Source organism: Ascidiella aspersa, chromosome 5, assembly GCF_963924565.1.
Source record: "Ascidiella aspersa chromosome 5, kaAscAspe10.2, whole genome shotgun sequence".
NCBI lineage: Eukaryota > Metazoa > Chordata > Ascidiacea > Phlebobranchia > Ascidiidae > Ascidiella > Ascidiella aspersa.
The window spans coordinates 18,598,317-18,709,225 of record NC_139451.1 but is presented as its reverse complement, the minus strand read 5'-3'; the positions used below and the strand labels follow the sequence as shown (position 1 = coordinate 18,709,225).

At 35.7% G+C, this 110,909-nt stretch overlaps 8 protein-coding genes and 1 long non-coding RNA gene across 15 annotated transcripts; 4 read left to right on the top strand and 5 right to left on the bottom strand.

Moving 5' to 3' along the window:
• The first annotated feature begins 12,739 nt into the window (after positions 1-12,739).
• Positions 12,740-25,159, top strand: LOC146145207 (deoxyribonuclease-1-like). Its single transcript, XM_083390503.1, is given in 8 exon segments — positions 12,740-12,901; positions 13,367-13,539; positions 20,874-20,977; positions 21,425-21,537; positions 22,240-22,394; positions 22,899-22,989; positions 23,241-23,284; positions 25,123-25,159. Coding segments are annotated over 8 exon segments (879 nt in total).
• On the bottom strand, positions 15,332-19,457 carry LOC146145209 (uncharacterized). Its single transcript, XM_083389648.1, has 2 exons — positions 17,987-19,457; positions 15,332-17,320 (listed from the first exon to the last, which is right to left on the bottom strand). The coding sequence occupies exons 1-2, from the start codon at positions 19,251-19,253 to the stop codon at positions 15,606-15,608; spliced, it is 2,982 nt and encodes a 993-aa protein (XP_083245774.1). The 5' UTR covers positions 19,254-19,457; the 3' UTR covers positions 15,332-15,605.
• Positions 19,372-20,273, bottom strand: LOC146145208 (uncharacterized). The gene is made up of 2 exons (XM_083390062.1): positions 19,454-20,273; positions 19,372-19,385 (listed from the first exon to the last, which is right to left on the bottom strand). The coding sequence occupies exons 1-2, from the start codon at positions 20,010-20,012 to the stop codon at positions 19,372-19,374; spliced, it is 573 nt and encodes a 190-aa protein (XP_083246188.1). The 5' UTR covers positions 20,013-20,273.
• A 3,538-nt stretch (positions 25,160-28,697) lies between the features above and the next one.
• On the top strand, positions 28,698-32,392 carry LOC146145206 (STARD3 N-terminal-like protein). Of its 2 annotated transcripts, XM_083389716.1 has the most exons (8): positions 28,698-29,233; positions 29,588-29,717; positions 30,008-30,097; positions 30,178-30,324; positions 30,781-30,901; positions 31,159-31,287; positions 32,033-32,093; positions 32,172-32,392. In XM_083389716.1, exons 1-8 carry the CDS (start codon positions 29,079-29,081, stop codon positions 32,257-32,259), a joined length of 921 nt encoding a protein of 306 aa, XP_083245842.1. In that variant the 5' UTR covers positions 28,698-29,078; the 3' UTR covers positions 32,260-32,392. The 2 variants fall into 2 exon arrangements, with proteins under 2 accessions (XP_083245842.1, XP_083245841.1); XM_083389715.1 differs by having other exon boundaries at positions 28,702-29,233; positions 32,033-32,392.
• A 2,630-nt stretch (positions 32,393-35,022) lies between these two features.
• LOC146145205 (uncharacterized) lies at positions 35,023-37,230 on the bottom strand. Its single transcript, XR_014498742.1, has 3 exons — positions 37,031-37,230; positions 36,781-36,877; positions 35,023-35,178 (listed from the first exon to the last, which is right to left on the bottom strand). It is a non-coding gene; the product is annotated as an uncharacterized LOC146145205 (long non-coding RNA).
• Positions 37,231-37,645: 415 nt separating this feature from the next.
• LOC146145204 (stAR-related lipid transfer protein 3-like) lies at positions 37,646-49,867 on the top strand. The gene is made up of 12 exons (XM_083389529.1): positions 37,646-38,148; positions 38,503-38,632; positions 38,923-39,012; positions 39,094-39,240; positions 39,697-39,817; positions 40,076-40,204; positions 40,953-41,128; positions 41,882-41,980; positions 44,326-44,385; positions 46,013-46,200; positions 46,812-46,905; positions 48,306-49,867. Exons 1-12 carry the CDS (start codon positions 37,994-37,996, stop codon positions 48,399-48,401), a joined length of 1,485 nt encoding a protein of 494 aa, XP_083245655.1. The 5' UTR covers positions 37,646-37,993; the 3' UTR covers positions 48,402-49,867.
• Positions 49,868-61,363: 11,496 nt separating this feature from the next.
• LOC146145203 (zinc transporter ZIP10-like) lies at positions 61,364-75,624 on the bottom strand. 2 transcript variants are annotated; one of them, XM_083389546.1, is made up of 17 exons: positions 75,568-75,624; positions 71,777-71,834; positions 71,351-71,430; positions 70,980-71,056; positions 70,472-70,699; positions 70,125-70,257; positions 69,255-69,308; positions 68,824-68,996; positions 68,514-68,666; positions 68,219-68,318; positions 67,451-67,545; positions 67,247-67,292; positions 66,999-67,040; positions 66,657-66,806; positions 65,394-65,573; positions 64,331-64,422; positions 61,364-63,649 (listed from the first exon to the last, which is right to left on the bottom strand). In XM_083389546.1, the coding sequence occupies exons 1-17, from the start codon at positions 75,572-75,574 to the stop codon at positions 63,491-63,493; spliced, it is 1,827 nt and encodes a 608-aa protein (XP_083245672.1). In that variant the 5' UTR covers positions 75,575-75,624; the 3' UTR covers positions 61,364-63,490. The 2 variants fall into 2 exon arrangements, with proteins under 2 accessions (XP_083245672.1, XP_083245673.1); XM_083389547.1 differs by lacking the exon at positions 75,568-75,624 and adding an exon at positions 75,422-75,534.
• A 4,318-nt stretch (positions 75,625-79,942) lies between these two features.
• Positions 79,943-93,207, top strand: LOC146145202 (zinc transporter ZIP10-like). Of its 4 annotated transcripts, none has more exons than XM_083389492.1 (17): positions 79,943-79,996; positions 83,996-84,053; positions 84,682-84,761; positions 85,053-85,129; positions 85,446-85,673; positions 85,907-86,039; positions 86,176-86,229; positions 86,464-86,636; positions 86,922-87,074; positions 87,286-87,385; positions 87,951-88,048; positions 88,242-88,287; positions 88,417-88,458; positions 88,655-88,804; positions 89,888-90,067; positions 90,886-90,977; positions 91,654-93,207. In XM_083389492.1, the coding sequence occupies exons 1-17, from the start codon at positions 79,990-79,992 to the stop codon at positions 91,810-91,812; spliced, it is 1,830 nt and encodes a 609-aa protein (XP_083245618.1). In that variant the 5' UTR covers positions 79,943-79,989; the 3' UTR covers positions 91,813-93,207. The 4 variants fall into 4 exon arrangements, with proteins under 4 accessions (XP_083245618.1, XP_083245620.1, XP_083245619.1 ...); XM_083389494.1 differs by lacking the exon at positions 79,943-79,996 and adding an exon at positions 80,062-80,142; XM_083389493.1 differs by lacking the exon at positions 79,943-79,996 and adding an exon at positions 80,154-80,435.
• Positions 93,208-95,874: 2,667 nt separating this feature from the next.
• On the bottom strand, positions 95,875-109,397 carry LOC146145201 (zinc transporter ZIP10-like). Of its 2 annotated transcripts, none has more exons than XM_083389445.1 (17): positions 109,344-109,397; positions 105,008-105,065; positions 104,304-104,383; positions 103,930-104,006; positions 103,383-103,610; positions 103,035-103,167; positions 102,847-102,900; positions 102,411-102,583; positions 101,965-102,117; positions 101,654-101,753; positions 100,999-101,096; positions 100,759-100,804; positions 100,578-100,619; positions 100,232-100,381; positions 98,974-99,153; positions 98,065-98,156; positions 95,875-97,400 (listed from the first exon to the last, which is right to left on the bottom strand). In XM_083389445.1, the coding sequence occupies exons 1-17, from the start codon at positions 109,348-109,350 to the stop codon at positions 97,242-97,244; spliced, it is 1,830 nt and encodes a 609-aa protein (XP_083245571.1). In that variant the 5' UTR covers positions 109,351-109,397; the 3' UTR covers positions 95,875-97,241. The 2 variants fall into 2 exon arrangements, with proteins under 2 accessions (XP_083245571.1, XP_083245572.1); XM_083389446.1 differs by lacking the exon at positions 109,344-109,397 and adding an exon at positions 109,198-109,314.
• Positions 109,398-110,909: the final 1,512 nt, after the last annotated feature.

Genomic DNA, 110,909 nt, shown 5'->3' with positions numbered 1-110,909 from the left:
TGTGTTTTGCAAATAAATTCTAGCTCATTTATTTCTATTCTGTCGTATTTTGCATTTCATGTGTTTTTTAAAATCTACATTAAAAACACGCTTCACGCTGATTACTGTTCGATCTAGCTAAAACGTTTGTCAAATTATAATGTATACGACATTTTTGGTTATTATTGTCTTCAATTTCCTCAAGTCATAGTTAAGTTCCCACGACTAGATGTTTTTCTTAACATATAAACAATAATCTATAAGCAACGTGTTTAATTTAATCATTGTCGCAATAAAAAAAATTATCATTGGTCGAGCTGGCATTACCTAAACACAATAGGTGTGAAATCTCGATGCGCTTATAATAACAAATGAAAACGGAACATTAAATAAACAGGAAAATGCAGTTTTAATAACGTTATATAATACTTGAGCTAGGCGAGTTATTTATTGTAACTATATGCAAATTTGTACAGACTCATACACGAAGCCAAAGTACCGCGATTTGTAACATTTCAAACGCAATTTATTGGGTATTTAGTTTGACGTGGTTTAAACCTGTATTATCTATAGGCAGTGGTTCCTAGCCGTTATGTTTTTGCGACAGTTTTCCAAAACTTACATAATCCCGTCGCCTCCATAAAAAATCCCCTTGCGACCCTCTTGGGGGCCACGACATCCAGGTAAGGAACCACTAGTTTACTGGCATTCAAAAAGTAGGAAAATTTCTTGGCAACATTAAACTTAGGACCAAAATTTATTTCCCACATAGTAACTACTTGTTAGTTGTGACTAACACACAGTATTTCATTGCAATCACTGACCTCTGCGTGACAGAATGCTTACTATACACACCCCGTACACTGTATACTGTGTTAAATTAATAATTTGCAGGTTTTACATTTAAAATCCTTTGCCCTACCTGTGTGATATGTTTCTATTTATCTCAAAACACTTTATGTATATAGGCTATAATAATGCCGACCATTGTGCCTGTGAACATATCATTCGCATAGATGGGCGTGAGTTTCAACAAATTGTGTCAAGGGGGCGCTGCTGAAAAAGTTTAAGGACTCCTGAGATGGAAGTTTTAGCCAGTGGTGGGATTCAGCCGGTTCGCATCGGTTCTATAGAACCGTCTCACAAAATTTTATGAGATCAGCGAACCGGTTAGCATTACTGGTCAATGGACTCTTGCATTTGGACTGACACAGATTTTTGAGATCCAAGTAGCTCACGTGTTTTTTTTTTTCAAAATGTACAATGGTCAAGTTCGCACGTACATGTTACACGTTTTGAATATAGTAAATTTCCTTTTGGAATAGTTTGTTGGAAAATTGAATTGTTGCGTTAAAGTACAATCAAGTTATGAGACAAAACCGCTGTTTTTAGTGTGGCTGTTAGCTATGATGGGATTCAGTCGGTTAGATTTATTTTCGTAAGACGGGTCTGCAGTATAGGATGAAAATAATCGAGTTTATTTGCCGAAAATATGACTTTTTGTAACAGAACCGGCTGATAAAATACGACTTTTGTGATAAAACCGGCTGACAAAAAATTTAAACCCCACTACAGTTATAGCTTTAAAATGTTGAAAATTAATACAGATTTATTTCAAACATTCTCAAAATGATGCACACTTCTTAAGTGGGCTTAAAAATTTGTTATACGTCTAAGACAGGGGTCGGAAACCTTTTTCTAGTAGCGGGCCAAAACCAACCTCAGAAAGGTCTCTGCGGGCCGCACAAAATGTTAACTAAGAATCGTGTTATTGAAATGTTGAAACAACTGTAAATCAGGCGCCTTGAATTTTTTTTTCACTTTTAAAACGTGTGTAATTACATTTACAGAGGCAGTAAAGTGTTTATGCAAAGCGCGAAAAAAAAAGGATTTGTTTGTTTTAAAATTCGAGTTAACACGTCGTCATCCATAGTAATAATGAAAAGTGTAAAATAAGTACTTTAAAGGAACGCGATAAACTTAATAGATAGTGTAATTCAGTGTTAGTTAATCGATTTAATTCAAGGCTCACATGGCGAACGAAGCGAGCGCGAATTTTTTTTGTTATTCCGGTATTTCTTTTAAATTTCTTGCAAGTTTTATTACATTCCCGAAAATAAAAATAAAAAATATATGTCCAACATTTTTAAATACGTTTTCCGTTTTTCCGCGACGCACTTGGCAGCCTTCCACGGCGCAACGGTAAAGAATTAGTTCAAAAAGCCGCATCAAAACGTAAACAAACCAGACGCAGAATGATGATTCGCGCGAAGCGCGAAATTTTTCGCAATTACATAGTTAAAATAGTCAAAAAGTATGTGAAATGGACTCGTGTCTATTTTTTCAAAGAGGCGGCGGGCCGGATAAATTACATCGGCGGATTCGGCCCGCGGGCTGTAGGTTGCCGACTCCTGGTCTAAGATTACCTCTATTTGTAAATTTGACACTGTTTAAGCGCAAATTTATAAAAACAGAAAACTTCACCTTAGATTCATTAAGTGTTATTAGTAGGGCAACTTTTTACAACTTTTTTCACGGCTTCCGGCAGCTTCTTAAACACTCAGAATTTATGTAGTATGATGTTTTAAGTTGTTTGTTGGATTTTTATATTGTAACTTATTATTTTTTTCATGCAACTTTTTACTGCAACTTTTATCAAGTATTGCGAAAAATGTAAAGGAGTGATTTAAAGAACATGCTATAAAACTGTTTTAGTATGGTTCTATTCCAGTGTTTCTTAAAGTGGTGAATGGTTCACCCCAGGGTGAATAAAATTTTTGCAGGGGTGAACCAACCAAAAGGGGTGAATAAGGGTGAACGAAAGTTCAGGAGCATCCTATAGTCACTAGTAAACAACTTTCTGAAGTAAATCGACTACTGAACTGTTGTTTTTAGGTGTTTTTTTGCTTATTGTAATAATTAAGTTGGTTTGCACTGAGTGTATAAGTTAGGCTTAACATATATGTCCTCTTTTGGGAGGTTTTGTCCCCTTTTCTCAAGAAAACTGAATGGTCCGAGGACGCTCAAAAATGTCCAAATGTCCTCTTTTTTCGCATTTCGAGTTAGTTGCTTATACTTTTAACAAGACTTGAGAGGTTGTATTTATTTCCAAAAAATACTTAAGCCATGAAAGATGCTGAATTGTTGGTTTAAAAGGGTTTCTAGGGGGGCTCCAAGCAATTCGTAGGGGGGAGGCGAGCTTTAAGTTGATCTTTAAATTTTTTGCTGTGATTCTAATGGTATCGTTTTCGTTTGGGTTGTACACCACTCCTACAGCGCTGTACAAACTTTGTTTTGTGCCAACTTTAACATAAAAACTGCCAAGAAAAATTTGCGAAAGTTCTGTTATCTAATTTTGTTTACTTTGTTGAGCACAAAGTCTTTTTGAGTGCCGTTGCATGTTTTTATATCATCGAAGGAATCAACGGCCCTATTTAATTACAATTTTTTCTAACTTATAGATAAACAATAAAAGTCATCCTCCGTTTGAACTATTTTTTATCCATATTTTATATAATTGGATAACAGGCTAGCAACAGGGGGACCAAATGTTTTGCGAAAAGCCTCCTGATTTTACAGTTTAGCGCAAATTCAACCAATTAAATCCAAATATTTTCGCGCTTCGCGCGACCGAAACCAAACTTCACTATTTTTAAGTTGTCTCAGTGATATTTAATTAAAAATTCTTTGTTTTGTGCTTTTGTTGCTTTATATTTCTGAACTCAAGAAATTGTAGATTTGCAATGGTAAAACTTAGATTGAGCTGATCTTAACAAAAATCGAAACAACCTAGGTAATTTTGTGCTGTTATATATAGACGAAATAGTTTTATCATATCATTAGACAAGGGTGAATGAAGTCTGGATATAGATGCTAGGGGTGAACAAAACTAAAAAAGTTTAAGAAGCACTGTTCTATTCTCTTTGATTTACATAACAAAGAGCTTTGTGATGGATTAGCTGCATCTCAATCTTGTCTATGTCGCAACAGTTGAAGATAGAAGTTAGCTTAGTTAGTTAAACTATGTGTTGAAAATATGCATTCGTTATTTTGCAATTAAGAAGTGATAACCTTGATATCTGTTAAGATGAATGCCTTGGATCAAGTTTGCAGACTTAGGGGGTTTGGGGTGTGGTATTTGACTTGTTTTGGGGGAAAGGGAGGAGTGGGTTATCGCTTTGCTGTTTGGCTTTTTGCGAAAAATTATTTCCGCATTGCGTTATTTTCTTGCTACGTACCGGCAAAAATTTAATTTTCGGCTGTCTTGCCAGGCCGTCTGTGAAATGGGAAAGTACCAAATTTGAAAGCACTGCAGAAGCTGACAGCGAAATGCTGTCATGTAGGTTTCAAACCTAAAGAACATAAAAAATGTATGCATGATCGATTGAATAGCGAAGAAAGAAACGGAACAAGCAGACACCCTGCAAATATTAAACTTTTTGGTTATACAACGGAACCTTTCGACTATCTCCTATCCTAACAATTTAAAAGAACTTGTGCATAAATGCAACTTTTTACTGCAACTTTTGTTAGAATTAAGTGCAACTTTCTCACGATTTTAGTGCAACAAAACTTGCCCTAGTTTTAGTCAAACAGCGACGATTACCTGAAGAAACAATTTTACATTTCTGCTGTATTGGGCCTATGCCATTTTTTATAGTTTGTCCTTCATATTTATAATTTCTATATACGCTCCTCATCAGTCAAAGAAAATATGTAATTAAAAGGAATAATTATGATGTAATCAGTTTACAAGAAATCAATTTTACGAGCATCTAAGACTTGAAAATTATAAATTAATCATGATTGCTTTAAGACGTTACGCGTGTAAGCTATTCTTTGCTCTGATAAAATACAAAGTAAGCAGACTGTTCACGCAAAAGTTACACAGAAAATCGTCAATCTTTTACTCAGCAAAACACTTTTGTTAGTTTATCATGAGTTCGGTTTTTGTACGAGAAGTATATTGCGCTTTATAGACACCCTGCAGCTGTTTCATAAAAAATGCAGTTGGTTATCCAGCATTGTATAAAGCTGTTAATCGTTTGGTATGTCAAAATTGACCAAAAACCTCAACAGCTGACTGCTTGTGGCCCCCTGTTAGGGTTGTTCAGATTTTGAAAATTTTTGAAAAGTTTAGCTAATCGAAGTTTTTCCCATGGTTTGGACCTTAAACATAGGATTGACAAAAAAAATTTAAATTTGGGTCATGATTTCGCCCTCCTCAAAGCCCCCAAAGTTTAGCAGTTAAATCATCAAAATATGAGAATTCCCCTTTTGCGAAAACTTGCTAAATTGGCTCTATTGTAACCAAACGATGACAAATAGTGTTGTAAAATGCTATTTGTGCTATATTAATGACGAATATGCATATATAACACAATAAAGCATTGCAAATTAGCTAAATAAAAACATTTTTTTTGCAATGATTGATTTTTTAAAGTCTGAAAACTATCACCCGTGTTCTACGACTTGCAGGAGGCTAGTGTGCTGCTGCGCATCATCAGTGATGTTTGCTGAGTAATCAGTGTTTAACTTGACCATTCTCTCAGTAACATCATTAACAACTTGAAGGTATTTACAAAGCTTTCCGCAACTTGGTAGTCTTTATCTTCCGTCCAATTACAAACTGGATGCCTCAGCAAGTTGCAATTAATGCTCAGAAAAGAAACAAGAAACCAGGAGTCCTAGCCGACTAAATTTTTGAATTCTGTTGCGTCCTGTTTCTTTTGAACGCATCACTGGCAACCCCAGGCGAAATTTACTTGGCTTGGGTGTATCCAGAGTTTTTCTTGCCAATGCCGCTTTCCTATCTTCGTCCATAGTAGGGTGTTAACTGAAGATATAAAACAATACAGTTTCTATATTTATGTACCAATGATGAACTTCAGCAGCTTGTAGCTGTGTTGCACCACGACAGTACACAGGAGGTGCCCAACATGCAAATCGCATGGTAATTTCACGAACAATGTTACGATTTAATGGACTCCAGTATTAAACCTAAATTAAAACAAAACCACAACGTCGGCATTAGGCATAGTTCGGGATAAACCATAAAACCGAACTAAATATCGAGTATTGAAAATACCACCTAAACGGCCAGAATAAAGTCTGAAATAACCTTTGACCTAACCACCAACACCACCCCTTACTTTATCACCCACCCCTGACCCCAAACAGCACCCCCGCAAGTGTTTCATTTAAATACCAAAAAGCCGCAAGTGTTTCATTTAAATACCAAAAAGTTGCAAGTCCCAAATTTGGGAAACCGCTGGAGAAATTTGGGGGACCGTTTTGAAACACCTTAAAAAAAACACTGCTTACATGTATAAATATCCGATGACATGTGCATTCCAAGATTGGTGAACTATTGACCAACTATAAAATAAATAAAAATAAGTAACTTCCTATGTCGCCATGCGCGTCTCAAGTCCACAAAGCTTGTCGTAAGGCTTTGCAAGAAAAAAATTCAAAAATACTGCAGTAGCCTTTCTTTACATCGTAGGCGTAAATCTTAAGGGAAAATAACTTATATAGTTAAACAAATCCCGTCTATCGTGGTATTGCACATTGCACGGGTTTTGGGTCTCGCAAGCAAAGGTCTCGCAAGCGGTTCTATCCGGTAATTTATTTATATCTTGGTCAAATAAAACAAACGGAAGTATGTAGAATGACCCAAACTTTACGATGTTTACGTAGCTGCACTATATTACCAATTGCATAAGTGCATTGTTGATCGCGCGAAAAAAATCGAGTTTATTTGGTTGAATTGGCTAAACCGTAAGTCACGAGGCTTTTCGCATTGGGCACACAACAAATTGCTCGTTGTAGACATATTGATTTTTATCAAGTTGTTTTGACAAACATGTTGTGAGGGCATTGCTCCACAGTTGCAACGTTCCACAGAAACCACGTACCAATGTTGGCCGGAGTGCAAAAATTAACCATTGCGCTAATTGTGTCAAAAGGTGTTACGACACGCAATACAACGGTCACTTTGCAAAAACATTAAAGATTTACACAAAACTTGTTAGCATACATACAATACATATAAAAAATGGTTGGAGTAACTTGTATCGTTTATCTATAAGTTAGGCAAACTGTAAGCTGTATAGGGCCGTTATACCTTCGATAATATGTTTATTACTAACAGACAGAAAACGTGCAATAGTACTCACATATAAACATTGCGCTAAAAAAAATTAAACAAAACAGCAAAAAAAAAGTACGTAGAAGATTTATGAGTAGCGCTAAAATTTTTGGCAATTTCAATGTTAAAGTTTGCAGAAACCGAGTTTGTTCAGGTGTAGGAATGGTGTCCCAGTTGCACAACTTAGATCGCATGTGACAACTTACCCAATTGTTCAACCCATGTACATAACTTACAACTATACCATATTGTTCTCACTAAACATTGCCCGAATAGGTCGTAAAAAGTAGCAATTATAGTCCCAAACCCCAAAAATTATATCAATTTAGTAGTAAAGCTCGCCAATAGCAAAACAAACTATTTTCTGCAGGTAACTAACTACACACGTATAATGTTAATGTAAAGCATAGGACATTCTAAAAACAGATTGAAACCAAACGACGAACCGTTAAAATCACTACAAAAAAGATTAAATTAGAGCTCGCGCCCCCTAAGAATTGCTTGGCCCTCCAGTTAAGAACCATTGTTTTACAGAGAATAACGCCATATACAAAATTAGGGTAAAAAATATGAAAATAGGCCTCACACATTGGTCACCAACACAGCGCCTTTAACCAGGTCTTCCGGAAAGACACTGTGAGGCGCCCGTCGCAGGCCTGGTTTAGAAATAGCACCACCAACCACGAGTTTTTAAAACTTATATCAATTTTAAAATACATTTTTAATACCAAGGGAACCTAAATAATTTGTTGTTTCAGAGAAGTGTTATCAATCTGGGTTCCTTTTGCAACACTTGGGACCCAAAATGTAGCCCTTATAGCAGTGGTTCTTAAACTAGGGGGCGCGAGAAATTGACAAACTCTGTATGATACTGACTAAACATTAAGGCGAAGTGATATTTCCCTGCTACTAATACTCAAATTAAACATTTGATATTCAAAAAACCGTTACATCCTTCGCATTAATGCAACTAACCTGGAAATAAATTGCTGTTATGCTTATGTTTTTTTAATTTTGAAACTAGGTGGGGCGCGAGTTTTGTTAAAACTGTAAAAGGGGGGCGTGTCTCAAAAAGTTTAAGAACCACTGCCTTATAGGTTCAAAAAGTTTGGGGACCCTTAGCCTAACCTTAAGGTGGTCAACAAAAAACACCTAATGTCAATACCTATACAGCTAGGAGTTGCAACTCGCCGCCCTGAGTGAAATACGGCCAGCAGAGCAAAAAATATGAGGCTCGCGACAGGCTTTAGAACGGGGCCTGCGACACGTATTCAGAAGAGTAGCTTTCTAGTCTGTAAAATTGCCATTCGCTTAAGTGGAGTAGCTCCTACAAATTCCTCTGGTTGGTCACAACTGACTGATGAATATTTGGATAATAGACTTTAGGTTTCCACCAGCCTATTTCAGTTAAGTTGTATCTGATTCATGGAATATGCGTTTAATCCGGATACACACATTTGGCCTGCGGTCTACAGTATAAAAGCTTGCAGGCATAAAACAAAGTGTAGAATTATGTTGCAGAAAATATCTAAACTATATTATACACTGCATTATTTTTCGGTTGACCCATTTTTCACTCCTGAAAGGCTTTTATGGGTATTACGGGGAAAAAATTTATATCGGATAGAGCAAAAATATGTTAAATTGAGATATTTAACATGCCTTGAGAGAAGTTATTTAGTAACTGTAAAATGAAATACAGAAACCAATAGAAATTGTCGCATTTTACAAAAAAAATAAAGTGAATATGACAAGCTGGATTCGGGCAACTTATTGTGCTTATTTTCAAGATCAACGGCAGCCATAAACGTAACGAATACAACAAAAATAACATATTGGTGATTAAAGACTGCATGTGTTGATGAGCACACAATGTAGGCCGTGTACCAAATGATTCACTTTTTTGTCACGTCATTTCCTGTTGAACAACTTTTTTAATCGAAATGCTGCTACCTTGTATTTCTGCACACTTGCATAAAACGACAATAGCTATAAGCTGGAGGAGACAAAACAAATTAGAAGCAAAACGCGTGAAATTTAAATATTGGTTTTGAAGATAGGTCAAACATTACCGCAAAACCAACGGTTAGGTTAAACGTAGGTGCGTGCTTTTATAGCTCCATCGTACTTAACGTCTGTTATTTAAGTGAAGACAAACTTAATGTAAAGGACAGTGGTTTATAAACTGTACCCCTCCCCCCCCCCCCCCCCCAGCAGTGGGTTACAAGACTATTTTCAGTGGGCCATAGACAGGGTTACCATACCGTGCTTTTTTTTTTTTTTTTTTTTTTATTGATTTAACGACAATCAGGTGGCAGTCTTACGACTGAAGAAAACCTTTTGTCGCGACACCAATTACAGCGAGTAACAAACAATTTTAAGGAACAACACGTAATAAATTAATACTGGACACTGGGAAGAAATTGCAGCAAAATCTATGAGAAGCTAACAAAAAGTCATGTACAGCGTTAAATAAAATGAGAGATTCAGAGCAAATTAAATCAGGATGTCCAAACAGAATGTAATTCAACAAAGTAGCATTAGACAAGGAAAACAACGCAGTCGGTGACATTACAGAATTATCGACAAACAGAGAACCTTTCGGCGGTTAATAGTGGACACTCAAAAAATCAAATGTATTGGAGTTTCAGAAGCTCCGCAAATACAAGTACGAAACGTATATGTTATATTCAGTGGACTGTGGCCTAATCTCAACATGCAAAGGACAGCAGTAATTTTAGGATTCTTTCCGTAAAGGTGGTGTGTATTGGTCGATTTATAGAAAAAATGACGTTTAATATTTTTTAAAAATATTGAAACTGAAGATACAGCCCGTAATTTCGCCGGGAGACTATTCCAGAGTCGAATTGACTTGCAAACAAACGAGTTATGCCTCATTTGGGTTTTCGAGCGGACTACGGGCATTGTTAATGGGTAGCGAAACTCGTAGCTAACAATATCTTTTATAAATTTAGGTATGTATGATTGTAAGTACGATGGTCCAATGTGATGAATTAACTTAAAGAATAGTGACAAAGCATGAACATTTCGTCTCAAATGAAGAGGAGTCAGACCAAGGTCAAGTAGAATTTTACTGTGCGATGTGGTTCTCATACACCCTAGAATTAGCTTAGCTGAATCGTATTGAACACTTTCAAGTAGGTCACTGTCGGACTTACTACAATTGTCATAAATTATGTCCGCGTATTCCAGTATTGGAAGAATATGAGCTTTGTAGAAAACAAGGATTATGTGGCGCGAAACAGTTGTGGAAATTTTACGTAGAATGTTTAGGCGGGTATACGTGCTTTATGACAAGCATATAAGATATGTTTATGCCAGGATAACGAAGGAGTAAATATAATACCTAGGTATTTGTGACTGTCATCTTCAGGTAATATGGAACCTTTGAAAGTTATTTTCGGATGGCGAGTTTGATTTTTAGATATTGTGAGCACAGATGTTTTAATTGGATTAAAATTTACCGCCATACCGTGCTTATTTCTAAGATTTGTGCTTATTTTTGGGCGCAGTGTCTTAGAAGACGCAAATGTGCTTATTTTTAAGAAACGTGCTTATTTTAGAGTTGTGTGCTTAGTTTGTCTTATTTTAGTTTCCAAAAGCGTTCTTTATTAATTTTTTATGTATATTAACCAAGTTATTTAACCAGATTATAACAGTAATGCATTAAATTACATAATAACAATGGATTGTGATTGTTTATTCTAAATCTAAAAAGTACATTGTAGCAGGTTGCTTTAGCAATCAAGTAAACTTTCGGCTTGACGTGCGGACTGGCTTTTTTGTGTCAGTACAGACAAAATGCTAAATCAGCCCAGAGGCTATGGAAAACACAATGTTACTACAAAAAAATTGCTAGATGCATTACAGTAAATCATTCAATGAATAATTTTATTACAAGCCAAACTCCGCCAAGTGAACCAAACTTAACTACCAGGCAGGGTAAGAATTAAGCGTTTCATGCTGTCATGCACCACGGTTTAAAAGGTGTATATAACTGGTGCGCTCTGACGCGAAAAAATTGACAAAGCTTGCAGTAAATAAAGGTGGTTAACTTTCCAATTTTAACCTAATAAACGCACTTTTTTGCGCTTCGCGCGATTAAGCTACGTTTTGCGCATACAAAAATAGCTGTTTTTTAAGTTTTTATTTTATTTTATAACGTTATTTCTAAAACCTTGGATTTCACCCCCGGAGTCCTGGATCTGTCCCTGATCTTTATTAGCGTGCTTATTTTTTTGTAGTAGCGTGCTTATTTTTTGGTCTGAGCAGATGGTAATCCTGGCCATAGAGCTATTTTGAAAATATTCTTTTACTAAAATACTTGTTGGTATATATAAAACTTTATAGAAGCGATGCCATTTTTCATACTTTTGGCTTTTATTTGTGAACTATACATACGTGAAGACGAAATCTAACGATATATGTCTTTCTAATCGCTACTCAGTTAGCACGGCAGTTTAATTTAAATTCAGTTTGATGTCATAGAGATTTTAAATTTTAATCTAAAAATAAACCGGAATAAAAGGGTTAATTAGAATCAAGCTCGACTTGTAGGAGTAAATTGCAGACAGGCAATTTTATTATATGTAGGCCTTCATCAGCCAGGTTGATATATTTTATTTGGATGATGGACTTACAAAATAGGTTACGGCACATGGTGGCCCACAAACTGTTTTATTAAAAAAAAATAGGCCACGGAATAAAAAAGTTTGGGAACCATTGGTCTAGGACAGGGATGGCGAACCTTTTCATCGCGCGGGTCACAAACACAACTTTAATTCTTACAAAATGCACAAGTGGGTCATACCTTTAATTATTTGCTAATTTTATGCGAACCTCTGCTGCGTCGTTTTAAGTGTTGATTGGTAATTCAAGGTTTTTGGATGATATCCAAATTCGGATTCCCACAAATATAAAAAAGCTAAATGGTTAACAAATGCTGCATCATTTTTTTATGGGATGACACGAGTACAGATTTGCCAGATCTGATTTAAACAGTATAGTGTGTTATCTAATGAAGAACTATTTTTTTTATTTGTTCTTTTATGAAAATGAATGATAACATTTCGGTATTCCTTGAGAGGCAAGTGGGTCACTAAAAACTTGTGGTGGGACAGTGGTTCGCCATCCCTGGTCTAGGACAACAAGCAGATTACTTTTGTACTTTTGATTTTGATGTTAGCTTTAAGTATTTTCTTTTCTGGAAAGATTCATTAAAATATATAACCACGCCGTTTTTAATAATTAGTTCATCATTTATATGCGCACAGTATTAAAAAAATACATCAATATAGCTGAACGCCTGAAGTATTGTTGTCGATCACTTAGATAGGTGAAGGTGACAATAGTAACTATCTGGTAAGGGGGTGACAATATAGTAACTATCTGGTCTGTTTGCTTTAATAAACGATTGACCGACCTTTGTTCGCTGCAGCGCAGAAACTGCTCTCCGAATGTTCACGCTGGTGTAATAGCCTTTACCCTGTTGACTTGCAGTTTATAAATTGCTGAAGTGGACAGACCCTGCTTGTTATGTTGCTTTTGTTTTGCTTTCAGCTGTTCATGGCATAAGCACTCTTTAGAAATATGAATGTCCCACTGTACCTGGTCTGTCTTGTCGGGTTTGCGTTCGGCTCATCTACAGCCTATAATCGCACAAGTGGCGATTTACGTGTAGGCGCCTTTAACGTCAGAGTTTTCGGCCAAAGAAAGAGCTCAAGACAAGATGTTATGAAAGTTTTGGTGAAGGTACGTTTCGATATATTAAAACTGCAGTGATTTGCAAAAACGGCAATTCAACCTAATTTGTTGTTTAGTTCTGTGAATTAAAGCATGCAAGGCACGTCGCTGGGTTTCAGGAACACTTTTATTTTTATAATGTACTTTTATGCGGTTTATGTTTTTCGTATTACAACATATTTACTATGAATTCTGAAATGTCATGTTCTAGCGTTTTTGCCCTTTAATCGCTGAAACAATTACAATACGATAATATACACTGGATTAAAGTTCGCTGAATAAAGAGTGAACAATAAATATATCAAATTATTAGTCGAATCGATAGTTTGTGTTAATAAAACTCACGTTTCAGTTATAACGATTTGATATTTACTCGGAGAAAATGATTCTTACATATTACCTTTTTGGGGGGTTCGCGACAGGCCTCCTTAAACTTGTCGGCGGACCACGATTAATAAACTCTGCATTCTGTAGATATTGGCGCGCTACGACCTACTAGTGGTGCAAGAAATACGAGATTCGGAAGAGACTGCTTTTCCCAAGCTGATTGAACAATTAAACGCTCAGGAGGGAAATAGGTTTAGTTCCTTCACCGGTCGCCGAGTCGGACGCAGCTATTCGAAGGAGCAGTACGGCTTCGTGTACAGGTTAGCATTACAAGTAAAATAATTTGAAAGCGTAACAATTAAAAGGCAGTAAAATAAATGTATTTCGCGGTTATGCTTTTAGCATTCTAGATTAGAGAAACACTTTTTAACCGGGGATCCGCGAGTCACCGATGGGTGCTGTGAATTGTTTTCAGGAGTCCGGTAAAGTTTTCGAACTTGCAGCATGATTGATAAATAAAACATTTAAAAAAACGTATGTAATTTATCTGCGTGATACGTTTCTATGTTTGCTTAATTATTTGTTAAGATGTGATAATACGAAAAACCAATAATACAGCTAATTATTACACTTTAAGGAGCCTACCACGAAAGGCATTATTCACCAATACCAAATGTCAAAACATTTTTGTATAGCCTATGCACGCACTGACGTAAAAGAACTACTTGTTCGATTAGAGAGTCCAGCTATAGTCGTTTGCTTATTAAGGCAAAAAACACACATTTTTTTCACTATAGTCTGAACTAACAAATATATGAATACATAAGCGTGATTAAACTGCAGTAACATTCATGCATTTTGCTGAGTGCGTGGATTGTCGGTTAACAGTGTATCATATTAATAAAAAGTTCACATGGTTTGGTATTTCGTAATTTATTTTATCTATTTTTTTACTAATGGCAGAAAACTAAATGCAACATTGTAGGCTAAATAGTTGAAATAAAGTTCCCCCCTCAAATGCTTAAACATAAAATGTAACATTCTAGAACCTTTTCCTTAAATTCCCAGTCCTATTATGTCAAATCCAAGTGCAGTTCCTACGATGAAGTGTAGACTACATTTCCGATTTAAGGAAACCAAAAGGGGGCCAATGATATTAATATGCACATACGATTTTATATCAGTAGAAATTTAAATACGAATCAATAGTATTCCATTAGTAACCTAATAAAACTGGATTAGTAAATATGAATTAATACAATTATAAACAATAATAATAATAATCGCATTTTAAAATTCCCGAGGGGGGGGGGGGCAAGTGCCCTCCTTCTCCCCTACAAGTTAACTTTCAGTCCAAAGAGCTTCACAACCGCTGGCCTTAATGAGCACTTTGCAACATTTTTTTAGTTGCTTAACTCTCAACCTGGTTTACAATTTTCGGTGCACACTACCAAAATTTTACACAAAACGACCATGGACTCATAGGTAAATATTCATGACAGAGCAAATGAACGGTTGACTGTAAATGTTCTCAAGTTTACGAAATGGCGGATCAGAGAACATTCAGGGCTTCTAACGAATACGGCAGTTAAAGAATAAATGTATGTCATCATTTCTAAATTTCAAAACGAAACGACTAGAATCAAAAACAATATTTTGACAGTGCCATAGAAGAAATTCAGAGCATTGATATGTTGTCTTCTGGTTACCTCATTGTTTTGAATATTGATTTAGTTTACATAAAACAATTTGTATTTGCTAATCGTGTAATCTAATTATAGTCGTTTCACTAAGAAAAATAAATTGCAACAAAAACGGGTTTCGGGAACTGGTCCTGATGTTAAATAAATGTCAATTGTGGAACTGTCAATGGTAAACAGCTTGTTTTTGTGAAAATGCGTTAGGCTAACCTATTTTGTTTTCCAAATGACACATTCACAAAGCGTTACACATTTCGCCTATTTAAATATTTGTAGGCAAGTGTCACGAACACAAATATTGTGCGCGTTATTTAGAGAAATACTTCGACGTTTTTTCCAGTCTGAATACCCAGAAGTGTTACCCTGCAGTTAGATTTCTGAAGCACTCAAAACACATGTTTTCACAGCCACGTTTAATGTAGAATAACCAGTTTTAACCGGTAAACATCACGCCACTTTTGGGGCATTATGACGTAACACAAAGGCAAATTGTAAACAACATCACAAAGTTTAACGCACAAGGAAAAGTTACGTGGTTAGATTCTAATTTGTGACATCACCCCCAATTCAAGAGAAATTATCCAAATTTCTGTCAACAGTTAACAAATTAGAACACAACGAAAAACACTGCGAAACGAAAACAACAAAGCACATCACGCACGATATATAGTACACAGTTACAGTATTCAGCGTAGGCGACTCATAAAGTCTGCGCCAACGTTATCCACACCCTTAATACACTCGTATTTAATACGATAATTTTGCAGGAACATTGCCCATCTCATAACGCGATCATTTGCAAATTTCGCGCTTTCCAAATACACCAATGGTTGGTGGTCTGTCTGAAGGACAAAGCCAGCACCATACAGGTATATTCTGAACTTCCGTATTGCCCAAACAATGGCAAGACACTCCTTCTCGATGGTGGAGTAGTTCTTCTCAGCGTGGTTCAACTTCTTGCTAGCATAGCTAACTGGAAAACACTTCCCATCGTGTTCTTGCATCAGCACAGCACCTAGTCCGTTGTCGGACGCATCAGTGCGCAATACAAATGGTTTAGTGATGTCAGGCAAATGAAGTATAGGGTCGTTTAAAAGACTGCCCTTCAGTGAACGGAATGCGGCCTCCTGCGCACCTCCCCAGTTCACCACATTCGGTTGACCCTTCTTTGTCAGGTCGGTCAATGGAGAAGCAACCGCTGCATACTGTGGTATAAAATCCCGGTAGTATCCGGTAAGCCCGAGAAACGATCTAACTTCTTTCTTAGTTGATGGTCTTTGCGCCATTTTAATCTTTTGGACATTGTCATTCTGGAGTCCGATAACGCCCTGGTTAATGCTGTGCCCCAGAAAATCGACGTTATCTGTACCAACCACGCACTTCGATGGCTTAATTGTAACACCTGCGTCACGAAGTCGCTGAAATAAGGTGTCTAGAACAGTCATGTGCTCCTCCCACGTCGTAGAGTGGACGATAATGTCATCGATATAACTTTCCACGTTATTAAGTCCTTGCAGCAAAATCCTCATAGCCCGAACAAATGTGGCACTGGAGTTCATCATACCGAACGGCATTTTAAGAAACTCAAAACTTCCTTCGGTGGTCACAAACGCGGTCTTTTTTATATCATCCTTTGCAACAGGAACCTGCCAGTAACCCTTCGTCAAATCGATTTTTGTAAAGAAGCGATCACCTCCAAGTTTTTGAAAAACATCCGTTACTGTCGTCATCGGCTCTGGGTCAAATATTGTCACTTTGTTTAACTTCCGATAGTCTATACAAATTCTGTTAGTCCCATCTTTCTTCGCTACAACTACCACTGGAGAGGCATATGCTGAATCGGATCGCCTAATTATGCCCAACCGTAGCATTTCGTCCATGTCCTTCTTTAAACTGTCGCGTAACTTGTATGGGACGGCGTAAGGCTTGGAACGAACTGGTCGTTCATCCGTTAACTTTACTTCGTGCTGAACGAAGTTCATGTTGCCAGGTACGTCGCTAAACACACTGCTGTAATTCTTAGCCAGTGCAGCTGCCTCTGATACCTGAGTGTCCGTCAAGTTTTTGCCGTAACTCACGTCGTTCAGAGTCGCTTTCCCGGAAAATGAACACAGCTCCAGTAAATCGTCATCATTTTCTACTTCATCCGTCAGTGTCGCCGAACACGCATCAACATTTTTCGGCTTATCAGTTGGGTCGTCAATTCGCGCGATATATTGCTTCAACAAATTAATGTGAAACGTCTTCCCTTTTCCCCCAACATCCAGCACGTAGTCGCCAAGTCCGGTCCTCTTTTGCACAACAAATGGACCCTTCCACTGCATAAGCAGTTTGTTGTTATCCGTCGGCAACAAAACGAGAGCCTTGTCGCCTTCTTCCAAACTTCTGAACTTTGATTTTTTGTCAAAATACTTTTTATACCGCTCGTGTGATTTTTCCAGCTCCGTCCGAGCAATTTTCAGTGTGTCCTCCATACGCTGCTTTAAGTCAAAAACATACCTGTAACTGCTTCGCACATTGGGTTCCGTTGACGCGTTCGTCCACAATTCCTTCAGAATAGACATGGGTCCACGGACAGTCCTCCCATACAGCAATTCAAACGGCGCAAAACCTGTAGATTCTTGCGGCACCTCACGGTAAGCAAATAACAGCGCGTTTATGTATCGATGCCACTGCTTAGGTTGGTCGCAGAACAGGCGCCTAAGCATTCTCTTCAATGTTCCATTAAACTTTTCCACCAGCCCGTTACACATCGGGTGATACGGAGTCGTTGTCAAATGACGTATTCTTAACAGTCTTTCCACCTCCTTCATGCAGTCCGATACGAACTGAGTTCCCAAGTCGCTTAAAATCTCATCGGGTATTCCGAGGCGACTGTACATATCAACTAAAGCTTCCGCCACCGCTTCGGTTGTGATCGATTTCAATGGAACCGCTTCTGGATAGCGAGTCGCATAGTCCACTAGAGTAAGTATATAGCGGTGACCGTCCTCACTCGTTGGGTAGATTGGACCAATCAAATCAACTGCCACACGTTTGAAAGGTACATCAATCAGGGGCATCTTTTCCATCGGCACCCTCGGAACGTTACCTTTGCTCACTGTCCGTTGGCATATGTCACACGACCTACAAAACCGCTTGACGTCATCCTTGAGACCGGGCCAATAAAAATCGGAAAGGATTTTATCAGCCGTCTTTTTAATGCCCATGTGTCCTCCCATCATGGCGTCGTGAGCGAGCTCCATTATTTTCCGGCGCAAGCTACTTGGTACAACCAGCTGCCGGATCCACCTCCCACCATTAACTTTTGGGTGCTGATAATTCCTATACAGTAACCCTTCATCCATTCTTAACACAGTAACCTGTTCACCTTTGACCCTTTCTTCATCCATTTCTTTCAAGGCTTGCAAAGTTGTGTCGTCGTTTTGTGCGGCCTCGAACCCGGCCTTATCAATATCAGACCACTCTTCACAACTTGGCACTTTTAATGGTTTGCGTTCCCGCTGTGCTTTCTGTGAACGAGTCTTTGCGGCACAACCTTCGTTCCACATTGGATAGGGATCGTCAGGGTCCCTGGCACCCGGTACGTTTCCTATTATCAAATCGTGCAAGGCGTCTGGCAAGCACAACGCGTCCACATCTCCTTTAAAGTATGGCGAATCGATGTGAATTCGAGCCACGTCTGCCTTAACCGTACTCGAGTCCAACAACGTAACAAAACCACTGTGCCCTGTTAGTTGACCGTCCTTGACAAATTTCCGTTTAACCACAACTCCAGTACAGCCCGTATCACGCAAAGTGTCAACCATATGATCTCCCACAAGTCCTTTACGCACTGGTAGCGGCCCGACTTCCACGGGTTTTTCTTGTGGCGTCACAAACGGCTGTACGTCTCCTTCTGCAGTTGATTTGCCAATATTATCCAGAGAGGTTGAACCAGCTCCTCCGCTCTGCTTAACTGGCCGTGACGGCGCCACACGTGATCTGCAGTCTCTCGCCAAATGCCCAGTCTTGTCACAAATAAAACATTTCCTTAAATTACGGGAATCCCCTTTCAACCGTGGACACTCTCTCGCCATATGCCCATGTTGTTTACAATTAAAGCATACGTCATAACCCTGCTGGTCAGCTTGCGGTAAATTTCTGCTAGCCGAAATTGACAAGTTTTTCCCATGTGCAGTGAGAAATTGATCCGCTACCGTGGCTAGCAACTCCAACGATTTCGGCGCCTGTTCACGCAAGTAAACTGATAGTTCCTTAGAGCACGATTTTATAAACTGTTCTTTTATAAACAAATCGCGAACTTCCTTCCATTCAGTAGAGAAACCAGACATTTCAACCCATTTTTGCAGGTAATTTTGTAAGCGCACGATGAATTGCGTAGAGCTTTCATCCGACTGAGGTTTCGCAGAACGGAATTTTGAGCGATAACCCTCCTCTGTGAGGTCATATCTATTTAACAATGCCTGCTTTAGCACATTATAATCAATTGCTTCAATATCTGACAATCGAGAATACACGTCTAGCGCTCTACCTGATAACAAAGCATTAAGAGATGTGGCCCACTCGCGCTTGTCCCAATTACTACTAGCAGCAAATCTTTCATACCTCAGTAAGTAGCTATCCAATTCATCTTTTCCGTCAACGAACGGTGGTAACTTTGGAGCTTTAGCCTTACTTACTGCTGCTACATCCTTAGCGTTGTTTGCTTCGGCTAGTTGTAACTCCAATCTTTTCATTTCTAGTTGAAATTCACGCTCCGCCTGAGCGTCAGCCATTTTCTTTTCTTCTAGCCTGTTGGCTTCAGCAATTCTCAGTTCCTCTAGCCTGTTGGCTTCAGCAATTCTCAGTTCCTCTATCTTGTTGGCTTCAGCAATTCTCAGTTCCTCTATCTTGTTGGCTTCAGCAATTCTCAGTTCCTCTATCTTGTTGGCTTCAGCCATTTTTAGTTCTTCATTTCGTTTAGCCTCAGCCTCTAAGTCACGTTTCTCTTTCCGTTCCTCGCGCTCAATCGCTTGCTGTTCGTTCACCCACTTAAGTAAATTTTCGCCAGTTAGGCCCATGAGTTTACCAGCTTCTGCTAACTTTTCCATGGCTAACAATCTTCGTCTGTTGGTGCTGAAAAATCTGAAGAGAAGTATATCCCGGACGAGCCCCCAGTTGTCACGAACACAAATATTGTGCGCGTTATTTAGAGAAATACTTCGACGTTTTTTCCAGTCTGAATACCCAGAAGTGTTACCCTGCAGTTAGATTTCTGAAGCACTCAAAACACATGTTTTCACAGCCACGTTTAATGTAGAATAACCAGTTTTAACCGGTAAACATCACGCCACTTTTGGGGCATTATGACGTAACACAAAGGCAAATTGTAAACAACATCACAAAGTTTAACGCACAAGGAAAAGTTACGTGGTTAGATTCTAATTTGTGACAGCAAGCGTTTACAACTTTTAGGACATTTGGGGTCAGACACTGCAACAACGATGGATGCATTCACCATGCGATTATGGTTTTATAGCTCAGTTGGTCAACACGAATATTCGTTTAGTATTACAATAATTTATTGTAGTATACAATTTGCGTCTACTTAGAATAACAATACAGTATTTGCATTTCGGCGATTTGCGTGGAATCAATGATTGGAGAATTTTTGGAGTTACTTTAGATTTATAGTTAAAATTTTATTTTATGACTTGCCGTGGTTATGCTCTTAAATTTTAACTTGAGACTATTTTCTCTTATTGACGGTCCAACATTCATACAAGAGACAAAAGTATGTAGAGAGTTTGCTTGATTTCTTAAATAAAATGTTGTCGGAGTATACCGTATTGATGACGTAAAATTGACCTTATAACTAACATGGATTGTGACGAGCCAAAAAATGTGTCGTATTTTGTCAGATTTAAAAAATGTACATGGACTCAATAAAAAAACGTTAATTTTCCTTGCAGGAACGACAAGCTGAACGTGACGAGCATGTACGAGCGAGAGGATCAGTTCGATGTTTTTGAGCGCGAACCATTGGTTGCTAGATTTAATCGAACCACAGTGGAAGGTATTAAACTTGAACAACTAGATAATTCTAGTTTTCTAATTAAATTAATTAGAGCAAAATGCGGCTTATTCTAAGTCTAATCTAATTTGAGAATTGCTTGTGTGCTCTAGTTTTAAATGTAATTGATTGTAAATGATCAAATGTAATTCTACTTTAAATTTGAGTTCAAATTCGTTTTTTTAAGAATTTGGTAATTCTAATTCTAATCTAATTTGAGAAAACTCAAAATGATCTAATTCTAATTCTTATCTAATTTCGAAAAACTGAAATGCTCTAATTTTTATTCTAATCTAATTTTAAAAAGCTAAAATACATCTAATCTTTCAAGTCTGGAAGGTATTCAATTATTCACACAATACACAAAATAATAGTTAAAAACTGTTTTTGTTTCACTACATATTAAAATTATTTTAACTTCTGTTGTAGACATTTTATTTAATTACGTAGGAGTCCAAAGACAGTTTACGTTTATTCCGATGCATGCCAAGCCGAAGAAGGCAGTCGAGGAAATGAACAGTCTCATAGACGTATATCAGGAATCTGTGCGACATTACGGACCTGTATGTATATTACGACTTACTAAATAGTTTTTCGTATCTTGGGTGTGTGTTTTTTTAAGTGTTTTAATTTACAACTAAGTTTTCCATTTAACATTTATTTTTTAATTACAAAATGGTATGAATGTATAGCTAAGTGCTGTGCTGTCAAGGCCTAAAATTCACATATATTATCAAATGCATTGCATTATCAAAATACCAACAACTTCTCATATTCGTAAAACTGCACAGTTAAATGGAAAACTGTTAGTTGTTTAGTACAAACCAGTGGTTTTTCGGCCGATTCTGTTACCTTTTTCGAGATAGTTGGTTATTTGTTACGTCATAAGCACGCAACGCCGTTCACCACTCGGGGAAAAAAACGTTATATGACCAAACTATACGCCGAAACAGGATTTTATGGAGAACAGTCTTGTCAAATTTGGAAAAACACATAAAAATTGAGGCGGTTTACCACGACAAACAAACCGAATACACTTTTTGTATTATTATATAAACTTGGTAAATTTGTAGTCCACATTTTGAACATGGATCTAATTAACTCTAATTGTGTACTACCGCCTACCAAAAGTGGTCATGGGTTCATGAAAAACACACAATCGAGTTGTAAGAACAAAACGTTAGACAGCCACTGTATTACACAACAGTTTTATTCCGAATTATTTTTAACCTGGTTTTGTCGTATATGTGCGGCATTGTACGCAGGACGCAGTCATCGCTGGAGATTTAAACGCAGACTGCAGATACGTGTGCAAGAGCTGCTGGAAAAAAGTAAAACTGTGGTCGGATAGTCGTTTTCTCTGGATAATCGATCATGAAGCCGACACTACAGTATCGAAAACAGACTGCGCCTACGATAGGTATAAATTTTTACACAGCTTGTGTTAATGGGATCGTGGTAACCGACTTTGCTAAAGTTTCACGAGAATCATGGCAACTGAGCTTTGCCTTTTGATTTGTGTTGGTCGTCGACTGCAGTAGTACATATCGTAGCTAGATTAATTAAAATCGGTTTAGAGCAAAAAAATTCTCAAAAATTTGATGAAATTGCCGAAGCAATACTGAAAACATGAATCCTATTTTTAAAATCGAATTTATTCATGGTATTGTTTTATTCTGGTTGTATTTATCTGAATCTTTCAAAAAGTTAAGTTTTTCAGGTACACATAGGACATAGGTTTAAAAACAAGTTTCAAATGTCCTTATAAACGTTAACTTAAAACCTTTTTAGTGCGATGTACAATTTGGATATAAAGTGCAGGTCAAATTAACAAAAACTTGTTCTCAACAATCTTCTGAAACGTAGCCAAACTAATTGGTTTTGAACTTTTGCTTGCCCTTCTTTGATGCGGTTCTATAAACAGGATTATTCTCGCCGGAGAGGACATGCAACGTAACTCTTGCTGTAGCACAGTGTTCCGCTACGATACCGAGTACGAGTTAAACGAAAAAAAAGTAAGTATGCATCGGAAAATGCAAGGATAATGTATTTAATTAAATGCCCTTATTGGTAAATCGGTATTGATGAATCGTTTCGTCCACTTGTTGTTCGCAGAATTGTCAGTTAGCGCTAATACAAACCGTTAGGTTTACATTTCGAATCATGTCGACTTTCCTCATTTTGTTATATAATTTTTTCACGGGATTTTAGTTTACAGTAGCTCAAATTCAAATGCCATACCTAACCTGATTATATACTTTTTTAGAGTAAGAGAGTCAGCGATCATTACCCGGTGGAGTTCATCGTTCACTAAAAATTTTGTAAAATATCCTGCTGATAAACGTTGTGACTGACTGCATCTTAACTGTGTATAGGCAGATGTAGTGGATTCTTAATATTTGTTTGCACCCGGGTCACCTAAAATGCTTTAATCGCGTGAAATGAAATAAAACCTGAAATGAAATGAAATAAACAGTTTAACGAAGATTTAAAGCAGTGGACCTTGGGCTCACATGTGGTTGTGTACTGTCAATTTTCCGTTGTTACGTCATAAGCTCTTCTTTGGGATAATAAGTGGTTAAAACACAATTAAAACCAAAACCGAAAGTTTGGTTACTTCTAAATGCTTATGTCGTACATTTGGACATTCTTTCCAAATTCTAAAACAGTATGTCAATAAATGCGATCATTTTGTCAAATCTTTTATGAATGCAATCTGGTAATACGCCAAAATTGGGGGGCGCGTACAGGTCTTCTAAAACATAAAATGGGGCCGCGACAACAAAACGACTGAAAATCATTCATTTAAACTAAAGGCTGATAAAAAACATAAAGTTCACGGTCCAATATTAAAAACAAATCCCAAAGAAAACATTTATTTAATATATTTGTCAAGGATCTCTGTTACCAAAAAACACGTGATGCCCTATTGGTTGATGGCCAACGATGATATTGGCTATTGGGTCAATCGAAATTTATTCGGCAATCAAGAATACTATCTTTGCAAACTTTGTATAAAAAAAGCGAAAAGGGTGATTGGCCAGCAATTCAGCATTTTTGGTTAATACGCGAAATTTTGGGACACAAATTGCTTATATTCTTGTTAATTGTGGGAACAACATTTTTAGCTGTACTTCAATAAAAACCGAATACAAATTATTAATTGCTTTATTTTCAACACCAATGTTCTACAGTTGGGTACACTATGCACGGATCTGTAATGTAGCTTAATAATAAATTTCAAAGCCAAAAAGGTCGAGTAGATCGACAGCAGAGTCACACTAACTGAAGATGATACAAGTTCGTATCGAAACGTCTTAATCAAGATGCTGTACTCGACCTTTTTGGCTTTAAAATTTATTATTAATGTTCTACAGAGTAATATAAAGTTTGGGAAGCAATGTTTTTAACGTTATCACTTCAAATCCGGCAGTAATTGCTTGTATATAGAACAGTAGTTTTCAACGTGTAGCAAAGCTAAATGTTGCTAGCGGCAATTTAGTTTTACAAATGGTAATTCTACATTACATTGTTGTTGATGTTTATACAAACTTTTGTTAATTCTGCAATGAATAATGTTTTTGAGGCATTTAATCTGTCTTGCAACACTCTATTAAAGTATTATTGTTTGATTTTGTGATAAGTATTAGTTTTTGCTTATTTCGACATTGCTTCAAATACACAGTTTTGTACAAATAATTTCACACGACTTTTGATGCAGAACAGATACAATCTTTGCTAATTTCATTGTAAATAGTTTCAATTGTTTTACTCCAAATAGAAAAAAAATTAAGACAGGGGAACTCCTGAAAAATTGACTTGCAGCCCACAAACCAATCAGACTTAGAGGTATTGCTAATTTAAAACAAAAAAGTATTTTTCCCATCTCGAGAAATTTTGCTGCTATCTTCTTAAATATATCTCTACTGGATTTCCGTCACAGGCACGCCTAAAAAATCTGCCCTGGAAAAAATCCGGCCTTATTTTTTTAGGGTTAATTTTTTGTAAGGCTTATAGTGATACAGATCAATACCAGTAAAGTTTTTGCTTAAAAACGAATGACTGAGCCGAGTCAATATGCCTTGTGTGTGAGTATATACATCGTTGCATTTATGCTGCAAACGAGGTAAAAACTATCTACGTTGTGTGTCAAGCAGATATACCTAAAGCAGAAAAAGTGTATAAACCCATAGTATTTAGACTGACATAATAAAGCTTGTCCAGAACAGAATAAGACCTTAATCTTTCGAAAAACGTCCTTAATTTCGCGGAATAGGGCCTTAATGTCCAAAATAACACCTGAAACTGTTAGGTATGGGTCTATCAGGGACTGTAGGTATGGAATTGGTCGTTTGGGTGTCGACGTTTGGATGCCCTAGTTTGGCCGGCGCCATTAGGGCTCCGCTGTTTTTGCATTGGATTTTCGGCCCTTTTGGGGTTATTGGTGGGTAATGGGTGGGGTTAGAAAATGGGCAGGGGTCAACATTATTAGGGAAGTTAGTGATGTACTTAGGGGTGGGGTTTGAGGTTAGGTAAATTGTTGTTTAGGCCTAATGCTGGCCGTTTAGGTCTTACTCCGAGGGGTTTTAAATTTTTTCCAATTTTGACAGTACTACGAGTCTACGAATAGGTATTAGTCCCACTTTGGTCTCATTTCGACGTTGATGTTGTTCTTATTTCGGTATTATGGTTGGAGTCCCTTTTAAGCATAGAGAGTGGTGTTGTTAGGAGTTTTAATGTCGATGATATCATTCATAAGGGTTGGTTCACACTAGACGCGTCTGGCGTTAACGTAAAGCGTTTTTTTTTAAACGCTCTCGGTTGCGGAAGTTGAAATATTTCGACCTGGACGCTTTTGGCTAGGAGCGAGGAAATTTGCCGTTAACGCTGGCAACGCTTTAAGTGTGAACTGGACGACTCTAGCGTTTTGCGCCAGACGCTAACCAACCTAACCAACCACGTATGCTAGCTGTAAGACAAGAAAAATGCAATACACTGTCTATGACACGTAATTACATTTATTACCTGTTTTGATGTTATGTTTGTGTTATTTTGCATTAAATAATTTCAATTTTCCATCTATGTATTTTATTACTTTTTGTAGCCTTGTTTGCAAAATTAAGCCCTTCTCTGGTAAACAGCCTTTGTTCAGTATTTTTAATTTGCGAAACTTTGATTAAATATTTTGAGAATAACAGACTTATCTTTATATTAGGGACAGTGTTATGCCGCGAGAGGTTTTCTGAGTGGTTGCCGTGTACTATTTGATAAACGATAATTGACAAGCAAAACAAACAATGCGAACTACAAATTTAGAACAAACAACTGACATAGTCTTAGAATTGAGTTAATGTCATTTGCTTCTGACCGAGTTAATGTCATTTGCGTCTAGTTTTGTTCATGGCGTTACCATTACTGGTCAAAGTATAGCTCCAGTATGGTGGCCCATGACTGTTTTTTTCAATTTTTTTTTTTTTAATTAACAAATAAATAAAAAATAACAAAACAAAAAATTATTAAAAACATTTATATATATATAAAAAAATAGTTGGGTACACTATGCACGGATCTGTAATGTAGCTTAATAATAAATTTCAAAGCCAAAAAGGTGGAGTAGATCGTCTTGCTTGTATAAAAAAATAAATATTTAAAAAAAAAAAAATTAAAAAAAAATATATTAAAAAAAAATATATTAAAAAAAAATATATTAAATAGAAAAAATTAAAAAAAAAAATTAAAAAAAAAAAAAGTTCAAAAAAAAAAAAACTCGACGTGGCCCAGGACTGCCATTCCCATATAATATGCATTATGGTCGGACCATCACTGCCATCATATAATACTTTAATATACTGATATGCAATATTCTATCGTGTTCTGGTTAACTTCAAAGCAAGCGCCATGGAGTCATGGGCCACCGCCCACCATACTCCAGTCTAAATCCAGGGATGAGAGTAAAATAATTTTCTTACCAGAACGCATAACACTTTCAGAGGTGACGTCACAAAATTACGTCATCACGGGACATCTAAATCAAGCAACCTTAGGAAACCTGACGTTATGTTCCGATGTGATGTACTAGTAAGCAACTGAGGTTTTTCTTTAAATACAGTCAAGGATATTGCGGCATAGCTGGATGAAAATAGAACTTTTTTAATTTGAAAAATTTTATTACGCTTACTGCGTATCTGTAAAACCTATTTTAGCGGAACACCGTTTAGGCAGCAATTTTTACCGAAACGCGGTTCTTTACTTTCACCACCTAATATAACTAATAAAGGTCACGGTGTATATTCCACAAAAGAAGGCCTATTTTGCGACCCTCGATGTAACTATTATGTAACAACATTTGTATACACAAAAAAAAATTGTTCAAGTGACTGGACCACGGAACGTCAATTTTCAATTGTTACGTCATACAAGCGCATGATGTATTTTTATTCGTTGGGGCAAAAAATCGTGACTGTAGTTACTTGTGTAAATGTGCATGTTTGGCGTAAATCTGGAAATTAACAAAAACATAAATGGGGACATTTTTGAACAAACCTGCTAGAAATGTAAACGTTTCGCCAGAACGTATATTGTTTGCAAGCTGGTATATATCTAATACACAAAATTTTAGGAAAAGAAAACTAGAAAGAGGCCCCGATAGAAAAAGGTTGGGAAACACTGTTTTACGACTTTAAGCAACCTAAATGCTGCTTTAAACCCACACTTCATAAATCGTTTTTTTAACAGATTCGGCAAACGAAGTTAAATTGAAACCTAAATGTATACAAACGAAATGGAAATGAAAAAGGCAAACGATTGGATTTTTCATTGACCTCATTTTTCTTTATCGCTAACTAGCGTTAGCTATATCTTCTCAATCGCATGTGGTATACGTATTGTATAAGTACTGTGGTACGTAATGTATAAATTTCATTATTAAATGCTCGCTTATTTAGGCTACGCTTTCTTTACACTTCCGAAAGTAGACCTCACTATAGTCTTTCGTTAAATGAAAAAAATAGATCTATGGTACGGTATTTATCTTTATTGCTACTTTGCGGATTCTGTGATGAAATAAACATGTAAAAATACAAAATACTAACAACTTATCTACATTAGGGTGGTTAAAATCCAGGTCTGTGGAGTGTGGAATACTTGACGACAAAACAAACAATTTCGAACAGCGTTTGCATCCATAGTACAGTCGGAAAATCTCTGATATAAAAACAATAAAGTTTAACAAATTAGACAGTAAACAAATATCAGCATTGGATAAAATAACCTTTCGCCCGTCACTGCAATAAAATTCCAAATAATTATGTTTTCTTAGCTGCTGTCTATCTTGGACATCTGCCCTAAGCTTTTTACCTTTAAATTACATAAAGTTGGCCCTTCATAAAATCGCCGCTCCTTGATTTACCGCCCGTTCACGCGAGTCCAACCTTGCTGCGGTTTATTCGGCATAGGACCAATAAAACATGTTATCATTGAGAGGGTCCTGTATATCATAGAAGAGCAAAAGCGTTCTGCAAAACATCAGTCATGTGATGCAGTATTTAAAGTTTTTATGTTAGGTCTTCTAACATAGTAATAAAAACGGCTAAACAGTAGTATTCTATGGTCAGGTGGTTCGATAAACAGCTGATCGAAGTTCAGCACCTGGATTGTCGAGGCGTGACCATTTGCTTTGTTATCATCTTCTGCTAATTCCTTGTCCCTTTGTCCCATCGTGTGCCACATAAACAAAGATTGATAGTTTATCGTACCAAAGTGTATAATTGATAACGTATATTACAAAGCCGTCTTCTGTACATGTGTTGTAAAGTACAAATCCAGTCACGAGAATGGTTGTGCACACATGAATGGCAAACGTGCTATTTATAGGGCTAAGGAGAATAGGGCTTTGAAATAAAAAGTTAATAATTAAATGTTTCGTGCACAAAAAAAGTGTTTACAATTTGAACACACAGAATTCAAAAAGCAAACTATACTGTTTTGATTTGTGTGTTTAAAACCTTTCTGGTTATATAACTTGTCACACAACAGCTGAGTGTTTTGTTAAAATACCCTGTGTATAATGCACTGGCCTGTGTTAGGGTAATCCTAATTAATAAACATGAGCATGCATGATGACGACGCTTATGACGAAAGGACCCCTCTTATGGGGCGACAAAACATTTCTGGAAGTGGTGACCAAATTACACCTCCATCTAACCCGGATCATCTTGTGTCTTTTATATCACCTGGCCAATGGCAAACTCAGACTCATGGGTGAGTTGAAAGATCAATTTTTCTGTTTTTAAATGTAAAGTTAATACTTTTATTTAAATTACCAACCCTTTTCATTTTTTGGCGCTGGTCTAGAATCCTACAACAGCACCGAAACAATTATAAAGTAACAACCAATATTTGGGTGTGTGTGGGTCAAGTTTTATTATTTAGTAATATTGCTTGACTCAACCAAACCCAAATGCTAACTGCAACCCCAGCCCAAACAATGTTTGTTGTGGAAGCATGCTAGATCAGCGCCCAAATTTTTGTTGTTCAACCCTTAACTGTTTTGTAAAATGTATTAAAGGTTTTTTTAGTTTCTTTTAAAACTCTGAAAGCTTTTTGTTTTTACAGAAGCGAGGCTTCTTCATCTCTTGCCACACTTGCTTCAGACAAAAAAATGTCCGACCCAAGAAGAACCTTCTGTTTGTTTGTAGCTTTTGATGTAATTGTCACAACACTGTTGTGGATTATTTTATGTGGGGTAAATAAAACAGTTTGCATGTCTAATATGAACTGAACAGTTATTTGTGGTAATGTTATAAAATAGAATTACTTGCTTTACACTGAACCAAAGGTAAAATTATATGTAAAGATAAATGTATTTGTTTATAAAATGTTTATATTCAAATTAGAAATCCCTAAAAACAATTTTTTTAAGAAATAAGAAATAAAAAGTTTTATATTTCTGTAGTACATATATTTTGATTTATGTTAACCTGTCTTTTAGCATAGATCTGTTAACTGTCCCAATTAATGTTTAATGTTTTTCAGGTCAGTACCAGTAGCAATATGTTATTTTACCGCATTTTATACAAACAAGTTGTTGAATTCGACATTCAAACCACATTGTTTGATGTTGTGGTAAGGCCCTTTCTAATTTTTTAAACCATGTTTTTTATTAAGTAAAAAAAATTAAAACACATGGGTCTACTTTTATTTAGATTCTTGCAGCTCTCCGATTTGCATTTCTTGAGTTAACTTTTGGAGCTTGTCGTCTACGTCACTGGTGGCCTGTTGCTATTAGTACTGTAATTTGTGATGTTTTGCTTATTTTAAAGATTTTTGCGACTTTTGCAACGCCAGATGCTGTAAGTTTACTTGTTGCCTAGGAAATAATTAATTTCATTTATAAATTGGCATTGTATGCGTATAATCAATGTCTTATATTGGTATAAGACCAAACAAGCATGCTATATCAAGCCATATATAGAAAATATCAGCAGTCTGGTTAATATTTTTTCTTAGAAGGTAAACCAGGACGCCGTTTTTCGAATTTGCATATTAAACAACCAATAACATTTTTTAATTGGACAACAAAGTTTTTATCATATTGTGCTTCGTGAAGACTTATTTAAGCAATATCTCTGACTTTTTCTTGTTTATGCTTAGCTGACAACACATCCTGTTTCTGACATCATAATTATGGTGCAGTTGATTTGCATGATGATTAGTCTTATATATAACACTATTGCATTAAATGATGGTGGTGTGATGGTAAGAGAAGGCACATTCATAATTGTAACCACTTGCTGTTGTTTGCTCAGAAACATTATTGCAATGTGCCGATGACCATTGTTCTGTTGCTTACCGACTTCATTTTCACCAGGATTGAAGTCTGGTTCATCGACTCTAAAGTTCTTCCCGAAGAAGCCAAGATTGCCCAAAGTAAGTTTCTGTTATTTTTTCAAATAAATGGATAGTAGCTGGTGTGTTGATCTTTTATAGTTTAGTGCGAGTATCTGCAATTAGGCATATTATATTATAAACATAAACTAGAATTTTAAAGAAGTTGCTATGAAACAATATATTCTAAGTTTGCTCAATGATCTTTGTGTACAGTAAAAATTGTAGCAGTTTTAATTTCATCGTGAATTGGTCAATAAATGTTTTTAACTTAACTTTCTATTTTTATTGATGTGCAGAAACTGTCCAAGCATTTCTTCAGCAGTCATACCAGTCAACCATGCCCGAAGAGCAAAGAAATGGTTTCTTTAATCGTAAATTTCCTTCCAGTGCCATGTCTGAGCACTACACCTTCTTCTCGCAACCAGGTTTGTTTATTAATTAAGCATCCAATATGTGATCCATAATTTTGTTTGTTAAAGTTCATAAAATAGTGATAGTTACTGCAATTACCAGGGAAATTGATTTATTTTGTAAAGTCTAATTTTTGTTTATTAATTAAAAGTAATTCCATATCGAAACGTAATTGCATTTAAATCACTGTCAAAAAATATGATAAATAACTGTGGCCCACTGTCAAAAAATTTTACCCACCCAAGCCCTAGCTTGCTATTTGTAGCGTGGTATAGGCCAGTGACAGCATGATGCCTATAACCTTAGAACATAGATGTTAAATTAGGATTGTTACCTTCACAATTCAATAAACGCCTAATATGTTACCTGTTTTGGGGGGCTGTTTTTTTATATGCAGTTACATTTTGTGCGTTTGTTATGAACAAATAAGTTAATTAAAATGATTCAAACTCCTAAGCTGGTTGTGTCCCAAAGTCAACAAACTTTTGCGCACGTCTTGAGGAAAAAAGTTTGAGAACCGTTGATCTAAATATAGGAAATTTATACTTGTTTAAAGATATAATTCAGGCATTTGTTTTGTTTGAAGAGGTAATAAGCCATCAGTCTTTGTCAAAATGATTTTATTACTAAAGTAGATATGGTTTCATAAAGTTATTTATTTAAGCAGACCTATAAACTGAACAGTACTGGTGCCTAAGGCAGAATAGCCGACATATAACTATAATATATATTTTAAAGTTTTGTGTTGACGTTGTTTAGAATCTGAAGCGGGAAGGACAGTGGCTGAGTCTATGTACTACTCCATGCATGGTTACAACAGGTCGCTTGCCCTTACTCAACATGACAGCAAAATAATTGAGGAGGGAAAGCAACCTAACCTGATTATATACTTTTTTAGAGTAAGAGAGTCAGCGATCATTACCCGGTGGAGTTCATCGTTCACTAAAAATTTTGTAAAATATCCTGCTGATAAACGTTGTGATTGACTGCATCTTAACTGTGTATAGGCAGATGTAGTGGATTCTTAATCTTTGTTTGCACCCGGGTCACCTAAAATGCTTTAATCGCGTGAAATGAAATAAAACCTGAAATGAAATGAAATAAACAGTTTAACGAAGATTTAAAGCAGTGGACCTTGGGCTCACATGTGGTTGTGTACTGTCAATTTTCCGTTGTTACGTCATAAGCTCTTCTTTGGGATAATAAGTGGTTAAAACACAATTAAAACCAAAACCGAAAGTTTGGTTACTTCTAAATGCTTATGTCGTACATTTGGACATTCTTTCAAAATTCTAAAACAGTATGTCAATAAATGCGATCATTTTGTCAAATCTTTTATGAATGCAATCTGGTAATACGCCGAAATTGGGGGGCGCGTACAGGTCTTCTAAAACATAAAATGGGGCCGCGACAACAAAACGACTGAAAATCATTCATTTCATTTAAATTAAAGGCTGATAAAAAACATAAAGTTCACGGTCCAATATTAAAAACAAATCCCAAAGAAAACATTTATTTAATATATTTGTCAAGGATCTCTGTTACCAAAAAACACGTGATGCCCTATTGGTTGATGGCCAACGATGATATTGGCTATTGGGTCAATCGAAATTTATTCGGCAATCAAGAATACTATCTTTGCAAACTTTGTATAAAATAAGCGAAAAGGGTGATTGGCCAGCAATTCAGCATTTTTGGTTAATACGCGAAATTTTGGGACACAAATTGCTTATATTCTTGTTAATTGTGGGAACAACATTTTTAGCTGTACTTCAATAAAAACCGAATACAAATTATTAATTGCTTTATTTTCAACACCAATGTTCTACAGTTGGGTACACTATGCACGGATCTGTAATGTAGCTTAATAATAAATTTCAAAGCCAAAAAGGTCGAGTAGATCGACAGCAGAGTCACACTAACTGAAGATGATACAAGTTCGTATCGAAACGTCTTAATCAAGATGCTGTACTCGACCTTTTTGGCTTTGAAATTTATTATTAATGTTCTACAGAGTAATATAAAGTTTGGGAAGCAATGTTTTTAACGTTATCACTTCAAATCCGGCAGTAATTGCTTGTATATAGAACAGTAGTTTTCAACGTGTAGCAAAGCTAAATGTTGCTAGCGGCAATTTAGTTTTACAAATGGTAATTCTACATTACATTGTTGTTGATGTTTATACAAACTATTGTTAATTCTGCAATGAATAATGTTTTTGAGGCATTTAATCTGTCTTGCAACACTCTATTAAAGTATTATTGTTTGATTTTGTGATAAGTATTAGTTTTTGCTTATTTTGACATTGCTTCAAATACACAGTTTTGTACAAATAATTTCACACGACTTTTGATGCAGAACAGATACAATCTTTGCTAATTTCATTGTAAATAGTTTCAATTGTTTTACTCCAAATAGAAAAAAAATTAAGACAGGGGAACTCCTGAAAAATTGACTTGCAGCCCACAAACCAATCAGACTTAGAGGTATTGCTAATTTAAAACAAAAAAGTATTTTTCCCATCTCGAGAAATTTTGCTGCTATCTTCTTAAATATATCTCTACTGGATTTCCGTCACAGGCACGCCTAAAAAATCTGCCCTGGAAAAAATCCGGCCTTATTTTTTTAGGGTTAATTTTTTGTAAGGCTTATAGTGATACAGATCAATACCAGTACAGTTTTTGCTTAAAAACGAATGACTGAGCCGAGTCAATATGCCTTATGTGTGAGTATATACATCGTTGCATTTATGCTGCAAACGAGTTAAAAACTATCTACGTTGTGTGTCAAGCAGATACACCTAAAGCAGAAAAAGTGCATAAACCCATAGTATTAAGACCGACATAATAAAGCTTGTCCAGAACAGAATAAGATCGAAATCGCCTGAATAAGACCTTAATCTTTCGAAAAACGTCCTTAATTTCGCGGAATAAGGCCTTGATGTCCAAAATAACACCTGAAACTGTTAGGTATGGGTCTATCAAGGACTGTAGGTATGGAATTGGTCGTTTGGGTGTCGACGTTTGGATGCCCTAGTTTGACCGGCGTCATTAGGGCTCCGCTGTTTTTGCATTGGATTTTCGGCCCTTTTGGGGATATTGATGGGTAATGGGTGGGGTTAGAAAATGGGCAGGGGTCAACATTGTTAGGGAAGTTAGTGATGTAGCTAGGGGTGAGGTTTGAGGTTAGGTAAATTGTTGTTTAGGCCTAATGCTGGCCGTTTAGGTCTTACTCCGAGGGGTTTTAAATTTTTTTCCAATTTTGACAGTACTACGAGTCTACGAATAGGTATTAGTCCCACTTTGGTCTCATTTCGACGTTGATGTTGTTCTTATTTCGGTATTATGGCTGGAGTCCCTTTTAAGCATAGAGAGTGGTGTTGTTAGGAGTTTTAATGTCGATGATATCATTCATAAGGGTTGGTTCACACTAGACGCGTCTGGCGTTAACGTAAAGCGTTTTTTTTAAAACGCTCTCGGTTGCGGAAGTTGAAATATTTCGACCTGGACGCTTTTGGCTAGAAGCGAGGAAATTTGCCGTTAACGCTGGCAACGCTTTAAGTGTGAACTGGACGACTCGCGTTTTGCGCCAGACGCTAACCAACCTAGCCAACCACGTATGCTAGCTGTAAGTAAAGAAAAATGCAATACACTGTCTATGACACTTAATTACATTTATTACATGTTTTGATGTTATGTTTGTGTTATTTTGCAGTAAATAATTTCAATTTTTCATCTGTAGGGGTGCGGGTCCGATTAATGAGTCTTCATTTATATAATTGCCAAGATGAATCGACCACACTCCTACAAGATTTGAGATGGCCTGTCTTCGTGAGGCCAGACAGGTCCAATTCTTCCTTTAGTTCAGATACATGAACAGTCAATTGTTGCTGTCTTCAGTCAAAGCTGTAAAAGCATTTTTATATTGATTGAACACGCTAATTATAGACGAGAATCAGTTAAGAAAATTTCTGCGATAAAGAAAGATTTACGTCATTAATTCTTATAATACTTAACAAAATATCACGTGATAACAAGGCGTGGTCTAAACCTTTTTCACACTTATTTCTGACGCGAAACATACAAATTTTACGTCAAAATGCGATTGCGAAACAGCCTCTGACTCCAGTTAAATGTCAACAGTTTGAAAATCACACAAACCGGGGAAACCGACTAATGTTCAGACCGCGGTGTTTTGAAACATATACAAAAAAACGGATGTAAATACCTTGACGCATAAAAATTGGTGTCAGCAATTTGAATTTTTGCAAATTCGCTGCAAATATAGCAAACATCCAATGTGGTTGCAAGAAATCTACGTAACGGAATTTTACCGAAAACTTTCCGCTTATCGTTTGCACATTGGCTGCAAGGAGTAACGCAAACATTACAATGTGGTTGCAAAGAATTTAGGCCATAGATTTTTACTGAAAATTTTCCGTTACGACACATCGATTAAAAACAAAAATTCTCTGTGTAAACACAATATGACAAAGTGGCTTCTACACATCTATGTATTTTATTACTTTTTGTAGCCTTGTTTGCAAAATTAAGCCCTTCTCTGGTAAACAGCCTTAGGCCTACAGTACCCTTAATCCCGCCCTGGTCCAACCTGGATTGAACGAAAGATTGAACTTAAACTGAACCCAAAATAGTAAAAAAGCATTTTACTACAGTGGCGCTTAAAGCCTACAACACAGAGTTTTATAAATCGTATTTTTTGTCCCGCTTTCCCCTATATACACAAAAAAAATTGTTCCAGTGACTGGACCACGGAAAGTCAATTTTCAATTGTTACGTCATATAAGCGCATGATGTATTTTTATTCGTTGGGAAAAAAATCGTTATGACGAAAATAAACGGTGACTGTAGTTACTTGTGTAAATGTGCATGTTTTGGCGTAAATCTGGAAATTAACAAATAAATAAATCGAAACATTTTTTAACAAACCTGTTAGAAATGTAAATGTTTCGCCAAAACGTATATTGTTTGCAAGCTGGTATATATCTAATACACCAAATTTTAGGAGAAGAAAACTAGAAAGAGGCCCCGATAGAAAAAGATTGGGAAACACTGTTTTACGACTTTAAGCAACCTAAATGCTGCTTTAAACCCACACTTCATAAATCGTTTTTTTAACAGATTCGGCAAACGAAGTTAAATTGAAACCTAAATGTATACAAACGAAATGGAAATGAAAAAGGCAAACGATTGGATTTTTCATTGACCTCATTTTTCTTTATCGCTACCTAGCGTTAGCTATATCTTCTCAATCGCATGTGGTATACGTATTGTATAAGTACTGTGGTACGTAATGTATAAATTTCATTATTAAATGCTCGCTTATTTAGGCTACGCTTTCTTTACACTTCCGAAAGTAGACCTCACAATAGTCTTTCGTTAAATGAAAAAATATATCTATGGTACTGTATTTATCTTTATTGCTACTTTGCGCATTCTGTGATAAAATAAACATGTAAAAATACAAAATACTAACAACTTATCTACATTAGGGTGGTTAAAATCCAGGTCTGTGGAGTGTGGAATACTTGACGACAAAACAAACAATTTCGAACAGCGTTTGCGTCCATAAGTGGGAAAATCTCTGATATAAAAACAATAAAGTTTAACAAATTAGACAGTAAACAAATATCAGCATTGGATAAAATAACCTTTCGCCCGTCACTGCAATAAAATTCCAAATAATTATGTTTTCTTAGCTGCTGTCTATCTTGGACATCTGCCCTAAGCTTTTTACCTTTAAATTACTCAAAGTTGGCCCTTCATAAAATCGCCGCTCCTTGATTTACCGCCCGTTCACGCGAGTCCAACCTTGCTGCGGTTTATTCGGCATAGGACCAATAAAACATGTTATCATTGAGAGGGTCCTGTATATCATAGAAGAGCAAAAGCGTTCTGCAAAACATCAGTCATGTGATGCAGTATTTAAAGTTTTTATGTTAGATCTTCTAACATAGTAATAAAAACGGCTAAACAGTAGTATTCTATGGTCAGGTGGTTCGATAAACAGCTGATCGAAGTTCAGCACCTGGATTGTCGAGGCGTGACCATTTGCTTTGTTATCATCTTCTGCTAATTTCTTGTCCCTTTGTCCCATCGTGTGCCACATAAACAAAGATTGATAGTTTATCGTACCAAAGTATATAATTGATAACGTATATTACAAAGCCGTCTTCGGCGCTGGTCTAGAATCCTACCACAACGAAACACCATTTGGGTTAGGGTGCGGGTTAGCGTTTGGGTTAAGGTGGGTCAAGTATTATTATTAAACAAAGAATATAATAATACTTGACCCACCCACACCCGAACGCTAACCCGCACCCTAACTCAAATTTTGTGCGTTGATTTTAGAACTGCGGTAGGATTCTAGACCAGCGCCCCGTCTTCTTCTGTACATGTGTTGTAAAGTACAAATCCAGTCACGAGAATGGTTGTGCACACATGAATGGCAAACGTGCTATTTATAGGGCTAAGGAGAATAGGGCTTTGAAATAAAAAGTTAATAATTAAATGTTTCGTGCACAAAAAAAAGTGTTTACAATTTGAACACACAGAATTAAAAAAGCAAACTATACTGTTTTGATTTGTGTGTTTAAAACCTTTCTGGTTATATAACTTGTCACACAACAGCTGAGTGTTTTGTTAAAATACCCTGTGTATAATGCACTGGCCTGTGTTAGGGTAATCCTAATTAATAAACATGAGCATGCATGATGACGACGCTTATGACGAAAGGACCCCTCTCATGGGGCGACAAAACATTTCTGGAAGTGGTGACCAAATTACACCTCCATCTAACCCGGATCATCTTGTGTCTTTTATATCACCTGGCCAATGGCAAACTCAGACTCATGGGTGAGTTGACAGATCAATTTTTCTGTTTTTAAACGTAAAGTTAATACTTTTATTTAAATTACCAACCCTTTTCATTTTTTGGCGCTGGTCTAGAATCCTACAACAGCACCGAAACAATTATAAAGTAACGACCAATATTTGGGTGTGTGTGGGTCAAGTTTTATTATTTAGTAATATTGCTTGACTCAACCAAACCCAAATGCTAACTGCAACCCCAGCCCAAACATTATTTGTTGTGGTAGCATGCTAGATCAGCGCCCAAATTTTTGTTGTTCAACCCTTAACTGTTTTGTAAAATGTATTAAAGGTTTTTTTAGTTTCTTTTAAAACTCTGAAAGCTTTTTGTTTTTACAGAAGCGAGGCTTCTTCATCTCTTGCCACACTTGCTTCAGACAAAAAAATGTCCGACCCAAGAAGGACCTTCTGTTTGTTTGTAGCTTTTGATGTAATTGTCACAACACTGTTGTGGATTATTTTATGTGGGGTAAATAAAACAGTTTGCATGTCTAACATGAACTGAACAGTTATTTGTGGTAATGTTATAAAATAGAATTACTTGCTTTACACTGAACCAAAGGTAAAATTACTTGTAAAGATAAATGTATTTGTTTATAAAATGTTTATATTCAAATTAGAAATACCTAAAAACAATTTCTTCAAGAAATCAGAAATAAAAAATTTTATATTTCTGTAGTACATATATTTTGATTTATGTTAACCTGTCTTTTAGCATAGATCTGTGAACTGTCCCAATTAATGTTTAATGTTTTTCAGGTCAGTACCAGTAGCAATATGTTATTTTACCGCATTCTATACAAACAAGTTGTTGAATTCGACATTCAAACCACATTGTTTGATGTTGTGGTAAGGCCCTTTCTAATTTTTTAAAGCATGTTTTTTATTAAGTAACAAAAAATTAAAACACATGGGTCTACTTTTATTTAGATTCTTGCAGCTCTCCGATTTGCATTTCTTGAGTTAACTTTTGGAGCTTGTCGTCTACGTCACTGGTGGCCTGTTGCTATTAGTACTGTAATTTGCGATGTTTTGCTTATTTTAAAGATTTTTGCGACTTTTGCAACGCCAGATGCTGTAAGTTTACTTGTTGCCTAGGAAATAATTAATTTCATTTATAAATTGGCATTGTATGGGTATGATCAATGTCTTATATTGGTATAAGACCAAACAAACATGCTATATCAAGCCATATATAGAAAATATCAGCAGTCTGGTTAATATTTTTTCTTAGAAGGTAAACCAGGACGCCGTTTTTCGAATTTGCATATTAAACAACCAATAACATTTTTTAATTGGACAACAAAGTTTTTATCATATTGTGCTTCGTGAAGACTTATTTAAGCAATATCTCTGACTTTTTCTTGTTTATGCTCAGCTGACAACACATCCTGTTTCTGACATCATAATTATGGTGCAGCTGATTTGCATGATGATTAGTCTTATATATAACACTATTGCATTAAATGATGGTGGTGTGATGGTAAGAGAAGGCACATTCATAATTGTAACCACTTGCTGTTGTTTGCTCAGAAACATTATTGCAATGTGCCAATGACCATTGTTCTGTTGCTTACCGACTTCATTTTCACCTGGATTGAAGTCTGGTTCATCGACTCTAAAGTTCTTCCCGAAGAAGCCAAGATTGCCCAAAGTAAGTTTCTGTTATTTTTTTTAAATAAATGGATAGTAGCTGGTGTGTTGATCTTTTATAGTTTAGTGCGAGTATCTGCAATTAGGCATATTATATTATAAACATAAACTAGAATTTTAAAGAAGTTGCTGTGAAACAATATATTCTAAGTTTGCTCACTGATCTTTGTGTACAGTAAAAATTGTAGCAGTTTTAATTTCATCGTGAATTGGTCAATAAATGTTTTTAACTTAACTTTCTATTTTTATTGATGTGCAGAAACTGTCCAAGCATTTCTTCAGCAGTCATACCAGTCAACCATGCCCGAAGAGCAAAGAAATGGTTTCTTTAATCGTAAATTTCCTTCCAGTGCCATGTCTGAGCACTACACCTTCTTCTCGCAACCAGGTTTGTTTATTAATTAAGCATCCAATATGTGATCCATAATTTTGTTTTTTAAAGTTCATAAAATAGTGATAGTTACTGCAATTACCAGGGAAATTGATTTATTTTGGAAAGTCTAATTTTTGTTTATTAATTCAAAGTAATTCCATATCGAAACGTAATTGCATTTAAATCACTGTCAAAAAATATGATAAATAACTGTGGCCCACTGTCAAAAATGTTTACCCACCCAAGCCCTAGCTTGCTATTTGCAGCGTGGTATAGGCAAGTGACAGCATGATGCCTATAACCTTAGAACATAGAGGTTAAATTAGGATTGTTACCTTCACAATTCAATAAACGCCTAATATGTTACCTGTTTTGGGGGGCTGTTTTTTTATATGCAGTTACATTTTGTGCGTTTGTTATGAACAAATAAGTTAATCAAAAAATGATTCAAACTCCTAACGCTGGTTGTGTCCCAAAGTCAACAAACTTTTGCACACGTCCTGAGGAAAAAAGTTTGAGAACCGTTGATCTAAATATAGGAAATTTACACTTGTTTAAAGATATAATTCAGGCATTTGTTTTGTTTGAAGGGGTAATAAGCCATCAGTCTTTGTTAAAATGATTTTATTACCAAAGTAGATATGGTTTCATAAAGTTATTTATTTAAGCAGACCTATAAACTGAATAGTACTGGTGCCTAAGGCAGAATAGCCGACATATAACTATAATATATATTTTAAAGTTTTGTGTTGGCGTTGTTTAGAATCTGAAGCGGGAAGGACAGTGGCTGAGTCTATGTACTACTCCATGCATGGTTACAACAGGTCGCTTGCCCTTACTCAACATGACAGCAAAATAATTGAGGAGGGAAAGCAAGGCATAGATAAACTCTGGATGGCCTATACTAACAGGGATGCATGGAAAGTTGAAAAATCACTGGTGGGTTTTTGAGTACAAATAGTTGTCCTGTGTTTTTATGTATAATATTTCAAAGTGAGATACAGTAAATCAAACTTGCACAAGTGGTGAACATACATATTTATTAGGGTACTGCAGAATTTATAAAGTGTTTTTATGAATTCTTCAGTAGTTTTATTCTAATATCTTGTCGGTTACAAATTCGTCTTATGGTGGTTTTGCATGCAAACACAACATTAACATCAAGTTATTCATACCCATAACATTGTTGCAGACTAGTTTGAGACACGATTCCAAAAGTACATACTAAAGATAAGAATTGACTTTGCGTACTCCAGTAAGACGTTTATTGGACAGTACGCCCATTAGTATAAGGCAAACACACATACGCACCAAGTGCTCGCATTAGGCTACAGATTTATTTAACCACGAGATTGCAAACTGTCCTTAAAATGCGACCAATCCGCTCGATATCCACCCACCGGACGAATCCGACACAATACTACGCAATACAAAACAAAATCGTACACAAAGAGATCACGCAGCGCTGAGAAAACGGAGGCTGCTCACTTTACACAAAGTCCTATTCAACCAGGGAAACCGAGGCGGGGTTTCAAATATGCAAATATTTTAGTCCGCTTTTTGTGTCTTTCAAAGATTATATTCTGGCCTTTCGCTTGTTAGTGTTTTGCAAAACAACTAAATTAAACAATTAAATATTTTTTTGCAATACAACTGAATGTTTTGTAATTAAATTAAACAATCGTTTGACAGCCAAGCGGAGATGTAGTTTTCAGCATGGAAACCCAGGAGCACGGGAAATCTTTCAAAATCGAAGCGGAAATCGAAGTTGCTCCTGCCCTCGTTTTTCAGGTGAGCACGGGATATAAGAAAACAGCATGTTGGTTTTGAAAAAGTATAAGTGGAAAGAGTACAAAAACATACCAAATCCACCGTCAAGTTGTTTGGGGTTATGCGCATGACATATGTAGCGGCGAGTTTGTTGTATTGATAAGCAAACAAATAAAAATTAGATCCTCAAACGTTATGGTTAAGCAACCGTCTTTCTCTCGATTTATCGATTTCAGTAATCCTGTATAAACTTTAAATAGGCTGATTCCAGTTGCAAATAGGTTAGTGCAAGCTGTCCTTTTATGTTAATCCGCAAATACGAACAACTCTCCTCGCGGCGCCAAAGAAACAAATTTTAACTGGAGACGATCGACTGTCCCCCCTCTTGCGTTTATGTAAGCCCCCTCGAAATCGTAAACAATTTGACGAGACGAAGACGTGTAACGAGAGCGACATAATCATCAAATCGCATCCGGGTCGTTGCTCTGTTGCTTCCCCTGCATTTAGGCGAAACCGTTTCCGGACAGTTTCACGGCTCAACTGACGTCATAATCAATATGCCTATACCTGTATCCTCTTCTTAACCTTGTATTTATTCAGTGCTCAAAAAACAGTTTTCTCCGTGTTTGAGATCTATCTTTGGTTTCAGGTGAATTAATATTTCTGGATGGGGTTTTCAGTCCATATAGTGTAAAATTATGTATAAGAGCTTTATTAACCCAATATTGTGTTTAACATATATGTCACTTTTTACCTAACGATATTTTTATCGTTTTTGTTTTGCCCAAGCTTTAAGTTGTTGTACTTGGTTTGTCGAAATAGCTTTTCAGCTTTCGGATTACTATTTATTAATGGTGTGGTTGTCACTCGGTATTTTTTTGATCAGCAACCATTGTCTTTTCAAAACGGTTTAACTTTTCCATATTCTTTGAAACTGTATAAAATACGCCCCTTCGATTTTGGTTGTCTTTTTGTGTTTTTATGGAAGTCTAAGTTGGAACTGAAAGATAGTTGAAAAACGATGAAAAATGCTTTTTACATGGTCGTGCAAACTGGTTCTTTGTGATAAATAAGCTGTGTGCGAGCTTGCGGCTAAACGAAGTCTCGTAATTTTAACTTCTTCCAACTTACGTTGTCTGGTAAATACGCAAGGTTTCTTAAACAATATCATGATTGCGGATAAATCACTGAATATAAATGGTGCCTCGGTTGTTAATCGCTTGTTCATTTGTTCATGATGTTGATTTGCACTTAGGTTAAAAGTTCTGTATGTCAATGAATATGTCGAATAAGATCATCAGGTTGTTTATTCTGGCGTACATGATAGCACAGATCACTTCTTATTTATATTGTCAGTGTCAAACCATTTAATAAACGGTTAGATACGCGTTCAGAGGTGAGTTATTCCAACTCTTTGTCCATGCGGAGTTCGGTTGAAACCTTTTGTATAACTGTCCATGGAAAGTGCGACTTATCTTACCAATATCACCATTAGGTATTTTAAAATTATGCGATGGAAATTAAAATACATCAGAATCGCAAACAGAACCTTCTTCCATCCCTGTAGCCATTTTCAATAGGTGGAAGTTTCGCTGTATAGGCCAGTGAAACTAGGTGAAAAAAAGCTTAAATCTTAAATTAATTGCGGCATAGTTGTTTTGTTGTTTCATCGCGAAAAAATGCAAAGAATTCCCTGAAAGTCACCCAAACGCCATCTATTCGTTATCAGCAACTGTCGAGATTGAATCTAGTCTAGTCAGTGTAACAATAAAGTCCATTGGACCAAAATAATAAAACGAATTGATGACGTCGTTCACTAAAATTGCTATATATGACATATCATTTGCGATTTAGCGTATGTTCTATGTTCTTAGGATGGGTCACATGTTGAAGCCAAAGTACGCCAGCGCAAAACATTAATTTGGTAATTAGTGGATTCAATGCATGACGTCGCTTTTGATTCGTAGAAACCTGGAATGGGTTTCAATTAAATGATAAAATTTTAAAATCAGTTAAATTTTAATGGGATCCGTTTAGCTTCATTTTCCTGATAAACTGTTGCAATATCTCATGTAATGTATAGACCAACTGCATGTAATCAGTGAGGAAATGGAGTGCGGTGGCCATATAACCGCAAGACAATGATTAATGTAAAGACTAATCTGCGTATTTAGGGTACCCAACGATCGATTTTTCTAGACATTTTTGGTGGACTATGGTATAATGTGGAATCTAGATTCACCACGGTAATATAGTACCGATGTACAAGCTGTATCCTGGAACGCGATTTTATAATATGTAGCTATCGACGCGATAAAATTGAGGCAAAATAAATGATTTCTTAACCATACTTTTGGCTTTCGCAGGAAATTGTCTTGAAGACTGAAGAAATGCCTGTCTGGAATAAAACTGTCTCAAGCATAAAGGTAAATCTATAAAGAGGAAACTGCAGAAATCTAAATTCTGTCTAGTTTGACCTCTATTAGGTAAAGTAAATTATGTCTAGCAACCGTCAAGTATATTAGTTCCGGAATTCAAAAATAACAAATCACCTATATGAATTGACAGTATTTTCTACACATGAAAATATGATATATGTATAACATTAAAACTTAAATTTCGTACATACATCATACTTTCTTGAATATTACAGCCATTGGTCATATTATCTTACAACACATAATTTTTGTAACGCCGATATTCGTTACACAACTAAGTCGATTTAATTTTAAAGCATAGCCAACTTTTAGCGAAAACCCTTTACGTTTTTTAATCTTTGGCAATTTCATTAAAAATGTGATTCAACTGCAGTGCACCGATAGACTTTTAATCTAAATTACTTGATGAAAGGTAAGCTCAGGCTTTTTATTTCTTGTTTTTAATTTGGCAATTCTAAATCGAATTCAATTTAGGAAAAATGAAAGCTAGAAAATTATTGTTTTTTAAGTCCAACTGTTGTCCTATTCTAAACTGTGGCATTTGCCGCGTTTGATATTAAATGTCATTTTTAAGTCAAATAATTTATTCCAATTAACAAACACATTAACTTCATTTAGCAATCATTTTGTTGTTGTACCTCAACATTTAAATACAAATTCAATATAAAGTTTAGGTTAACTGGTTAAACACAATATACAAATAACCTTTCTCTTATTTTATAAATTAAGAACAACAGTAACGATGATATAACTTGGTTAATGACTTTATTTATCACTAAGGTATTATTTATTATTAGGTAATAAAACTAGGGGCGTATTTGGAGAAATTTCGCCAAAAATTGGATAAGGAGAATATTAAAAGCAGGAGGCTTGCCCTACATACTCATGTCGTCCATAACACGTGGCAAACAAAGAATGGCCAAAGGTGGCAATTCGCACACAACCCAACGCATTGGGTAATGATTAAAAATGGTATATCTTAGCCGTCAAGTCACCCAGCTTGCCACTATAGTTCCGCACTTGATCGGCTAACAAACAAAATTCGAACATTTGATAGACCGAACCCCTCCTAATGCATGTCGTCTGCCAGTTCACATTTTGCCGCGCATTGCATATCGCGTGCGGCATGTCAAAGTTCTCTTTTTACTTAATTGAAAAGGAATAGCAAGCAGTTTACACATGTATGTTTCATCCCTAAAAAGTAAGCTGTTGTTCGTACTTTTGGAAAATAATCTGCGGTGCAGCGCAACGTGCGAACAACTTATTTACGTGCGGGCAGCGAACACAAATTTTATATTCTCACCCTATCTACCATGGACAGTGCCGGATTAACCATTAGGCTACTAGGGCTATAGCCTTAGGCCCTTGGAAAATTCGACCCTCAATTTTTTTAAGGTTAACTTTTTGTATGGCTGATAGTGGTGCAAATCCAGTACAGTGCAGATTTTGCCTAAAAACTAATGACTTGGCAGAGTCGATATGTGCCTTGTGTGTGAATTGATAAAAAAAAATCGTTTCATTTTTTTCTGACAAATTGGGCCCTTCTCTAGTAAACAGCCTTAGGCCTAAAGTGCCCTTAATCCGGCCCTGACCGTGTACCTTTCGCTGGTTGCAGGTCCTCCGTCGTGTCGGCGAGCAGACCTTCGTGTCTCTCGAGGTTTCCAGCCCGGCCGCAATGGGTCTGATCGCCAGCCGTGAATTCGTCACCGTGCGTCGCGTCGAGGAGCGGAACGGCCTTTATGTGAGCGCCGGCGTCAGCACCGAGATCTGCGATGACTTGGTGCCGAAAACCAACTTTGTCAGGTGTGTGGCTCACCCGCTTTGCCCAAGTTTACTTGGTAAGATGTTTACGCATACCCGTGACCAGTTTACACTACCAAATATCTAGCGCAAGCGCAAGTGCAAGTATTTTTTAATAGGGTAATACGTTAATCGGTGTTCTGCGAGTCTAAGAGATAAAAAGTACAATCCATTCGTGGTTGGTGCCCCTACCCTTTGCATTGGCTCTCAACACTTTGTGCCCCCCTTTTCTCATGTTTTGTAAAAATGCGTCACGAAAAGTCACAAGGGAGGCCTATGAATTCATAATGAAAACCACAACTATGTGTTTGTCTGGATAGTAACTGGTAATATATGCTCATGGACCCCTGAAGATTTCTCCGTGACCCCCTCCCTAGGGCGGAGAACCGATGGTCTAAAATAACACTAACAAATAATTCCAAATTAATACAACAAAAAACATTTTTTCTTATTATGCTGTCCGGCAATAAAGCTCTTGGACCGGCGTGCCAGACAGAAATTCGGATATCACAGAAATGTAAAAAATACATATTTAAGGCCAAGTCTTCTTCTGAATACCAGCCTATTTGTTACTGTCTATTGGTTGTTGAAAGTGTGCAATTTAAATTTCGCAGAGGTGTAAACGGTCCGACCGGTTTCGTGATTGGGCCCAGCGAGAGCGGAGCCCAGTTCAGCAGGTTTACCTGGATCCTCAATACCGATTTGAAGGTAAGTTACTTTGTGCAAAAATATTATGTCAAAATTATCCGAGATACACTAAACCAGTGGTCGGCAAACTGTGGGCCGGGCCATTTTTAGTGGGCCGGGAGTTACTTGTGCACAACTTAGTGTTATCATGTAGTTGTAGGCCCCGTAATAGCCGTACATTCATTGCACTATATCAGTGGTTCTCAAAATATGGGTCGCGCAGGGTAAAAAAAAATGGGTCGCTCTATGCCATGGTGATTCTATCCGGCGACAACAAACTTTTTTCGTTTCATTTTTAAAATAGTTTCAATTCAATCATAACTGAATTATTGCATCATAAATTTTTCACGTGGCTTCAAATCTGTAACCTGGATTATTGCATCATAAGTGGTTTTATGAGCGTTTTTGTGGCAGCCAGGTACAGTAGCTGCTAGAACTGGTGTAAGCTTTTAGTCACCAAACAAGCCACGCTGATATTATAAAGGAAAAAAGTCAGTTTCACCAATCACACTAAAATAAATCAAACATTGTTTCCTAGAACTGTGTACTAGGCTACATCTGGTTGTCTATGTCTTTTTCTATTTCATGCAGATGTTTGAGACTTGGGTCGTGAAATGCTCATAAAGCTCAGATTTGGGTCGCGCTCAAAAAAGTTTGAGAACCACTGCACTATATTGTAAAAGTTTGTTTGACTAAGAATTTGTATATGGTCTCAGCGTGGTTCAGACCCACGTACCAAATGTGGTCCTGAGAGCCTGTCGAACTATATTTTTTCCCAACTTTAACTTTATTTTTTTACTTTAGTTCCCAAATTTTAGTTTTATAGTATGTTTTACATTATGCCATGGCAGTTTTTGGCCATTAAGCCGTTTAATACTTCACCTTAAAAAACAAATATCCTAAATCCGCCACTGTTTTCGTAGTGGGCCTTCAATAGCTCTGAAAAGAGTGCTTTGGGCCACGACAAAAAAAGTTTGCCGACCACTGCACTAAACCAAAACGATTAAATAGCATAATTATTGTTGGTACACAATATTGTTTAAGTGTAGTATAAGATTGGTTTCTTGGAAACAAAGCGTTTCAACAAACACGCGTCTACTGCAAGTTTCAAAAAAGTCCAGTCAGTGCAATGTTTGCGTTCCATTTTTAACCAAGGAAAGTAAGCCTGAAGTGACAGTGTACATTGTACATTGTACATCTCACAACTCGATTAAAAGTAGGCATAATGTAAACTGACATGAACTATTGATCTAATGTCGACTTACAAAATCTAAGCCTGCTTTTTCGACAAGACACAAAAGACGCACTCTTTGGCATTCTCTCGACATAACTTAATTTAAACTTACACTTAATCAAAGATGTTTCGCAGGTGATAATTGAATCTGGTTTATAACTAATCATGAGTTTAATTTTTATTACAGGGCAACCTTTCGCGGCGATTGGTCAACAGCAACCTGACCTCAACCGTAATCGACTTCGTGGCCGCTCTTCGCCGACGCTTGTCCATCTATACCTAATTTGCCCAAGCAGTCGTATAGGTTCTCTTTTTTACTTTTTACCGCTATTGAAAGCGAAATCGGTGACACGCCGCCGAATTCTGCAGTAATTTCCTACTACATCGTTAAAGCAGTCGTTTAGCGGTGTTATTCCCCGATGATCTTAAGTTCTTAACTGAGTTTATCATGGTTATAGGTAACTCGTTCACCTATTATGAAAAATGCGGTTTCTATTGTTTGAGTGACCAAAGCTTCATCAAAATATTGCCAACGAGACAGAATTAGGCTATTTTTTTAATTTACTAAAGCCTTGTTTTCAGTCAATGCCTGTTTTTAAAATAACTCAGTTTTTAATTGTTTCTTTACGTCACCACAATCTGGCCGCCTATTTTAAAAATTGTTTATGAGGAACCCCTTAGTTTTCCTAGTAAATTAATTATATAAGCTCGTCAATAAATTGTTATTTCGTTGGAATCAATTTAATGCCCAAGACAGTCTACAACGTTTGGATAAACTGTACCGTCAGTTGCAATAGGCTGGACGTGGCCGGAAGTAGTTACTTTGGCGACTTATGCGTTTTAATCGAAAATGTTGCCAAGCTTTGGTAACCGAAAGCGCAATGATCATTTTGACGCACGCAAGTTACTTAATGTTCCCTGAGTTCCTCACACGCTTATATTCAGTGTTACTTGCTGGAAAACGGCACTCTCAACATTTTAACTCGTTTAACGTTATAATTTATTATTAACGATAGACGATTTGTCTTGCATTATAAGTTAATGACAGAATAATAAACCGAAAAATCTAACCCTTTTTTATTATTATTTTGTTGTGGATTACCTATTGTGCCGACAATATATTTTAATTTTTAAAATAATACTTCACTAAATCATATATGGTATGTATTGATTTCTATCGCAGTTAAATGAAACTTTTGAATAAATTATAGTTACGTAAAATATATATGCCTATTGTCACGTCACCACAAAACCAGATTGTTATTGGACATGGTTGCCCCATTTTATATGCGCATTCATTTATTTGTGTCAGTAATAATTGACGACGAAAAGAGAAAACCGTTCTATTAATTCTGGTGAAAAAAAATATAGAAAAAGTATTTAATTTTTAATTACAAACCAGCGTTTAAGGACAATTATTTTTGCTCTTACACCATATTAAATTGAAATAGGTTGTTTGAAGATATGATCTTTTTTCTGTGAAAATTTTACAATGGCGCTGGGCGTTTAACACTTGACATCTCTATCAACCACTGATCTCGCGAAAATTTCCTTATTCCTTGCAATACATATATATTTTTTGAATATGCATGGAAAAGGTTAAGTGGGAAAATTTCCCATGCAGCTCTTGTTTTTCGTATGATGTATTTTCACTTTGGCCAATGGTGAACTGCGACCCACGTTCACCCCATCAATTTATGTTGTTCATTTTGTCAAGTCGCTGCATTTCGTAATAAATTGTGCTAAACATTTGCATTGTGTTAGTTAGTTAGTTAGATAGTTAGTTAACCCCGTATCGGTAGGCTTAGTAACAATTTTGAAAGGTACGGTAACAAAATGGGAATGTTAGTAAAATATCTGACTTTGAACAATAAACAGGCTGCGAATGACAAAAACATTTTTTCATTTGTTTTGCTTACATTAAAAAAAAAATCATTGTTTTTATTTATTAATATTTAGGCTTGCTAGCACGAATATATATTTTTCACTACTTTTTAGTTGTGACTAGCACACATTATTTTATTCCAACTGCTCAATATATTTCCCTCAGTGATATTAATCTTGATTTTTCACTTCTTGTATTAAGTTCCATCAGTGTTGTAAAAAAGTCATTTCAGTTCGGAATAACTTAACTCACAGTTAATTTATTTGAAAAATAAAAAATCAAGGTTCAGTCCAAGTCATCGGTTGCAAAAGTCAAGTCCCAATCAAGTCATTATGAAATCAAGTCAACTTCAAGCCAAGTCATTGAAATAGTTAAACTTGTTTTATGATAAATAACAAACACGCAATATACAGTAAGCAAATTTATTTACGTACAAAAATAGAAGATAACTCCACTTTTTTTTATCATTCTATGTAACAACTTGTTTTGTTTTTTCAAGTTATTGGTCAAAAAAAATTTAAGTCAGGTCAAGTCATTTTGGTCAAAAGACCCGATTAAGGTCAAGTTATTTAAGAAAAAGTGACTTAAGTCATTATAACACTGTTGTCACTTACGGAAAACTATAAATATTCACACATCGAAATCCGAGTTATACTGAAAACATATGTAGGCGATATATGACAGTTGTGTGAAAATCACATAAAAAATGTGTGGAGGAAACTAACCGTTTCCTTTCTTAGTTTGACAATCTATAACCAAAAAGCTCAAAGTAATCTGTTTAGGTTTGCTACAGCGCCATTACGGTTTTACGTAAAAAAAAAAGAGTCCGTTCGTTTTTAGTAGCCTATGGCTGATTCGGGTTAAAAATGTATATGGTGCAAGTGGCAACCGAACTTTCTTGAAGTTACTCATTAATTTGCCTTCAGCTTTCGTACTCAGAGGTTGAGGTGGGCTAGAACAGTGGTCCCCAACCTGTGGGTCGCGACCCCAATTGGGGTCGCCATAATAAATTCATCATATTTCCGTTTTAGTACGATTTATGTATTTCGTTTTCTTTACAATGACGTCACACTAATAAACGTGACTGAGCGCACCTTCTACATAAAATTGCTGCTATAGCTCGTAACAGCTGCTAAATCACCTAACGTGACATTTAGCAACAATTAGCTTTGATTTAGCGCAGCGAATATAGCACTTTTCCTCGCAATTTGTTTCACTACGACATTCTTTTAATGAGATATAAAGGGACGTTTTTTCAAAAATGGTTCGTAAAGCTGGATTTCAGCGCAATGAGGTTATTAAAAGCGAACGTGTGCATATAAAGGTCTGGTTGGTCAAAATGTTAACTTTTTGTTATTTAACTTGGGCAACGTGGTTTGCAGATATAAGGAGTTGGCTTTATATTCTTAATTATGACAGCGGATGCAGCAAACCGTTTTTATTTTAACTCGTTTAAAGTCACACAATCAAAGTTTCAGTAAATATTTTCGTAATGACTTCGATGCAATCAACTTACCCGACTTTATTAAATTTTGTTATTGAAACCCCATCCCGTTTTTAAATACATGATTTAGGAATCGGGACAAAGAGCAATGAGCATATTAATCACGAAACATCGTAGGCCAATATTGCTTGGAAGTAGAGCATGAAATGCGGTTATGCTTATATAAAGTGGATGCCAAAACTAGTGGAAATACTATGCAGCCGCAACCATAGCACTGAATGCAATTTATTGTTGAAACAAAGTGATTTTTTTATGTTCGTTCATGTGTTAAATTCAAATTAATTTTGTTGTGTATAATTTTCGCTCGTGCTGCTTTATTCAAGCATTATCTGGATTTTTTTTATTCGTGACTCAAAACTAAATGGGGTCGCGATGTGAATTATTAATTGCATTTTATTTAAATTGGGGTCGCTTATTAAAAAGGTTGGAGACCACTGGGCTAGAACACTGACATTTGTTTAAAATGACTTTTCGGCATGAAGCCTTACTTAATAAGTCAAACAATTTTTTATCAATGTTTGCTATTAAATATTCAAAGGAGACAGTAAATATTCATTTATGATGTGTGTTTGTCAAATAAATATGCCTTTTTTGTGTCTTTTTTGCTGTTACTTTCTTTAGCTTATTATGTATACCCTAACGAGGTATTCTTTAAAATTAAAACTCCATTTGCACAATTTTTAAGGAAATTGTCTTTTTTAGACTATGAAAACACTCTCGGTTGGCCCAGTGTTAGTAACACGATAACTTAAAAAGAATTCTTGTATCGTAAGTTATTTAAAAGAAATAAATATAAGCTATTACGATATTTTCAAAAGGAAGTCTACCCGTTAAAGCTAAATCTAGTTAGGGTTCGGTTATGGTTCACACATTTTTTCAGAATCTGGTTCACATCAGTTTAAGGTTTGGAGAAATTTAAACGTTCCCATTCAGCTCCTGTTGTATCGACCAAAGTTACTTCGAAACCGATTTATAAAGTTGCGGTTCGGGATGAATAAAAGTAAGTTGCGTTAATCTAAAACTGTGAATCTATTAATGAATGGAACGATTATATTTAATTTCTGTTAAAGTGTTGTAACTCATTTTTAATGTAAACTTTCGCAAAGTATTGTTAAAAAAGGCTATTTATTATCTCTGAATCAATTTTCGGGCAACTTTTACAATCATTTTTCCAACTTCTGTTTTTAGTATGTTTTTTATGTTCTAAGGAAATACACTGATCCCATAGGCGTCATGTATACTATATTTAGCCTACATATTTTGATTTGTTCACCATTGGTGAACTTATTAGAGAAAATAAGAAAAACTAGACAGGGTGTGCGGTTTTTGTATATTTTTCTAGGGGGTATAGCGCGGTTCTATTATATTATACCAGAGGGGTATAGCGCAGTTCCACTATATTTTACCAGGGTGTTATTCCTTAGTTATTCTATATTCTTTCAACGGGTCTTATTTGTCAGTGTCCATATACTCCCAATGTTGTGCTTCCAGTTTCGGTGCTTTAGCAGGCAAAAGCGGATGTGGCCCGAAGTTGCGTGTTATAGGTTGGACATGGTGCACTTTTACAAGATTGATTGCCAGTGTTCTTAATATAAATTTTGCTGTGAAGCAAACCTATAACTTGTCTTTATAATTTAAAAATATTTGACAATTTTTTCTTGCACCCTATACGCCTCTAATTGGGGACAAAAGTCAATAGTGTGATGTATTCGATTTAGTTATTTACAGCTATTTACTCCAACCTAGTGACAAAAAACCTTCAAAACAGAATTCGTTCATATCGCTTGCTTTATTCTAGCCGCGAAGCGGCTGGCTCCCTGCTGTGCTTTTTTTGTCCAGCGCGTGCAACATTCATTGTGCTAAGTGTCTCGTCTTGGTGAAACTAAGCGCGTGTGACTTTCCTTTTAGAAAGAGGCTTCTCTTAGGAAATTAACTTATTGCTCCTACAAAACAACATATTTCACCGCCGCAACTTTAAATGAAAAATCTGCCAGACAGTGTACACCACTTTGTTTGTAATTTTTATTCTATAAAAAAATCACTTTAATTTCTATATTTTTGGTTAATTATTTTCCCCCATGGGTTAATTATTTTGAGTTGAGGGTCAAAATTTTGCTGTGAAGCAACTTATAATTTGTCTTTATAATTTGAAAACTATTTAACAACATCTCTAAACACAAAAACGGCCGAATTTAATTTTGCCCCCCTAAAATACTCCCTTTTTATCAAGAGGTAAAATGTTTATTTTAACATCAGCTTTAAATGGTTCTCTAACATTTGTAAAATTTTCAGATTTAAATGTCATTTACTTCTAGTGTAAATATATCATTGAAATTTCCTAAAGTGTTTTGCATTTTGAACCCCCGGATGAACAGTTCAGGGGCAAGGTTTAAAATTTTGCTACTTAGCATTGTATGTGTCATGTATCCATCATCCATAAATATATCAGATTTTTTTTAAATTTTTTATCTCTGAAAATTGCTTAAAACCAAAATTAACAAAAAATGACAGTTTTGCCCCCCTAAAAGCACACCTTAAAACCTGGGCAAAAAAATTTTATATTAGAAACAACTTTGATAGGGTATTTAACAGTTGTGAAATTTTCATGTTCCAACTATGTTGTTTTCCTTGTCAAAAGTGCGCCACAAAAATATTGACTGAAAAAAATAAATAATTCGCACAAAAACAAACATGTGTCCAAAAAAAAATTTTTTTTTTCGGGCCACATAATAAAGAAAGTAGGTAAGGGTTGTGGCTCGATTCTTCCCATTGGCCAAAAAGGAAGCCGGGAATTTCTGAGCAAGTCAGTAACGGTCGGAGCCCAGTACTCGACAACCTGTCTTCACTAGGGAGCAGTTGTCGCCACGGAGGTAGGGCTCGAGTTAAAAACTGCACAAGACAGAAGGTAAAGGTTTTGACCTTTTGTTTGTGGGGTAGCATAGATGTATCAGTAGCCCATAAGGTAAATGTTTAGTTATTTTAAATTTCAGTTATGCTGCCCAAAAAACCCAGGTTTCCCTAGACAAAAAAGGCAGGATCTTACTGAATCAGGTAAGACTCCACAGGGAGCCATAGAAGGCAAACTATTGCAGTTTGGATTGTACAGCATGGTAAATTACATTTCAGTCGAATATTTCCGCACAAGTTCGCTCGTGAACAACCGGCGTTTTAATGATTAATTGTTTTATGGCGTAAATATAAGGTGTAACACAGTTTGGTCATATCCGAGCACTTCCTTATTAGCGATTAGTAGATGTGTGGTGTCAATTGGCTGCTACCGTATAGGCGCTATGACAGGGGTGTCCAACAAGGGGCACGCGTGCTAAATGTGGCATGCGACCTAATAAAAAATGGTACGCAAGCCTTTAAAAAAACACTAAAATTGTTATTTAGCCAATTGTCAAAAAAAATACTATTTGTTATTCAGTCAATTGTCAAAAAATACTAAATTTGCTACACAGCCTATTGCCATTGTTCGTTCACAATATAAAACAATCGCGGCATTTACGTCGAACAATTACATCTGATAATATAACATTGTACTGTTTTGAAGGGTGGGGACATTAGCATAGCTTGGTGTGAAGTTACAATAGTTAGCTCACCGACGGACACTTAGATGCAGTAATGCGCATTTCTACTACACAGTGTTTCAAGTTTAAATAAACGTTTTTGATTTTGGTAAAAAATCGTTTTTATGATTAAAAAATATTGGTTTGGTTACGAAACTTTGGCACGGGAAGAAGTTATAAGATAAAAATTTGCATGCCGGCATGTTTGAGTTGGACACCCCTGGTTTAACCAAATGACCAGAGTCAAGTTATCCAAACGACCAGACGTAGTTGCACCAAGAGCGGCCAAACTATATATTTTTTAAATCTAAGAAAACTTTAAATTAAAAAAATAGACTTTCATCTGCGTTGCAAGAAAGGGCATAAGGTTATAGTTATATGTACACTTTAATGCATTTGAAAATTTAAAATATTGGCGATTATTCACAAAGCCGAATAAAAATATCTTAAACATTGACCAACCTTATTTATAGTATGACATTATAGTGTTTTTACACGGGGTTATTCTGTCAGAATCATTGACATAAAGCTATTTAAAAACATTTTTAGCAACAAAATAGGATTTGGCACTTATGTTTCACAATTTGTAATAAAAGAAACATGTCCTAAAGGTTTCATAATCAGCTATAACGACTATAGTTTCTTTCAATTAAGCGCCCTTATATCACAATTTTTAAATTAATAGCATATATTTTTTTTTTATTTAGCGTATTTATACTTTTATAGTAGATTTTCCTTAATCTTATTTCAATACAAACTTAATTTGTACTACATATCCACGTGTTACTAACTTCCTGTGTTACGTCACAAAAAACACTAAACAATGGGAGTTTGGCAAGTGAACATTTTTTTGAAAAATCTTGATATTGCTTTAATGCTTCTTGCTATACACGTTATAGTTGAAGAGAATTTATAGCAGCGAAAAAATGAGATTTTATTTTACGCTTGGCAACAGTTCGTTCGCCCCGTTTAAGGTTTTCGGTTTACAAGGTCCACCTGAACCCGAAATCGAAAATAAGTTTAATGAGTTAAAAAAGTGTCTCGTTGGCACAGTTCCGTTATCAGTGGAAGAATTCTTGGCCGATTTATCATTCAACGTAACGAAGATGGTATTCGTCGTGATAATGCTAGTCGCCCTTTGCATAACTGGGCGAACATTGGTGAACAGGTAAGCAAACTATTTTATTATTTGGTTTATGCATTTTTTCGAATAAACAAATTTTAAAAGAAATATATAATTTCTGTTTATGCATATTTCTCAAAAATAAAAATTCTTTTTAGTGTGTTATTGCTTCTTCGATGGACATCTAATGTTTTTAGAGTGGGCAGCAAAATGAGCGTTAAGGTAAAACATTTTAACTTTTATTTCTTGTAATACGGTAATAAGGTAATTAAAAGAAACGGCTTGACAACAAATATTTTAAGTAATTTGTTTATAATTGCTTCAATTTGTTTGCAGTTTAATGCGAGCTACTCCAGAAACATTTCTCAGAATAAATGCTTTAAATTTAAAGAAATGAAAGAAAGCAGCAAGTTGGTTCAAGATGTGATTACTGCATACAAAGGTATTATAAATAACGTTATCTAGTTTAAAATCATGTACATATATAATAATCATCTTTTCTGAAACTTATTTGACTTATTTGAAGGTATATTAGATCAAGTCGGCCGAATAGAGGAAATCACATCCAAAGTTGCCAAAAAGCGACCAGCGTTGGAAAAATCGTCAGTTATAATAACGAGCTATCCAGGAGCTGAAGAACTGGGAGGGAAAGCTGGCTCCCGAGCATAAGTATTATTTGGATTTGTGGTCGAAACAGAAGCAACCATTCGTGAAGATTCCCAAAGCTAACTGGAATGAAGTGACAGAACTCATAAACAAATTGCCGAGCGAAGAATTTGCCAGACAATCACCATCAGAGGAAGATTGGCTTCTTTATTACGAAGAGGAAATGGCGGAGCAAGCAAAACTGAAATCTGATCCGACAAACATGAGAAAGAAGATCAACCGCGGTGTGCTTTTCACGTCAGCAATTGTTTCTGGTGCTACTCTGGAAGCTGACAAAATTACGGCGAGAGTTGTTTTAAATTTGCTTGCTATTTGGCTATTTCTTTCTTATTCTTACAATTTTTTATCATTCAGACCGTGGCTGGATACTTATAATGGATGCATTGTGGTTGGTCTGAAAGTTAAACGGAAATATTAATAAATAAAATCTGTCTTACAAGAATTGAAAATATTTTAATTGGTTGTGCAAGAAAAACAACCGATGATCCATTTTAAATGGAATTATTGCGCTAAACCTTTATTTAAAATAGTGGTTCTAAAATCTAAACCCATGGGTGGCGACTTTTTGATTTAAGAACGGCAGTATTTATAGTTGTAATGGAAGACATAATTTTGAAGCTTATTAAACACAATGTTTCAGGTAGAACTTGACATTTTCTATTATGCGCATACACACGTCAAAATCGGGACTCGGGTAGCCTCACCGTCGGCTCAAAGCAAATCAAGGGACGAACTCAACCAGATTATGGGACAGCCAAATTTCGGGTCGCGACCCATCGGTTAAGAAACACTGGCATAGCAAATTTATCTATTTGTTTTACAAAATCAATGTTAAACTATTATCATTCGTTCTGACAAATACTTCCTAAATTAAATGTTAAAAACTAAACTTAAAACAGAGAACAGTTCTGCAAGTATAGAGGAAAATCTGTCGTATTAAAATGTTAAAAACGTAAATGACTAAATCTTTTCCAATCGTTTAATAGGGTATGTATCGGCTACGGTATGTTATGGATTCCACACTAAAAGCTAACATTGTATAACCTTGTAGCCCTATAGTATGATTTAGCTCGTTTTTTAAGGGGATCGCTGCGCAATTCTATAAGATTTACAAAACTTAACATTGCATCTTATCTTTCTTATGCGACCCTTTGTAATGAATTTGCCCATTGTGGTTTAACTCAGGGGCGTATCCAGAATATCAAAAAGGGGGGTCCCGAAATTAGAACTTAGGGAATTCCCCTATTTTCCATCTGACGTTAATGCATAAAAGTAGTGACGGGTATGACGTCATAATCAGTGATTGAAATGACGTCTTAAAAAATAAACAGACACACGCAATTTACGTCAGACCAAAAGCAAACACGTGCGTCAAAACTGCTCAGTGTACGATCGTTAACTTCAGGCGAAAAACTGAACCAAGACGGTGAAGTATGTGTGATTGATTTTGGTAGAATCGTGTTTCGACAATTAGCAGCGTAGTTTCCTAAGTTCAATGTACTGGACTAGCGCTAAATTACAAGCACGTCATTGTTCATTGTTCGTATTTAAAAAAACGAATTTTGTTAATTGCGCCTCATATAGTTTTGAAGGTCTATATTCTGCTACTCATAAAGTTATACTTTAAAACTTAACATATTCGGCTTTCATCTTTAAAATTTTTGTTTATCATGTTAATCGGGTTAATAGGTTCAAAATTATGAGCGGGTCCTATTTTTTCGCTATAAAAAGTGTGACGTTAAGATATTTGAAGCTCTCTACCCCAGCCTAGCGACAGTAATATCCAACAAAACTGTTGCGTCATAAATGCAAGTCATGAGGCGACTGTTGCTTTTTAGAGCAGTGCTTTTCAACCCGGTGTATCGTACACCCCAGGGTGTACCATACTTTTTAAGCTTATACCACTTTGATAGGGTGTACAGGGGTGTACCAGATAACGCATGACAATAGGCCTATGACTAGTTATCTGATAGCAGTTGCGTTACTTTGCCGCTTCTCACTGACCATTGTCAGGTAGCCTCATATTGCTATTATCTCAGATTATCGTGCGATCAGTTTGACCTATAGTAGTAACCCATTGTTTGGACGTGACTTTATGGCTATTCAACATAAACGACGTAAACGATGTAAGCATCAGCATTTGGGCCGCATTTGGAAGAGTAACTTGGGCTACTTAACGAGTGAAGGTATTGAACTACGATCATATTTGGTTCATAAGGCAGAGTTTAAACCTGTTTAAAAACTAAATTTAATTTTCACCCGATCCGTTAAAAATTAGTGCAGTTCTAAGCAAAAAGGTCTACGGCAATTAGGGCATCCAAAGGATTAAAAAGTCTGACTTTTAGACTCGAGGTCTTAAACAATGCAATTAGACTTAACAAATCTGCATAAGAAGATTAAGTTTAATAATACTTGACCAACCCGAACCCCAACGCTAACAAGCACGTACCCTAACCCAAATAATGTGCGTTGATTTAATATGCCCTGGACAAGAAATTATCTTATGCCCACCCGAGTATGGGCCTTTTCCCAGCGTTCAAATAATTATTGAATTAACGCACATATTATTTGAGTTAGGATTCTGGTTAGCGTTTGGGTTCAGGTGAGTCAAGTATTGTTAATTCTATCTCACATTTTTTTAATTTTCAGCGAATTTTTTCAATTTATTTATGCCGGGAATTTACCTAAAGGCAGATTAGTGCATTGCCACGACCTCAAGGTCTAAAAGTCAGACTTTTCTGCCCTTGGATGCCCTATTGGTCGTAGACCGTCTTGCTTAGAACTCTACTAATTTCTAACAGATCGGCTGGAATTTTGGGTATAGCTTCTCAACATTCCTAAATACCGAAATCTCAGTGAAAAAGCGGTTTTCATCCTTGTTCGCATCCCCACGACATATCTTTGCGAGCAAAGATTTTCTGCTCTTGTTGAAATTAAAAACAAAAAAGACACGCTTATGATACGAGCACTCGAAACAAGGCTTATGCCTTGGTTCTCACAACTGACCGAAAAATTTCAACAGCAACGCTCGCATTAAATGGCTAATGAAATTTTGTATTGGTATAAAGATATACTACGGATTTTTTATACTTGCAGCCCTGCTTATCCTTATTCCGATTAGGATTACTACAGATTCGGTGTATTGCGTGGACTGGGGTGTATAAGTTAAACGTGAAAAGGGTGTACCATTCCTAAAAAGGTTAACAGGCACTGTTTTAGAGTAGCTGTTAGCAGTGATGGGATTCAGCCGGTTCGCAGTTCGCAACATTCGCTGGAACCTGGGGTTGTGCCCTGTTCTTGTAACTACTTTGATTATTTTCCGGAAAATACGACTTTTTGTAACAGAACCGGCTAAAATATATGACTTTTGTAATAGAACCGACTAACAAAAAATTGAATTCCACCACTGTACGAATCCCTTGTTTGTTTTTCATGGGTGAACAACACAACAATCGGGTGGTTTTGTGGCAAATTAATAGAAAAATGTTGATTTATAAGAAAACTGTTGGCTGTACGTAATTAGAATTTAGATAAAAAAAGGATATAAGGGAAGAAGGTTGTAGATTTTTGTGGTTTTGGCCCAAGGTTTGGGGGTGCATTTTTTTAAAAGGAGTTTGAAAAAACTAAAATCTTAAAAATATTATTTTGTTAATGGAATATTTACTTCCGGTTTATCGTTTATCTATGGTTTCGGGGGCAGCAAACATATTTTTTTAATTGATTGTAGGTTTTTTATTAATAGAGGGAAATAAAATTGTTTTTTTATTTGGTTTGAGGGCGAAACCCATAAGCGTTTTTCGTGGAAAAATATTTGTATCTACGTCAGAAGTAAAGGCAGACAATTTTCGGCCCATATCTGTCTTGCTTGCAGAAACAAGTCAAGCAAAAGTTGTGGGATGTGTATATGTCTTTCAAAAGTTTATTTGCATCTGCAAAGTCATAGGTGAAGGCAAGAAATTTTTCGGCCCATATCTGTTTTTGCTTGCAGAAACAAGTCAAGAGAAAGTACAACTTGATGTAAACCGTTAAGCGAATAAACCAAAGTGTAAAATATAATATTAGAAAAATTAACCTGCTAAATCACTCAATTTATAATGACCCAATTGTTGTACCACCCATGAAAATAAAGCCCTGAAAAATATCCCCTGACAAAATATACAACAACCGCAACCCCGTCTAGTTATTGCTTTAAGTTTGTTTTTTGTGTATATTCTTGGTGATTGAAAGCTGAATGGAATCAGATCCGGCCCGTTTTAGTTTATTCTCCCTATTTGATTCGAGGCAGAGTAAACTGAACCACGTAATGTGCATTCTTGATTTAATGATTTCATATGAAGCCTTTTCATACGAAATGAAACATAGTTGCTTTGTATTTTACAATTGGTTCCTTGTTGACTCTGAGTATTTTTTTAAGTAGAACCTTACAAAACGTAGCCGAGAGCGTTTGAAAACCTCTATTTATTCAATAACACATTTAGCAGGCTCGACTGGCTCGTGTATAGCACGTTGGAAATGCGATCTTTAAAGTGCGAGTTTCATGGAAACGTAACGCAATGTTAAGCATCAAGATACAGTGGTAACTGATAATACCCTTTTTCAGGTTCCAATTGAATTGAAGTTTGCAGAAAATATAACGACACCTAAATTAGGAAAAACTGTAAACAAACAAAAGTATGCCAAAATCAGCGTTTACGGATGATGACTGTTTTTCTAAAACGATATATTATATTTCTTTCGTTTTATGTAGTAGTAATGCACTCAGAGGCGTAGCTAGGGGGGTGCGGTGGGGCACGTATGTCCCCGCGGGCGCCAAGGTACAGGGGAGCCAAAATGACGCTTTTAAAAGCCAAAATGACGCTGATTCTTCTTTAAATACAATGTTGTATTAAAATGTGAATCGATTTTTCGGACTCCAGCCATAAGACCGAGATAAGAACAACACCGACATCAGAACAAAGCACAATTCGGAATAAGGCCAAAATAGGACTAATACCTTTTGGTATTAGAAAAATAAATCATTGAACTTTCGCATTGTTGAAATTCGAAGACAAAAAATTGGAACTTCTTAATGATAAAACAATACGATTTATCAAAATATGGAAACAGGGAGGGTGTTAAACGAATTGTAAAACCGCGTCAAGTTTTAAACCAGGGCGGAAAAACAACGACACAAGGACATGTCAATTTTTTGAAATCTGGCAATACCAAGTTGACATTTAGACAGCCAAGCATATACAAACATTTCGAAGAACCAACCCTAAAAAACAACTACCAACGCAAGCACTCAAAGCATACACAAGTGAGCTATATACATTAAAATAGTAGCAAAGGTATAAATTGATTAAATTGACGAGTTACGTTTGGCTGACAAGACTTTAAAAGTTTAAGCAAACGAAATCAATTTCGGAAAAATAAATCATTGAACTTTCGCATTGTTGAAATTCGAAGCGATAACAATTGGGTAACATTAACAAAAAATTGGAACTTCTTAATGATAAAACAATACGATTTATCAAACCTTAACTCGCTATTTTTTAGTTTATTAAACAGCAGTTCAAGCAACAGCCTAATTTTTAAAATAAATAAAATTAATAGCAACACAAAACATAACGCGTTAAGTAACTTCGCAATTATACAAGCCTTTTAGGTATAGACGAGCTTTGAGCATCATTTTAGCACGAAAATACATACACCGTATTTACAGAGTACGGCGACGAATCAGCAATAAATAATTTCGACCATGTGTCACAATGGTGTTATTGGTAAAAAAAAACAACACAGTAATGAATTTTTTGTGTTGGCGAACAGAAAACCGTTTTGCAGACGATAAGAAAGCAGCTTGACAAAAACGCAAATAAAAGTCAAACTTTAACGACCAAAAAAAAAACTTGTCTTGGAACAAATGGAATAAGGAACGAATTAAAACAGTACATTGGAACTCCTGGTAAAGACTAGAGGTTTTAATTAGAGAAAAACCCGTATAAGAGAAAAACCCGTAAAGATCAAGATTAAGCATCTCCATTTTGAGTGTTTATGGCAAGTGTCACCAGAGCACCGTAACATTTTTTCAGTTACGTTAGTATAGAACTAAGAAAGAGAGGTTTTCGTTGTCTTTAGCAGCTTAGAAATCTGTTTGTCGCAACAACAATAAAAATTTGGCTTTACGGGATAGATTTCCAAATGGTCGGGCGTGGGAGGGCAAATTAGTATTACGGGCATTAAGGTATTTTGATTTGATATAATTTTATGCATAGTTTTTGCTGCTAATCGGTTTCTAATATAGGAGAGGTATCCAATCGTTATTTAGCAACATTGGTAATAAATATAAATTGACGACAACTTTACAAGAACAAAATTAGCACTTCTACTTCTACGAACTCATTTAACATGAAAGGCAACAACAGTGGTCCAAGTTTGTTTTGTCACAAAACATGCTATTTAGTCATTGATATTTTCTAATCATTAAACAAGGAGTTTTTTTTAATATAATACATGCACCAGAAAAAAAAACTGTCGCGAAAAACTTTCTGCTTGTAATATATAGGATTAAAATACAAATTAGCAAACTATACAACGCTGATGTTTTTTAATTTGTCTTAAAGACGAAAATGGGTGACCGGGGGAGTTAGTGGGCGTGACCGCTCAGGCCAAACATCGTCTGAAAAGAGCCTTCGTAGAGGGCTATAAGCAGCATAATCGAGATTCCCATGACAAAGCCGACGTTTTGGTAGGCAAAGCAGAAAAGGCCGTCTTTCTTCAGACTTGATTCCAGCATCTGTGGGAGCTGGAACGACAGATGCATTAGCTATTATTTAAGCTAGTAACTTGGAAAAGCAGATTTGTCAAACCAAACCAGGATACAGAACAAAACGCTCCACTTTATATCATTCGTTAATATATATAATTTTGCGCATTAGGTAAGCTCGTCATTTCGACAACGGTCAATTTACACACACCCGGCGGGCATTACACCCGGGTTTTGTCGTTTATATCGGGTAATTGGTACCACTAAAATGTATTTTAAAAAGCATCACTTAATGCAGAAAGTCGCTTCTAATTTTTATGCGCGAGTGGCAAGTTCGTATAAGTGCCAATCGTTGTGGTGAAAAATTATACTGCTTAACAGTGGCGCTGTCAATAAAATGTCATGAGGCTAGCACAGGAGTGGCCAACCTGTGAGAGAGCAAGGGTCACAATTCTTCCTTGGGTAACCGCAAAGACACGCCTTAACCAGGGCAGAAATAATTATCACTATGCTTCTTCCTTCTTTACACAAATACCTTGGGCAGCTTGTTATTGCACACTAACCATATTTTAGTTTATTTGGGTCCGTTCATGGCCCCTTAAAAGGAAAATCAAACGAGTTTCGCCCGAAAAGTTGCAAACGCGCTAGTCCGGATAGTTTGGAAACCTACTATTATATAGAACACGTTGGTATTCTACTTTAAACCACAAGGCGACTTACCATGTCGACAAGAGCCACGTACAGAAAGCCACCAGCCGTGACGGCGAGAATCCACAGTTTCACTGACGTCGTGTATTCGCCGATTGCCATTCCTGAAGAGAAAAGTTAAACTGATGCGTTACCAAAAAAGCTCCGGTACATTTTTTTGCTACTTAACACCGAAACCGCCAACCATCGCTCGACCTTTAACGCCCAGGATGATTCACGAGATATTTTTAGGATGATTCACGCTATTCATTTATATATTTTTGTATCTAAAGGGATGTGACTAAACAGGAGCTTCGCGTTCCCAAATATGTTAAATATTACAGAGTCCGTTTTACCATTAGGGAAAATAACACTAACCAAGTTGCTAAGCCACATAATTCCCCCAGAAACTTTTTACAGTTTTCTAAGTAAAAATATATCTAGGACAGATGATTTACAGAGCCATTGTTGGATAACCAATGAATAGGAAAATCATACTTACTATTTTGGCTAAAATGCATCGCCAACATATGATCTTGGAGGTGACATTTTTCTATGGAATTATTTGTTATCGAAATCATGCGCCTAATGTTAAATAACTTTGTGCACCCGAATGTTACTGAAGGCATATAGAATCAACAGGATTTGGTTCAGGATGTGTATAAATTTAAACATGACACGGGTTTTAATTCTAAATACCTTGTTGTACCAGGATTACATGTCATGTTATTGTGCCCTAATTTGTTTATATTCCAAATCATGCGCCTGATGGACAACTAAGTGGGTGATTTGTATGACAAGAGTATTTTGACGTTTCACAGTGGTTTACAGTGGTTTCACAGTGTAAGTGTAACTGTCTCTAATGTTACTTTTCACACTGTAGCAGTCTTCTCGAGTCTATTATTAACTCGAACGACTTCCTATAAAAGTTTCTGTATTATATTTAACCTAGAAAACACATGGGAAAATATTATATTTTATAAGGGCAACTTGTCATCTACAGTACACTGAACTTTTGTCCTCGCCGTGTACCTGGTTTATGGTTAAGATTTCAACTTAACTCAAGTTTCAACAAACAAGTAGCAATCCAACCTACCGATAATCACGCCAAAAAACGCCAGACAAGCGCACATCCCGTTGTAGAGCAACGCCTGCTTGATGGACATGCCCGCGTTGATGAGCACAGCGAAGTCGCCCAACTCATGCGGAAGTTCGTGACAGAAGATAGCCAGGGAGGTGCTGAGACCGGCCGGTATGCTGCTGCTGAAGGCGGCACCTGAACGTAAAAGGAAAAGAACGTTTGAGTTTAGCGTGTTTACTGTCACTGCTTCATAGTGCGAAGCGTCGAGCCTCGTTTTGGCTCCTACAAAGGAAACGCGCCTGCGGGGCTCAGGCGAAGTCAACTGAACGGCCACGTTTTTTCGTATTTTTTTAGGCCCACGCTTTATTTACTTAGTCGCTTCGAAACAGCTCAGCGGAAACTGGCCAGTTGTAGCGCCCAGCCCGAAGAGTTATGTGTTATTTCAAATGGTTTCACAGTGCGTTAAAAATACCTTATCATTTGAATCGTTAGAATAGATTGGAGCGACACCTTGAAAAAGTGATCTACAATTTTTACCAAACAAAACAATAATAATGCATTCAATTTATTAGGAACGGGGAATAACTAGATTAAATGCGTAAAGTGATTGATTGGCAAACCTCTTTTTGAAAGAAAAAAAAATTTAAAGCGAAACCGTTCTAATTGGATATCGGTGCCAAAAGCAATTTTTAAAAAGTGGCAACATTTTCATAAATTATTTAACTGCACATAATAATGCCAGGACTGACAGACGTAAAACGGCTCAACTATGTACATTTTTAGCAGACGGTTACTTCACACTGTAATAAAATTTTTAATAATTCAGAGAAAGGGATTGGGTACAGGATGTGAGGGTTTTGAACATAAATGACAAATCCAAATTTTCGGATATAATATTGTGCGTTACTTGCCTTTACACGATATCAGCACACATAGGAGTCTGTGGTCTAGAATAGCCAGATAAGCTTATGTGAATGTGGTTACCGCTCGATTTTGTCGATGGCTTCGGGCACTAGCCAGTTTGTGAATGCGAACAGTAAATTCCGAGGAATGCCAAACATTTTGTAGAACCACCGCAGTTTGAAGCGCTCCCTTTTAGTTCACAAAATAATTTTTTGTATAGCTTCGGCATTCTAGTCGTACGTTGAAAGAACTTTTTCTTTGTATGTTTGTTTTTTTAGTGCAGTTGGTGGTCATACTTAACATTTCACTTTAATAAAATGCAGGTCAGGAGTGGACACATGTGCCATGATGCGCACATGCATATGAAACACTCACCAATAGCCAAACCGTCGCTAAAGTTGTGCAGACCGTCGCCCATGACAATCATCCAGGCCATGTCCTTAATACCAGAGTCGGCTGCGAGATCAGGGTGGTGATGATGGTGTCCGTGGTGGTGTTGGTCATGTTGATTTGCTTCGTCGATAACTGCAAAGAGTGGCAATTTAATAAAATTAGTTTTTTTTATTTAGAATAGAGAAAAAAGGATCTTGGAAGTTATCAAAACACATTGACAAAAAAATTAGAACTTTTGATTTAAGTTTGACTTTTATACTTTAACATCTTTAACATTTTTATACTTTAACATCTAAATAATTTTTTGTTACTGCACAAACTGACCTATTTTGATTGCTGGAACTACAACGGATTCCTCAAGAACGCCTGTAAAGGAAAAAGGCATGAACCACAGCACAAACAAATATTAACGGGTATATTGTAGTTGCAATTCATGTGTTGTGTCAGTTACTCCTTTTTTAGATAAACCAACCTGTTTATAATGTTGTATCTTGTGTTATTGTTTTGCAAAAACATTACATTGGGAGATCAGCAAGTAACAATTTAAAAAAATATTACTAAATTATTCTTACCACAGTTTGTTTTTCCACTTGCTTCACACACTTTATGATCACAACTCTATAAAAAAGAATTTAACAAATATAAGTGCTAAGAAATTCCAAAAAAATGCAAAGAAATTCCGAAAAGAATAGACAAAAGCTGTGCAACGTTCAGCACTCATTGTGTCAAAATAGCACACATTAAAATTTATCCATGCAGAATCTTACGGGACTTACTCTGGCAGATGGGAAGCCACTGTCACGGGATCCCAAAATCACACCATCGTCATAAGTAGCAACAGGATCTATTTCACTTGGCTGAAGCAGGGTATCTAACAACACAAAAAAGTGATAAAGGCAACCTTGGCACGGTTACTGACAACTGACAAGGGATGTTAGATACTTGACAGTTTATTCTGACCGCTAAATAGTTTTAAGAGACCGTCGGTCCCCAAAAACACCTCAAAGGGATGATTAGCCACTATCCTGCTATCTTTTATTTCATTTCATTTCAGTTGGTTAAATGACACATTGTTGAAGTTTTCAAAGTACTTAAGCAAAAACTGCCTTCGAAATACAAATGACATTCTCCCTTAAGGGTAGCAGTTGGCCTTCTACCTGATGCCAACTTGGCACTAGTCCGATATTAGGCTTTAACTGTAATCGTTAATGATCAGATAACATATTAAAATAGGAATTTCAGTCATGATTTGCTATCAACCACAGCTGTTCTACCCTGAAAAGTAGAAGAATTTGTATTTTTTTTATATAAAAAATAGTAGGTTAACAACAAGAGGTTTCCTAACACTAAAGGATATTTTATCCTAACAAGCAGGAAAAAATGGCCGCTCAATGTTTCGTTTCATCTATTTTGCCTAAATGAGCATTGTACTGACTCCGTTTTGTACCGGTATCGGAATAATATTTCAGGTACCAGGCATCCCTATTGATCATGAACTCTTATTACATTACTTATTAAAAAATAGGTAAACTTGTAAACCACACCTTTGACGTCAGGTTCACTGGACACAAAGTCGCCGGAACTTTTGACTGGAGACACAACTGTAAGGTCGGAGGGTGAACTGACTGGCTTTCTCTTTTTTTGCTGAGCAAACAACATAGAAGATTAGACAGATAAATTTAAAAAGCGAAAACCACAAGTCCACAACGCACTGGTTTTACATGTTCAACACACTAAATATCTCAACATCATCTAAACAAAATGAGACGATCCAAATGCTTTCTTACAACCATAAATAAAATTGCTATTTATTGGGACAAACTAACAAATATTTCATACCTTGCGTTTTCTTATAAGACCCATCACACTTTCAAAAACGAAAAATGTGTAGATTCCAATTACTGCTACAAGACATTTCATGACCTTTTTCTGTTCCTCCTCCACAACCCCTTCAATACTGTGGTCATGACCCTCGTGCCCTCCAGCCATTGCCTTAACAAAACAAATATGGAAAGTTAAGACACATTTTGAATTAATTACCGCACTGAAAGCTATTAATTGGGAAGTTGGATATATTTATAAAGAGTATAGCAGTGGAGACAGGGTGGGCTAGTTTCAAATTACATTATATACACTTTAATTTTCTTACATGGGGCAGAAGATGCAGTAGTCCATCACCAATCAAAGTTCCAACTGCAAGAGCGACCAGAAACGAGAGGAGGCGGTGGAAATAAACCGAATGTTTCATCAAAGGCACAATCATTATGCCAATAACGCTGAGGAGGCTAATGAGGGCCACTGAACCAATTGCTATGCCCCAAACTGAAAGTAAAGCAAATGGTTTTAAATAACTAGACCGAGGTAGCCAAAAAAGTCCAATGTGGAAAATGGTTTCAGTTTATTTTACATTAATCTGCAGCTGGAACTTTAACAAAGGAATTTGCAAAAAAAAATATTATTTTAGGTTCAAACTAAAATTGTTGGCAGATAAGGTAGAAAATAATTGCTTTACCATAGTTTAAAATATATTAAATAAAAATATTTTACTAAACCCTAAAACTATAGAAAATATTATTTTACCTTTCCCACGATCTTCACTAGATGGAGAGCTTGCATGGCTTCCATGATCATGCGCTAAACAAATATATAAATATATATTAAGAGCAAAAAAATTGAAATTTTAACAAATATGACCTTGAAAATTTATTTTTTTTACAAAATTTTGACCTATTAGAAATACATTGATTTAAACATCACATTGTTGTATGCAGTACTAAATTATTGTCTTGGCGCCGTCAACCAAATAATTTTGATGTTTGTCGAACACAAATCAGTTATTTTTTAAGGTTTACGCAATTTTCATAAAAACGCTTAATTGATGTTATTGTCATTTCAAAAAGACAAACAGTGATAAAAATGCCAAAGACGCTGGTTATTTTAGAAAAATGTTGTGTAAAGAAATACAAGGTAAAAATAATTGCAGAAAATTTCCAATTATGACCTAGTATGTTATCCAAATAAGAAATAGGCTAATTGCAAATCACAAGTGAAAAAAAAAATGAAATACTGTTCAAAACCATTGGACAAATCAGGACTACACAACTATATAAAGCATAACCTAATTCGATAAACTATACCTGGGTGGTTAATAATTCTGCCGGCTCGCGTGCACCGTAATATTGCTCTAATGAAGATTTAATACGGTTAACATGTCGTTAGACGTAATTAAAAACTAATTTGTTATAATAAAATGTTAACTGAACGACAATTTCAAAAAGCTGACTACACCTTTTTGAATTTGTAAACGATTTATGTTCATTTTTAGGTGAATTTGATTTGAAAAAATTTTGTGTAAATTTTTTGACTTTTTTTAACATGTCAAAAAATATTCACCTTACTAATCACTCTGGTGTCACATAACTTTAAATACCTGTATAAATAAGCACATACCAGGTTTTGCACAATCTTCTTGAGAAAGATCATACAAAAAGCGTGGAAGTAGCAACCAGAAATCAGTAAGCTTTAATTCAGCCTCTTTTTCTCCAGTGTGTTCTTGGATTGCATCGTTTTCAGATGCTAGGCACTGTAAAAAAATTAGTGTGTTTGAAACAATTCTGAATGGCAGCAGACAGTGAAAGACAAGCTGTGTGTCTTTGTATTTTATGTTATTCTCAACAATATTTATGTTAGTTTTTTTATAACTACCCCACCCTAACTGAAACACTTGACTTATTATAGAACTTTCATGGTTATAGAAATATTATTGTGATCTGGCCGTTTTGACATGAATTTCCTACCAGAGAGTTAAGAACAACATCTGGATCAGTGTAGTTATCTGCATACAGGAAACTTTCATCATAATCGTCATAGAATGAATACAAGTCACTTTCTTCCTCCTGTTTTTTGCCTTCTTCAAGGATTCCAACTTGAGTTAGAAAGTGTTTCAAGTCTGTATTGTTGATTTCAGGGCCGCTCCTGAACTCGTCAAACATGGCTTCAGTATAAGCTAACATGTTGTGCAAGACCTGAAAGAAAACCAGATTAACTTTTAATCTGGTAAATTTTACCATTTTACACTGTAGACTTTTCAAAAACTCCTTAAAAGGTATTAAAAATTCCAAAGCCCATTATGTTAAAATTTAATGGAGTTATTCAAACCGGTCTAAATGTCATCTACTTCTATAAGAGCGTTTAAAAACTTACTACTCCTAATTAAACAATGTTTGGCTACACATCCTTAAAAAAAATAAAAATTATGTTGTGATTTTAAAACATCAAAAAATAATGGGACAAAATAAAATATACCCTTTTTGATGCATTGAATTGAAGTGTACAAATACCACCATCACATTGACTCTTGAAACCTGGCACTTGTGCAAGTTCTAATTGAAAAAATGTGAAAAGAAAAAGCTTTTAGGGAAACCTTCAGCATAAAAATTTATAGAACTATATAATTGAACAAATTTTATCTTGTAAAAGCCTTTTTGATCTTACAGAAAAAATTTTTCATTGAATGTTAGGCCTACTTAGAATAAAAACAGTATGCCAATCAATGCAACAGCTAGCATTTATGCAGGTGTGGTATTAAACAGATAAACTTTACAGATATAAATATATATTTTTTATGGTGACAACTTGCCACCTTAATGTGACCATTTTACTTTTAAATAGCTTACCTTGACTGCCAGTGATCGAACCAAGCGCAGAAAGGCTAAGCAAAATGCATATCAGGTGGCTTTGCCCCAAAAAGAAAAACCTACAAATTAAAATATATTAAATTTTGAAAAAAGATTACGTAACTTAGAACCATGTTTTTTGGCAACTATAACTCTATATTGTAATACAAGTTATGCTAACCTAAACTATATCCAGGCATTTGAGCTGATGTTTTATGTCTATTAAATGTTAGGAAAATATGTAGAATATAACAGCCCTATTAAAATTACCCTTTCTTTAAAACTAGATCAACAGCAGGATTTAGATTTTTTTTTACATTTAGGAATTATCATTTCTAAATAAAAAGCACAATATTAAAAGTAAATTTATTTTAAACTGGCCTGTGCAAATATAAAGACAGTACAACAATGGTAAAAAATACTTACAATGGATTGTTCTTTACATGCATTGGCCATGCTTTTTCGTAAACTGCAGAGACTTGTGCTAAAGTTAAAAAAGATTAAGATACATTTGTAATGAATTTAAATATTAATGCAATATTAAAGAATTTGGGTCTCCGAGCAGTTGCCACCTCAGCTATGAGTGTAGCTGCGGATTTCAAGGAGAATCAGCTTTATTTCATTTTGTGTCATTTACCAGAGTTAGTTTTAAAAATTATTATTCTCACTTTGTAGTAGATATATATATAAATAAGGTAAATCTTCTACATTTTCCTTAACTTTTTTTCAGCAAGCAAAAACAGATATTGGCCGAAGATTTTCCATGTTAACTAATGTGAAAGGGGCTATACCAGGGGTGGCCAACCAATCAGTTACCAACCAAGAGCCGCATTTGTTACTTGGAACGGCAAAGAGCCACACCGAACGAAATGAATTTGCCTATCACTTCATTTTGTACTCACTCCCACAAAGTGATCGCGTGAAAAATGTGCTTTATTTTGTTAAATAGCCAAAATTTTAATTCAGATTTTAGGAGGCGCACGTATTGATTGAAAAAATCCACTTTTTTTGATATAATGTTGTATATCAATATTATTTGGGCAAATTATTTGCGTTTATCTTATTTCAAAAGTGTTACAAAAATACAATGGCCTTAGGCAAACAGTCCAAGTCAAAACCGACAATAATCCAAATTACTTAACCAAAGGTAATCAAAATATTTTAAAAAATCAAGTGCAACATGAACGTGAGAGCCGCATATAACTGGGTGAAGAGTCGCACTACTATTATATAATCAAAGGTATAGGTATTGACAACTGTACCAGAACCGAAATTGCAAACACATTTTGGTGCTACTTCCGCTACTTATACTTTTAGGTAAACCAAAACCAGTGGCTGGCTGTGGCCCGATGTCAAAATATGGGCCTTTTAGTTGGCCGTGAGCTACTTTTTAAATAGCTTATCCAGGTTTCTGTCGTAGTTGTGGGTTGCATGCCAGAATTTTATTGTGCTTTAGAATAAGTCTGTGTGCCTGTTTATGGCTAAGTGTTTTTCAATCCAGATTCATTGTTTTATCAAAGGGCCTTCAAGGCATGGTCCTCCTATACTATACTTTTATCCAAGTTGACCTATGGAAATATATTTTGTTTCTCACTTTATTATATGGCATCTTGTGGGATGATTAGGGGCCATAGGTCAGACATATTCTGTTAAGGTATAAACTTTCACAACCTAGTTTAAATGGCGCCACAACTGGGCACCCAACTGTTTACTCGTGTTTCAGGTTTGGCGTGTGTAATGGACAAGTTAAAAAAATAGGCTTTATATTATTAGGAAAGTTAGTGATGAAGTAAGTGTATGGTTTGTGGTTAGTGATTATTGTTTCAGTTATTTGTCCTTACTCTGGCTAAGATCTTATTCGCACAGTTTTAGGTTATTGAAATTTAGACCTTACAGAGTTGGGCTTAAGCACTCGCCCGCTCGCCAATGCGAGTACAAATTGCTCCTGGCGAGTGCTGATTGACACCCACTCGCTTGACTGGCGAGTGCCATCGGCGAGAAATTAATTAGTGTAGGACAATGTGTTGCAGAACTACTAAGCGAAATATAACTTAGCGCCAGTTATTTCCCTAAACACCAAGACGCAAATACATTCAACACTACACAAATAATAAGGTTAATCGAAGTCACATTTGAAGCTCGTAATAAAGACTCTTTGTCCAGTTTAAAAAAAAGTCGTTTACCGGCAAACAATCAAAGATGTCATTGCTGCAGTGGCAAATAGTTATGGTTTATCGTTTAACATAAACATTGTTAATTTTTATATGTTTAACCCAGTCATTGACACCTTTAGAAAAGTTCATTGGAATTGCGATGTACCCAGGATAAGAATTATACTTTTTTGTATTTATTTAATTGTTTATATTAGCAAAAAACGAGCAATTGCTGCAGATTTTGGTAGTCCAGTGAACACAACGATATTTGAAAATATCACCTCACTTGTGTAACTACAGCTGAGAATTAGCAATTAGTCTACGCAAGTATGTTGTTGCGATCTCTTAAAAGTTTATAGCGGTCAACCAAGCCATAGCTTAAAAAAATAACTGTCTGTAAATATTTTATATGGCAATTATGTTAATATACAAATCGCACCATTGCGGACGCCTTTGGAAATTCAAACGGCCCACGTCGCACAGCACTGAACCTCTGGTGCATATAGTTGTTAACTTTTCGAATGAATGGTTTAGTTGCATTTTTAGAAAAATGGAGAATAGCCAGGCCGTGGCTACTGAATTGTCAGTGTTATTTTTGTCACTATAGATTGTAAAATATATTTCGCTAAAACATTGTTTTAAGCGTAAACTGCTTTATGGGTCATTACTTTGTTCATCCATGCATGGAAATAAACGATCAGACTTTTATAAAAACTTTTTTTTAATAAAACTTTTATAAAAATATAAAAAAAAAAAAAAAAAGTGTAAAAGTGTATAAAGCACAAGGCAGATTAACGAAACCCAAGAAATAACCGCGTTAGGACGAAAATTTGCAGACGGCATGCTAACATTTTGGACGAGGGTTATATCGTACGGGCGATTGCTGATTGATAGCCGAACCCTGCCTTATTACCACAATTAGGTAATATTTTAACAGAAATAAATATTTTGCCTAGAAGAAAATGAATCATTCATTCGAATTATTAAGAAACTGACGATGCCTTATAGGCAAACAATTATTTCTGTTAAAATTTAAGAAATGATTTTTTGTTTTACTTGTATTTATAAACAGTCTTAAGATTATCTGATACAAAAAAGAACCTTTTTTTACATTCTATTATATGCGGGACATTCCTTACTTTCTCAGCTTAGTTCATGTAGGTTTTAAAGCATTGTTATGTCTCACATAATGTTTTAGTAACAGTGGAATAAATCAGGAGAAATATATAAAATTGGAAAAATTAAATTTATTGAGTTAAAGCTGGATGCCATCTGATCTCAAGCGTTTAAATAAGGAGATACTGATAAATAAATCAAATACAAGTTTGTAGGAAACAACACGTCATCTACTTACACAGATTAAATTACACAGGAAGTATGAAATATAGGCGCTGGTCTAGAATCCTACCACAACGAAACACCATTTGGGTTAGGGTTAGCGTTTGGGTTAAGGTGGGTCAAGTATTATTATTAAACAAAGAATATAATAATACTAGACCCACCCACACCCAAACGCTAACCCGCACCCTAACTCAAATTTTGTGCGTTGATTTTAGAACTGTGGTAGGATTCTAGACCAGCGCCGAAATATACCTTTAATTTCAATTTTGCTGTAAAATTGTTCAGTTTGCATTGCTAAAGAAACTAATGAACTTCAACTTGTCTACAAGCTGAAAATTTTATTAGAGCAATACTTATGATGTCAAAGAGTTCATTGTTATTTGTCTGCCTAAAAAGTGGTATATATACAGTAAGAGGTATGCTGGATGCACAGAGTGTAGTTTACTACGCTAACAAAGACACATAACGACGCTAACATAGATCTTAACATATTCAAAACATCTTTTAATGCTACCCATCGTTTAAGAAACGTTAAACATACGTTAATCACATTTTTAGATGGTTTGGAAAAACTTACCCAAAAAATGCTTACAATCTAATCCGGTAAAATCGAACACCCAAACTATCCTAATGCTCGCTAATTGATTATAATATTAACTTCAATGTCGTTTAGGTGTACTAGTAAAAGATTTTGTCAAAGCAATAGCTACTTCTCGTACTTACCCATCATTTTTCACACGGAACGTTCGTAGTGCCGGGTAAATCTTGAGAGTGCCGTGTGCAAAAGAACAACAAATTACGGGCTCGTAGTATTTATATGCCGCTGGTGGCGCCAAACGAATAAAAATATTTTTTTTGTCAAAAATTTTAACCGTTATTTTAGTATGATTGGTATCCTATTTTTTTATAATATTTATTTATTAATATGAAATATAAAAAAAATAGGCGACAAGTGTCGCAGCAAAAAACAGGCAGTCGAACAAAACCCAACCAAGATATTTATAAATCGGTTTGTACTTCTTTTTTCCGAAAGTAACCAAACCTGAAACGGTTTTGGCAACATTTCAAAGATTCGAACCGAAACTGAAGCAAATATGTTGAAAACAATTAAACCCTACCTAACCTAGTTATATTTACTCTAGCAAACTACATATTAAAAAATCACATGTGTTTGGCGATCCATGTATGAAAAAGTGTTCAGCATCAACAAGTTTAACCATTTTTAAGCTGGTTAATTATATTGTAAATATAAAACAGGGTTGGATACAAGTTTTTGCTTTGGGGGCCATGGATGATGTAGCGTTCGAAAGTTATTTTTCTATCTTACTACACTGCATTGTCAAACTTGACGTCACAATGCACGTGACCGTTGTCCACTGACGTGTGACCAACACTCGGACCGAGTGTGATCGGCGTTTTCGCGATTAATTCTAATCTTCTTATATATATATAAAAAAGAAAGTTTGTCGGCCGGCCGTCGTCGGGAGACAGAAAGAGCAACGTCGCTTATAATGCTCCCTCTTAAGGAAGTCGCCGGGCGCGTGCGAAAAACAGAAAGAAGGTCATGTGCTCCCAGACAGAGAAAAAATTGTTTCTTTTTATAAGAGAAAGTCGCGCATCTCAAGCGAGCGCCGTCGCAAACCGGTCACGGGTAAGCAACCTTTACTTTTTAGGCTTTTGTTAGCAATTCTGGATCGATAAATGTCGCTAGATATTTTGTTGCTGTGTATAACAAACCGTGTGAAAAGAGTAATTTAATTTGAATCCTTATAATCAGGGTTGCCATCGACATGAAATAAGTACAACCTATAAACTAGATTAGCATTTAAAAAACGTTTTTGGACATGCATTGTATTTATACGAGCCGTGTCATATCACATTCCATACTTTTTGCCAGAAACAATCTGCTCCAGCAATTTATGAAGGTTTTTGGTTTGTTTTTTGGTTTACTCCTGGCAATTTTGCTTAGAAACGCTATTAAAAAATCCGACACATAACGCGATCGACAAGGTGAAATGTGGCGATCGCACGGTTGATCACGATCGAAGTGTTGGTCACCCCTGCTTATAGCTTTACTGAATTAATCAAAGTGTCGACTGCACTGCCCCATTACCAACCACTTCGCAAAAAATGCTGCCTTCGTCGCACCCTATTCTGCGGTAGCCTAAACGGCAGTAAACTTGTACTACTATTTACTGATAAAATGTCGTCCGCTGCTGTATCCTGAACCACTGGCCTACCTATCTCGCCACTTAGAAGTAAAATCCTGAGAATTGTACGCCACAGGAGTACCTTTTCATTTAAGATGTCATAAAATCTCGGCGCAAAAGTATAATTTTAGAATATTATTCAACACCTGTTACCAGAGGAAAACGATCGTAGTACTGTAGTTGTTAAAAATAAGACAAAATAAGGAAGCAAGTCGAAAATAAGGACATTTCTTAGAAATAAGGACCGTATGGCAACCCTGCTTATAAGTCAAGGGACGACCAGCGCTTTGGTGTTCTACAATAAGCTACACGTAAAGGCAAAATAAGCATAACATGTTAGAAAATTTATTGTAACCGAACGTGCGCAACGTTCCAAGTAAAGACTTAAGTTTAAAACCTCTAACAGTATGTTTACCCACGCAAAGTGGCAAAGTTTATATTTTATGTTTAATAGCTTTTTACAGTTTGTTTAACCACGTAAAAGAATTTTCATGAGGCATTAATACACTTACATAGACAACGTGTACAGCAACCCTAACCGAGTACATTTGGACTGAATTAGCAAAATGTCGCATTTATTGCAGCGGTTTGAACACTAAGCAAATTTACTTTTCAAAGGGGATTTTCTTTCGTTGAATGAAGTATGGTACCTACCGGGATTACGTATTTGCCTGAACTTCGCGCAATTTGAACAATTGCTGCTACGACTTTACGTTTGTTAGTGATTTTCGATCAATATATGTCACGGGTTTTCGTTACGTAAAATATTCGAGACGTGTAAGCTGACACGAAAGACTAACCCACAGCATCGCTGTTCATTGTCATGCAGGAGATTAACGGGGCGGCCTTAGCCAAGTTTTATACCACACCTGTCAAATCAAATTACTGCGTAGACATAAAAATCAAATTAGGTATATTGTCCTAATAAAAACAAATTTTACTGTTTCAAACGCAAGACTTTTATGTTGAATAACATTCTTTAAGTCTGTTACCGCGCAAAATTTAGGTAGAGTTCGCAAAATATCGCATTTAATGCCGCGGTTTTAATAGTAACCATTTTTTGTGAAATTGCCAAGTAATTTTTAAACAATCGGTTATTAAACGAGATATGAGAACACTGGCACGTTATGGGCCAACATAATATGTAAATGTAATGATGATTAACAGGGAATAACTTGGCCATCCGAGAACGATTTGGCACCGAGATATCCGATCATTGCGAAAAAAACAAAAACACATAATATGAAATTTATTTTACTGAACGTGTAGATCCACATAGTGCAACAATTATGGAAATTAAAATATTTTCCTATACTTTACGCACTATTCAGCACTCTAGCCAAGATATTACACTATCCGTAACATTACTTATTAGTAATATGGAAATTGCCTTTTTTAATTCATCGGCAATAACACGCGGCTCAAGCAAATGACGCAGGGTACGACGATACAGCAGCCGACGACATTTTTAGTAAACAGCAGTACAAGGTTACTGCCGTTTAGGCTACAGTAAAATAGGGTGCGACGAAGGCAGCATTTTTTGCAAAGTGGTTGGTAATGGGGCAGTGCAGTCGACACTGTGATTAAATCAGTAAAGCTATAAGCAGGGGTGACCAACACTTCGATCGTGATCAACCGTGCGATCGCCGCATTTCACCTGGTCGATCGCGTTATGTGTCGGATTTTTTAATAGCGTTCTACAAGCAAAATTGCCAGGAGTAGACCAAAAAACAAACCAAAAACCTTTATAAATTGCTGGAGCAGATTGTTTCTGGCAAGAAGTATGGAATGTGATATGACACAGATCGTATTAATACAATGCATGTCCAAAAACGTTTTTCAAATGCTAATCTAATTTATAGGTTGTCCTTATTTTGGGGTCCATGTCGATGGCAACCTTGTTTATAAGGATTCAAATTAAATTACTCTTTCCACACGGTTTTTTACACACAGCAGCAAAATATGTAGCGACATTTATCGATCCAGAATTGCTAACAAACGCCTAAAAAATAAAAGTTACCCGTGACCGGTTTGCGACGGCGCTCGCTTGAGATGCGCGACTTTCTCACATAAAAAGAAACAATTTTTTCTCTGTCTGGGAGCACATGACTTTCTTTCTATTTTACGCACGCGCCCGGCGACTTCCTTAAGAGGGAGCAATATGAGCGACGTTGCTCTGTCTGTCTCCCGACGACGGCCGGCCGACAAACTTTCTTTTTTGTATATATAAGAAGATTAAAATTAATCGCGAAAACGCCGATCACGCTCGGTCCGGGTGTTGGTCACACGTCAGTGGACAACGGTCACGTGCATTGTGACGTCAAGTTTGACAATGCAGTGTAGTAAGATAGAAAAATAACTTTCGAACGCTACATCCATGACCCCGAAAACATAAACCTGGATCCAACCCTGTTTTATATGTACAATATAATTAACCATCTTAAAAAAAGGTTAAGCTTGTTGATGCTGAACACTTTTTCATACATGGATCGCCAAACACATGTGATTTTTTAATATGTAGTTTGCTAGAGTAAATATAAATAGGTTAGGTAGGGTTTAATTGTTTTCAACATATTTGCTTCAGTTTCGGTTCGAATCTTTGAAATGTTGCCAAAACAGTTTCAGGTTTGGTTACTTTCGGAAAAAAAAGTACAAACCGATTTATAAATATCTTGGTTGGGTTTTGTTCGACTGCCTGTTTTTTACTGCGACACTTGTCGCCTATTTTTTTTATATTTCATATTAAAAAATAGATATTATAAAAAATAGGATACCAATCATACTAAAATAACGGTTAAAATTTTTGACAAAAAAAATATTTTTATTCGTTTGGCGCCACCAGCGGCCTATAAATACTACGAGCCCGTAATTTGTTGTTCTTTTGCACACGGCACTCTCAAGATTTACCCGGCACTACGAACGTTCCGTGTGAAAAATGATGGGTAAGTACCAGAAGTAGCTGTTCCTTTGACAAAATCTTTTACTAGTACACCTAAACGACATTGAAGTTAATATTATAATCAATTAGCGAGCATTAGGATAGTTTGGGTGTTCGATTTTACCGGATTAGATTGTAAGCATTTTTTGGGTAAGTTTTTCCAAACCATCTAAAAATGTGATTAATGTATTTTTAACGTTTCTTAAACGATGGGTAGCATTAAAAGATGTTTTGAATTTGTTAAGATCTATATCAGCGTAGTAAAACTACATTCTGTGCATCCAGCATACCTTTTACTGTATATATACCACTTTTAAGACGGACAAATAACAATTGACTCTTTGACAAGTATTGCTCTAATAAAATTTTCAGCTTGTAGACCAGTTGAAGTTCATTTGTTTCTTTAGCAATGCAAACCTAACAATTTTAGAGAAAAATTAAAGGTATATTTTCTACTTCTGTGTAATTTAATCTGTGTAAAATAGGTGACAGGTTGTTTCCTACAAACTTTTACTTTGTAAGGAGTCTCTCTTTAATTAACGCTTAAGATCAGATAGCATCCAGCTTTAAATCAATAAATTTAATTTTCCCAATTATATATATTACTTAGGAATTATTCCACTGTTACTAAAACATTATGTGTGACATAACAATGCATTAAAACCTACACTAACTAAGCTAAAACACTCAGGAAGTAAGGAATCTCCCGTAGACAATAAAATGTAAAAGAAAGATTTTTGTTTTTGTATGTTAATTTTAAGACTTGTTTATAAATTCAGGTAAAACATAAAATCATTAATTAAATTTTAACAGAAATATACATTTCGCCTATAAGGCATCGTCAGTTTTTTAATTCGTACGAATGATTCATTTCCTTATGGGCGAAATATATATTTATGTTAAAAAGTAAATAATGATTTTATGTTTTACCTGTTTTTATAAACGGTCATAAGACTACAAAGTCATGAACCATTCATTTTTATAAATAACTTAAACAATAGTCACTAGCCACAAAACAAGCACTTACTTCAGGGGTGGGCAGATGTATTTAATGGAAGAGCCAATTGCAGCAAATCCAAGTACCAGAGAGCCTCAAATTATTTCAATACAAAAACGGTAAATAATGGAAAGTCAGCAATAATAACAGAATCCGAATATGACAAAATGGAATATAATCAACACAATAATAATACGGGTAATAGCAAAATAACACGCACAATATTTATCGATATCAGTCTTCTGTGAACTAACTCTTTGGATTCTATGTCTAGTGTGACATCATAAACAAAATGCTGGTCTAAATAAAGAAAAGAAATGTCCATAAATGGTAAACTTGGTAGCCTTTTACTATTCACCTAGTAAAGCAACAAAAAAAATACCGGCGAGCCGCAGTTTGCCCACCCTTGACTTACTTCATCACTAACTCCCTAATAATATAAAGCCTATTTTTTTACCTTGTCAACTACACTCTCCAAACCTGAAACAGGAGTAAACAGTTGGGTGCTCAGTAGTGGCGCTGTTTAAACTAGGTTGTGAAAGGTTATACCATAACAGAATATGTCCGACCAATGGCACCTTGTCATCCCATACCCTCTCCGTACTGTTTTAGGTGTTATTTAGGCTGGATCTGATAAGTAAAGAACTAATTACAACAGGTTTAGGACTTATTCCATCTTAGATATTACTTTTTATTTAGCATTAAAAGTTATACTATTTTGTTATAGATAAATAAGCTTAAGATATTGTTTCTTTAGGTCTTATTAATTGTCCCAATTTATGCCAACCCAGGTTCGTGCTTAATCCAAGATAATTAATAAATCAATGCTAAAGTTAGGGTGCAGGTTTTAATTAGGTATTATTAAATTAGTTTTTAAATTATATACCGTAAATGTGTGAAGTTTACATTCTGCGAGGGGGCATGGAAATTTTTAGGATGACGTCACAATGTTACACTATAATACAATTAATCTAAAAAACACCTTTGATCTCAAGCGAAGTAGTTCCCAAATATGTTACTAAAACCCATTAAATCATGTGCAGCGCTTTAAAAATGAGTTAATTTGTTTTAAATCAGCAAAATTTCAAAAGGATTAATACTGCATGAGGCACATAAGGAGATACAAATATTGTTTAAAATTACAACATTAACAGTCAAAATTAAGATAAATTGGACTAAAATGTATATGAATCACACCATGCAAGATGCCATATAAAAAAAGTGAGAAACAAAATATATTTCCATAGTTCAACTTGGAACAAAGTATAATATAGGGCAGTGGTTCTCAACCGCCGCTCCAAATGTATTACATTTTTATGTATCAATTGCAAGATGTTAAAAGCTTGTTTACCAAATTAAGAACTTCGCCAGTTCCGTAATTTGCAGCATTGTCACGTAACATAAAGTTAATTGTCTACTTTGGACTTACCGTATGTTACAATGCGCAGTGTTGTGCCCAACTGTTTAAGTAGGCTACACGTCGTTGAAGTCTTCTACTTTAAGATTGTTGTATGTGAAAAACTTTCGTATACCACATATGATATAAGAAAAACAGCAGAAAAACCTAAACCTTTGGTTATATAAACCATGGGTAGGCAACCTTTTTGAAACACAGGCCAGTTAGGAAATGTAATGCTTACAGAATGGCCGAACATCAAAGAAACACTAATACATATTTTAAGCTTTTACTAAAAAAAACTAATGAGCTACTAGGCTGCAATTGCTGCAATTTTGTCAGTGCTGTCTACTTGTGGATTCGGTAATAACTTTTTCAGCGATTCCAATGTCGCCTTTCTCATACGGACCGGTTGAGTACTATTTAATTAACAGCCTTAATTCAATACCAGCTGTTAAACATAACATTTAAGTCAATATGTGTGACAAGCCCTTACCAGACAAGTGTTAGTGTAATTGTTGCAAAACAATTCTTTATCATAACGTGACACAAGTAAAACTTTATGAATGAAATTGTTTTGTGATAGATGCTTTCGCATTCCAGTTTATCTGCATTAGTGTAGCGTGGCAGCCTATGTTGCACTTCAAACAGGAAACTGATAGAGCAGAAGTCCCAACATGGTGCACACTCGTAGCCTTATTTAGGGAAAATATCTAGAAGGTGAAGGGCCGCACAAAAAATGGAAAAGTCCTGATATAAAAACTATTTGACAGCTTGCATACTGAAGTTTATTGCCTTTTTATGGATAACGTTAAAAAGGTATGTCATCCATGACCTCATACAAAAATAAATCTTAAAAACACTGTGCTTTAACTCAGCAAAACATTTTATGTAAAAGGTCGTGCATTAGGTATATAATAGAGTGTTGCATGTTTTTAAAACAATAGATTTAAAGTAGGTTTTAACTGAATGTAAAGTTTCATGCATCGTACAACGCTGGGAAGTATTGTGATTTGTGAGAAGCTTTATTTATATAGCGCTTGAAAACTGTGTCACCAAATTGGACCATACCTTCCATAAGCAAACAATAGCTCAAAAATTTTCTTAAAGGTAAAGCTTTTAGGCATTAGTTGCCAGTTTGTCACTGGGAATAGGAATGGGATTTTTCTATTGAGGTGGCAAAAATAAATATAAAACCAACATTTTGATTGCAAAATGATTCTAAAATTATAATTTTGCAAATGAGGTATAGCAAAATGAATCCCTTAGCTACTTTTACTTTTACATTAATTAAAAAAAAATTTTGGCCTATATCTGTTTTTGCCTGCATAAAAAGTTGAGGAAACTATAGAACATTTAACATATATATATATATATATATACATATATACTAAACATCGTACCAAAGTGAAATTAATAATTTTTAAAACCAATGCTGGTAAACAATTCTAATGGCAAACTAATACAAAATGAAATAAAGCTGATTCTCCTTGAAATGCGCAGCTACACTCATAGCTGAGGGGTCAACTGCTCGGAGACCCGATTTTTTCAATATGGCATTAATATTTTAATTTATCAAAAATATATCTCAATTGCTTTTTTTAACTTAGCACAAGTCTCTACAGTTTACGAAAAATCATGGCCAATGCATGTGAAGAACAATCCATTGTGAGTATTTTTTACCATTGTTGTACTGTCTTTAGATTTGTGCAGGCTTATTGTACAGTCTTAAGTTATTCAAAGCTATTGTTTTGGTCAGTTTAAATAAACCTATTTTTATAATGTGCTTTTTAATTTAAATGTACTGATACCTCCATAAATGTAACTGTTGGAAATTTTGGTTACTGGCAGTTACATTGATTAACAGTATATTGACTACCCCAGTGAATCTAGTCCGCTAAGGAAATAAAGGTTTGAAAAAATAGAACACTCTCTATAAAAAGGAACACTAAAAAACATCTAATTTCTTGTGGCATTACAGAAACGTCGCCACATTTTACAATTTAATTGTTCAAATATTACAACAATTGCTAGTTAACCAACTAAAGAGTCATTAGGACCAATGCTTTCCTTGCAAATCATATGTTATTATTATAAATATATTCATGTAAGATTCCTATTGGGAAGACTTTATAAAATTAGATATAATAAAATGTGGAATAAATCCTGCTGTTTATCTAGTTTAAAGCATAGGGCTGTTATATTTTAGAATCTAGATATATAAGAGTTATAATCGCCAAACAACAGGTTCCAAATTACGTAATCATTTTTTTAATTAATATATTTTAATTTGTAGGTTTTACTTTTTGAACCAAAGCCACCTGATATACATTTTGCTTAGCCTTTCTGCGGTTGGTTCGATTACTGACAGTCAAGGTAAGTAACTTAAAAGTAAAATGATCACATGAAGGTGGAAAGTTGTCACCATAAAAAATATATAATTATATCTGAAAAGTATTAATACCCCACCTGCATAAGTGCTAGCTGTTGGGTTGATTGGCATACTGTCTTTATTCTAAGTAGACCTAACATTCAATGTAAATGTTTGCTGAAAGATCAAAGCATTAAGGCCTTTACAAGATAAAATTTGTTTAATTAGATAATTGTATAAATTTTTATGCTGAATGTTTCGCTAAAAGTTTTTTCTTTACACATTTTTTCAATTAGAACTTGCACAAGTGCCAGGTTTCAATAGTCAATGTGATGGCGGTATTTGTACACTTCAATTCAATGCATCAAAAAGGGTATATTTTACTTTGTCCCATTATTTTTTGATGTTTTACAATCACAACATAATTTGTATTAGGGTGGCCTTTTAACCTCAGAATGAGTAGCCAAACACTGTTTTAGTAGAAGTAGTAAGTTTTTGAAAGCTCTTATAGAAGTAGATAACATTTAGACCGTTTCAAATAACTTTTTGTTAATTTTTATCTTAATGGGCTTCAGTATTTTTAATACCTTTTAACTAAACCTCCAACCATAATACTTTTTTAAATGAGTAATGTTTTTTTTTATTTACATGTTAATTAGTGTTTTAAATAAGTCTGTTATTCCTTTCAGGTCTTGCACAACATGTTAGCTTATACTGAAGCCATGTTTGACGAGTTCAGGAGCGGCCCTGAAATCAACAATACAGACTTGAAACACTTTCTAACTCAAGTTGGAATCCTTGAAGAAGGCAAAACACAGGAGGAAGAAAGTGACTTGTATTCATTCTATGACGATTATGATGAAAGTTTCCTGTATGCAGATAACTACACTGATCCAGATGTTGTTCTTAACTCTCTGGTAGGAAATTCAACTTCCCCTTCCAGTTTAATGTCAAAACAGCCAGATCACAATAATATTTCTATAACCATAAAAGTTCTATAATAAGTCAAGTGTTTCAGTTAGGGTGGGGTAGTTATAAAAAAATTAACATAAATATTGTTGAGAATAACATAAATTACAGTGACACACAGCTTGTCTTTCACTGTCTGTTGCCATTCAGAATTGTTTCAAACACACTAATTTTTTTACAGTGCCTAGCATCTGAAAACGATGCAATGCAAGAACACACTGGAGAAAAAGAGGCTGAATTAAAGCTTACTGATTTCTGGTTGCTACTTCCACGCTTTTTGTATGATCTTTCTCAAGAAGATTGTGCAAAACCTGGTATGTGCTTATTTATACAGGTATTTAAAGTTTGAAGACACCAGAGTGATTAGTTTATAGTTTTTATAAGCTGTACTTTTACCTTTCGATATGGCCACTATATGGTTCTTAAAGCATTTTTTATACATTTGTTTAGTGCATGATCATGGAAGCCATGCAAGCTCTCCATCTAGTGAAGATCGTGGGAAAGGTAAAATAATATTTTCCTAAGTTTTGGGTGTAGTAAAATTTAACTGTAGTTAAAGCAATTATTATCAATTTTAGAGTTTGTATGAAACCTGAAATAATAGTTGTTTTTGACAAATTTTTTTGGTAAAGTTCCAGCTGCAAATTATGTTAAAATAAACTAAAACCATCATCCACATTGGACTTTTTGACTACTTTGGTCTAGGTAGGGATTTAAAACAATTTGCTTTACTTTCAGTTTGGGGCATAGCAATTGGTTCAGTGGCCCTCATTAGCCTCCTCAGCGTTATTGGGATAATGATTGTGCCTTTGATGAAACATTCGGTTTATTTCCACCGCCTCCTTTCGTTTCTGGTCGCTCTTGCAGTTGGAACTTTGATTGGTGATGGACTTCTGCATCTTCTGCCTCATGTAAGAATTAAAGCGTACATTTTTCTGTTTTTTGAAGAAGCTGTAATTGACAAAGTTAGCTTTTTTATTGTTTGCCCTATTTCAACTGCTTCATGTTATGCTGCAATTTCTTTGTAAGAAGGTTATAACAGAATATTTTGCACACTTTTCATATTTTTATTTGTACTTATTCCAGTCTACATGGTAAGCTCGTGTGTATATAATAGGCAACTTTCTAATTAATACCTTTCAATGTGGTAATCCTTTCAAAAATGTGAATTCACTTTCCATATTTGTTTTGTTAAGGCAATGGCTGGAGGGCACGAGGGTCATGACCACAGTATTGAAGGGGTTGTGGAGGAGGAACAGAAAAAGGTCATGAAATGTCTTGTAGCAGTAATTGGAATCTACGTATTTTTCGTTTTTGAAAGTGTGATGGGTCTTATAAGAAAACGCAAGGTATGAAATATTTTTTAGTTTATCCCAATAAATAGCAATTTTATTTATGGTTGTAAGAAAGAATTTTTGTATATTTGTGTTTGAATTGTCTCATTTTGTTTAGATGATGTTGAGATATTTAGTGTGTTAAACATTTAAAACCAGTACGTTGTGGACTTGTGGGTTTCGCTTTTTAAGTTTATATGTCTATTCTTCTATGTTGTTTGCTCAGCAAAAAAAGAGAAAGCCAGTCAGTTCACCTTCCGACCTTACAGTTGTGTCTCCAGTCAAAAGTTACGGCGACTTTGTGTCCAGTGAACCTGACGTCAAAGGTGTGGTTTACAAGTTTACCTGTTTTTTAAATATTTCATAAAAGTCATGTCAGATAGGCTTATCCAGTACGCTTTGTGTTATTCTGGCACTGATACCAAATGGCGTCCTACAATGCCAAAGCAAAAATCGCCAATGTCAAATATACTCCACTGCAAAACCTGAAGGCCAAGTGCTACCCTTGGCGAAGGAGAAATTTTGCTAAAAATTTGTTTAACTTTATTTGTTTTTCAAAGGCAGTTTGGCTTAAGTACTTAGGAAACTTCCTACAACAATGTGTTGCATTTAACCGCCGTAAATGAAATGAAATATAGCGGGCTAGCGGCTTATCATTCGACTATAAAATTCATTGAAATGGTAATTAAACTTCTTAACGCTGAAAATTTTTACCTCATAACCCGGGGAAATAGTCTTTGGGCGATTTAATTTAATCTAGAATCTATTTTATTTGTTTTGGCATAGTAATGGCGTCACGTGAATCAGATCATATCGTGATACTTACCGCTATCAGCATATAAAAAGCATCTCATATACCAAGGTTGTCCTTATCACTTTTTGTGTTGTTAGTTACCCTGCTCCAGCCAAGTAAAATAGATGCTGCTATGTCAAATTATGACGATGGTGTGATTTTGGAATCACGTGACAGTGGCTTCCCATCTGCCAGAGTAAGTCCCGTAAGATTCTGCCTGAATAAATGTTAATCTGTGTTATTTTTAAACAATAAGAACTGAACGTTAAACAGCCTTAAAAACAAGCCACTATATAAATGCGTAACGTTTTTAATTTTTTTTTCAGAATTTCTTTGTATTTTTTTTCAGAATTTTTTTGTACTTATAATTCTTTATTTCTTTTCTATAGAGTTGTGATCATAAAGTGTGTGAAGCAAGTGGAAAAGCAAACTGTGGTAAGATTAATTTAGTAATATTTTTTAAATTGTTACTTGCTAGTCTCCTAATGTAATGTTTGTTTTGTCATAATGACCCTAGTCATTAATATTTGTTTGTGCTGTGGTTCATGCCCTTTTCCTTTACAGGCGTTCTTGAGGAATCCGTTGTAGTTCCAGAAATCAAAATAGGTCAGTTTGTACAAGAACAAAAAGTTATATAGCAAGATGTCTTGTAAAAGTCAAACTTCAATTGTTTTCAAAGTAAATTTTACTTAAAAAGATCGTCAAAGATCATTTTTTTACTTCAAAAGAACTTTAAAGGTCATTTTCTTTATAAAGTATTCTAAATAAAATACTAATTTTATTAAATTGCCACTCTTTGCAGTTATCGACGAAGCAAATCAACATGACCAACACCACCACGGACACCATCATCACCACCCTGATCTCGCAGCCGACTCTGGTATTAAGGACATGGCTTGGATGATTGTCATGGGCGACGGCCTGCACAACTTCAGCGACGGTTTGGCTATTGGTGAGTGTTTCATATGCATGCGCGCACCATGTCACATGTGTCCACTCCTGACCTGCATTTTATTAAAGTGAAATGTTAAGTATGACCACCAACTGATCTAAAAAAAAAAACATGCAAAGAAATAGTTCTTTTAACGTTCGACTAGAATGCCGGAGCTATGCAACATAAAGGTTCATTTGTGTACTAAAAGGGAGCGCTTCAAACTGCGGTAATTCTATAAAATATTTGGCATTCCTTGGAAATTACTGTTCGCATTCACACACAAGCTAATGCCTGAAGCCATCGACAAAATCGAGCGGTAACCACATTCACATAAGCTTATCTGGCTATTCTAGACCACAGACTCTATTTGAGCTAATATCGTGTAACGGCAAGTAACGCACAATATTATATCTGAAAATTTGGATTTGCTATTTATTTTCAAAATCCGCACATCCTGTACCCAATCCCTTTCTCTAAATTATTAAAACATTTATTACAGTGTGAAGTAACCGTCTGCTAAAAATGTACATAGTTGAGCCGTTTTATGTCTGTCAGTCCTGGCATTATTATGTACAGTTACATAATTTATGAAAAATGTTACCACTTTTTTAAAATTGCTTTTGGCACCGATATCCAATTAGAACGGTTTCGCTTAAATAGTTTTCACCTTTCAAAAAGAGGTTTGCCAATCATAAGCACCTTACGCATTTATTCTAGTTTTCCCCATTTGTAATAAATTGAATGCATTATTGTTTTGGTTGGTAAAATTTCCAGATCATCTTTTCAAGGTGTCGCTCCAATCCAATGTACTAACGATAAGTTATTTTAAACGCACTGTGAAACCATTTGAAATCACACTTAACTCTCCGGGTCAACAACTGACAATTTATGCTGAGTTGTTTAGAAGCGACTAAGTAAATTCAGCGTGGGCTTAAAAAATGCGAAAAACGTGGTTAGACGCTGTTCAATTTACATCGTGGATCCCCGCTGGCGCGTTTCCTTTGTAGGAGTTAAAGCGAGGCTTGGCTCTTCGCACTATGAAGGCAGTAAAAGTAAACAACCAAACGCTAAATTCAAACGTTCATTTCCTTTCACGTTCAGGTGCCGCCTTCAGCAGCAGCATACCGGCCGGTCTCAGCACCTCCCTGGCTATCTTCTGTCACGAACTTCCGCATGAGTTGGGCGACTTTGCTGTGCTCATCAACGCGGGCATGTCCATCAAGCAGGCGTTGCTCTACAACGGGATGTGCGCCTGTCTGGCCTTTTTTGGCGTTATTATCGGTAGGCTGGATTGCTTCTTGCTTGTTGAAACTTAAAAAGTTAAAATCGCAACCAAAAACCATGCGCAAGGCAAGGACAAAAGTTCACAGTGTACTGTAGAGTGTAGATGAAAAGTTGCCCTTATAAAATATAATATTTTCCCATGTGTTTTCTTAGGTTCGTATAATACAGAAGCTTTCTGTAGAAAGTTGTTCGAGTTAATAATAGACTCGAGAAGACTGTTACAATTTCCAAAAAACATTTAAAAGTTTTGATACTCATTTAGGTGGTAAAAGTAACGTTATAGTATAGTTACACTTACAATCGTGAAACGTCAAAATACTGTTGTCATACAAAGCACGTACATAGTTGTCCTTAGTAGCATTCAGGTGCACAAAGTTATTCAACATTAGGCGCATGATTTCGATAAAAAGTTATACCATAGAAAACTGTCACCTCCATGATCAAATGTTGGAGATGCATTTCAGCCAAAATAGTTAGTATATTAGATTATCCAACAATAGCTCTGTAAATCACCTGTCCTAGATATATTTTTACTTAGAAAACTGTAAAAAAAAATTGTTTTTTGGAGAAAAAAGTGGCTTAACAACTTTGTTGGTATTATTTTGCCCTAATGGTAAAACGAACTTTGTAACATTTTACATACTTAAGAACGCGAAGCTCCTGTCTAGTCAATCCCTTTAGATACAAAAATATCTATTTGAATAGCGTTTCTTTTATTTTAGATAAAAAATCGCGTGAATCCTAGGCGTTAAAGGTACAGCGATGATTGGCGTTTTTTTTTTTTGGTAACGCATCAGTTTTACTGTTATCTCCAGGAATGGTGATTGGCGAATACACGACGTCAGTAAAACTCTGGATTCTCGCTGTCACGGCTGGTGGCTTTCTATACGTGGCTCTCGTCGACATGGTAAGTCGCCTTGTGGTTTAAAGTAGCATATCAACGTGTCATATATAGTAGTGGGGGAAGTTGCATAGTGATATTCATTTCTGCCCTGATGTAAGGTGTGTTTTTGCGGTTACCCAAGCAAGAAATGTGACTCGTGGTCTCTTAAAGGTTTGCCTCTCCTATGCTAGCCTATGGCATTTTATTCACAGCGCCACTAGTAAGCACCATAATTTTTCACCGCAAAGTTGGGCACTTATACATAAACTTAAAAATTGGGAGCGACTTTCTGCATTAAATGATTTTATAATAAATTTTACTGGTACCAATTACCCGATATAAACGACAGAATTAATTGCGAATCCCGAAGTTATGATATTCTTCTTTGAACATCGGTATACTAGTCTCTTAGATAGAACCTTACAAGATCGTAGCTAAACTTGTTTTATTTTGTAGTCTATGTTTTGCTTGATTGACCGAATGCCATCTATTAATTGTTTACCTCGGGTTTAGTGCCAGGTGTGTGTCAATTAAGCGTAGTTTACTCTAGATGACAAGCTTACCAAATGCGCAGAATTATATATATTAACGAATGATATAAAGTGGATCGTTTTGTTCTGTGTCCTGTTTGGTTTGACATATCTACTTCTTCTTTTTTGAGTTTAAGTTACCAGCTTAGCGAATGTATCTGTCGTTCCAGCTCCCACAAATGCTGGAATCAAGTCTAAAGAAAGACGGCCTTTTCTGCTTCGCCTACCAAAACGTCGGCTTTGTCATGGGAATCTCGATCATGCTGCTTATAGCCCTCTACGAAGGCTCTTTTCAGACGGTGTTTGGCCTGAGCGGCCACGCCCACTAAACTCCCCCGATCACCCACTTTCGTCTTTACTACAAATTAAAAAAACACCAGCGTTGTATAGTTTTATTTTAATTATATATTTTTTACTGGATAAACTCTTAACTCATTGTCAATGACTAAATACCATGTTTTGTGACAAAACAAACTTGACCACTGCTGTTGCCCTTGTTAAATGTGTTTGTAGAAGTAGAAATGCTAATTTCGTTCTTTTAAAGTTGATTAAAATTTATCACCAATGTTGCTAAATAACGATTGGATACCTCTCCTATATTAGAAACCGATTAGCAGCAAAAACTATGCATAAAATTATATCAAATCAAAATACCTTAATGCCCGTAATACTAATTTGCCTTCCCACACCCGACCATTTGGAAATCTATCCCGTAAAGCCAAATTTTAATTGTTGTTGCGACAAACAGAGATTTCTAAGCTGCTAAAGACAACCGAAACTACTCTCTTTGCTCTATACTGACGTAACTGAAAAAATGTTACGGTGCTCTGATGACACTTGCCATTCTTTACCAGCAGTTCCAATGCACAGTTTTAGTTCGTTCCTTATTCCGTTTGTTCCAAGACAAGTTTTTTTGGTCATTAAATTTTCGACCTTTATTTGTGTGTTTGTCAAGCTGCTTTATCTTATCGTCTGCAAAACGGTTGGCTGTTCGCCAACACTAAAAATTCATTACTGTGTTTTTTTTTTCCAATAACACCATTGTGACACATGGTCGAAGTTATTTATTACTGATCGCCGTACTCTGTAATAAATACGGTGTTATTTGTTGTAATGCATTTTCGTGCTTAAATGATGATGCTCAAAGCTCGTCTATACCTAAAGGCTTGTATATTTGCGAAGTTACTTAACGCGTTATGTTTTGTGTGATCCTATTAAGTTTGTTAGAAACTACTGTTCAATAAACAAAAATAGCGAGTTAAGGTTAGATAAATCGTATTGCTTTAGCTTTAAGAAGTTCATTTTTTTGTTTGTTTTAGTCTTTACCCAATTGTTATCGTTTCGAATTTCAACAATGCGAAAGTTCAATAATTTATTTTTCCGAAATTGATTTCGTTTGCTTAAACTTTTAAAGTCTTGTCAGCCAAACGTAACTCCGTTAATTTATACCTTTGCTACTAGTTTAATGTATATAGCGCACTTGTGTATGCTTTGAGTGCTTGCGTTGGTAGTTGTTTTTTCGGGTTGGTTCTTCGAAATGTTTGTATATATGCTTGGCTGTCTATACCTTAACTTGGTATTGTCAGATTTCAAAAAATTGACATGTCTTTGTGTCGTTGATTTTTCCGTCCTGGTTTAAAACTTGGCGCGGTTTTGCAATTCGTTTCACATCCCTCTGTTCCAATATTCGACTGCTTTTTCCCAGTATGAAATAAAATTACGTAGCTTAACTTTGTGAGGTTTTGTCCATATGTAAAGACAGAAAATATGACCAACAACTATTAAATTAGTGGTCCAGCTATTTCCAGGATTCATAAATGTTTCTGGAGTTTTTAAACTAGCGGTAGTCGAGGTTACCTGGCGTCAAACGATATTGACTGTTTTTACAGTTCGATGTAATTTTTGTTAACCAACTGTATACAGTGTACACCTTGTGTTGTTTTGTTTCGTTGGTAGAAAAATCCTATGCAGTACCGGTTATATTTACCAACTTTAGAGCCTTTGCAAGGGAAATAATAACGAATCGGTCAATAAGAACGTGTCTTTTGCGCATCATAACGTGGACACCAATATGAAACTAGGGCAGGGTTGCCCAACCTTTTAGCTAAGACGGCTGCCAATAATTTTTTTAGAGATGGCTTCAGAAAACTAAGTCATACCGTGACGTCATAGAACAAGTAACAATCAGATGTGTTGTGTCGCATTCACTATTTCAGTACGTAGTCGTACACCAGTAGTAAAGATGCAGGTTTTAATTAAGCTTGGCATACGACCCGGTTTAGCCGGGACAGTCCGATTTTAAGGCCTTGTAATGGTGACGTGATAAACGCGACAGGTTCACTGCAGCAAAAGCCGCACAAAGACAAATGTTAGACCGGCGGTTCTTTTCTCCTTCTATACTGCTAAACTGTTAGTTCGCATTGCCTAATTCTTATGATTATTTCCTTAATGAAATTGTACATGGCGATTATTTCGACATGTTTAGATTGTTTAGGTCTCATGTAGACTATTTTAGATCTTATTCTGTCGTGGTTATTACTGCGTAGGAGATATTATATGACGGTGGTCTTAATACTATGGTATTATAGATTATCTGATTTAGATGCTGTTGCTTTGAAGGTCTTATTGTGCTTTGTACTTGAAAGTAGGGTGGAATTAATGAGCTAAGCTTAACAGGAAAGTAAAAAATAATTTTTACATAACACAAAATTTTTCCTTTTGCTCGCGGCGCACCTGGCAACCTTCCATGGCGTACCAGTGCGCCGCGGCGCACCGGTTGAGAAGCGCTGACATAGATTCTTGCGAATGAGTTATTTAATACTGTAAAAATAAGATTACCAGTTACATAAAACCCAGGCTTTGCCATTTTTTATATTATTTATTTTAAGGCAATCAGTATGTTATGACTTTAATTTAATTTGTTATGCTGAAAACCCGCGACATTTATCGATCCAGAATTACTAACAAGGTTACACTTTAAGTTGTTACAGCAATTATTTAGACTTGTGTAATATTCAACCAAATAATACCGCCACCAAACTGCGTCATACGTGAAAAAAATCCTTAAAAAAAAAATTGCTTAACGGTGACCGGTTTGCGACGGCGCTCGCTTAACATGCGCTTACGACTTTCTTTTTTCGCTCGCTAGAAAAGAGACAATTTTTTTACAGAATTTTCTTTTCATTTTACCGACTCGTCTGGCGTCTTGCTTAAGAAGAAGCAGTATGAGCTACGTTGCTCTGTCTCTCTCCTTAAGATACCATGTCAGCGACCTAGCGGCTAACATGTGAGATTATGTGGTGGTCGACCGACCGACCGACCGGCCGACAAACTTTCAAATTTATATATATATATATATGTTTTCGTTCCCTAATTTAAGGCCCATAGTTTAACATACCAAAATAACACAAAAGAATATCTCCCAACATCCAAAATATAATCCGTCTTAATAAAACTATATTATCCCCTTTAAAAAAATTGGACCTTCCTCAAAAAGATATTTCTCAGTACCCGCCGGATAATAACCATTGAATTTTTTTTACCCACCACACACAAAAAAGAACCTAACCTCAGCAACCTGACCACAAGAAAAATATTTCCTAACACCCCCTGGAAAAATAATTAATTTATGTTAAAAAAATTTGCTTAACAGCCTTACCAACCAAAAATGAATAGTAAAAAGTATTAGGCTACTTAGTTTTGAGAAAGAAACGCTGAAATGGCTAATTTAAAGAGTTTTTAAATTTTCTAAGTTTTAGAATGGAAAAATCCAGGACAAATTGGTTAACCCGGCGAGCCACCGGAACAAGGCCTCAAAATCGGACTGTCCCGGCTAAACCGGGTCGTATGGCAAGCTTAATTAAAACCTGCATCTTTACTACTGGTGTACGACTACGTACTGAAATAGTGAATGCGACACAACACATCTGATTGTTACTTGTTCTATGACGTCACGGTAAGACTTATTTTTCTGAAGCCATCTCTAAAAAAATTATTGGCAGCCGTCTTAGCTAAAAGGTTGGGAAACCCTGCCCTAGTTTCATATTGGTGTCCACGTTATGATGCGCAAAAGACACATTCTTATTGACCGATTCGTTATTATTTCCCTTGCTCTAAAGTTGGTAAATATAACCGGTACTGCATAGGATTTTTCTACCAACGAAACAAAACAATAGCATAAGGTGTACACTGTATACAGTTGGTTAACAAAAATTACATCGCACTGTAAAAACAGTCAATAGCGTTTTACGCCAGGTAACCTCGACTACCGCTAGTTTAAAAACTCCAGAAACATTTGTGAATCCTGGAAATGGCTGGACCACTAATTTAATAGTTGTTGGTCATATTTTCTGTCTTTACATATGGACAAAACCACACAAAGTTAAGCTACGTAATTTTATTTCATACTGCGAAAAAGCAGTCGAATATTGGAACAGAGGAATGTGAAACGAATTGCAAAACCGCGCCAAGTTTTAAACCAGGGCGGAAAAATCAACGATACAAAGACATGTAAATTTTTTGAAATCTGACAATACCAAGTTAAGGTATAGACAGCCAAGCATATATACAAACATTTCGAAGAACCAACCCGAAAAAACAACTACCAACGCAAGCACTCAAAGCATACACAAGTGCGCTATATACATTTAACTAGTAGCAAAGGTATAAATTAACGGAGTTACGTTTGGCTGACAAGACTTTAAAAGTTTAAGCAAACGAAATCAATTTCGGAAAAATAAATTATTGAACTTTCGCATTGTTGAAAACAATTGGGTAAAGACTAAAACAAACAAAAAAATGCAATACGATTTATCTAACCTTAACTCGCTATTTTTGTTTATTGAACAGTAGTTTCTAACAAACTTAATAGGATCACACAAAACATAACGCGTTAAGTAACTTAGCAAATATACAAGCCTTTAGGTATAGACGAGCTTTGAGCATCATCATTTAAGCACGAAAATGCATTACAACAAATAACACCGTATTTACAGAGTACGGCGATCAGTGATAAATAACTTCGACCATATGTCACAATGGTGTTATTGGAAAAAAAACAACACAGTAATGAATTTTTAGTGTTGGCGAACAGCCAACCGTTTTGCAGACGATAAGATAAAGCAGCTTGACAAACACACAAATAAAGGTCGAAAATTTAATGACCAAAAAAACTTGTCTTGGAACAAATGGAATAAGGAACGAACTAAAACTGTGCATTGGAACTGCTGGTAAAGAATGGCAAGTGTCATCAGAGCACCGTAACATTTTTTCAGTTACGTCAGTATAGAGCAAAGAGAGTAGTTTCGGTTGTCTTAGCAGCTTAGAAATCTCTGTTTGTCGCAACAACAATAAAAATTTGGCTTTACGAGATAGATTTCCAAATGGTCGGGTGTGGGAAGGCAAATTAGTATTACGGGCATTAAGGTATTTTGATTTGATATAATTTTATGCATAGTTTTTGCTGCTAATCGGTTTCTAATATAGGAGAGGTATCGAATCGTTATTTAGCAACATTGGTGATAAATTTTAATCAACTTTACAAGAACGAAAATAGCATTTCTACTTCTACAAACACATTTAACAAGGGCAACAGCAGTGGTCAAGTTTGTTTTGTCACAAAACATGCTATTTAGTCATTGACAATGAGTTAAGAGTTTATCCAGTAAAAAATATATAATTAAAATAAAATCTAGCAAACTATAGAACGCTGGTGTTTTTTTAATTTGTAATAAAGACGAAAGTGGGTGACTGGGGGAGTTTAGTGGGCGTGGCCGCTCAGGCCAAACACCGTCTGAAAAGAGCCTTCGTAGAGAGCTATAAGCAGCATAATCGAGATTCCCATGACAAAGCCGACGTTTTGGTAGGCGAAGCAGAAAAGGCCGTCTTTCTTCAGACTTGATTCCAGCATCTGTGGGAGCTGGAACGACAGATACATTCGCTAAGCTGGTAACTTAAACTCAAAAAAGAAGAAGTAGATATGTCAAACCAAACAGGACACAGAACAAAACGATCCACTTTATATCATTTGTTAATATATATAATTCTGCGCATTTGGTAAGCTTGTCATCTAGAGTAAACTACGCTTAATTGACACACACCTGGCACTAAACCCGAGGTAAACAATTAATAGATGGCATTCGGTCAATCAAGCAAAACATAGACTACAAAATAAAACAAGTTTAGCTACGATCTTGTAAGGTTCTATCTAAGAGACTACCGATGTTCAAAGAAGAATATCATAACTTCGGGATTCGCAATTAATTCTGTCGTTTATATCGGGTAATTGGTACCAGTAAAATTTATTATAAAATCATTTAATGCAGAAAGTCGCTCCTAATTTTTAAGTTTATGTATAAGTGCAACTTGGCGGTGAAAAATTGGTGCTTACTAGTGGCGCTGTGAATAAAATGTCATAGGCTAGCATAGGAGAGGGAAACCTGTAAAAGACCACGAGTCACATTTCTTGCTTGGGTAACCGCAAAAACACACCTTACATCAGGGCAGAAATGAATATCACTATGCTTCCCCCACTACTATATATGACACGTTGATATGCTACTTTAAACCACAAGGCGACCTACCATGTCGACAAGAGCCACATATAGAAAGCCACCAGCCGTGACAGCGAGAATCCAGAGTTTCACTGACGTCGTGTATTCGCCAATCACCATTCCTGAAGAAAACAGTAAAACTGTTGCGTTACCAAAAAAAACCGCCAACCATCGCTGTACCTTTAACGCCTAGGATTCACGCGATTTTTTATCTAAAGTAAAAGAAACGCTATTCAAATAGATATTTTTGTATCTAAAGGGATTGACTAGACAGGAGCTTCGCGTTCTCAAGTCTGTAAAATGTTACAAAGTTCGTTTTACCATTAGGGCAAAATAATATCAACAAAGTTGTTAAGCCACTTTTTTTCTCCAAAAAACAATTTTTTTTTACAGTTTTCCAAGTAAAAATATATCTAGGACAGGTGATTTACAGACCTATTGTTGGATAACCAATGAATAGGAAAATCTAATATACTAACTATTTTGGCTGAAATGCATCTCCAACATATGATCATGGAGGTGACAGTTTTCTATGGTATAACTTTTTATCGAAATCATGCGCCTAATGTTGAATAACTTTGTGCACCTGAATGCTACTAAGGACAACTATGTACGTGCTTTGTATGGCAACAGTATTTTGACGTTTCACGATGTAAGTGTAACTATTTAACCACCTAAATGAGTATCAAAACTTTTAAATGTTTTTTGGAAATTGTAACAGTCTTCTCGAGCCTATTATTAACTCGAACGACTTTCTATAGAAAGCTTCTGTATTATACGAACCTAAGAAAATACATGGGAAAATATTATATTTTATAAGGGCAACTTTTCATCTACACTCTACAGTACACTGTGAACTTTTGTCCTTGCCTTGCGCATGGTTTTTGGTTGCGATTTTAACTTCTTAAGTTTCAACAAACAAGAAGCAATCCAGCCTACCGATAATAACGCCAAAAAAGGCCAGACAGGCGCACATCCCGTTGTAGAGCAACGCCTGCTTGATGGACATGCCCGCGTTGATGAGCACAGCAAAGTCGCCCAACTCATGCGGAAGTTCGTGACAGAAGATAGCCAGGGAGGTGCTGAGACCGGCCGGTATGCTGCTGCTGAAGGCGGCACCTGAACGTTAAAGGAAATGAACGTTTGAATTTAGCGTTTGGTTGTTTACTTTTACTGCCTTCATAGTGCGAAGAGCCAAGCCTCGCTTTAACTCCCTATAAAGGAAACGCGCCAGCGGGGATCCACGATGTAAATTGAACAGCGTCTAACCACGTTTTTCGCATTTTTTAAGCCCACGCAGAATTTACTTAGTCGCTTCTAAACAGCTCAGCATAAATTGTCAGTTGTTGACCCGGAGAGTTAAGTGTGATTTCAAATGGTTTCACAGTGCGTTTAAAATAACTTATCGTTGGTACATTGGATTGGAGCGACACCTTGAAAAGATGATCTGGAAATTTTAGCAACCAAAACAATAATGCATTCAATTTATTACAAATGGGGAAAACTAGAATAAATGCGTAAGGTGCTTATGATTGGCAAACCTCTTTTTGAAAGGTAAAAACTATTTAAGCGAAACCGTTCTAATTGGATATCGGTGCCAAAAGCAATTTCAAAAAAGTGGTAACATTTTCATAAATTATGTAACTGTACATAATAATGCCTGGACTGACAGACATAAAACGGCTCAACTATGTACATTTTTAGCACACTTCACACTGTAATAAATGTTTTAATAATTTAGAGAAAGGGATTGGGTACAGGATGTGCGGATTTTGAAAATAAATAGCAAATCCAAATTTTCAGATATAATATTGTGCGTTACTTGCCGTTACACGATATCAGCACACATAGAGTCTGTGGTCTAGAATAGCCAGATAAGCTTATGTGAATGTGGTTACCGCTCGATTTTGTCGATGGCTTCAGGCATTAGCTTGTGTGTGAATGCGAACAGTAATTTCCAAGGAATGCCAAATATTTTGTAGAATTACTGCAGTTTGAAGCGCTCCCTTTTAGTACACAAATGAACCTTTATGTTGCATAGCTCCGGCATTCTAGTCGAACGTTAAAATAACTATTTCTTTGCATGTTTGGTTTTTTTAGTGCAGTTGGTGGTCATACTTAACATTTCACTTTAATAAAATGCAGGTCAGGAGTGGACGCATGTGCCATGGTGCGCGCATGCATATGAAACACTCACCAATAGCCAAACCGTCACTGAAGTTGTGCAGGCCGTCGCCCATGACAATCATCCAAGCCATGTCCTTAATACCAGAGTCAGCTGCGAGATCAGGGTGGTGATGATGGTGTCCGTGGTGGTGTTGGTCATGTTGATTTGCTTCGTCGATAACTGCAAAGAGTGGCAATTTAATAAAATTAGTATTTTATTTAGAATACTTTATAAAGAAAATGACCTTTAAAGTTTTTTTAAAGTAAAAAAGTGATTTTTGACGATCTTTTTAAGTAAAATTTACTTTGAAAACAATTGAAGTTTGACTTTTACAAGACATCTTGCTATATAACTTTTTGTTCTTGTACAAACTGACCTATTTTGATTTCTGGAACTACAACGGATTCCTCAAGAACGCCTGTAAAGGAAAAGGGCATGAACCACAGCACAAACAAATATTAATGACTAGGGTCATTATTTTATGACCTGTCAAAACAAACATTACATTAGGAGACTAGCAAGTAACAATTTAAAAAATATTACTAAATTAATCTTACCACAGTTTGCTTTTCCACTTGCTTCACACACTTTATGATCACAACTCTATAGAAAAGAAATAAAGAATTATAAGTACAAAAAAATTCTGAAAAACAATACAAAGAATTTCTGAAAAAAAAATTAACAAAAGTTACGCATTTATATAGTGGCTTGTTTTTAAGGCTGTTTAACGTTCAGTTCTTATTGTTTAAAAATAACACAGATTAAAATTTCTTCAGGCAGAATCTTACGGGACTTACTCTGGCAGATGGGAAGCCACTGTCACGTGATTCCAAAATCACACCATCGTCATAACTTGACATAGCAACATCTATTTTACTTGGCTGAAGCAGGGTATCTAACAACACAAAAAGTGATAAAGACAACCTTGGTATATCAGATGCTTTTTTATGCTGATAGCGTTAAGTATCACGATATGATCCGATTCACATGACGCCATTACTATGCCAAAACAAATAAAATAGATTCTAGATTAAATTACAACGCCCAAAGACTATTTTCACCGGGCTATGAGGCAAAAATTTTCAGCGTCAAGAAGTTTAATTATCATTAGTTGTCAACCTACCACTTTCTTAATGAATTTTATAGTCGAATAAAAATAAGCCGCTAGCCCGCTATATTTTATTTCATTTCATTTACGGCGGTTAAATGCAACACATTGTTGTAAGTTTCCCAAGTACCAAAACTGCCTTTGAAAAACAAATAGAGTTAAACAATCGCCAAAGGTAGCACTTGGCCTTCAGGTTTTGCAGTGGAGTATATTTGACATTAGCGATTTTTGCTTTGACATTGTAGGACGCCATTTGGTATCAGTGCCAGAATAACACAACGGGTACTGGACATGCCTATCTGTTTATGAAAATATTTAAAAACAGGTAAATTTGTAAACCACACCTTTGACGCCAGGTTCACTGGACATAAAGTCGCCGGAACTTTTGACTGGAGACACAACTGTAAGGTCGGAGGGTGAACTGACTGGCTTTCTCTTTTTTTGCTGAGCAAACAACATAGAATAGACAGATAAATTAAAAAAAGCGAAAACCCACAAGTCCGCAACGTACTGGTTTTAAATGTTTAACACACTAAATATCTCAACATCATCTAAACAAAATGAGACGATCCAAACACAAATATACAAAAATTCTTTCTTACAACCATAAATAAAATTGCTATTTATGGGGAACAAACTAAAAAATATTTCATACCTTGCGTTTTCTTATAAGACCCATCACACTTTCAAAAACGAAAAATACGTAGATTCCAATTACTGCTACAAGACATTTCATGACCTTTTTCTGTTCCTCCTCCACAACCCCTTCAATACTGTGGTCATGACCCTCGTGCCCTCCAGCCATTGCCTTAACAAAACAAATATGGAAAGTGAATTCACATTTTTGAAAGGATTACCACATTGAAAGGTATTAATTAGAAAGTTGCCTATGCTTACCATGGAGCTTACCATGGAGACTGGAATAAGTTCAAATAAAAATATGAAAAGTGTGCAAAATATTCTGTTATAACCTTCTTACAAAGAAATTGCGGCTTACGCATAACATGAAGCAGTTGAAATAGGGCAAACAATAAAAAAGCTAACTTTGTCAATTACAGCTTCTTCAACAAAGAGAAAAATATACGCTTTTAATTTTCTTACATGGGGCAGAAGATGCAGTAGTCCATCACCAATCAAAGTTCCAACTGCAAGAGCGACCAGAAACGAAAGGAGGCGGTGGAAATAAACCGAATGTTTCATCAAAGGCACAATCATTATGCCAATAACGCTGAGGAGGCTAATGAGGGCCACTGAACCAATTGCTATGCCCCAAACTGAAAGTTAAGCAAATTGTTTTAAATCCCTAGACCAAAGTAGCCAAAAAGTCCAATGTGGATGATGGTTTTAGTTTATTTTAAAATAATCTTCAGCTGGAACTTTACCAACGAAATTTGTAAAAAACAACTATTATTTTAGGTTTCATACAAACTCTAAAATTGTTGGTAGAGAATGTAGATAATAATTGCTTTAACTATAGTTAAAAAAATTTAATCTAAATATTTTACTACACCCAAAACTTAGGAAAATATTACTTTACCTTTCCCACGATCTTCACTAGATGGAGAGCTTGCATGGCTTCCATGATCATGCACTAAACAAATGTATAAAAAATGCTTTAAGAACCATATAGTGGCCATATCGAAAGGTAAAAGTACAGCTTATAAAAACTATAAACTAATCACTCTGGTGTCATAACTTTAAATACCTGTATAAATAAGCACATACCAGGTTTTGCACAATCTTCTTGAGAAAGATCATACAAAAAGCGTGGAAGTAGCAACCAGAAATCAGTAAGCTTTAATTCAGCCTCTTTTTCTCCAGTGTGTTCTTGCATTGCATCGTTTTCAGATGTTAGGCACTGTAAAAAAATGAGTGTGTCTGAAACAATTCTGAATGGCAGCAGACTGTGAGTCAAGCTGTGTGTCACTTTATTTTATGTTATTCTCAACAATATTTATGTTAGATTTTTTTATAACTACCCCACCTTAACTGAAACACTTGACTTATTATAGAACTTTTATGGTTATAGAAATATTATTGTGGCCATTATGACATTAAACTGGAATTTCCTACCAGAGAGTTAAGAACAACATCTGGATCAGTGTAGTTATCTGCATACAGGAAACTTTCATCATAATCGTCATAGAATGAATACAAGTCACTTTCTTCCTCCTGTGATTTGCCTTCTTCAATGATTCCAACTTGAGTTAGAAAGTGTTTCAAGTCTGTATTGTTGATTTCAGGGCCGCTCCTAAACTCGTCAAACATGGCTTCAGTATAAGCTAACATGTTGTGCAAGACCTGAAAGGAATAACAGACTTATTTAAAACACTAATTAACATGTAAATAAAAAAACATTACTCATTTAAACAATGAAGTATAATGCTTGGAGGTTTAGTTAAAAGGTATTAAAAATACTGTAAGCCCATTATGTTAAAAATTAACGAAAAGTTATTTGAAACGGTCTAAATGTTATCTACTTCTATATGAGCTTTTAAAAACTTACTACTTCTACTAAAACAGTGTTTGGCTACTCATTCTGAGGTTAAAAGGCCACCCTAATACAAATTATGTTGTGATTGTAAAACATCAAAAAATAATGGGACAAAGTAAAATATACCCTTTTCGATGCATTGAATTGAAGTGTACAAATACCGCCATCACATTGACTCTTGAAACCTGGCACTTGTGCAAGTTCTAATTGAAAAAATGTGTAAAGAAAAAACTTTTAGCGAAACATTCAGCATAAAAATTTATACAATTATATAATTAAACAAATTTTATCTTGAAAAGGCCTTAATGCTTTGAACTTACAGTAAACATTTACATTGAATGTTAGGTCTACTTAGAATAAAGACAGTATGCCAATCAACCCAACAGCTACCATTTATGCAGGTGTGGTATTAAACAGATATACTTTTCAGATATAAATATATATTTTTATGGTGACAACTTTCCACCTTAATGTGACCATTTTACTTTTAAATAACTTACCTTGACTGCCAGTGATCGAACCAACCGCAAAAAGGCTAAGCAAAATGTATATCAGGTGGCTTTGCCCCAAAAAGAAAAACCTACAAATTGAAATATATTAATTAAAAAAATGATTACATAATTTGGAACTGTTGTTTGGCGATTATAACTCTTAAATATCTAGATTCTAAAATATAACAGCCTTATGCTTTAAACTAGATAAACAGCAGGATTTATTCCACATTTTATTATATCTAATTTTATAAAGTCTTCCCAATAGGAATCTTACATGAATATATTTATAATAATAACATATGATTTGCAAGGAAAGCATTGGTCCTAATGACTCTTTAGTTGGTTAACTAGCAATTGTTGTAATCTCGAACAATTAAATTGTAAAATGTGGCAAAGTTTCTGTAATGCCACAAGAAATTAGATGTTTTTAGTGTTCCTTTTTATAGCGAGTGTTCTATTTTTTAAAGCTTTATTTCCTTAGCGGACTAGATTCGCTGGGGTAGTCAATATACTGTTAATCAATGTAACTGCCAGTAACTAAAATTTCCAACAGTTACATTTATGGAGGTATCAGTTCATTTAAATTAAAAAGCACATTATAAAAATAAGTTTATTTTAAACTGACCAAAACAATAGCTTTGAATAACTAAGACTATGCAATAAGCCTCCACAAATCTAAAGACAGTACAACAATGGTAAAAAATACTCACAATGGATTGTTCTTCACATGCATTGGCCATGATTTTTCGTAAACTGCAGAAACTTGTGCTAAAGTTAAAAAAAGCAATTGAGATATATTTAAAAAAAATTAAAATATTAATGCCATATTGAAAAAATCGGGTCTCCGAGCAGTTGCCCCCTCAGTTATGAGTGTAGCTGCGCATTTCAAGGAGAATCAGCTTTATTTCATTTTGTATTAGTTTGCCATTAGCATTGTTTACCAGCATTGGTTTTAAAAATTATTAATTTCACTTTGGTTCGATGTTTAGTATATATGTATATATATATATATACGTTAAATGTTCTATAGTTTCCTCAATTTCCTATTCCCGGTGACAAACTGGCAACTAACGCCTAAAAGCTTTACCTTTAAGAAAATTTTTGAGCTATTGTTTGCTTATGGAAGGTACGGTCCAATTTGGTGACACAGTTTTCAAGCGCTATATAAATAAAACTTCTCACAAATCACAATACTTCCCAGCGTTGTACGATGCATGAAACTTTAAATTCAGTTAAAACCTACTTTAAATCTGTTGTTTTAAAAACATACAACACTCTATTATGTACCTAATGCACCACCTTTTACATAAAATGTTTTGCTGAGAAGCCCAGTGTTTTTAAGATTTATTTTTGTATGAGGTCATGGATGACATAACTTTTTAACGTTATCCATAAAAAGGCAATAAACTTCAGTATGCAAGCTGTCAAATAGTTTGTTTATATCGGGACTTTTCCATTTTTTGTGCGGCCCTTCACCTTCTTCTAGATATTTTCCCTAAATAAGGCTATGAGTGTGCATCATGTTGGGACTTTTGCTCAATCAGTTTCCTGTTTGCAGTGCAACATAGGCTGCCCCGCTACACTAATGCAGATAAACTGGAATGCGAAAGCATCTATCACAAAACAATTTCATTCATGTTTTACTTGTGTCACGTTATGATAAAGAATTGTTTTGCAACAATTACACTAACACTTGTCTGGTAAGGGCTTGTCACACATATTGACTTAAATGTTATGTTTAACAGCTGGTATTGAATTAAGGCTGTTAATTAAATAGTACTCAACCGGTCCGTATGAGAAAGGCGACATTGGAATCGCTGAAAAAGTTATTACCGAATCCACAAGTAGACAGCACTGACAAAATTGCAGCAATTGCAGCCTAGTAGCTCATTAGTTTTTTTTAGTAAAAGCTGAAAATATGTATTAGTGTTTCTTTGATGTGCGGCCCTTCTGTAAGCATTACATTTCCTAACTGGCCTGTGTTTTAAAAAGGTTGCCTACCCATGGTTTATATAACCAAAGGTTTAGGTATTAACAACTGTTCCAGGACTGAAATCGCATACACCTTTTGATGCTACTTCCGCTAGTTATACTTTTAGGTAAACCAAGACCAGTGGTTGGCTGTGGGCCGCTGCCCAAATATGTTTTTTTGTTTGTTTTTAGTTGGCCGTAAGCTACTTTTTTAATAGCTTAACCAGGTTTGTTTTATAGTTGTAAGCCACATGCCAGAATTTTATTGTGCTGATTATTTAAAAGTTGGTGTGGCTATTTATGGCTAAGAGTTTTTTATCCCGATTCATTGTTGCATCAAAGGGCCATCAAGGCATGGCCCCCTATACCAGTGGTTCTCAACCTTTTTCAGCTAATAGACCGGTGAAATTTCAAAACAAATTTTGCGGACCGGTGGCCCTTTAAAAATCAAAATCAACCGAAAATAATTACGACAAAAGTATGCAACTTAAAAGCAAAGACTGGAAACTTCAATTAAATTAGCAATTTTCTTCTGTTTTTCTTATATCATAAGTGGTATACAAAAGTTTTTCACATACAACAATCTTAAAGTAGAAGACTTCAACGACGTATAGCCTACTTATAAACAGTTGGGCACAACAATTGTAAGATACGGTAAGTCCAAAGTAGACAATTAACTTTATGTTACGTGACAATGCTGCAAATTACGGAACTGGCGAAGTTCTTAATTTGGTAAACAAGCTTTTAACATCTTGCAATTGATACATTTGGACCGGCGGTTGAGAACCACTGCCCTATATTATACTTTGTTCCAAGTTGAACTATGGAAATATATTTTGTTTCTCACATTTTTTATATGGCATCTTGCATGGTGTGATTCATATACTTTTTAGTCCAATTTATCTTAATTTTGACTGTTAATGTTGTAATTTTAAACAATATTTGTATCTCCTTATGTGCCTCATGCAGTATTCATCCTTTTTGAAATTTTGCCGATTTAAAACAAATTAACTCATTTTTAAAGCGATGCACACGATTTAATGGGTTTTAGTAACATTTTGGGAAACTACTTCGCTTGAGATCAAAGGTGTTTTTTAGATTAATTGTATTATACTGTAACATTGTGACGTCATCCTAAAAATTTCCACGCCCCCTCGCAGAATGTAAACTTCACACATTTATGGTATATAATTTAAAAACTAATTTAATAATACCTAATTAAAACCTGCACCCTAACTTTAGCATTGATTTATTAATTATCTTGGATTAAGCACAAACCTGGGCATAAATTGGGACAATTAATAAGACCTAAAGAAACAATATCTTAAGCTTATTTATCTATAACAAAATAGTATAACTTTTAATGCTAAATAAAAAGTAATATCTAAGATGGAATAAGTCCTAAACCTGTTGTAATTAGTTCTTTACTTATCGGATCCAGCCTAAATAACACCTAAAACAGTACGGAGAGGGTATGGGATGATAAGGTGCCATTGGTCGGACATATTCTGTTATGGTATAACCTTTCACAACCTAGTTTAAATGGCGCCACTACTGAGCACCCAACTGTTTACTCCTGTTTCAGGTTTGGAGAGTGTAGTTGACAAGGTAAAAAATAGGCTTTATATTATTAGGGAGTTAGTGATGAAGTAAGTCAAGGGCGGGCAAACTGCGGCTCGCCGGTAGGTTTTTTGTTGCTCTACTAGTTGAATAGTAAAAGGCTACCAAGTTTACCATTTATGGACATTTCTTTTCTTTATTTAGACCAGCATTTTGTTTATGATGTCACACTAGACATAGAATCCAAAGAGTTAGTTCACAGAAGACTGATATTGATAAATATTGTGCGTGTTATTTTGTTATTAGCCGTATTATTATTGTGTTGATTATATTCCATTTTGTCATATTCGGATTCTGTCTTTCCATTATTTACCGTTTTTGTATTGAAATAATTTGAGGCTCTCTGGTACTTGGATTTGCTGCAATTGGCTCTTCCATTAAATACATCTGCCCACCCCTGAAGTAAGTGCTTGTTTTGTGGCTAGTGACTATTGTTTTAAGTTATTTATAAAAATGAATAGTTCATGACTTTGTAGTCTTATGACCGTTTATAAAACAGGTAAAACATAAAGTCATTGTTTACTTTTTAACAGAAATATATATTTCGCCCATAAGGAAATGAATCATTTATTTGAATAAATCATTCGTACGAATTAAAAAACTGACGAAGCCTTATAGGCGAAATGTATATTTCTGTTAAAATTTAATAAATGATTTTATGTTTTACCTGAATTTATAAACAAGTCTTAAAATTATCATACAAAAACAAAAATCTTTCTTTTACATTTTATTGTCTACGGGAGATTCCTTACTTCCTGAAATGTTTTAGCTTAGTTAGTGTAGGTTTTAAAGCATTGTTATGTCACACATAATGTTTTAGTAACAGTGGAATAATTCCTAAGTAATATATATAATTGGGAAAATTAAATTTATTGATTTAAAGCTGGATGCCATCTGATCTCAAGCGTTAATTAAAGAGAGACTCCTAAATAAATAAAATACAAAGTAAAAGTTTGTAGGAAACAACCTGTCACCTATTTTACACAGATTAAATTACACAGAAGTAGAAAATATACCTTTAATTTTTCTCTAAAATTGTTAGGTTTGCATTGCTAAAGAAACAAATGAACTTCAACTGGTCTACAAGCTGAAAATTTTATTAGAGCAATACTTGTCAAAGAGTCAATTGTTATTTGTCCGTCTTAAAAGTGGTTTATATACAGTAAGAGGTATGCTGGATGCACAGAATGTAGTTTTACTACGCTGACATAGATCTTAACAAATTCAAAACATCTTTTAATGCTACCCATCGTTTAAGAAACGTTAAACATACGTTAATCACATTTTTAGATGGTTTGGAAAAACTTACCCAAAAAATGCTTACAATCTAATCCGGTAAAATCGAACACCCAAACTATCCCAATGCTCGCTAATTGATTATAATATTAACTTCAATGTCGTTTAGGTGTACTAGTAGAAGATTTTGTCAAAGCAATAGCTACTTCTGGTACTTACCCATCATTTTTCACACGGAACGTTCGTAGTGCCGGGTAAATCTTGAGAGTGCCGTGTGCAAAAGAACAACAAATTACGGGCTCGTAGTATTTATAGGCCGCTGGTGGCGCCAAACGAATAAAAACATTTTTTGTCAAAAAATTTAACCGTTATTTTAGTATGATTGGTATCCTATTTTTTATAATATCTATTTTTTAATATGAAATATAAAAAAAATAGGCGACAAGTGTCGCAGTAAAAAACAGGCAGTCGAACAAAACCCAACCAAGATATTTATAAATCGGTTTGTACTTCTTTTTTCCGAAAGTAACCAAACCTGAAACGGTTTTGGCAACATTTCAAAGATTCGAACCGAAACTGAAGCAAATATGTTGAAAACAATTAAACCCTACCTAACCTAGTTATATTTACTCTAGCAAACTACATATTAAAAAATCACATGTGTTTGGCGATCCATGTATGAAAAAGTGTTCAGCATCAACAAGCTTAACCTTTTTTTAAGATGGTTAATTATATTGTACATATAAAACAGGGTTGGATCCAGGTTTATGTTTTCGGGGTCATGGATGTAGCGTTCGAAAGTTATTTTTCTATCTTTCTACACTGCATTGTCAAACTTGACGTCACAATGCACGTGACCGTTGTCCACTGACGTGTGACCAACACCCGGACCGAGCGTGATCGGCGTTTTCGCGATTAATTCTAATCTTCTTATATATATAAAAAAAGAAAGTTTGTCGGCCGGCCGTCGTCGGGAGACAGACAGAGCAACGTCGCTCATATTGCTCCTTTCAAGGAAGTCGCCGGGCGCGTGCGTAAAATAGAAAGAAAGTCATGTGCTCTCAGACAGAGAAAAAATTGTTTCTTTTTATGTGAGAAAGTCGCGCATCTCAAGCGAGCGCCGTCGCAAACCGGTCACGGGCAATTTTTATTTTTTAGGCGTTTGTTAGCAATTCTGGATCGATAAATGTCGCTACATATTTTGCTGCTGTGTATAAAAAACCGTGTGGAAAGAATAATTTAATTTGAATCCTTATAAACAAGGTTGCCATCGACGTGGACCCAAAAATAAGGACAACCTATAAATTAGATTAGCATTTGAAAAACGTTTTTGGACATGCATTGTATTAATACGATCTGTGTCATATCACATTCTATACTTCTTGCCAGAAACATCTGCTCCAGCAATTTATGAAGGTTTTTGGTTTGTTTTTTGGTCTACTCCTGGCAATTTTGCTTGTAGAACGCTATTAAAATATCCGACACATAACGCGATCGACCAGGTGAAATGCGGCGATCGCACGGTTGATCGCGATCGAAGTGTTGGTCCCCCTGCTTATAGCTTTACTGATTTAATCACAGTGTCGACTGCACTGCCCCATTACCAACCACTTCGCAAACAATGCTGCCTTCGTCGCACCCTATTCTACTGTAGCCTAAACGGCAGTAACCTTGTACTGCTGTTTACTAAAAATGTCGTCGGCTGCTGTATCGTCGTACATTGGTAGCATAGTTTCCTAGAACTGCTTTTTTGAAGCTAGCCTAGTACCCTATTGATTTTTATCG

Coding starts and splice junctions, on each gene's coding strand:
- LOC146145206 (XM_083389715.1), top strand. CDS start 29,079: ATGAGCATGCATGATGACGACGCTTATGACGAAAGGACCCCTCTTATG. Junction 29,718..30,007: donor TGTGGATTATTTTATGTGGG/GTAAATAAAACA, acceptor AATGTTTTTCAG/GTCAGTACCAGTAGCAATAT. Junction 30,098..30,177: donor CCACATTGTTTGATGTTGTG/GTAAGGCCCTTT, acceptor ACTTTTATTTAG/ATTCTTGCAGCTCTCCGATT.
- LOC146145204 (XM_083389529.1), top strand. CDS start 37,994: ATGAGCATGCATGATGACGACGCTTATGACGAAAGGACCCCTCTCATG. Junction 39,241..39,696: donor CTTTTGCAACGCCAGATGCT/GTAAGTTTACTT, acceptor TTGTTTGCTCAG/AAACATTATTGCAATGTGCC. Junction 44,386..46,012: donor AAACTGTCTCAAGCATAAAG/GTAAATCTATAA, acceptor CGCTGGTTGCAG/GTCCTCCGTCGTGTCGGCGA.
- LOC146145208 (XM_083390062.1), bottom strand. CDS start 20,012: ATGGAAAAGTTAGCAGAAGCTGGTAAACTCATGGGCCTAACTGGCGAA.
- LOC146145201 (XM_083389445.1), bottom strand. Junction 98,157..98,973: donor CTTTTTTGGCGTTATTATCG/GTAGGCTGGATT, acceptor TGTTTTCTTCAG/GAATGGTGATTGGCGAATAC. Junction 97,401..98,064: donor ATGTGGCTCTTGTCGACATG/GTAGGTCGCCTT, acceptor CTGTCGTTCCAG/CTCCCACAGATGCTGGAATC.
- LOC146145202 (XM_083389492.1), top strand. Junction 85,130..85,445: donor AATTCAATGCATCAAAAAGG/GTATATTTTACT, acceptor TATTCCTTTCAG/GTCTTGCACAACATGTTAGC. Junction 90,068..90,885: donor CTTTTTTGGCGTTATTATCG/GTAGGCTGGATT, acceptor TGTTATCTCCAG/GAATGGTGATTGGCGAATAC.
- LOC146145203 (XM_083389546.1), bottom strand. Junction 70,258..70,471: donor ATGTTGTTCTTAACTCTCTG/GTAGGAAATTCA, acceptor ATTTTTTTACAG/TGCCTAGCATCTGAAAACGA. Junction 67,041..67,246: donor AAGTGGAAAAACAAACTGTG/GTAAGAATAATT, acceptor TTTCCTTTACAG/GCGTTCTTGAGGAATCCGTT.
- LOC146145209 (XM_083389648.1), bottom strand. CDS start 19,253: ATGTCTGGTTTCTCTACTGAATGGAAGGAAGTTCGCGATTTGTTTATA. Junction 17,321..17,986: donor CGTTCCGAGGGTGCCGATGG/AAAAGATGCCCC, acceptor AGTATTTTGACA/AAAAATCAAAGTTCAGAAGT.